The sequence below is a fragment of the Saimiri boliviensis genome, chromosome 9 (assembly GCF_048565385.1).
Source record: "Saimiri boliviensis isolate mSaiBol1 chromosome 9, mSaiBol1.pri, whole genome shotgun sequence".
Taxonomy (NCBI): domain Eukaryota; kingdom Metazoa; phylum Chordata; class Mammalia; order Primates; family Cebidae; genus Saimiri; species Saimiri boliviensis.
The window spans coordinates 115511168-115655346 of record NC_133457.1 but is presented as its reverse complement, the minus strand read 5'-3'; the positions used below and the strand labels follow the sequence as shown (position 1 = coordinate 115655346).

The window sequence follows — 144179 nt, the reverse complement described above, 5'->3', positions numbered from 1 at the left end:
ATCAAAACCACAATCACTTTTCTTATTAAAACACCATCCTTTGTTTAGAAATCTTTGAATGCAAGTATGACCCCAAATGAATATAAGATGGGGACACATTTAGCCCCCTTACATACTTCTTAAATATTTATCTTTTTTGGGCGTCAGCAAAAATCTACTGATGTCATCTTGTGGCCTGATGCAGATGACAATAACAACCAAATTAAAATCCTTCTTTAGGCAGAATTGAGAGATTCTGAGGAAGCCTGCTGCAGCATATGTCAGAAAAGTACCCAGGACTGGCCATCTTTATATAACCATTCATCATAGCTAGTCTCTGTTTAGTACACGAAATAACATACCACATGAGTGCAGGGAAAAAGATTTATTTTTTTTTTATTATTTTTTTGAAATGGACTCTCACTCTGTCACCCAGGATGGAGTGCAGTGGCCCGATCTTGGCTCTCTGCAACCTCCATCTCCCAGGTTAAAGCAATTATCGTGCCCCAGCCTCCAGAGTAGCAGGGATTACAGGTGTGTGTCACCACGCCTGGCTAATTTTTGTATTTTTAGTAGAGATGGGGTTTCACCATGTTTCCCAGGCTGGTCTCAAACTCCTGACCTCAAATGATCCACTCACCTTGGCCTCCCAAGGTTCTGGGGTTATAGGCATGAGTCACTGCGCCTGGCATGGCAAAGATTTTTAAATCTAGCATGTGGAGAAGGTTCAACATATGATTTAAAAAAAAAAATCAGCAACAGGAACTGACGCAAAGCAAGGTTCTCAAAGAAACACAGAAAAATTGAACTTTTTGAACTAGGAGCGCATTTAGAGTTACCCAATATCTCACCATCATAACTTTCATCATATTAAGATTCCATGTGTCTGGTTACTGACTTAATGTTTGTCTTTAATCAGCTTGACTTTAAATAAAGGAAGGCCAAGTTCCTATTTCATAAATAGACACTAGCCATAAAAATAAATAAAATGTTTTAAAACAGTATTATCACATGCCACATAGATAGTTTGGATCGAAGACTGCTTTCTTCTGTTAGAAAAAGCAGAGATTAAAAGAGAAGAGAGGAATTTGGGTCAAAGGAGCATCCAATGGAGACTTTCTTGTCAATATATCTGGAGGAATGAATGAGAGATGAGAATCACTTCCTCCCTGTGATTCACTGCTATTTAAAGTGAGTGTCCATGCGGCACCAAAATCATCTCCCATATTGGCAGGTCTCTGTCTCACACTTTAGGAAGCATTAATCAAACTCCCACTTCTCATATGATTCATGGAGAAAATAAAACTCAAGAAGGGAAAGTGCTTGCCCATAGTCCCTGTAGCAGACTGGTGCCTGGCTCACAGCCCCTAAAAGCCCTTTCCATGTTATTAGGCTGGTGCAAAAGTAATGGCAAACACCACAATTCCTTTTGCACCAACCTAATAGTAATCACTAGGGTGGTTCCCTCTACCAACGTCCCCTCTCTTTGCAGGAGGAGTTTCTCTGGTGGCAAGAACCCACTCTTGCTCATGCACTCAAGGCAGGCCAAAAGTCTGGGAGAATTAACAACCCCAGGAACAGTTCTCAACCAATGACTAACAGAACTGGTGTGTAAATACCCCAGCTTCCTCTCCCCTCTGGTGGGAGAGGTGGGAGAGGCATGCTTTCAACGTCCACTTGGGATTAAACTCCGGTTACCCAGTGGTAACTTGCTTGATCGTGCAACCTTTCTGCGCTCACTACTAGTCTGATATCCCTATTCCTTTAGGGGTGTTTCCTGGGATTACCACCCAATAAACTAGTTGTACTCAAATCCATGTCTCCTCTACCTCTGAGGAATCCCAAATTAAAACAAGTAGCAAATCAGCAATATAGTTCTTTTGTTGTTGTTGTCGTCGTATTTTTTATAGACAAGACCTAGCTCTGTTGCCTAAGCTGGAATGAAGTGACTACTATAGCTCACTGCAGCCTCGAACTCCTGGACTCAAGCAATCCTCCTACCTCAGCCTCTGGAGTCGCTGAAACCATAGGCGCACATGACAACGCCCCCAGCTGGTTTTATTTTTTGTAGAGATGAGGTTTCACTATGTTACCATAGCTGGTCTCAAACTCCTGTCCTCAAGTGATCCTCCCACCTGGGCGTCCCACAGGGCTGGGATTGCAGGTGTGAGCTAACCAGTTCTTAAATCTAGTTTTGCTACCTCCAAGGCTAGGATTGTTTTTTATTTGTTCTCTCTTTGCCGAGGTGTTTGGACTAACCAAGCCACCTCTAAAAAGATGGTGGCTTAAAATTATGATTATACCAACCATAGGGTGATCGACCATTCTGGTTTGCCCAGGACTATGGGTTCCCATGGGGTGGGACTTTCAGTGCCAATACTAGGAAAGTCCTGAGGAAACTGGGAATAGTCGGTCACCATAACCAGCTACTTTCTTTCCCTCGGGATAAAGGACCCCACAGTTTCCAGGTCAAAGACCCTGGACCTCCCGTGTTTAGCAAATAAGCTCAATCCATAAAACATCACTTCAATAGTTAAGCATTTGAGATTCACCCAAAGTGTGGTACTCAACATTCAAGTAGCAGACATGATGGTTCTACACTCTGCTAGAGACGAGTTTGTTTTAGTGTGTATTCGGAAAAAAACGTAGCACAGCCGATCTTTGATTTTGTAGACATTCTTGTGAAAGGAGAAGCCAAAATTGGAATTAAGCTTAATATTTTTAGTTAATTTAGTGAAAAATAATAGTACACATTTATATATCTATGGCCCAAAAAAATCTTTGAATCTTTGAAAACTTGGAGAAAATCTGACTACAGAGAATTCTAAATTATTTCTAACTTGTTAGATAAATTAAAGCTGATTATTTAATCTGCTAAGCAGATATCCAACTGATTATGTCCTTAAGTAACCATTCCTCTTAACCTGTGAAAGATAAAAAATTACCATTTGTCAGCCGGCATGGTGCTGTGTGTCTGTAATTCCAGCTACTCAGAAGGCTGAGGCAGGAAGATCGCTTAAGGCCAGGAATTCAAGTCTAGCCTAGGCTGAAGCAGGCTGCAGGAAACCGTAGCAAGATCTGATCTCGTACAAAAAAAATTACTATTTCTCACGACTATAGACAAATGAATCAGTGATCTTTACCAGTTGGCACATAACGAAAACACATTTCAATTACTCTATTTGAGGGGCCCTTACTATATGAGGCTGGAAAAAGTAAATCACTGAATAACTACTGGGTGCCCATCACTAGACTAAGCTTGTTTATGCAGAAATATGTCCCAAGCACACAACCCTTGTGCCAAACATTCTGCCTGTCCTTTATCCAACTGTGAGAACAGCAAACAGAACGCCTGCCCTTGGGGAGTTTGTAATCAAGGAGGCAATAGACATTAACTGAGGAATTACATAAATAAACATGAAATTATTATAATTGAGTAAAAAAATCTTTAGTTCGTTTATGCAGGGGGAAAATGTATCTTTATTTTCTATAACTGATCTTAATCCTGCTCTTCGACCCCTAGATCAATGAGGTGGGCAGATGAGATGTACAGAAATAGAAATTTAAATTTGCCAATTAAGGCAAAAGGAAGAAAATGGATTCCCGAGAAGGATATTTGGGGGCTTTTACAATTTATGGAAAGGTTGTAACGTCAGGCAGGAACAAAGGTCGGAAATCAAGGCAGGAACTGATACAGAATGTTCGTCAGGGTCTGTTTCAGGTTATTTTTTGCATGGCTATAAAGAAACACCTGGGGCTGGTTAATTTATAAGGAAGAGAGGCTGATGTGGCTTCTGGTTCTGCAGGTTGTGCCAGCGTGGCTCCAGCACCTCCTTCTGGTGAGGGCCCCAGACACCTTAAAATCATGGCAGAAGGCGAAGTAGGACAGGCACGTCATGCGGCAAGAACAAGAGACAGAGTCGGGGGAAGTCCCACACTTTTAAATAACCAGATCTCACATGAGCTAACTGAGCAAGGACTCGGTGATCACCAAGCGGATGGCGCTAAACCATTCATGAGAATCCACCCCCGTGATCCAGTACCTCCCACCAGGCCCCACCTCCCACAATGGAAATCATATTTCAACATGAGATTTGGAGGCGACAAACATCCACAACGTGTCAGGGTCCACGGCTCTTGGGCCCTTTTTCCATAGTCACTAGGCTCATGACTGGAAGTCCTGGGTGAAAGCTGAGTTGCTCAGTCTCTCACTTGTTCACTTTGAAATGCACTGTAATATTAAGAAGAAGGTTCTGGAAGGGACTCCTTTGGCCTTAGAGTGGAAAGACAGAACACTTTGACTATGCCCAGGAGAAAAAGATCATTTCTGGTTCGGGCACGGTGGCTCACGCCTGTAATCCCAGCTCTTTGGGAGGCTGAGGCAGATGGATCAAGAGGTCAGGAGTTCAAGAATAGCCTGGCCAAGATGGTGAAACCCCATCTCTACTAAAAATACAAAATTAACCAGGGGCAGTGGCAGGCGCCTATAGTCCCAGCTACTAGGGAAGCTGAGACAGGAGAATCACTTGAATCCAGGGGTCAGAGGTTGCATTGAGCCAAGACTGTGCCACAGCACTCCAGCCTGGGCAACAAAGTGAGACTCCATCTCAAAAAAATAATACTAATAATTTCTGAATAAGAAATCACGATACTGTTGGGCTGGAATACAGTATGCAGTGAAGGAGACAAATGTTGACTGCACTATTAAAGGTCATGTAGTGGTAATATGTTCGTAAAAAGCAACTTCATGCAGTGTCCCTTGTCTTGTCTTTAGCAGAGTTCAAATAATGAGCAATAGCACAGCAGAGGATTAAGGTAGCAATCTGCTATCGAGCTTCCTGGGTTCAAATACCAGTCAGTTGTTGCCTTAGCACACAACCTCTCTCAGTCTCAGTTTTCACAGCTGTGAAATAGTGAGGATGATGATAATAGCAGTTCATACCTCCCAGGGCACCATGAGGATTCAATGAGCTAATTTACATGAAGCATTCACAATACTGCAAGGCACACTGAAAGTACCAAAATCCCCCTGGATGGGGGAAGTGGGAGTCCTGCTCTAGGCCCCAGGTTTAAGTGGTCTAAGTCCCCTCCCAGAGAGGGCAGGGTCTGCAGTCGTGACTGGTGAGATCATGGATCCCCCTCCCCACCAAGGGAGCTACTTGGGAGGCTGAGGCAGGAGAATCACTTGAACCCAGGAGGTGGAGGTTGCAGTGAGCAGAGATTGCATGCCATTGCACTCCAGCCTGGGTGACAGAGGGAGACTGTCTCAAATATAAATATGAATATAAATATAAATATATTTTTAATCAAGTTATTTATACAGACAAAAGCTCTGCAAAAAAAAAAAAAAAAGTGTTTATCTAGAACCCACATACCCCAGAGGTGCCCCGGTGAACACATATACATGTTTGCTAATTTCCCAAGAAGTTTAATATCAGGAATATGTACTTGGAAGGATGCTAGTTTAATGATATCAAAATTAGCATAGTGATTCAGCAATCCCACTTCTGGGTATAATCCAAAGGAAAGGAAATCAAAGAGACATCTGCACTCCCATGTTCCTTACAGCACTGTTCACAATAGCTAAGAAGTGAAATCTACCTACGTGTCCATCACCAGATGAATGAATAAAGAAGATGTGGTCCATCAATTTGCAATTGTAAAGACCTGGAACCAACCTAAGTATCCACCAACCAATGGGTGGATAAAGTGTGGCATATATACATAAAGGAGTACTTTTCAGCCTTTCATTAAAAGGAAATCTTGTCATTTCCAACAATATGGATGAACCTAAAGAACATTGTGTTAAATGAATAAGCAAAGCACAAAAAGAGAAATATGGCATGATCTCACTTCTATGTAGAATCTAAAAAGCCGAACTGAGAAGCAGAGAGGAGAATGATGGGTACCAGAGGCTAGTAAGAGGATTGGGGAGTTATTGGTCAAGGAATAAAAAATTTCAGCCTGAGTAGCATGCAGAAACCCCATCTCTAAAAAAAAAAAAAAAAAAAAAAAAAAAATTCAGAAATTTGGCCAGGTGCAGTGGCTCACACCTGTAATCCCAGCACTTTGAGAGGCCAGGGTGGGCAGATCACCTGAGATCAGGAGTTAGAGACCAGCCTGACCAACATGGAGAAACCCCATCTCTACTAAAAATACAAAATTAGCCAGGCATGGTGACACCTGTAATTCCAGTTACTCGGGAGGCTGAGGCAGGAGAATCGCTTGAACCCGGGAGGCAGAGGTTGCGGTGAAGCCAAGATCGCACCATTGCACTCCAGCCTGGGAAACAAGAGTGAAACTCCCATCTCCAAAAAAAAAAAAAAAAAATGCAAAAATTAGCTGGGCGTGGTGGTGTGTGCATGTAGTCCCAGCTGTTGGGGGGGCTGATGTGGGAGCATCACTTTAGCTCACGAGGTGGAGGCTGCAGTGAACCGTGATCATGCCACTGCACTCTAGCCTGGGCAACAGAGTGAGACTCAGTCTCAAAAAAAAAAAAAATTCAATTGGAAAGGAGGAATAAATTCAAGAGAGCTATTGTACAACGTGCTTAGTATAGTTAATTACAATGTAACATTGTATTATTGAACATTGCCAAGAGTAGGTATGTGTTATCACCACAAAAAAAAGGCTATGTGAAGTTAGGCATATGTTAATTAGCCATTCCAGGATCTGTACATATTTCAAAATAGTGTGTGGTACATGACAACTTTTGTTTGTCAATTTAAAAAACTTGACAACATAATACAACTTAATAATAAACAACATGATACAAAAATAAACAACATAATAAAAATAAAAAACAACATAATACAACTTTTATTTGTCAATTTAAAAAAATTTTTAAACACCCCCAAAATTGCATAATGACTTTATAAAAAAAAAAACCTCTGTTTTCTTGGTTTATAATTGTACCCTTCTCCTTTCACATGCCCTGCTAAACATCAGTGATTCCCAAACACAGCTGATTATCAGAAGTATTTGGAACATTTTGGGGACTGGGTTCAGTTTTGTTGAATGAAGCTCACTGACTGTACCCCAAACCTGCTGAGTCATGTTCTCCTGGGGGCTGACCCTGGAATCTACATTGTTAAGAGGTCCCCAGGAAGCTCTGGTGACAAGCTGGGTTGGGGCAGCTGTGCTTCACACATTTACAGAAAGAACAGAATTAAGTTCCTAAAGGGCTTTTTCAACTCTTGGTTTCTAGAATGACGGCAGTTAAATATATTTAATTGCAAGCCTAGGCTTTAATTTTCCATTTATGCCACATCTAAAATCTTCCCAAAGTATCAACTATATACAGTCATCCCTGGGTATTCATGGGGGATTGGTTCCAGAAACTCTCCAAAAAAATCCACAAATGCTCAAGTCCCTCATATGAAATGGCATAGTATTTGCATATAACCTACGCACATCCTCCTGTATATTCCAAATCATCTCTAGATTGCTTATAATACCTAATATAATCTAACTGCTAAGCAAATAGTTGTTACACTGAATTTTTTAAATATGTACTTTTTTATTGTTGTATTTTTTCTTGTTTTTTTCCTCCTAATATTTTCAAACCAAAATTGGTTGAATCCCTGGATGCAGAACTCACAAATACAGACAGCCAATTGATATATTTATATCAATAAATAAGTGTATTTGAGCATGACTAAGTCTATGGGATTCATGACTCACATATGAAATTACTGATGATTTAAAACGTAATAAAACAATTACACCTCTTTAGGGAACAAATAGCAAATCATGTGGCTAGGGTAAATATAAGACATGGCCATTTAGCTGAGAAAGGAACTGTTCTTAAGTCCAAAATAGAATTAATTATGGCCTGAAGTTCCAAGGACATAAATTTTACCATCAGCTTCTATAAAATGTTACTATTGAAACCTAGGTCATTGTGCAAAAAAGTGTAGGTAGTTCCTCAAGAGGAAATACTTCAAACATTAATGTAAATAATAATGTTTTAAAGTTTCAAAAATGCATCCAAGAATGTAAAAGCTGTATATAAAATACTTGACTTTCTTTAAAAAAAAAAAAAAATTCATTCCACAGGGAAAAAATGGCTTCTCTTGAGCACATAGAAAGGTTAAGAAATATTAGTAGATGATGTATATATGTTGGTTTTCATTTTCAATCATAAAATTTTTAAAAGCCAAGACAAATTAAAAATTGTCACACTTCATATGAATGATATGTTGAAATACGCCGGAAAGAAAAGGTTTTAAAGTAAGCAAACAATAAAATTAATACAGCAGGCCACCTATTTCTGTGAATTAGTTGAAGAAGGGAGGGAAGACCAGGAGAAGAGGAAACAGAGAAGGAGGAGGGGAAGGCAGGGAGGAAGAGGGAGCCGCCAAATTTATAACGCTGAAAGAACAACTTTACAAGCTCAAAAGTTCACATTTGGTTACGTTGTAAACATCAAAACCAAACTGTAAACATCAAAACCAAACTAGTAGATTTTTTTTTTTTGTCAATGATTGACTGGCAATCTTTGAACAATCCCTTAAAAGACCAGTCAAATTTCAAAATGATTCATCATGGCATGAGGCAAATCTGTAAGGTGGACTTAGCTGTTTTAAACTACCTGATATGTTACACAGCAATATAAACGTATCCATTATATGTGTCTAAATTTTGCCTATAGGCTAGAAAATAATAGGTAGCAAAAGCTTTTAAGAAATATGCATTTATACAAGTTTCATTTTCTTTTCTCATTATCTATTGATACTGTATCTCCTGCTCTGATACAGGGGTTGTTTCGATCACACCAATTACACCAAAACTCACTAGCTTCCCCCAATTTCACATATCAAATTCCAGAGTAAAAATTCTCTCTTAATGAGTTTTAAAGCTTCTTTCTCCCTTTTGTTAATTTTCTTAAAAAACAATAGGCCTTAACAAGAGAAAAACACATTCTCTCCATTCCATAGTTATTTGCAACTATTGTGTTAGTGAAAAAAGCCAGACAGTGCTGTTTTTTTAAGTCCAGATCAATAAACACACACAGTGTGAAAACCACACCACCTGATCTGTAATGCTTGGACTCAAGGAGCTAGCAAAAGATTTGTGGAGTGAAATCTCCACAAAGGATATTACTCTGGGTGAGATTTGGTATATATGAGTTAATAAATTTTTTGTCAACTGGCCTTTAGGATTACTCTTCCGTCTGAATTTTGGTTTTGTTTTCTCTCTGTTCCTCCCCCATGGGGTTGAACCTAGAAATAGCATCGCTCTTGAGCTCATTAGTTTGACAAACTGGCCTAAGTGTGCAGCAGCAATGGGTACCTTCGATAGATGCATTTATGAGTCTCCGGGGGATTCTGAGAAACACCAGGAAGTGTTTAGGTACTGAATCACAGCCAAGTATTCTGAATCTTTAATTTTTTTTTCTATCAGGATGTCAGCATTAAAATATGGAACATGCTTTTCCCACTTGGTTTCTATTATTTGTAAAGCATTCAGGAGTTTCTAGGCTAGAATTACCTCCATCCCCAGGCAGGAGGGCAGGCAAAAACTCCAAGGAGCTTTAACAGTTCCTCTGCTGATCTTCTTTTACATTTTCGACCCAACAACACAATAAAAATGACTAAATACTAAACCTGAGCACTGTGCTTCTAAATCCATCATATTTTTTATCATATTTATCCATGCAGCGTTCTCACCTTTGGTGCTTTAGATAATGCATGTTGAAATAAATTTCAAAAGATAACTAGTTAGTTTTCAGATATGACACACCTATCATCCAAATAACCAGGCAATTATGACATAGCAAAGCTTAGGAATAAATGATTTGTTTTAAAGGTGGTTTAGGTTACACTTAAAAATTAAAGTTCACAGCAAAGGCAGGCAAACAAGAAACAATGTTTGTAAATACGAATTTAAAAATGAAATTTGGTCAGGGGTGGTATTTTTGCTTGGCTAATTTTGGTTTTTCATTAAGCACGTTTATTATTTATTCTGTAATACCTCAGCCACCTACTGGAGAAAAAGAGAAATTGCAACTTTATTGTCTCAAATCTTAATTTTATCTGTTTATGGACTACATCAGCATTTTTAAATAAACCAGCCCAACAATTCCACGTTGTGATATATATCCACATACAAATAAACGAAAGTATAGGTACAAAGATATTGGGGGCATTTTGGTTTTGTGTGTGTTTTTTTTGAGACCGAGTCTCACTCTGTCACCCAGGCTGGAGTGCAATGGCATGATCTTGGCTCATTGCAACCTCCACCTCCTGGGTTCAAGCAATTCTCCTGCCTCAGCCTCCTGAATAGCTGGGAATACAGGCATGTGCCACCACACCTGGCTAAATTTTGTGTTTTTAGTAGAGACAGGTTTCACCATGTTGTTCAGGCTGGTCTCGAGCTCTTGACCTCATGATCCGCCTGCTTCAGCCTCCCAAAGTGCTGGAATTACAGGCGTGAGCCACCACATGTGGAATGTATCAAATTATATTAACAAACTGCAGACAATTGTCCATCATTAGGGAATGGCTAATAAATTTTTATCAGAATCGTAAAATCAGGATAGAGAATACTTTGCAGCCATTTTGAAAAATTGGTAAGGGCCAGGTGCCATGGCTCACACCCATAATCTCAGCACTTTGGAAGGCCAAGACAAGAGGATTACTTAAGCCCAGGAGTTTGAGACCAGCCTGGGCAACAAAGTGAGACTCTATCTGTACAAAAAATTAGGAAAATTAGCCATGTGTAGTGGCATACTTCCATGGTCCTGGCTACTCAGGAGGCTGGCGTGGGAGGATTGCTTGAGCCCAGGAGTTTAAAGTTTCAGTGAGCAACAATCACACCACTGCCTTCCAGCCTGGGCAACAGAGTAAGTCTCTGTCTCTAAAAAAAAGAAAGAAAAAATTGTAGACCTGCATATACTCCTGTGGAAGTTTATCCATGACATATTTTTTAAGGGAAAAAATTGTTTTTAATCTTTGTGGGTACATATTTAGTGTATATATTTATGGGATACATGAGATGTTTTGATACAGGTATACAATGTGATACCCATGACATATCGTTGAATGAAAAAGTATCCAGCATTTAGTACATATGTTAAGATGTCAGGCATAAATAAGTACTCATAGATGTATTTCAGCATTGTTTGCATTCTTATAACAAGGATAGATTCATTTATTCACTATATGTATCTATTCACCATATATATACCTATATATATATATTATAGGTATATATACACATATATATATATACACATATCTCTCTATAGAGAGAGACAGATAAGTATATGTATATATAGAGAGATAAGTATATGTATATATAGATTTATATATAGATATAGATATAGATATAGATATAGATATAGCTATAGATATAGCTATAGATATATAGAGAGAGAGGTAGAGAGAGTTATATATATATATATATCTGGTCTTACTCTATTGCTGAGGCTGGAATGGAACCCAGTGGAGGCTCACTGCAACCTCTACCTCCTGGGCTCAAGCTATCCTCCCATTGCAGCCTCCCAAGTAACTGGGACCACAGGTGTGCACCAACATGTTGGGCTAATTTTTGTATTATTTATAGCAGCAGTCCTTAACCTTTTTGACACCAGGGACCAGTTTTATGGAAGACAATTTTTCCATGGACAGGGCAGTGAAGGTGGGAGGGGTAGGGGAGAGGGTTTCACAATGAAACTTCCACCTCAGATCATCAGGCATTTGATTCTCACAAGAAGCACACAACCTTGATCCTTTCCATGCATAGTTCACAATAGGGTTCCTGGGCCTATGAGAACTATAAGCATCTAATGCTGCCCCTGACCCGACAGGAGGTGGGACCCAGGTGGTCATGCTCACTTGCCCATCACTCACCTCCTGCTGTGTGACCCAGGTTTTTAATAGACCATGGACCAGGACCCATGACTTATGGAACATACGTATATGGACCAGGTTTGTTTTATTGAGCCATAAGGACTATAATTAATAATATTGTATTATATTCAAGATTTTTGCTAATTGAATAGGTTTCAGCTGCTCTTGCCACATGCAAAAAAGTAGTGTGTAACTATGTGAGAGAATGGATATGGTAATTTACGTCACTATAGTAAACATTTTACTATCTACGTGTATCCCACTTATAACATCATAATGTATAACTTAAATATATACAATAAAATATTGTTTTTTTTTTAAAAAAAAGTGATAATGAGGAAAGGGGAAATTGATCTTCCCTTACCACATTAATGGGCTAAGCTCTGTGTATGAAGAAGATGCCTCTCTTAGAGGGAGCAGAGGCAGGATTAGAACTAGTTCCCTTAGTTTTTAAAACCAGAAAAATTGTCATTTCAAAGAAATACCTCAAAAGAGGTTGTATTAATTCATTTTCATGCTGCTGATAAAGACATCCCTAAAACTGGGCAATTCACGATAGAAAGAGGTTAAATTGGACTTACAATTCCATGTGGCTGAGGGAGCCTCAGAATCATGTTGGAAGGCAAGGAGGAGCAAGTCACATCTTACGTGGATGGCAGCAGGCAAAGAGATTTTGTGCAAGGGAATCCTCTTTTTAAAACCATCAGATCTCATGCACTATCATAAGAACAGCACAGGAAAGACCTGCCCCCATAATTCAATCACCTCCCACCGGGTTCCTGCCGTGACATGTGGGAATCGTGGGAGTTACAGTTCAAGATGAGATAGATGAGATTGGGGTGGGGACACAACTAAACCATATCGGAGGTCTTCATTCGTTTCTAATTAAACCCTTCTATACAGATGAAAACTTTTGTCATGAGAGTGTAGTATTCTGTAACACTAAAATATTTTGTTTCTTTGAGTAATTCCCCCTTCTGTGCATCAGCCCAACAAATTCCCTCGTACATGAGTATAAAGGTGGACATTCCAGAATGATTCCTGGTGCACAGTCTATAACAGGAAAGCGCTGGAAACAGCTAAATGCCCATCAGTAAGGGGCCAGCCATATCCTTGTGCTACATTCTGGCCATGAAATATACAGTAGCCAAAATTGTAATAAATTAGAACCTGCCGCTGCACCTGCACAGTTCACCTTAAGCACCCACTCAAGTCCAAAGTCCTGCATTCTAGAAAAGGGAAATGAGAGTGGAAGAGAGAGAGGAAAAAGAGAAGGTGGAAAAGAGAGATCAGCACACAGAGGCAGCCTGGAAGAGAGGAAAGAGGATTGCCCAGATCGTCCCTGGAAATTGGAGCTTAGCTGGCCCCTGCAAAAAATAGGCAGGCTGTGTGCTAACAGGGGACTAGGCAGGGGTCCTGAGAACATGCCTGGGTCTGTGGGTTCGGCAAACACTCACACTTCACAGCTCTAATGGTCTTGTGCCTCCTCTAACTTTGCTAAAATCACACTGAAAGTTGTACCCTGTAATTTCTTACTGCACTACAACAGAAGAATCTGCCGGAGCCCCCACCCAAACCCCATTTATGTCCACAGTGTTTGTCACTGAAGCCACCTCCAATTAGAGAATACTGCAGAAATACTATATATGAAAATTTATGCATGTAGAAGTTATAAACGAAGCACAATTAAAAGGAAAAAAACTAGAAAGAGGCAGTCGGTTCATCTCTTCCTACCACCTGAGATGATGGACGAAGAGCACATCAAAAATGTGCAGCCAAAATGGGGAGGGATTCTCTGAGGATGTGGATATAAGATAATATTTAAAGAATGAAAAGAAGCAGGTGCACTTTCCATTTTTAGCTAGACACCTAGCCTGGCAAAGTAAAATCGAAGATGGTGCAATCCTATTCACACCAAAAGAAAAAGCAAACCTACTCAAAAGAATCCCAGAGTTTTTACAAACAGAAAACCCTGATGATATTTCCACTGATACTTTCTAGCCATGGGTGTGTAATAAGAAATAGAGTATGGAATTTCCCTAAAAGTCATTGGCCACCAAGTAACAAATTCTGCCAAAAACGAAACCCCCAAAGGATACATTTCAGAGGAAAAGTAAACCTCACTTTAGATGTTGAGCTTTGGATCTGACAATATACTTAAGATTTTCTGCACACTTCCCCCAAATTAATAATTATACATATTAGAAAGAAAGCAGACAAATTACAATTTTGACATAATTGATTTGACATTTATTCATTGCTGTAAAAGTATTATTGTCGCATAGTCATACTTTAATGTGCACATGTCAATAAGGCTGGCCAAAGATGGGGATTTTAAATGGTTTCCAAAAGGAACACAATTAATTTTGGAGATTGTTGCATAAACATTGCATTAAGTGTCAAAGTAACACATTGAAGGAATTCAAATGGCTTCATAAAATCGAAGGGAAGGAGAGTCATAATTACACATATCAGAGAATGATTAACTATTCTTTTAACAGAATTCCTTTGCTGAAGATGAATGAACATTGGTTTTTGCCAGAATGTTTTGCAATGTACATCACTGCTGAGACCGGAGATAAATATCATTCTATTTTAATAGTTATGTGTTTATTTTCATGTCTCTTAGAAACAAATATTTCTAGCATATGAAGCCTGAGATGCCACAAATATTATTGCTTACGATGAACTTTGTTTTAAAAAGAAGTTCATATAAATAAAACATCACTCGGTCATTACACAGATCATAACGGGCACTCTCAGTATACCGCCATATCCCTCGGCATCTCCTTCCTGTTTTCTGCACGGAGACCCCCAGTGTGCTTCTCTGCCCATCAGCCAGGCACCTGTGTGGTTTATTGTCCATCTTAAGCTGCTGAATCCAGTTTTTCCTGGGATCGGGGAGAACTAGAAATGCCTTAACCAGTGTCCTTATCTAGCGACTGATGTGTGCAATAACATAAACTAGCACCGTCCAGTAGAAATATAGTGCCATCCCAGGATTGCTTGAACCCAGGAGGTGGAGGTTGCAGTGAACTGAGATTGTGCCATTGCACTCCAGCCTGGGCAACAAGAGTGAAACTCCCTCTCAAAAAAAAGAAAGAAAGAAAAGAAAAGAAATATAGTGCCATCCACCAATGCAATTGTAAATTTTCTAGCAACTACATTTTTTAAAAAGCAAAAATAAACAGGAAAAATAAATTTTATTATACGTTTTATTAAACCATGATAGTCCAAATATTATTATTTCAACATGTAACCAATATTAAAAATGACCAGTGATATAGTTTACTTTTTTGTACTAAGTCTTCAAAATCAAGTGTATATTTCATACTTACAACATACTGACTTTGGACTGGCCGCATTTCAAGGGCTCAATGGCTATGCTGAACAGCACAGTTCTAGACAGCTGCTATGGACTGAGTTAGCCCCCCCAGATTCATACATTGAATCTTTAATACCCTTGTGATGGTACTTGATGGGTGGGAGAATTGGGAGGAAGCTAGGTCATGATGGTAAAACTCTCATGAATGGGATTAGTGCCCCTATAAGTAGAGGCGTGATAAAGATGATCTCTCTCTCTCCACCATGTGAGAATACAGAAAGAAGGTCTTCACCAGTAACCAGATGGGCCAGCGCCATGGTCTGGGATGTTCCAGCCTCCAGAACTATGACAAATAAATTTCTGTTATTTAAACCCCCCAGTGGGTGGAAATTTTTTTTTTTTACAGCAACCTAAACTAAGACATCAGCTGAGTATGCCCTACACAGTCCACAGAGCTCCCAGGGGAATTCAACGAAGGTTATCCTCCATAGGACTTTGCCAGATACTCCCTCCTTCCTTGGCCTTTTTCCCTGTCACAAATCCCTTCTGGCTTCCACTCCCCTCTGGCTTCCCTGGGATCACGTCCTCATAAACCACTCTCACAAGCAATCTTTGTCTTAGGCTCCGCTTCTAAGGAACTCAACCCAAAACACGGGTATAGAAAAGAAATATAAAGTAATAAGCAAGTAATTTTTAGGCAATACTCATTTCTGTAATCACTTATCAATACCTGTGGATACAAGATTGCCTTAAAAATTATCTGTGCCTGGTGTGGTGGTTCATGTCTGGAATCCCGGCACTTTGGAGGCTGAGGTGGGTGGATTGCCTGAGTGCAGGAGTTCGAGGCCAGCCTGGGCAGCATGGTGATACCCTGTATCTGCAAAAAATACCAAAATTAGCCAGGCATGGACTTATGCCTGTAGTTCCAGCCCCTCAGGAAGCTAAGGTGGGAGGATCAATTGAGCCTGGGAGATCAAAACTGTAGTGAGCTGTGATTACACCACTGCACTTCAGCCTGGGTAATAGAGTGAGATCCTGTCTCAAAAAAAAAAAAAAAAAAAAAAAAAAAAAAAAAAAAATCACCTCAATATTTAGTGCTTTTATTGGCATTGGATTCAAATCTTTCATCATATGTATCTTTGAATTTCACCTATAATTACTTATTCAGGCTCTGTCCCTAAACCAGCCATTGGCCTTGGAGAAGTTACCTTCCTTAGCCTTGTTTTTCTCATAAATAAAGCGACAGCCCTCCTGCTCTATGCATTCCATGACCCACAGCATCAGTGGGAGCTTGTTAGAAATGCAGGACCCCACAACTACTAAATCTGTTGGGAGCTTGTTAGAAATGCAGGACCCCACAACTACTAAATCAGGATCTACACTTGAACATGATCCCCAGATGATTTATATATTCAGTACAGTTTGGAAAGCACTGGTCTCCAGAGTTTCTCAGCAACTCTTTGAACTCTTGGCCAGATTTTTAGATTGGCTGGAAAAAAACCTATGGGAAGAATATTGAAAAATTTGCAGACATGCTTTATAACTACTACACCATTTTAGTGTCCTTTAAACTCTGCTGTTTACCAATTATATAACTAGGAAAAGTTACTCAACCTTTTTGCACCTTAATTTTTCATCTGTAGCATGAAAGTAATAGAAGCAACTACATCATAGGTTGAGAATTAAATTAGAGAAATATGAAAAGTTCTTAGAACAACCCTGAAAACATTATTTTGTTGAATAGATGAATCCCAGTGCATGAAAACTGTTTCTGCAGTTAGAGCTCTTATTCTATATTAATATATGTTAATAATATTAATATTTATTACTATGGATATATAACATTATAGGTGTTAATATTTAATATTAATGTGGACATGTAATATAAAATCCATACCCCTAATCTTCCTACTTCAATCATGAGAAACATCATTTATCATCTTGGTAGATTTTCTCACCCAAAAATCACCCAAGGAGACTATGTAAGGTGACATCTGCTGTATTCATTGAATCAGGGCCTGTTTATTAATATCTGTACGTCAAAAGTCTACTTCTAAATCAGCATTCCAGAGAGAAAGCGGGCAAAGTGGGGAGTGTATGGGGATTCTCCCATGCTATTATCGTGATAGCAAGTGAGTTCTCACGAGAGGTGACGGTGTTTTAAGTGTTTGGCAAGTTCCTTTGCTCACACTCTTTCCTTGCTGCCTTATGAAGGAGGTACTTGCTTCTCCTTTAGCCATGATTGTAAGTTTCCCAAGGCCTCCCCAGCCATGCAGAACTGTGAGTCAAAACTCTTTCCTTTACAAGCCACCCAGTCTCGGGTAGTATATTGTTTTTTTGAGATGGAGTCTTGCTCTGTCACCCAGGTTGGAGTGCAGTGGCGCAATCTCAGTTCACTGCAGGTTCAAGCAATTCTCCTGCCTCAGCCACCTGAGTAGCTAGGATTACAGGCACATGCCACCACACCCAGCTAATTCTTTGGTATTTTTAATAGAGATGGGGTTTCACCATGTTGGCCAGGCTGGTCTCAAACTCCTGACCACAGGTCATCTTCCTGCCTCTGCCTCCCAAAGTGCTGGGATTATAGGCATGAGCCATCACACCCAGTCTTCAGGTAGTATTTTTATAGCAGTGTGAGAACAGACTAATACAGTAAACTGGTACTGGGAGTGAGGTACTGCTGTAAAGACAGCCAAAAATGTGGAAGTGACTTTGGAACTGGGTAACAAGCAGAGGATGGAAGAGTTTGGAGGGTTCAGAAGAAGACAGAAAAATGTGGGAAAACTTGGAATGTCCTAGAGACTTGTGGAATGGTTTTGACCAAAATGCTGTTAGTGACATGGACAATGAAGTCCAGGCTGAGGAACCTGGTGGGAACTAGAGTAAAGGTCACTCTTGCTATGCTTTAGCAAAGAGACTGGTGGCATTTTGCCCCTGCCCAAGAGATCTGTGGAACTTTTAAGAGAGATGATCTGAGATTGGAACTTATGTGTAAAATGGAAGCAGAGCATAACTGTTAGTTCGTCATGGACAAGGGAGCTTTTTGGTGGATTTCTCGGCCGAAACACTGCAAGCCAAGACAGAGTGGGGTAATATTTTTAGCAGAGACAAGGTTTTGCCATGTTGGTCAGGCTGGTCTCAAACTCGCGACCTCAGGTGATCCTGCCTCAGCCTCCCAAAGTGCTGGGATTACAGGTGTGAGCCACAGTGCCTGACCAGTTTTTGTTTCTTTTAAAGCAGCTCCAAAATTGTTTATGTCTAGCAGGAAAGCCCCATCTCTTAGACCCAGGCTGGCAACCTTTGAAATGCAAGCGCAGGTCATTAAAAACTGGGTCCACCCAAACATGGCAGTTTCCACGTTGTTCCCTTGCCCTCGCCCCACACGGGCCTGGCAACATGTCTGCCCCCACATATCCCAACGTGTATAGAACATCATGGCGACCTTCATTTGCATATTAAAAAGCTAGGGTAGGAGGACCAGTTTTTTCCGTGGGCTACATGAATGACATGCCTTGTCAAACCAATCCCCTGAGCCCTATGCAAATCAGACACCACCTCCTCCAGCCTCCTCATTTAACTAGTTGGTATCCGCAGCGCTTGGGGTCTCCTCTCTTGGCTTTGGAGCCCCCTTCCCTCTGTCTCTGTACAGGGGAACTTATTCCTTCTTTCTTCTCCCTTCTTTCTTGCCTATCAACCGCTCCGCTCCTTAAAAACCATTCCACATGTGTCCATGTCATTTTATCTGATTGGCGTGAGACAAGAGCCCGGCGTTCCTCCTCTCATCAGAGCCATAACCATCACCACCACCAAGATCAGAATACAGAACATTTCCATCACTCCAAAAAACTCCCTCCTGTTGTCCGTTTGTGGTCATACCCTCCCTTCACCCTGGCAACCACTGATCTGTTCTCCATCACCATTGTTTTGTCTTCTAGAGAACATCACAAAAATTGAATCCCACAGTATGTAACCTTTTGAAACTGGCTCCTGTTATCAATATAATGTCTTTGAGAGTCACCTAAGTTGTTACATGTATCAATAGTTTGCTCCTTTTTACTGCTGAGTAATATTCTAACTAGCCTAGAATTTTAAAAGCAAATTATCAATAAAGTATGAAAATATATATCTTAAGTCTTAAAATATACCTCACTTGTACATTGTCTCAGGAGTCAACTACACCAAAAAAAGGTAAAAAACTGAAAAAGTGAAGACATAAGATCTATAAACCAGAGGATCTCTCATTAAGAAGAAATTCCAGGATAACCATGAAGACAATATGCTAAGACAGTCACTGCTCAGCTGCCCCAATCCCGATTGGAGAATCCTCTTCATAAAGATCAAGTTGATAGAGATTGTAATGTGTTTGAATACATTGAGGGGAGATTTGCACAACCAATGGTTAATAATTCAGATGAGTCCATGCGTAGAAAAGTAAGCAAACAAACAGAAAAGAAAAATTTTTTTAACTCTAATGAAAACAAAAAGGTTGCAGAAAAGGAAAAGTAATCAGAATGTACCATGGCTCAGCAGTGACTACTATTTACATAATGTAAACATTGAATATTTGTCTGAACATAATTACGCCATGATTCCTTTGAGGCCTAAGAAATAGGGATGAGAAGATCTTTTTCATAACAAACCTAGTAGAATATTTAACTTTTTATGTGCCTTTGTAATGTAGATAAAAGTTGAAATTAAATTTTAAATTTTAGACCGGGCACAGTGGCTCACTCCTGTAATCCCAGCACTTTGGGAGGCACAGGTGGGTGGATCACTTGAGATCAGGAGTTCATGACCAGCCTGGCCAACATGGTGCAAACCTGTCTCTACAAAAATACAAAAACTAGCCAGGCATGATAGTAGGTACCTATAATCCCAGCTGTTTGGGAGGCTGAGGCAGGAAAATTGTTTGAAACTGGGAGACAGAGGTTGCAGTGAGCCAAGATTGTGCCATTGTGCTCCAGCCTGGGTGATACAGCAAGACTGTCTCAAAAAAAAAAAAAAAATTAATTTAACATGATGAAGCAAAAAACTTTTTTTTTTTTCCTAAATCATGGCTAAGAAAGAGAGAGTCATCCCTGATGATGTCTTCACAGAAGCTATCTCGGAAGCTAAAATAATATTTCCTCCTTTGTTTAAAACCAGTTCAAATTTGGGTTTTTTCTCATTAGCAATCAGATGAATCCTGACAAATACAATAGGTATGGACCTTCCATGCCAAAAAGCAGTACCAGTCTTCAATTAGGTCCTCCACCGAACAGTGCTGATGGTGCTTGATGCATGCAGTGTGATCAAAAGGTGTTCCACCAGTCAGACATCTGCTTTAGGGGCCAGTCACAAGGCTTGCTGCTGTGTACAGTGGCCAAGGGGCAATGGAGCTGTCGGGGGGATTTGTGTTCCAAATGCCAAGGAACATGATGTCCAAGCCAACATGACATTGGTTGGAAGTCTGGCCAGAACTCCTGCTGAATTCATTTCCAGGTAGTTGTTCTGATTTCTGTCTTTATATAACCTAGTTAATTCTGTACTTTCTCATCTATGTTCTTTTAGTGAATCCAGGCTAGCAGCAGGGAATTGACCTAACCAGGCTTGTGTGTTCTGCCAAGGGGCACTTCACACTATTGTGAAATAGATGGTATTCCATCTATAAAAACCTCACTGGACTTGGAAGCCATCTGCATTATCACAGGAAATCCCAAATCCCAACATTTGTCAATGAAAGAAAAGAAGATGCTTGCTCATAGAGCCTTTAAATAAAATGTTAGCATTAGGAATTTCTGAAAAGATGTTTTAAAAATTCGTTTGGGCCAGGTGCAGAGGCTCATGTTTGTAATCTCTGCACTTTGGGAGGCCAAGGTGAGAGGATCACTTCAGTTCAGGAGTTTGAGACCAGCCTGGACAAGATACTACCTCTATTAAAAAAAAAAAAAAAAAAAAAAAAAAATTTTTTTAATTAGCCAGCCATGTTGACATGCATCTGTAATCCCAGCTACTTAAGAGGCCAAGGTGGGAGGATTGCTTGAGCCCAAGGATTCAAGGCTACAGTGAGCAACAGTGGCACTACTGTATGCCAGCCTGGATAACACATCAAGAACCTGTCTCAGCTGGGCACGGTGGCTCACACCTATAAATTCCTACACTTTGAGAGGCTGAGGCGGGTGGATCACCTGAAGTCAGAAGTTCGAGATCAGCCTTGCCAACATGATGAAACCCCATCTCTACTAAAAACACACAAAAAAATTAGCCAGACATGGTGGTGGGTGCCAGTAATCCCAGCTACTCAGGAGGCTGAAGCAGGAGAATCGCTTGAACCCAGGAGGTAGAAATTGTGGCAAGCTGAGATTGCACCACTGCACTCCAGCCTGGTCAACAAAAGTGAAACTCCCATCTCAAAAAAAAAAAAAAAGAACCTGTCTCCAAAAAAAAAAAAAAAAGTTCTATATTTTTATTTAGCTTCTTTGCACTAATAAAGCTTTTTGTGGATAGTGTCTGTCAAATATGTGGCCAGGTCATCATTGAAAAGGCCTGAACAGAAATTGCATGTAGTTATTTTAAGCATAAAATCTGACACAGGAAACTTCTATCTGTGCAAAGCAAATTTAAGTTTCTCATGTAAATTAAAAATACGATGTTTTGTAAAAATGTATTACTTATTTTTAAAATTTTCTATTTTATTTTTTGTATTTTTTATGTCTTAAGAAAACAACATACAGAAATACGATTAAGTTCTGTGATCAGTCTCCATATCAAAGCCCAAATTCTCTGCCATTTACCCCAATTACACAACTGTTATCATTTTAATTATGTGTCCCAGTGGAAAAAAGTTTGGGGAGAACTGTCTTAAATCCTAAGGACATTTATTACGATATATATATATATATTTTTTTTTTTTTTATGGAGTCTCACTCTGTCACCCAGGCTGGAGTGCAGTGGCACAATCTCAGCTCATTGCAACTTCTGCCTCCCAGGTTCAAGCAATACTCCTGCCTCAGCCTCCCAAGTCACTGGACTACAGGCACTTGCCACCACTTCCAGCTAATTTTTGTATTTTTGGTAGAGATGGAGTTTCACCATATTGGCCAGGCTGGTCTCGAACTCCTGACTTGGTGAGCTGCCTGCCTCAGCCTCCTAAAGTCCTGGGATTACAGACGTGAGCCACCACGCCTGGCCTATTGCGATATTTAATGAAAAATCAGAAGGTAGGCAGTCCCAGAGTGAATTCAATGGCCCGGGACCATCATCAAGAAGCCAGTTTCTTTTTATCCTTGTACTCTAATGACCTCAGCATCCCAGCTTCCTCCCAAGGCCTGCATAGGATGTCTACCACATGGCTGCTGTTACCTTGGAAACCAGGTCTACCATGGCAATTACCAGACCAGAAAGGATGGAGGTGGGGGAAAGGGCAGGCAAGGGCTTTCTTCTCACATGACTTTTTCCAGAAAGGAAAATCTTTCTCAAAAGCCACCAGGAAACTTCCTCTGTGTCTTATTGAGCAGAACTTGGTCCACGGGGAGCCCAATCACTGGCAAAAGGAAGAGAACACGTAGAGTTTACACTGAGCACAGCCCCAGCCAAAAACTAATCCTGACCAATGTAAACCAGTCTAAGAGCTCCAGTAAACCCAGTCGTCTCCAGCTACTGGAAGGACTGATGGCATACGCATCTTGAGGCATACCCGAGAAAAGCTGCATGCATGTAAGGTACTTGCAGCCAAAGGTGTCTTAACTGAGGCAGACCAACAAATCAAGCAACACAATCCACTGTGCTGAATGCTGGAGTGTAGCCACACTTAGGGATCTAGGGAGGAGATCCCAAATCAGACTAGGAGATCCTCAAAGAGGTTTTACATAAGGTAGTTCTGGAGCTCAAATGGAAGCAGTAGAAGTGATCCCAGGAAATCAAATGGGAAACAGAATTTCAGATGGGAAACAGAACAAACTACATGGTACAGGAGCTGGGAGGAGCTTCAGAATAATTCAGAACTCTAGGAGATGTTGGCTATGTCTGGGTGACATGACCACATTTGTGACCACTGGGATGGAAGACTGTGATTAACATTATGTGAAACAGCAGGGAATTATTTCCCCCAAAATCATGGAACAAAAATCCTGTTATCAGCAATAGGAAAGGGATGCCAGGTTGACCAAATCAAAAAAAAAACAAAAAAAATCCACCAGAGGCTGGGCATGGTGGCTCACACCTGTAACCCCAGCACTTTGGGAGGCTGAAGCGGGTGGATCACTTGAGCTCAGGAGTTCAAGACCAGCCTAGCCAACATGGTGAAACCCTGTCTCTACTAAAAATACAAAATTAGCCAGGCATAGTAGTGGATGCCTATAATTCCAGCTACCTGGGAGGCTGAGGCATGGGAATCACTTGAACCTGAAAAGCAGAGGTTGCAATGAGCCAAAATCACATGACTGCACTCCAGCCTGGGCAACAGAGCAAGACTCTGTCTAAAAAAAATAAAAAAAATAAAAAAATTAAAAATAAAAAATAAAAATTCCACTAGAGTTAGCTAAATTGTAATTGTCCAAATTAAAATCTGGCTCCACAGATCTCTACATGCACAAAAGTAGAAAACCCTTTCTGTGGCAGGGGCAACTATCTATCAAAATCTGCCCCACCTTTGGTGTCAGGTTGCAGCTGAGAAGCTGCTGCCCATCCAGAGGCTACTTTTCCCAGCCCTGCCCACTTGCTTTCATAATGGACCGTGTGACTGGATTCTGCCAATGGCACTTAAGCAGGAAATAGGTGTGTGACAGGCAAAGCCTGTAGGAAGTGACTGGACTTCTCCAGGACAAACCCCATGGGATGACAGAGCCATAAGATGGAAGGGGTCCGGGCCTTTGACAGAAAACCTCCGACTGACAGTAACACCTGTCTCAGACTGTTGAGAATGAGGAATACATTTCTATGACTTTAAGCCTGTCTACTTGGGGGACTATTGATTTTTAGCAGCCAGTGTGGTCCTTGCTAAAATCCTTCTTAGGATATTCTAATGAAAATTTAAAACAATTATATTTGATACATTTGAAAACAAACTCATAAGTGTTACATTCTAACTTCTAACACTTGAGGGCTCCCAACCAATCCGCTTGCATTCAAACTTTGTAACACAGTGTCCGCTTCGCAATCTCTGCAGGGTATTTGCGCCTTTTCTGAGTCAGTAACTGTAGATTGTTAGTAACTGCATGATTTTGTTGGAGGTGGGTGTTAAGTATGTGATTTTTTTTAATTTAAATTCAGATATGCAAATTAACCCTATGGAAAAACCGTATTTTACCCATCAGATTGATAAAATATCAGAGGTTTGATGGCACTTTGTGTGAGTGAGGCTGTAGGAAACAGATGTTCTGATAAGTTCTTGGTGAGAGTTCTAAGCAGTACAACCCCATTGAAAATGTCAAAATATTAAATCCACCTTTGACCTAGCAATTCTATTTTAGCAAATGGGTCTACAGATAGACCCTTTCATGTATACATATAAATAGATATTCATTAAAGCTGTGTTTATAGTAACAAAAAACTAGAAACAGTGTCCATTAATGGGAGTTGCTCAAGTAAATGTAATGTATGTGTAAGGTGAAAAACTGAATTTTTCCTAAAAAGAAGCAAAGCTAGATGCAATGGTTTAAGTAATCTTTTCCAAGATACATTGTTGTGCAAAAAAGCAGGGTATAGAATACTATTTGCATTAGAGTACAATTTGTTTTTTTAAACAAGTGGGGGGATGAATACGCGTATGTCTTTTTGTATATACGTTGGAAAGTTCTGAAGAACAACCAAGAAACCGGTAACAATGTTGCTTTCTAAAAGACATTAGGTAGCTGAGGAAGGTTGAAAGGACATCCACTTTTCACTATACACCTTTTTGTGCTGTTTGAGAATTTCTATGTTCAGGCATTAATTATATAAAAGAACAACCAAAAAAACAGGCCTAAGCATGCTTGCTTGTGTGAAATTATCAGAGTGGGTATATTATTAAAACACAGGTGTGCACAGTCAGTTATGTGCCAGGTAAGATTCAAAGCCAGTTCTCATCAAAATGATTGGTTGTGTAACTACCATTTAATGCCCAGCGGGTTTAGTCTGGATCATATCTCATTACAGAGAGTTTAGCACTTAGGTTAAATTTCAAGTGTTTCTTCATCATTTATGTTTATGTAAAGGATTGCAGGCAGTTGCTAAATATTGTTAGTGAATCAATTTTTGGAAGAGAAATTTCCCTTAGTCCCCTTCCAAGATTTGGGATCAGGATTCAGTGACGGTGGTGTCAGGAGGAGCTTGCTGGAGTCACTGAGGCATCTCTCCATACTGTACATGTCTGAGCCACAGGCTCCAAGATTCTGTCCCAGGAGCCCTGGAAGGTCCCCAAGCATATGTGTTCTCAACAAGTTCCCTGAAAAGATTGAGGTGCTCTCCAGATAAGGACCCACCCACGGAGGGTCCAGAAAAGCAAGAATGAAAGTATAATTCCTGCAAACTTTAATACAGCTGTATCAGTCAGGGACCAACCAGAGAAAGAAAAGCAACTCTAAGAATTCCACTAAATGTAGCACAGGGAATTTGATATCCAAGTGATGCAAGAGCTGAGAAACCAAATGGGAATGGTTAGGCAACCCAGAGATTAACAACACCTGGAAGCCATTGCCTTTTCTCTCCAGGGAAGGTGGCAGGGAGAGAGACAAAGGGAGGAGGTAGTGTTTTCAGAGACCACAGTCACCTGGCAGAAGTGAGGCCACAGTGGGCCCATCCTATAGGATCTAAGGCCATACAGGAGACATAGCCACTGTCACCAAGATAGAAAGGGAAAAGGAGAAATACTCCGCCTTCTCTCTTCCACCCCCTAGCCAAACCCAACAGGAAGCTAGAAGCTGCAGAACTCTGGAGAAAAGAAGCAAGGGTCAGCATCCCTGACATGCAGAGGCGACCAGGCAGAGCAAGGAAAGAATCGCGGAGCAACAGACTCTGGACCAGCCCACCAGCCTTGGATAAATTTATCGCTGAAACCTTAGCCGCAATTTTCTGTAGTACTTTCCAAGTGGAGAGGTTGTTGACATAAGTACTTTTGAAAACGCCAAGCTCCGGGTTAACCATTGTTGTTAGCCGTGGTCTAGAAAAATAAAGGAGGTTTAAAAATACCAGTTATCATGAAGTCTAAGTGGAATCTATAATTTGCTGTATTCTGTTATTATGTCACTTTTTTCTCTGTATGTTTACTAAAAAGGAAAAAAAAAAATGTTTTCCCGTAATAGTTAAATGTTTGCTTTAATAGTTATATTCTGAAGCAACCTTGATGAGAGGTACATTCATTCATTCATCCACATATCCATCCAACCTTTTCTAGATACCATGCAGTGTTATAGGTGCTGGAATACAAGGAAGAAAATAATACTTCCTGTCTTGAGAGTTGACATTTTATTAGCTATGAATGATTACTATAGGAAACTACATATGTTAAAATATTTACTGTGGAAAAATTTTGGTCACTTAAAATTATAAACTACAGACAATTCCTGACGTAAAATAATACAGTTGATGATTGTTCAACTTCACAATGGGTGTGAAAGTGATACCCATTCAGTAGAAACCCATACTTTCCAGTTGGATTTTTAAATATTTTCCTGGGCTAGCGATACTCAGTGTGATACTCTCTCATGCTGCCAGCCACCATGTGTGAGCCATTCTGTTTTTCATTTTCAGTATAGTATCAAATAAATTACATGAGGCATCCAACACTTTGTTATAAAATAGGCTATTTATTTATTTATTTATTTAGAGACAGAATCTTACTCTGTCACCCAGGCTGGAGTGCAGTAGCGCAATCTCAGCTCACTGCAACCTCTGCCTCCTGGGTTCAAGCAATTCTTGTACCTCAGCCTCCAAAGTAGCTGGGACTACAGGCGCATGCCACCATGCTCAGCTAATTCTTTGTATTTTTAATACAGACAGGGTTTCACCATATTGGCCAGGCTGGTCTCGAACTCCAGACCTCAGGTGATCCACCAGCTTCAGGCTCCCAAAGTGCTGGGATTACAGGCCTGAGCCACCACGCTTGCCAAAATAGGCTTTTGTAGATGATTTTGCCCGGCCATAGGCTAATGTAAATGTTCTGGGTATATTTATGTTACGATATTTGGTAGGTTAGGTGCATTAAATGAATTTTCAACTTACAATATTTCCAGCTTACGATGATTTTATCAGGATGTAGTGCATCATACATAAGTTGAAGAGCATCTGTATTTTGCTAGAAGGATATATTTGCTCAAAAAACTTACAGTAATTAATTCAGTTACTATGTCCTCATTATTCTTGTTATCAAGATAACCAGAAAAAAAAAAAACCTGCATGTTCTCTTAATACTTTAAGAAAGTATCTGAAAGTCTCTTGCCAGAAACAATTTAAGCAAATAAATAATTCTAAAAGATTGATTTTTAAATACTGTGAAAACCTGTTCTACAGTTTCTGTTACTTGCAATCAGTGATTCCTATTTATTTATTTATTTAAATTTAGAGACAGGGTCTTCCTCTGTCACCCAGGCCGGAGTGGAATAGTGCCAACACAGCTCACTGCAGCCTCAACTTTCTGGGCCAAAGGGATCCTCCCATCTGAGCTTCTTGTGTAGCTGGGACTACAGGTGCATGCCACCATGCCCAGATCATTTTGATATTTTTTTTGTAGAGACAGGGTCTTGCCATGTTGCCAGGCTAGTCTTGAAGTCCTCCTGGCCTGCCTCTCAAAGTGCTGGGATTATAGGCATGAGCCACCGAGCCCAACCAAAGATTCTTAACTGTGACGTAGTCTTTTATTGGTCTTTTGCCTGAAGAAAATTTATTTAGGCTTTATGAGACTCTGTTTCTGCTTCTATGAAATACTGATAATAGCGTCTACCTCTTGACTATCGTACTGAGGATTAAATGACATAGTGGAGTTAATGTAAGTAACTTGGTGAGGTCTTTCAGTTAACCGAAATATTGAAACCCTGGAGAAGGAGGAGTCTTTTTTTTCATCAGAAACATATTACACATTTTGGTTAAATTCAACATGGCTCATGGAGGCAATGAATGATGGAAGCTGATTCTCAGCCTTGTTGTCAAGAATAACAGGGAGGAGTGGGGACTGGGGTAAATCAGAGAGGTTGGGCTTCAACCACAGGAGCTTCTCAGTCCCAGCCAAGAGTTACCATTTAACAATCCAGGCCCCGATTCACCAGATCTTTCCAGTTTTCCAAAAAGCTGTACATCTCAATTCTTATGAGAAATACATCAACTTTTAAGCACTGGTAACAAATTCAAATTTATTTTAGTTGCCAGATTTAGAACATGGAGTAGGATTACCAGCATGTCTGTGCCCTGCAAGACATTTGCCATTTCTATATTATGTTTTATCTATTAAATGAGAAGTGGTCAAAAACTTGAGAACAGAAGAAATCGTGAGCTTTCTAGTCAAACAAAGCCTGTTAACTTTTCAAGAACTGTGATTCTTACTGAGAAATAGATCTGGATAGAATCCACATCGAAAAAAATAACCTGAAAAAAGAAAGGAAGAAAAAGCCCTTCCACATGGTGTTGAAACAAGTTATTCTGGCAGCTCTTCAGGATGGCTGGCATAGAGAAATAAAGTGTTCACACAGGCCAATTAAAAAAGCTACTATGGTGTATTACTTATGATATCTAAAAAATCATTAATGGCTGGGCACGGTGGCTCACGCCTATAATCTCAACTCTTTGGGAGGCCAAGGCGGGTGAATCACAAGATCAGGAGTTCAAGACTAGGGTGGCCAAGATGGTGAAACCTCCATCTCTACTAAAAATACAAAAAATTAGCTGGGTGTGGCGGTATGTGCCTGCAGTCCCAGCTGCTTGGGAGGCTGACACAGGAGAATCGCTTGAACCCAGGAGGTGGAGGTTGCAGTGAGCCAAGATCATGCTACTGCAATCCAGCCTGGGTGACACAGTGAGACTCCATCTCAAAAAAAAAAAAAAAATCATTAACAAACATCCAGTAACATAGCAAATAAATTTTGATGCAAGCCTATAATGAAATATTAAGTAACCATTAAAACCAACGGTAGGGGGTAGAGATTTGCAAACACCAGGTGCTGATTGAATAACTCAGAAAGACTGTCAAATGTACAGACACCCAGGCCTCATCCCAATCCTTCTGAAGGAGAGGCTCCGCAAATGGGCTAGGAGATTTAATAATTTCTCAGGTGATTCTAATGCAACCCACCAACTCAAGATCAAAAGCCAATTGTGGAATAGTTTGCATAGCACCGTGTTAGAATAAGATTTGATTCAGGTGCATGTGAAAGAAACATTCCCCCACCCCAAATAACAGCTGAAAAAAGTTCATTTCTCGCATAAATGATGTCTGGAAATAGGCAATCCAGTTGGCAGTTCCACAAAGAAGTTAGGAGCCTAGGCTCCTTCCAGCTCGCTATTCTGCCGCACCTAGAGTATCGCCTCATTCTCGTAGTCCAAAATGGCAGCTGGAGCTCCAGCCATCATATCCTCATCCCAAACAAGGAGAAGAGGAAGAGATACAGAAGGGGCAAACAGCATATATCAACTGTTATTTTAGGATATTTCCCAAAAGTTGCATCACGTTTCATTTATGTTGTCAGAATTTAGTCATATAGCTATGCCTAGCTACAAAGGAAGCTGGGAAAAGTCTCTTTTCAGGAGGCCATGTGCTGAGCTATAAATCAGAATTCTATTATTCAAAAAATTTGAGTTTGGGCAGAGTGGCTCACCTGTAATCCCAGCACTTTGGGAGGCCGAGACGGGCAGATCACGAGGTCAGGTGTTTGAGGCCAGCCTGGCCAACATAGCCAAATCTTGTCTCTACTAGAAATGCAAACATTAGCTGGGCATGGTGGGGGGGCACCTATAATCCCAGCTCCTGGGGAGGTAAGGCAGGAGAATAGCTTGAACCCAGGAGGCTGAGGTTGCAGTGAGCCAAGTTCGCGCCACTGCACTCCAGACTAGGTGACAGAGCAAGACTTCATCTCAAAAAGACAGAGAGAGACAGAAGGAAAGAAAGAAAAAATGTGAGAGAACAGACACGGAGTACACAAACGGAAATCTCTAACAAAAGTATATTAGGCCAGGCTCAGTGGCTCACACCTGTAATCCCAACACTTTGGGAGGCTGAGGCAGGTGGATCACTTGAGGTCGGGAGTTCAAGACCAGCCTAGTCAACATGGTGAAACACATCTCTACTAAAAACACAAAATATTAGCCAGGCTGGTGGCAGGCACCTGTAATCCTAGCTAAGCAGTTGGCTGAAGCAGGAAAATCTCATTAACCCAGGAGGTGGACTTTGCAGTGGGCTGAGATGGCATCATTGCACTCCAGCTTGGGTGACAGAGTGAGACTCCATCTCAAGGAAAAAAAAAGTATAATATTAATATTATGAGTATATATTGGTTTGAACCATATAAAATGATAATTTTAAGTTAAAAAAATAGATAAATATCAGCAATTCCTATGGTTTATTCTGTTACATTTCTTCTTTTTCTTTCTCTTTTTTTTTTTTTTTTTTTTTTTTGAGACAGAGTCTCCCTCTGTCACCTAGGCCGGAGTAGCACCGTCTTGGCTCACTGCAACCTCCGCCTCCTGGGTTCAAGTGATTTTCCTGTCCCAACCTCTGGAGTAGCTGGGATTACAGGCATCCACCACCACACCTGGCTAACTTTTGCACTGTAGAAATGGGGTTTCACTATGTTGGCCAGGCTGGTCTTAAACTCCTGACCTCAGGTGATCTGCTCACCTCAGCCTCCCAAAGTGCTGGGATTACAGGCATTAGCCACTGGCCCGGCTGGGAATAGTATTATTGGCTGAGAAGGTGCATGAGGGAGCCAATCAGGGATGAAAATGTTGTGAGTCTTGGATGGGTGCCAACCAGGTGTGCACATATGTAAATATTATCAAGCAATAAAGAATAAGCATTGACATAAGCTGCGGTGCCCTCGTGGGTCATGTTAGTTAGATAGGTATCATGAAGGTGACATGGTAGAGTCACGTGGGGGAGTAAATGCTTTAGGTAAGACACAGGAAAGGTCTCTCTGGGAAGGCGACATTTCCTTTGGTGCTGGATGACCTAAAAAAGCCAGTCCTGCAAAGAGCAGAAACAGAAATCCAGGCAGAGAGAGGAGTAGATGCAGAGTCCCTGGTCAGGAAGGGCTGGGCTTGTTTGAACAACAGCAAGCAGCCTGGTGGAGCTGGCCTGGGCAGTGCAGGGTGAGAATGGTATGATCTGCAGTGGGACTGGCGGGCCACAGTCACTTACATCTAGCTCAGTCCTGCCCCGGGGCTTTTGCTTCCTCCAGTTCATCAGGCTGGAATTGCTCCCACTTCATCCTCACATGGCTGTGCCCTCCCCAGCTCCTTGTTTAGATATTACCTGCTCAGAAAGGCCTACGGTGATCACGCCTACAGCCACTATTACATCCCCATTTTATGGTCTTTCGAGCCCTTATCACTACCAAAATGTTGAGAACACATAGACACCAGGAGGGGAACATCACACACCAGGTCCCATCATAGAAGGAGGAACATTAGGACAAATACCTAATGCACATGGGGTTTAAAACCTAGATGACAGGTCAATAGGTGCAGCAAACTACCATGGCACATGTATACCTGTGTAACAAACCTGCACGTTCTGCCCATGTATTCCAGAACTTAAATAAATTTTTTTTAAAAGTACATGATATGTATATCTATATATCTATATACATATATATATGTGTGTATATATATATATATAAAATATATATATATATATATATATATTGAGATGGAGTCTCGCACTGTCACCCAGGCTGGAGTGCAATGGCACAATCTCAGCTCACTGCAACCTCCACTTCCTGGGTTCAAGCAATTCTCCTGAGTAGCTGGGATTACAGGTGCATGCCACCACACCCAGCTAATTTTTTGTATTTTCAATAGAGACAAGGTTTCACTATGTTGGCCAGCCTGGTCTCCAACTCCTGACCTCAGGTGATCCACCTGCCTCGGCCTCCCAAAGTGCTGGGATGACAGGTGTGAGCCACTGCACCTGGCCATCTATATATAAAATATTACTGTACTGATTTGATTGTTTCATGTTGGTTGCCTCTCTGGCCTACCTCCAGGGACTAGCCCAGTGCCTGGCACATCAGGAACACTTGAGAATAAATAGCTGCTGCAGGTAGAAACAAAGCCTTAAAGGAAGCAGCAGGGGATATCCCATTTGTTATACAAGCCATATTTTCCAAGAGCCTACTATGTGTCAAGCACCAGCCAAATCACTGGAATACATCAGTGAAGCAAAGAGATTTTGTTTTAATCCCTATTTTTACAGGGACATATTGAAAATAAGGGGGAAGAGGGCACAGATGATATACAACTGATCTATTTATGCAGATAGATATACATATTCATAGGGAGAGACATACTCTAGATACATAGTATGTTCCATGTAATTCCTTTTAAGAAGGACAAAGCAGGCCAGGCATGGTGGCTCACACCTGTAATTCCAGCACTTTGGGAGGCTGATGCAGAAGGATCGCTTGAGGCCAGGAGTTTCAGCCTGGGCAAGGTAGCAATACCACATCTCTATAAAAATAAAAATTAAAAAGTGAGCCAAGGGTGGTGGCCCAAGCTTGTAAGGAGCATTGCTTGAGCCAAGGAGCTGGAGGCTGCAATGAGCTAGGATCTGACCACTGCACTCCAGCCTGAGAGACAGAGCAAGATCCCGTGGAAAGGAAGGAAGAGAGGGAGGAAGGGAGGGAAGGAGGAGAGAGGGAGGGAGAGAAAAAAAGAAAAAGGAAGGAAGGAAGGAGGAAGGAAGGAAGGAAGGAAGGAAGGAAGGAAGGAAGGAAGGAAGGAAGGAAGGAGAGACAGACGAAGCAGACGGGAAGAAGACCGGGAGTGGCTGGGTGGGGAAGGGGGAGCTGCAATATTAGAATGATTAGATTAGGCCAAGCGCGGCCTCCCTGAATGTGAATTTTTGAATGCTGACCTTCAAAGGCAGGGCTGATTCTCTGAGCAAGTGCCTCGAGGACGGAGAGGTCTGGAGCTTGGGAGGGTCAGCAGAGAGACAATAGGGCTGGCGCAGGAGCCAGGGGAGAGAGTAGTAGTAAGGCATGAGGGACAGAGCAGGGACAGAGCAGAGAGGGCAGTGTCCTGAGTGTGGGCGCCGACCCACATTACGGACAGCACCTGGGAACTCAGAAATGCTCGTTCTCAGGCCTCGCCCCAGACCTCTGAAGCAGAAACGCTGGGGTGGGCCCAGCAGCGTTTGTTCTAACCAGCCTTCCAGGAGACTGTGATGCGCCAGAAAGCTGCCAGCCCCTGGAGCAGGATTCCCTTCGCGCTAGGACCCCAGATCATCGCGGTCCTCTCAGTCTCCCTAGCGGGGCAGGGGACCCGCCCAGCGCTCTGCTGATTTGCCCAGCGCCGACGCCCAACCTGGGTTTCTCTGTTGCCCGCCGCGCCCCGCGCCCCTACCCCGCAACGGCAGCTGCGCCCGGGTCTCCCCACAGACCACCCAGGCGTCCCGGGAGCAACGTGGCTACGCCCCCGCGTCGGGAGCTCGGACGCCCCAGCTGCAGGTGCAAAGGGCGCCCAGAGCCCGGGAGGCCATTCGCGTCCGCGGAGAACGCGGGGTGCTGGCCGGGGCTCATCCCTCGCCGCCCGCGGTCGCCCAGCACGCCCGGACGCCGTGGCCATCCGGCTCCCCGGGGGCGTGGTGGGGGCTCCGCGGGCCTGGGCCTCGGGATCCGCCTGCCGCTTCCCCCGGGAGCCGCCGCTGCAAAGCCAGGTTGGGGCTCCGGGCCCGGCCAGCGCCCTCTAGGCAGCGGAAGTGCAGCTTGCTTTACATCCGTCCTCCCCGCCTCGCAGAGTTGGGAGAAGGCAGGCTGGGGGGTGTGGAAAAATAAAAGGAAAAGTCCTTGCACGATGTAGATCAGCGTCCCCCAACCCTGGCGCCCCGGCCGGCCGGGGATCTCCCAGTCTGCGGCCATGAACGCTGGCAGCGAGGGCGAGAGCTTCGCGGGCTCCGTGCAAAGTAAGTGCTTTTCCGGGCGCAGTGCGCGCTCCGGGGCCCAGTGCGCGCTCCGGGGCCCGGGCCCAAGCACGTCTGCGACGCAGCCAGCAGGCCCGGGGCCCCGAAATCGGGGTGACGGCCCCGAGCCGCGTCTCGGGGACCGCAGCTGGCGCGAGGTGCAGGGGGCGCCGGACTGGGCTTGGGGCGGGGGCGCACCCGACCTGACGCAAGACTGGGGGCGCTCTCCAGCCTTGCGAGACCCCTGGGAAGGGAACGGTGGGGGAGGGCATGCCGTGCAGACAATCGCCACCCCCTCAAGGCATTCCCGCCCCACCAGGCGGAGTTGGGGGCGGGCGGGAGAGAGGGAGGAATCTGGGGTAAACGGGGTAACACTGATGAGAAAACTTCTGCCTCAGTGGCTCACAATTAGACCCTGGAGACTGAGGGACTCAGGTCTCACGGGGTCCCTCCGGCTCATTGCAAAGGCTTTTCCACGTCAACGGTGGAGATCCGAATGGGAAACGCGGCCGTGGACGCTTTCTTTGGGTTTGGGGTTCAGTTTTTATTTAACTGATGAGGACATCAGTGTTTTTCAAGTCCCTGGTTTCTCCCGGCATATTGTTTCCCAAAGTGTGGTCCAGAGGCTGAGTGCAACCAGCCACCTGGGAGCGCGAGCGTGTATTTTAAAACAGCTTTCTGGGCCCCACCCATTCAATCTCGGGGGTGGGGCCGGGGATCCGCTGCCCTTCTTAGCTGCCTGGGCAACTCTGAAGCACGTGAAGTTTGAAAACCCCTCTACCAGGGGTTTGGGGACACCTGGCACAGAGTAAGCTCTCAGCTTGTTCGCTGCTACTGTTAACAGTTTGGGAGACATTGGGTCCCAAATTTGGCGGGGTATTCCTTGCATTACTGTGAAAAGCACAGATTTTCCTAAATGCCATCTTCCCCACCCCACCCTGTTATGACTCAGTATCTCCTAGGTGGGGCTCAGATTTATCCATGTTTAAATAGTGTACCTCAGTAATAACCCCAGCAGGTAACATGCTGGGGTATTGGCGGGAGGGAGGACTGTGCTGTTAGGAGCACCATCCCATTTAATTCTCCTAACGAGCCCGTGTTTTTCTTGGGGAAATTAAAAACAAACAAAAACCCCATGAAGTAGAAACCTCTTTTCTCTCATTTTTCAGATGAGAAAACCCAAGCACAAAGTCATTATTTTTAAGTGACAGTGTCAAGATGTTGACAAAGGTCTATGTCATTACTTTTGCACTTTGCATATAGCAGTGACATTATTTATTATTACAATTCTTTCATTCTGGGTGTCCGTCCTGTTCCATCACTAAGGAATCGTCAGCAATGCAAGCGACTTCATGTCTCACTTCCTTGTTTTCTTGTTAGTTCCATGTGTATCTCTCAGTTTCATTCCTTTCATCCATTGATTGCAAAGTGCTTAAGTGCATCTCTGCAAGATGATTTATCACAGTTCTCGGCCCAGTCTCCTGAGCAAGTCAACCAAATTGTATTTCCGAGCAGAGATTTCTTGTCTTAGTTAGACCTGGGCAAAATTGGACTTAATGTAAATATCTTAGAAATTTTCAGAAAATTATGGTGCCTAATTTTATCTAACCCTATATGCTTAAAGGTAATCTTGTATCATTTAACTTGGGAAAAATTGGAAATTATGGAAATACCTTATTGTTGCTGAGAAGATTATAATGCATGGACACCATGGAATAATGTATTGCCATTAAATAATGATATCTATGAAGGTATTTTAATGATATAGCATAATGTTGATGTAATATTTAGGAAAAGGACTAGTGTTACATTATGATCTTACGCAACTTTTAAGTATAATGAATGGAAGTTTTTTTTTTTGTTTTTTTTTTAGACAGAATCTTGCTCTGTTGCCAGGCTGAAGTGCAGTGGTGCAATCTCAGCTCACTGCAACCTCCGCCTCCTAGGTTCAAGCAATTCCCCTGCCTCAGCCTCCGGAGTAGCTGGAACTACAGGTGTACCACCATGCCTGGCTAATTTTTTTTTTTTTTTTTTTTTTTTTTTTTTTTTTTTAGTAGAGACGAGGTTTCACTATGTTGGCCAGGATGGTCTCAATCTCCTAACCTCATGATTTGCCCACCTTGGGCTTCCAGAGTGCTGGGATTATAGGCGTGAGCCACCATGCCCAGCCAGAAAATATTTTACAATTTTTATGGTAGGCAGAGATGGAAATATTGAGTGATTTCCCCCTTTTTAAATGTGAGTTTTCTTTTTCTTTTTTTCTTTTTTTTTTTTTTTTTTTTTTTTTTTGAGACAGAGTCTGTCGCCCAGGCTGGAGTGCAGTGGCTCGATCTCGGCTCACTGCAACCTCCACCTCCTGGTTCAAGCAATTCTCCTGCCTCAGCCTCCCAAGCAGCTGGGATTATATGGCTGTGCCACAACGCCTGGCTAATTTTTTTTTCTTTTTTTTTTTTTTTGTATTTTTAGTAGACATGGGGTTTCACTGTGTTAGCCAGGATGGTCTCAATCTCCTGACCTTGTGATCGACCCACCTTGGCCTCCCAAAGTGTTGGGTTTACAGGTGTGAACCACCACACCTGGCTGAGTTTTCTTTTTTTTTTTTTTTTTTTTTGAGACGGAGTTTCGCTCTTGTTATCCAGGCTGGAGTGCAATGGCACGATCTCGGCTCACTGCAACCTCCGCCTCCTGGGTTCAGGCAATTCTCCTGCCTCAGCCTCCTGAGTAGCTGGGATTACAGGAACGCACCACCATGCTCAGCTAATTTTTTGTATTTTTAGTAGAGACGGGGTTTCACCATGTTGACCAGGATGGTCTCGATCTCTTGACCTCGTGATCCACCCACCTCGGCCTCCCAAAGTGCTGGGATTACAGGCTTGAGCCACCATGCCCGGCGAGTTTTCTTATAATAAGGCAGAAAAAAATTTTTAAATAAAAGTTAAGGTAATCATACTAGAGACTTATTAATTAGTTCTATGTCTTTATTGACAAATATTTATATAGTACCTTCTAATACAGTGTGAAGTACTGTGCTAAATGCTTTGCAGGTATTAATACAGTATTAACTCTTGATATTAGTACTATCAAGAAATAATGTTCCTGCCAGTTAGGAATGAATTTGAGCTACAAGTGACAGAAACCCAAATTATACTGGCCTAATTAAATCTGGAATTGGTGGATTCCAGGGTTGAATCAGGGGAATCTATGAAGTAAAGGGCACAGACTGTAGGGATCTCGGCATTTTCCTCTTAGTTACAAGATGGCTGCAGAAGCTCCACCATCACATTTGCTTCCAAAGCCAGAAGAAAATGGGTACAGTGCTAGCCATATCTGCTCCCTTTTTATCATGGATGCCAAACTTCCCAGAAACTCTTTGAGCTATGTGTTGGAGAAGTTCACAAGTATGTAGGGGACCAAGATTATTTAGACTAGTGGTTCTCATAGTATGTGTGTTGGGTGAGTATGTTTGCAAATGTGCGGGAGGGTCAGTTTTCATGATGACCTTTTAGTTGGGATAGGAGATGGCTGCTGGTTCTGCAAAGTGCAGGGTAGCTCTGCACGTCCAGTAACTTTCTTGCGAACAGCGCCTTTAGTGCCCATGGGTAACAATGCAGCATGAACCATCACGTGGATGGTTCTAGCACTCTCCAAGTTAAATAATACAAGACTACCTTTGTGCATATATGGTTGGACAAAATTATGCATCATAATTTTCTAAAAATGTCTTTTTTTTTTTTTTTCTTGAGATAGAGTTTAGCTCTTGTCCCCCAGGCTGGAGTGCAGTGGCATGATCTGGGCTTGCTGCAACCTCTGCCTCCTGGCTTCAAGCGGTTCTCCTGCCTCAGCCCCCGGAGTAGCTGAGATTATAGGCACACACCACCATGCCCTGCTAATTTTTATAGTTTTAATAGAGACTGGATTTTACCACGTTGGCCAGGCTGGTCTTGAACTCCTGACGTCAGGTGATTCACCTGCCTCAGCCTCCCAAAGTGCTAGGATTACAGGCGTGAGCCACCGGACCTGGCCAATTTTCTGAAAATTTCTAAGATATTTACATTACGTCCAATTTTCCCCAAGTCTAACTAAGGCAAGATGTCTCTGTGTGGAAAGATAATACCTTGCTGCTAGGACACAATTAGGATTCTGTTTGTAAGAAGAGGGAGGTGGAGTGGATATTGGGCCACCACCTAGCCATACCTGCCACCATGTGTTTTCTTCCTAACTATGAATCTGGTTTGCATTAGAATTCAAAGCTATTTGGAATTAACATGTTCTTTTCCCTTTGTCCCATGGAGTTCCCGGTGGCACAACGGTGCTGGTGGAGCTGACCCCAGACATCCACATCTGCGGCATCTGCAAGCAGCAGTTTAACAACCTGGATGCCTTTGTAGCTCACAAACAAAGTGGCTGCCAGCTGACAGGCACATCCGGGGCCGCCCCCAGCACGGTCCAGTTCGTATCGGAGGAAACAGTGCCTGCCACCCAGACTCAGACCACCACCAGAACCATCACCTCGGAGACCCAGACAATCACAGGTACAGCTGGAGCATGGGGGAGTCGGCCAGCGTTGGCCTGGCTATGTCTCAAACACCTCCACGGAACTTGTTAAAAATATAGATTCCCAGAGCCCACCCCCTGGGGTTGCTGATTCATTATTTTTAACAAGCTCCACCGGGAAGCCAGCTGCCCAGCCAGGTTTGGGAGCTGCTAGGTTAAAACGTTAAATGTTAGCAGTTATAAATGTTGTCACATGTTACAAAATAACAGACCAAAGATTTCTGAAACATCTCATGAGATCTGGTCATTCAAGCAAAATTTTTAAAGAAGAGAAAAAAAATTAAAAGAAGATTTCTGAAATTAAAAATCTACATACTAAGGAAAAAAAGACAGCAGAAAATACGTTGCGATTTTTTAAAAAGCGGTTGTTTTAGGTGTGGAAGTATGTGTACAGTCCTTGAGTTTGCATTACTTGTGTAAAGGGACAAAAAGCATATTGTTTTTTAAGAAACCTGTAAACAGGCATTGATATCTCCCCTTGTACTGCTGATCAGGAAAACATCCCTGTTCTCTGTGGTATACATTCACTCCACCAAAAATAAATTGCACATGGGTCCAAAATTTAAATGTGCTTGAGAAAACCATAAAAGCAGGACGGGCATGGTGGCTCATGCCTGTAATCCCAGCACTTTGGGACGCTGAGGCGGGCGGATCATGAGGTCAAAAGTTCAAGACCAACCTAGCCAACATGGTGCAACCCTGTCTCTACTAAAAATACAAATACTGGCTGGGCGTGGTGGTGGGCGCCTGTAATCCCAGCTCCTAGGGAGGCTGAGGCAGGAGAATTGCTTGAACCCAGGAAACAGAGGTTGCAGTGAGCCAAGACAGCATCATTGCACTCCAGCCTGGGTGACAGAGCAAGACTCTGTCTCAAAAAGAAAGAAAGAAAGAAAGAAAACCATAAAAGTTCTAGAGGAAATACACCCACACAGTTATACCTGTATAATCTGTCTTAGGGGCAGGAAGAAAACTTTAACATTATGAAGTAGCCCATTTATGAGATAGTCCTGGATCCTGTGGGGGAAACAAATAATGTATTCCTTAGCTAAAGGCATTTGATTCTAAAAAATATATTAATATGCAACCAAACAAGGCTGGTCGTGAACCATCCCCTCAAAGAAAAAGAATCATAATGTGATTGCAAATGAAGTTACAATTTTTCCAAAGTAAAATACAAAGTCTAAACAAAGTCTAAAGAGAATCACTTGGGGAAAAAGTCGTGGCATATATGATTAAGGCCTAATATCCCTCCTATACAGAGAACTCCTACCACCAGTAAAAGAAGATAAAAAGTAAGAAGGGGAAAAGTCAGTGGATGATTTACAGGGGATGATTGGATTAAAGGGAAGTTTGGTCACCTTAGTAATTACAGAAATGTAAATCAAAACAAGGCTTGTGGAAAAACACTGATTTCATTTCTAGGGATGTAAATTCCTATAACCTGGGCAATTTTGTGATCACTTTCAAATATTAAATTTAAAATTTCTTCATTTTAAAATGTACATAGACATTTATCCAATAAGCCTATAGCTAGGCATTTACCCTATAAAACTTCATAAACAGTCCAGGCACAGTGGCTCACGCCTGTAATCCCAGCACTTTGGGAGGCTAAGGCGGGTGGATCACCTGAGGTCTGGAGTTCGAGACCAGCGCAGCCAATATGTCGAAACCCTGTCTCTACTAAAAATACGAAAATTAGCCGGGCGTGGTGGCACATGCCTGTAATCCCAGCTACTCGGGAGGCTGAGGCAGGAGAATCACTTGAACCTAGAAGGCAGACGTTGCAGTGAGCAGAGATCATGCTACTTACTGTACTCTAGCCTGGACAACAGAGTGAGACTGTGTTTCAAAAAAATAAAAAATAAGAATAAAAAACTTCATAAACAAATACATAAAGATATTCACTGATAGCATATACTATAGAGAAAGCGGAGCCTTTGTGTGTACACATCAAGAGAGAGTTAGATATGGCCAGGCACAGTGGCTCACATCTGTAATCCCAGCCCTTTGTGAGGCCAAGGCCAGAGGATTGCTTGAGGTCAAGAGTTCGAGACCAGCCTGGTCAACACAGCAAGACCCCACCTCTACATTAAATTTTAAAGATTGGCCGGTGTGATAGCACACACTTGTAGTCCTAGCTGCTCAGGAGGCTAAGGCAGGAGGATTGCTCGAGCCCAGGAGTTTGAGGCTGCAATGAGCTATGATCACACCACTGCACTCCAGCCTGGGTGACAGGTGATACCCTGTTTCTAAAAAAAAGGGGGGGAGGGGGCGGAGTTAAATAAATAAATAAATACCAAAGATTCCAACAATGGACTATGACTTGGCTTTGGAAAGGAGGCGGGTTGGATCTGTGTGTAGTCACAGAAAGATTCTCAAAAGTATGTGTAAAAAGAAATACATATGCATACGTATTGTATGGTATTATATTCAAGGAAAGTTTCTAGAACAGGGATGGGGTAGGTAATGTAAATGAGAGAAGTTGTCTCTGGGGGAGGTGTTAGAGAGTGGTGGGGACTGTGGTAAAGTGGAGAAATCACACATGCCTCATCCAAAAGTGCAGCTGTTCTTTGGAGTCAGCCAGTTCGATATTTGAGTTTTTCAGGGAAACTGAAAATGTGAAATTTTCCAAATATAAAACTTTGTTGCCAAACAGGATACATCTCTGAGCCTGAGTGAGTCCATAAGATCCTTCTGGCTTAGTCTCAGAGAATGTTTACCCAGTAGTCTGGAGCTGAAGAGTGAGGAGCATCAGAGGTCAGGGAACTGGCCAGTGCAGTGGTTCACACCTGTGGTCCCAGCACTTTGGGAGACCGAGGCGGATCACTTGAAGTCTTCTCAGGATTTCAAGACCAGCCTGGCCAACGCTGTGAAACTTCGTCGCTACTAAAAATACCAAAATGGGCGACGTCTGCCTATAGTCCCTGCTACTTTGGAGGCCGAGGCACAAGAGTCTCTTAAACCTGGGAGGGGGAGGTTGCAGTGATCATGCCACTGCACCCCACACTGGGCACCAAAGCGAGACTCCAACTCAAAAAAAAAAAAAGCGGGGAATGGGAGTGGAACCAACTTTCCCCTTATGAGCTATCTACTGGGATGATGTTTGAATTTGTTTGGCAATAAGCAAAGTTTTGTGGGGCTTTTCCTTAACGCATCCAAATTAATGTTTCTACTGAGTTTTTTAAACATTAGACATTTTGAAATACAATAAAACTGATCCCCTCACAAACCTTAGCAAAAATACGTTGAAATCTTCCCACTGTCTCCTAAGTTGATTTTCATTCCCATCTTAAAGGAAGTCACCAAGAAAAGGTGAAAACCAGAAAACCCTTAAAGGTGGGCCTAGTAGGACCTAATTATTTTGCAGCAGGACCAAGCAAAGGGGCCTTTGGGGAAGGGACATGCTCAAGGTCCCACCGCAACCTCAGGACAGTCCCGGGACGTGTGTTTTGTCCCTTATCCTAGCAGTCTTCTTCCCGAGGACAGTGTTTGCTTTCTTGTCCTCAAAACCAAAGTCCCGGTACCTCTCACGCTGGGTGGGAGCCTGTAAAACACGTGTCCTGTGGCGTGGGAGGTTTCCAGGTCCACACTTTGTACTTGGGGCCTTTGCTTCTTTCCAGGTTCTGAGCCTTCGCTGATGCATTTCCTCTGCCTGAAATAACTTTCCCACCTTGGCCTGGCTGATGCCAGCTCAACCTCAAGACCTTAGGTTTCATGACAACCTTCACAAAAAAGGATCTGCCTTCCTCTTGGGACACCTCCCTCTCCTCTATATTGCAGCAGCCATGATGAACTTTTTTCTATTTTTGGAATGAGCTACATTTCCTCCAGGCTCCGACCCTTGCCTGCATTGTTCCTTCTGTCTGGAACTGCCTTAATTTTTATTTTTATTTTTTTTATTTTGAGATAAAGAGTCTCAGCTCTATTGCCCAGGCTGGAGTACAGTGGCGTAATCTTGGCTCACTGCAACCTCCGCCTCCCAGGTTCAAGGAATTCTCCTGCCTCAGCCTCCTGAGTAGCTGGAACTACAGGTGTGCGTCACCACGCCTGGCTAATTTTTGTATTTTTAGTAGAGAAGGGGTTTCACCATGTTGGTCAGGCTGGTCTTGAACTCCTGAGCTCAGATGATCCGCTAATCTTGGGCTCCCAAAGTGGTGAGATTACAGGCATGAGCCACTGCACCCAGCACTTCTATTTCTTTGTTCAAAGAAGTTCATCCTTCTCTTAGCATTTCCATGACCCTGCGATCATTGGATCTTGCCATACCTGAATTTTGGTGACCACCCTGAATGCTCAGGCCAGTCCTGGGGTCCTGTTTGTGCTGGGCACACAGTGCTGAAGGGAGCTACCCCTCAGAGACAGACTGTTGGACTTACATCCCAATCCACCACTTAACCACCCAAGACTGTGGGCAAATCATTTACTCTCCCTCTCACTTAATACTCCCCATCTGTAAAAAAGAGGTTATAATACCTAATCATCACTGGGTTATTGTGAGAATTCTGCGATAATCCACGTAAAGGGCCTGAGATGGAGAAACTGGGTTCAGTGAGTGATTGCTTTTATTAACGGAAAGACTAATAAACAGGTGGCGAAAGGATGGTGTGATCTGCAGCGTGCGTTCTCTCTGCCTGACTCAGCTGCTCCTCCTGATGGTTCCTGCCTCTGTGCCAACTAGACAAGCAGAATTCTGCTTCCTTCTCTTTTTTGCACTTATTAGGTTGGTTTTCTGGGTGCATTTCTTCCTATTGTGCTTCAAGTTTCCATTGGCTGGCAGTTCCCAGGCCTGCCAACGGACCATGATCCCCAGGCTCTGACTCCTGAATCTGAATGTCTGGAGCTGAGGCTCAGGCATCTGTATTTGTAACAAGCTCCTGGGGGATTCCAGGTCTCAGCCAGCTGGAGAGTTACTCACTGCCCAAGACCACCAATCCCCCAAAGGGTGAATTTCTCCAGATATCCTCATCCAGACATTTTCCAGATGTGTTTGTCCTTGATTAAACCAAACCCTTTCTCATTCATCAGTGTCTCCTCTGCCTAATAATACTTGGGTTTAAAGTAAAATTTATTATCTGCCTGCTAGCTTTGAAAGCTGCCTGTTGTCTGGCATATGATTTAAGAACTTTTGTATGGGAACCGTAAAATTACATGTGGATGCTGGTGGAAATGCATCCCATGTGCATTTTCTAAGTTCATGGCTTCAAATCATGGGGCTTTGCAGTCAGGTCCCTGAATTTGAATCTTGGCTGCCTAAGGCCTTAGTAACCCCATGACCATGGCAAATGACATTACATTCATTTCAAAGTGAGGATAAAGATAAACAGAGAGGGAACAGGGTTTGGTCATGAAGAGTCTGGGGTCCTGAGACAGACTGCTTGGGTTCAAATCCTGGCTGTACCACTGGCTAACCATGCGACCTTGGGCAGTGTACTTTCACTGTTTGTATTTCCATGTCCCCAGTAGTAAAATGAAAGTGATAATAGAACTCATCTCTGATGGTTCCAGCCAGGCTTCATGGAAGACATTTCAAGCTGTTGCTGTTAGCTCTCATTACTTACTCAGGGGACTGCAAAAGTAAACAAAACAACACACGGGATAGTGTTAGCACAGAGCTCATGACAAGCCCTCTGTCAATATTAATGGAATTGATCACTTGACCAAGAATGGTTTTTCCTGCCATTTCTGGTTAATTCCTGCTCTTTAAGTCCCAGGTTAAAAGTCACCTCCTAGTAGAAGCCAGCTCTGATTTTCCCTTCTCCCTATTTTTGCAACTAGGTTTCTGTTTTCTCAGCTAGTATGTATCACAATTGTAACGAATTAGTCTTTAATCCGTTACAGAGAAGTGAATTCCAAGGCAGTTGCAGGGGCAGTCAACACAGCATTTGCAGCAGCAGATGCTGCCCTAGAGAGGGAGAGGGCCTGTGGCAACTAGCAGAGAAAGAGGAAAGCACCCCTGACAGCCAGCAGCCATCATCAGCTGGGTCTTGGTGTTGCTAGGAGCTGGGCTGGCTCACAGGTAGGCCGCACTGTGCTATTGTTGAACATACACTGTTGTTCACAGTTTCACGAAACACCAACAACAGACAAGGCCACTCTTTGACCGTGGTGGGCAAGACAAAAACAAAACCACATATGTCATCACGTGTGAGCCCAGACAAAATGGGAACACTGTCCAAGCCACAAAATACCAAACATCCTCCTCCCCCCGTTAATCTGAGTGACAGTTACTTCTTTACATATTAAAGATTGAGCCTTGTTCTCTCTAGCCTTCTTTCCCTCTTGATGATATTTATTAAAATAACAAATCATAGAATTAGCCCCTCTTGCTGGTGCCTCTGATGCAGGTTTTCTTGAACCTCCTCCAAAAGCACCTAACATCAGCCCCAAACCTAAAATAAGTTCTTTCTAGCACCCTCTGAGGTTGCCTTTATTGCAGTGAGTAATAAACTTATTCAGTGAGAGGGGTGTTGTCCCTATTGGTCTTTGGCCAAAGGACAATGACTTAGGGAAGGTCCTACCTACCTAATTGAATTTGAAAGCCTTAAAAAAGAATCTGAAGGTTCAGTCTGGCCTGTGAGCCCCAAATTAGTAACTCAATTTCTAGTTTACTAGACTGTGAATCTCCCTGCATGCAGAGACCTAATAAGTCTTACTTTCCTGGCACCCAGCACCAGATCTCGCACATCATGGGCACTCAGTAAAACAGCTATTGAATGAGGGCAGACAAGGGCGAATATAAGGATTAAATGTGTTCATGCCACTGAAGCATATGGTGTGTATGGCATGTGCCTCATCATGAGGGCTTGGTGACGGTGGCTGTATTAGTCCATTTTCCTGCTGCTGATAAAGACATACCCGAGAGTTAATAGTTTACAAAAGAATGAAATTTATTGGACTCAAGTTCCATGTGGCTGGGAAGGTCTCACAATCATGGCAAATGGTGAAAGGCACGTCTCATATGGCAGCAGACAAGAGAAAAGAGCTTGTGCAGGGACACTCCCCTTTTTAAAACCATCAGCTCTCATAAGACTCATTTACTATCACAAGAACAGCACAGGAAAGACCCACCCCCATAACTCAATCACCTCCCACTGCGTTCCTCCCATGACACATGGGAATTGTTGGAGTTACAATTCAAGATGAGATTTGGGTGAGGACACAGCCAAACCCTATCAGTGGCATTAGGGTCATTGTGTGCCAAATGATGGAACTCAGATAATGGAGATGCTTGTCATTGGAGAATTCCAAGCCCTTCGGGAAGAGGAGAATTTAGTTGTAAGACATTTCACCTGTTTATGACGAGTGTAGTCTTTTTCTTTTTCTTTCTTTCTTTCTTTTTTTTTTTTTTTTTTTTTTTTTTTTTTTTTTTTTTGAGATGAAGTCTCACTCTGTTGCCCAAGCTGGAATGCAGTGGTGCAATCTCAGCTTGCTGCAGCCTCCACCTCCCGCATTCAAGAGATTCTTATGCCTCAGCCTCTCAAGTAGCTGGGACTACAGGCATGTGCCACCACACCTGGCTAATTTTTGTATTTTTAGTAGAGATGGAGTTTCACCATGTTGGCCAGGCTGGTCTCAAACTCCTAACCTCAAGTGATCCACCTGCCTCGGCCTCCCAAAAGTGCTGGCATTACAGGCGTGAGCCACCAAGCCTGGCCAACAAGTGTAGTCTTAAAGGTGCAAGAATTCAGAGTCTGTTTGTTCTAACTGGGCAACTCAGTGGGGAGAGTTGTGAATGAGAGCAAATATATAACCGGCTTTGAAAGACACATTGGCTTTTGGGAGAAAGATGGCGGGAAAATGGACATTTCCTAATGGTGGTTTGGAGGGGGTGGGAGAAGCTCAGGGCAAGGTTGGAAAACAGTGGCTAGAAATGGCACAGGAGAATGGGGTGGAAATCGTGCTTCAGCTCTGGCCTGTATTTTGAAGCAGCTGGGGAGCCACTGAAAGTTCCTGAGCACATGAGTGATTTAATAAGACAAACTATGTCTGATGCCAGAAGGATCTGGAAACAATAATACAAATTCTTGTACGGTGCTTATTCTGTACGATGCACTTTTCTAAATACTCTATATGGAGTAGTTTTTCATAACCCAAAGTTAGGTAATAATAATTATTATCCCCATTTTACCAATAATGAAACTGAGGCACAGGGGGTTAAATCACTTGTCCAAGATGTCAGAAACAGAAAGTGGCAGAACCAGGTCTCAAATCCAGGCTGTCTGGTTGCAAAACCTGTGCTCTTCATCAGTACCGCTGCTTAGTAAATTCCTCATTGCAATGTTTCTCAAGCTTGCTTGTACATAAGAACCATCTGAAGCTTCGGTGAAAAATGAAGATAGCCAGATCTCTCCTGGGGATAATAGGGGATCTGAGCAACGTCCTGGGAATCTAAACCAGCCAGGGAATGGTTGGGTCAGATCAGATGCTTTCTGTTGCTCTTAAAAACAGCAAACTAAAAGTGTGCAGAACAGTTAAGACACCTATTATCTCTCATAGCCAGAGCAGGCAAGGCAGACAGAGCCAAAGTCAGTTCGGCAGCTCAAAGGTGCCAGCTCCTTTGCATCTTCCTCCTGTTCTCGGTGGCAGGCTTTTATCCTTTTTGTCCTCCCACCCACCATGGCCGAATGGTGGCTGCTAATGCCTTGGGCATCCAGTCTCTCTGGCACACCTACAAGCGGGGAAAGGAGCAACTTATCTGTATCTGGGAGGAAATGCTCCCTGATAAACTTCCGAAATTCCAGATACTGCTGGCCAAAATTGGGACACGTGGCTTTGCCCAGCTGCACTGTAGTAGAGGCAGCGAGGCTGCCAAGGGACAAGGGAGAAGGGACCTACCAGTGGACCCCAATCCCAAGCCCCCTATGCAGGGCCACACTCCTACCACTGCCACGTTAAAGGGAGTAGAGTGGCAGTTCTCAAATGCTGCTGTCCAAAAGAATTACTTGGAAAATGTGTTTAAAATACAGCTGTAAAGCTATCTAAACTTTACCCCAAATCTCTGCATCAGAAACTGGGATGCATGATCAAATTTGAGAACCACTCAACCAGAAGGGGATAAAAGGATGGAAACCCACTGGTGCTAGAGTCTAGCTCATAATAGGTGCTCAACAGATGTGAGGAACGAAAAAACAGCCCACTGTGGGAAGGAGGGTAGGGTGGGATGTGGAAGGAAGCTCAGTTCCACTCATGGTTTATTTTTCCTGTTTGGCAAAGTCCCAGTATAGGGCAAGTTAATTTGCTGTTACATGTTTGTTTGCTTAGAACAGATCCCATACTTTGGCTATAGTTCAAGCCAAAGGGGAGACTTCGTTTATCAGGCTATAGGCATAAGGGAGAATTGCGGGAAGGCACGGCAGCTGGATCTCAAAGAGAGATTGGGACCAGGCACGGTGGCACACGCCTGTAATCCCAGCACTTTGAGAGGCCGAGGCGGGTAGATCACCTGAGGTCGGGAGTTCGAGACCAGCCTGGCCAACATGGAGAAACCCCGTCTCTACTAAAAATACAAAATTAGCCGGGCGTGGTGGCGCATGCCTGTAATCGCAGCTATTCAGGAGACTGAGGCAGGAGAATCACTTGAACCAAGGCGGCAGAGATTCGGTGAGCCAAGATTGCGCCATTGCACTCCAGCCTGGCAACAAGAGCGAAAATCCGTCTCAAAAAAAAAAAAGAAAGAAAGAAAGGAAAAAAAAAGGAGATTGAACCAGAAGCTAGAACTATTTCAGGGTTTTCCAGATTGTACAGCTCAAAGGACTTGTTGAAAATGCTGGGAAGGCAGAGTCTCGGCCCCACCCGGAACTGCTGATCAGGATCTACATTTTAGAGATTGTGGCTGGAGAAGCACTGCTGCCCCCGTGATCATTCCCAGAATTTATACCTTGTTTGTTGAGAAGGAAAGTCCACACCAAACCTAAGCGTCATAGTCCCAGTTTGAGTTTTGGGTTTTTTGTTTGTTTGTTTGTTTGTTTGTTTGTTTTTGAGACGGACTTTCGCTCTTGTTACCCAGGCTGGAGTGCAATGGCGCGATCTCGGCTCACTGCAACCTCTGTCTCCTGGGTTCAAGCAATTCTCCTGCCTCAGCCTCCTGAGTAGCTGGGATTACAGGCACGCGCCACCATGCCCAGCTAATGTTTTGTATTTTTAGTAGATTCGGGGTTTCACCATGTTGACCAGGATGGTCTCGACCTCTTGACCTCGTGATCCACCCGCCTCGGCCTCCCAAAGTGCTGGGATTACAGGCTTGAGCCACCGCGCCTGGCCAAGTTTGAGTTTTTTTAAGGAGATTGGGAGTGGTCTCACTATGTCGCCCAGGTTGGACTCGAACTCTTGGGCTCAGGCAATGCTCCTGCCTCAGCCTGGGTCATAGTTGAGACTTAATAGAAGCCGCCAATGCTGCTGGCGGCAGTATTCCATTCATTTCAGAGCAAGAGATTCGATTGGCCCAGCGGCTGTCAGGTGTCTTGCACTGCACCAATCAGCGATGGCAGAGCGGGGGCGTGGTCAGGGTTTCCAATATGGCGACCGCTCACCCCTGGGCAGGGGCGTTTGGGCGGGTCTTAAGGCCCACTGCGGAGAGTAAAGGCCCTTTTGAGAACAGTGTAAGTGAAAGGGGTGGGTTTTCTCTGAGAAAGTCAACTCTTTTGGGGGCGGGGGTGGGAGCAGGGGCGGGGAGGGGGTCCGAGTCTCGCTCTGTCACCCAGGCTGGAGTGCAGCGGCGCCATCTCGGCTCACTGCAACCTCCGCCTCCCGGGTTCAAGCGATTCTCCTGCCTCGGCCTCCTGAGTAGCTGGGATTACAGGCGCCAGCCACTATGACCGGCTAATTTTTGTATTTTAGCAGAGACAGGGTTTCACCATGTTGGCCAGGCTGGTCTCAAACTCTTGGCCTCAAGGGATTCGCTCTTCTCAGCCTCCCAAAGCCCATGCCCCGGCCTCAGAAAGTGAATTCTCAGTTTGCAGTTGGGATGCTTGCCTGGAGATCAGGAACCCTAAATGAGAATCCTAAGCATGAACAACACTGCAAAAAACCAACACGTGAGACCTGAATATATGATAATAACCTGCTGGGCGCGGTGGCGCATCCCTGGAATCCCAGCACTTTGGGAGGCTGAGGCGGGAGCTCTGGAGCTCAAGACCAGCCTGGCCAACATGGCGAAACCCCATCTCTACTAGCAATACAAAAATTAACTGGGCATGGTGGCGCACACCTGTTATCCCAGCTACTTAGGAAGCTGAGGCAGGAGAATCGCTTGAACCCGGGAGGTAAAGGTTGCAGTGAGCCGAGATCATGCTGCTGCCTTCCATTCTGGGAGATAGAGCCAGACCCTGTCTCAAAATCAAAACAAAATGAAAGACAGTATCCTTAATCTGTAAAAAGCATTTTCAAATCAAGGAAAAAAAATAAAAATTCCAGTAGAAAAGAATGAGCTAGTAGAATAAACAAGAAGTTCACCAAACAAGGCATGTCCTTGGAAAATAAATGTTGAAAGGGAGTTCAATCTCACTAATTATATATAAAGGAAATGCAAATTAAACATAAGTGATCTCATTTTGGCCTGTCAAATCATCCCTATGATAGCCAAGGTTAAAGGGAAAATGCAAATGATTTCCGTTTTCTGAAAGGATGTCATAATTATATAATCACCAAGTAAATAAACATCCACACCATTTTGACCCAGCTCTTCAAGGAGTGTACCCAAAGAAACGAGGGACACATTTAAAATTCTGGATAGGCATTATATATAGATGTCAATTCCTAGATGTCTCCTCCATGTCCAAGAAAGGGAAATGATTAAACTATTCAGCAACCAAAATGATAAAATATGTGGCCATTAGAGGTTGTATTTTGGATGGATGATTTAAGCCATGATCGTAATTTTATGCTTCAAAAACTATATATATATATATAATTTTTTTTTTTTTTTTTTTTTTTGAGACAGAGTTTCACTCTTGTTGCCCATGCTGGAGTGCAATGGCATGATCTTGGCTCACCGCAACCTCTGCCTCCCAGGTTCAAGACATTCTCCTGCCTCAGCCTCCCAAGTAGCTGGGATTAAAGGCACGTGCCACCATGCCCAGCTAATTTTTTATATTTTTAGTAGAGACAGGCTTTCTCCATATTGGTCAGGCTGGTCTCGAACTTCCGACCTCAGGTGATCTGCCCACCTTGGCCTCCCAAAGTGCTGAGATTACAGGTGTGAGCCACTACACTCGACCTATTTTCTTTCTTTCTTTTTTGAGACAGAGTCTCACTCTGTTGCCCAGGCTGGAGTGCAGTGGCACATTCTTGGCTCACTGCAGCCTCCACCTCCTGGGTTTAAGTGATTCTCCTGCCTCAGCCTCCTGAGTAGCTGAGATTACAGGCATCGCCACCATGCCCAGCTAATTTTTTTTTATTTTTAGTAGAGACGAGGTTTGGCTCTCTTGGCCAGGCTGGTCTAGAACTCCTGACTGCAGGTGATGTGCTGGCCTCAGCATCCCAAAGTGCTGGGATTAGAGGCATGAGCCTCTGGGCCCAGCCTTTCTGTATATAAAAGAGGTTAGCCCTTTAGCTGATCATTAATGCAACAAATATTATTTAAGCTCCTGCCCTTTACCAGGTTCTGTGGTGGGTGCAGGGGAACAGTAATGGAAAGAAACAAGGATCTGTCCTCACTTAACTCATCCAACCAAATGGAAAAGAGAATAGTCATTAAATAACTTCACAAATAAGTATTTAATCCCAGTAGTGATAGGGGCTTTGTATAAAAAATAAGGATGTAGGCTGAGGCAGGCAGATCACTTGAGGTCAGGAGTTCAAGACCAGGCTGGCCAACATGGTGAAACCCCCATCTCTGCTAAAAATACAAAATTTAGGGTGGTAACGCACACCTCTAGTCCCAGCTGCTCAGGAGGCTGAGACAGAAGAATCTCTTGATCCCGAGTGGCAAAGATTGCCATGAGCTGAGACTGCACCACTGCACTCCAGCCTAGGTGACAGAGCCAGACTCCATCTCAAAAAAAAAGGAAGAAAAGTCAGGATGTATATTGCCATGTTATGACAGCACTGGGAAGTTTTTGTTTTGTTTTTCCAGAAACAGCCTTGCTCTGTCACCCAGGTTGGAGTGCAGTGGTGCAATCATAGCTCACTCCAGCCTGGAACTCCTGAGCTGAAGTCATCCTTCCACCTCAGCCCCACCATTAGCAGGGACTACAGGCACGCACCACCACACCCAGCTATTTGTATGTTTTGTGGAGATGGGGTCTCCCTGTGTTGGTCAGGCTTGTCTCAAACTCCTGGTCACAAGTGATCATCCTGCCTCAGTGTCTCTAATTGCTGGGATTACAGGCATCAACCACCACACTTAGCCTATTTTTTCTTCTCTACACTTTTCTGTACTTCACAGATATTCTGAAATTCATGTTAACTTTTATTTTGCAGAAATAGACATTGCAATTTAAAAAGAGAAAAGGATCTGTTAAATGGAGTTTTTAAGTTGAAGAAGGAAAGGGGAAGCAAATTAGATAGGGAGATATCCAAGGTGTCTTGAGATATCTGAACGGCAATTTGGTAGAAAGGGAGCTACAGTTGGTTCATGTGAGTCCACAGATACAAACTTCAGAGGAATAGATTCGGATTCTCTATGAAATGCATATAACAGTCATACATTTTAAGCAACATCATGATCTAATAACTCAATATGCCCCTGCTACAAACCAGAACTAAATACTATAAGCAACTCTCAGATGCACACCTGAGCACTCAGGAAAGCATGGGAAATCCCCTGATGCCAGAAAACAAACCCGAAAGCAGCAAGAGGTGTATGAGGCTGTGAGCTTTTTGGGTATCGGGGAAGGGATCTGATCTCACTAAACAGGAGACTTAATTTTAATGGCCACACCAGGGTAGGGGCTGAGGCCCTGAGCTCTTGCAAAAAGTTAAAAATAAGACCCCCACATAAAGAGGTGGTCCTTACTGCATCCTCGGTGAAAAGAGGGACTAGAGAATATTCTTGTGGGGGCAAGTCATGCCTCTACTAGAAGCACTTCCCCCCAAGGCCCATGCCACTCATTATGCCAAACGTGAATAAAGATAAATAATAACCTATTGTGCATAGTTACTATAATGTCCACTGAGAACTATCAAGAACTTACAGCATGCCCAGCTCGCAGTATTCCTTATCCTTCCCTTAGATATTTACTAGAACAAGATCTGAGCTCTGAAATCACTGCTAATATCCCCATTTTATTGACAAAAGAACTGAAGAGCAGAGAAATAACTTGGTCAAGACCCTACAGCTAGTGAGTAGAGACAGAAGTTGGTCCAGGGTCAGTCTGTGCTCACACCCACACACATACACACACACACACACACACACACACACACACACACACACCCCTGGCAATGAGTGGTGACTCCAGCATCAAATCACAGGCAAACACTCAAGGTGGCCCAAGGTCAATCTGACTACACACACACACTCCGCTCCCCCTCCCCTCACACACACACTGACCTGGGGATGAGTGGCTACTATGGCATGAAATTGCATACAAACACGCAGCTGGTTGGGTGCAGTGGCTCATGCATGTAATCACAGCACTACTTTGGGAGACTGAGGCAGGCGGATCACATAAGGTCAGGAGTTTGAGACCAGCCTGGTCACCTTGGTAAAACTCCATCTCTACTAAAAATACTAAAATTAGCTGGGTATGGTGGTAGGCACCTGTAGTCCCAGCTACTCAGGAGGCTGAGGCAGAAGAATCGCTTGAACACAGGAGGTGGAGGTTGCAGTGAGCTGAGATCGCACCACCGCACTCCAGCCTCAGGAACCAAGCAAGACACCATCTCAAAAAAAAAAAAAAATTGGGGATCACCTGAGGTCAGGAGTTTGAGACCATCCTGGCCAACATGGTGAAACTCTATCTTTACTAAAAATACAAAAATTAGTTGGGTGTGGTGGTGTATGCCTGTAATCTCAGCTACTCGGGTCGCTGAAGCAGGAGAATAACTTGAACCCTGGAGGCGGAGGTTGCGGTGAGCTGAGATCATGCCATTGCCCTTCAGCCTAGGTGACAGAGTAAGACTCCATCTCAAAAAAGAAAAAAACACCCAAGTTGATCCAAGGTCAGTCTGACTATGCATGCTCACACATACAACACATACACACAGACACTTACACACACACGTGCACACACACACACACACACACCCTGTGGATGAGTGGCTACTCCAGCATCAAATCACATGCAAACAACCAAAGGGAGTGAGGGAGGCATCTGGTCACCGCAGTCCCTCAGTGATTACCGTATGCCTTTCCCTGAGGTGTCTCTGCAGGTCCTGCTGTTTACAGCGGATTCTAGAAAGGCCACATGTGTGAGAAGGGATGCCCTTGATACAGTCAGCCAGGAGGAGCCAGCAAGCTTGCTATCCTGGTGAGAGTCTTCAACACCCAATGCCCCTTTGTTGCTGTTGAATTCCAGACACCTGCAACAGAATACTATTAATGTAATTATATGATTCCATGTTTTATATTCAGATACTGCTTTCCCACTGAGGCCTTCCTGGAACTACTTAAAATTGCATGCCCACAGCATTTCCTGGTTCCCTTCCCTGCTTTATTTTTCTCCATAATATTTACACCACCTGATTTACATACTATATATTTAAATACTTACTGCATGCACCACTCCTAACTAGAATGTCAGCTCCCTGAGGGCAGGAATTTTCGTCTCTTTGAGTCACTGCTCTGTTTCTACTGCTTACAACAGTTCCAGCACAAAGTCAGTACTTACTAAACATTTGCTGAATAAATTCGGGAATAATGTCAACAGCAACAGCAGCTTTTCATGCCTGGTCTCTGATCCTCACAACAGCCCTAGGAGATAGGAATGGAAATTATCCCCATTCTCCAAGTAAAGAAACTGAGGCTCAAGTAGGTAAGACCTCACAGCCTAAGCTCTGGAGCAAACCCTCTCTGGTCTAGTAGCCATCTACCTTGGGGTGACTCACAGGTTACATGGGATTAGCCCTGCCCCCAAAATGATCCCTGCCGTTGGCTGCCTGACTCCTTTGCTGTTGGAGTTTGTGTTTGTGTGTGTGTGTGTGTGTGTGTGTGTGTGTTTGTTTTGTTTCATTTGTTTTTGAGATAGAGCCTCCCTCTGTCACCTAGACTAGAGTGCAGTGACATGATCTCAGCTTACTGCAACCTCTGTCTCCCAGGTCCAAGTGATTCTCCTGCCTCAGCCTTCTGAGTAGCTGAGACTACAGGTGCACAACACCACACCAGCTAATTTTTGTTTTTAGTAGAGATGGGGTCTCACCATGTTGGTCAGGCTAGTCTTGAACCCCTGACCTCAAATCACCCACCTTGGCCTTCCAAAGTGCTGGGATTACAGGCGTGAGCCACTGTGCCCAGCCCTTTGCTGTGTTTAACCTGCCCACTCATGATGCTCCCTGCTGCCTCTCTAAGAGGCCACAAAAGTAAAAATAGACAAATGGGGCTAAATTAATGGGTTTTTTTGAGATGGAGTTTCGCTCTTTTGCCCAGGCTGGAGTGCAGTGGCGCAATCTCTGCTCACCGCAACCTCTGCCTCCCAGGTTCAAGTGATTTTCCTGCCTCAGCCTCCCGAGTAGCTGGGATAACAGGCATGTGCCACCACACCCAGCTAATTTTGTATTTTTAGTAGAGACAGAGTTTCTCCATTTTGGTCAGGCTGGTCTCGAACTCCGACCTCAGATGATCCACCCACCTTGGGCTCCCAAAGTGCTGGGATTCCAGACAGGAGCCACCACGCCCAGCCAGGGCTACATGACATTTAGACTTGTGTGCATCAGAGGAAATGGCAGAAATGAAAATGCAGCCTATGGAATGAGAAAATATTTGCAAATTACACATCTGAGAAGGGGTTAATATCCAAAATATTCCCATGTTTTCCTGTGCTGATGGGCTCAGGCTCGTGGACAGTTAAGAGATGGAGCCCAGCCAATCTCTGGGGAGGGCAGATAGTGGCAGCGGGGTGTAGGGCCTACCACCTACCTTCCACGAGAGTGCTGAGGACCCCGTGAGCTGACTTGTCAGGAAGGCCTGACCACCCATACTCATCCCACTGTGAGCACCTTTCCAGCACAGTGGGTCACTTGGGCAGGAAGTTGTAGAGCAGAAAGTTGGGAGGTCATGGTAGCAAGACCATGACCCAGAACCATGGTTTTAGCAACAAAAGTTCTTTGTCTTGTGAAACCCCAGTCCAAGGCAAACAGGGATGGGTGATCATCCTAGCTCGTGAGCATTTCAGTTGAGAGTTCAATGCACAAGTGCCAGAGTCTGGTTCTATCGAACTGTCTTCTATCCCCCTTGACATTTATTGAGATTTGACCATGACCACATCCTGTACTACTCAGTTCTCTTGTTAAACTTTGCAGCATCCTTTTGAAGTGGGCCTGGTGATTATCCCCATTTATAGTGGGGAAACAAGTTCAGTGAAGTTACATGACTGGCCTGAGGTCACATACACAGTGAATGGCCAGACCTGAGCGTATATCAGTTTGAAGACACACTTTAACATATCTGAAACAATGATGCATTTTAGTATCAGTGAGATTTCTGTCAACCAACAGGCAGTCCAAAAAAATTACCTTCCTGTGCATGTGAACAAACTCAATTTCAGTGGGTCACATTTTTCTCACCTCAGCTATGTCGTGTGCAATTTTGGAACTATATGTACTGAATTTTATTGCCGTTTAAAATGTCTTCCAAGATACTGCATGATGAAGCAAGTTGAAGATGAAAAGTAATTGCTTTACCCAGAAATGCCTGAAAACAGTTAACGGGGGTAAATTTGATATTAATGAAGCAAATCTTCATTGTTGGAGGAATGCCTGCAGTTGCATGATCTTGCAAAGCAGCAACCAAGAAAGGTGGATTTCCTCATGTAGACAGAACTGGGTTAAGTTTGACTGCTGAGCTGAATGGAAAAGGATGGTCTCTGCTAGTGGTTCTTAAACTTCAGCCTCTGTCAGGGTCACCTGGAAGGCTTGTTAGAGCACAGATTGTTGGGTGCACCCCCAGAGTGTCTGATTCAGTAGGTCTGAGATGGGGCCCAAAAATTTGCTTTGGTAACAAGTTTCCAGGCAACTCCAATGCTGCTGGCTGCGGACCACGCTTTGAGAACCAAGCAGAGCAAGGGAAACCAGGAGAAATAGCCAGATCTCACAGAGTAAATGAAAACATTTCAACAAGAGCCAGGTGCAGCTGATTCTTGCATCAGAGATACTTGGCATGAAGACAGGAAACATCAGTGTGTCGGAATCTTCCAGCCAGCTTTAAACCAAAGCCCTTGACTTCCCTACATATGTTCATTGAAAAAAAAAAATGAAAACTGTGGCTTTACTCAAATACCAAATGCTGATGGAATCAAGGTATCATTTGACATTTATCAGAGTGATAACGGTCACTACTGAAGGTGCCAAAAAGATGGAGATCAGGAACCTGGGTTTCCTGCCAAATGTCCAAAGAAGTCAAGAAAAGCCCATTCAGTAAATATAAAATAAAATACCTAAAAAATATGAAAGCGTTGTCATAATGTGTTTAATTGGCAGTGGTTTTGTCATATATGAAATTATGATGCATTTTACAATCAAAACCATCGTAGATTCAACAACATATAAGAGGTCTTTTGTTTCTGTTTTTGTTTTGAGACAGAGTCTTGCTCTGTCTCTAGGCTCGAATGCAGTGGCACGATCTTAGCTCACTGCAACCTCTGCCTCCCCGGTTCAAGTGATTCCCCTGCCTCAGCCTCCTAAGTAGCTGGGATTACAGGTGCCCGCCACCACGCCCAGCTAATTTTTTTATATTTTAGTATAGATGGGGTTTCACCATGTTGGCCAGGATGGTCTCCATCTCCTGACCTTGTGATCTGCCTGCGTTGGCTTCCCAAAGTGCTGGAATTACAGGTGTGAGCCACCACCCCTGGCCTAGTGTTTAAGAGAAAACATAACTAGCACCTGGAACCTGTGGAATGGCTATGAGTGCTTTGGACAAAGCTAAAATAGTGATGTTAGGCCTGTGTTGACTTAAGTAAACATATTCTGTAAATAAAATGTCACAAATGTCAAAGGTGGTGTCTGAGTGATTGAAGTTTAGGAAATAGAATATTACAACGTCTCTCAAAATCATCATTAGGGCCTCCTAGTCTGACAGGTTCACCCGATGAGCAAGCCTCCATTGTCATATTGACTCCTCATTTGAAGTCAAATCTTCATGTGACAAATTACATTCTAAGAAAGAACCAGAAAGAGAAAGAGGTGGAGGAGGAAGGAAAGGATGGGAGAGGGGGAGAGGGAGCGAAGGAGGGAGGGAGGGAAGGAAGGAAAAAAGGAAAGAAGGGAGGGAGGGAGGGAGAAAGAGAGAGAAGGAGGGAAGGAGGGCGGTTACGTTCAACATAACATAACAAGTTTCGGAACTCTTATCAGATGAATTTAACAAAGAAGGAAGGGAGGAGGGAGAGGGAAGGAGGGAGGGGAGGGGAGAAACATGCCTAAGTCCCAGACTATAAATGTAGTTAACAAAGTAGTCCAAGAACTTTTTATAACAAAAAAAGTTGAGACTGCCTATCTTATCTTTTACAATTATAATTTTTTTAATTGTATTGTTTTGTTTTGTTTTGTTTTTTTTTTTGAGACAGAGTTTTGGTCTTGTTCCCCAGGCTAAAGTGCAACAAGATCTTGGCTCACTGCAACCTCCTCCTCCCAGGTTCCAGCAATTCTTTTGCCTCGCCTCCAGAGTAGCTGGGATTTCAGGCGCCGACCACCACGCCCAGCTAATTTTTGTATTTTTAGTAGAGACGGAGTTTCACCATTTTGGCCAGGCTGGTCTCAAACTCCTGACCTAAGGTGATCCACCCACCTGGGCCTCCCAAAGTGCTGGATTACAGGTGTGAGCCACCATGCCTGGCCCACAATTATGTTTTATATTTAGTCTGTATTTTGCAATTTTTTTTTTCTTTTTGCATTAGAACCTCAGAGTACAAGGAATTTTTTGACAGGGGTGATACTTAAATGCTGTGGAGAATGTTAATTAGACTAGTTTTGCCCCGAATCCCTTCTATCAGTTCCTTTTTGGTGTTTTATTAGGATTTTGTCATATAGCTTATGAAAGCACGTAATGCATTTGGCTGCAGTTAACAGAAAACTTACCTGGCACAAATTACAGGGACATAAATTGTAGGGACATGTCTTGTTCATTTAAGAAGTCTAGGGCAGACATGGTGGCTAACACTGTGGGAGGCTGAGACAGGTAGATCGCTTGAGCTCAGGAGTTTGAGACCAACCCACGCAGCATGGTGACACCCCAGTCTCTACAAAAAAATTAAAAAATTAGCTGAACATGGTGGTGCCCGCCTGTAGTCCTAGCTACTTGTGAGGCTGAGGTGGGAGGATTGCTCTAGCCTGGGATGTCAGTGAAATGTGTTCATGCCACTGCACTCCAGCCTAGGTGACAAAGTGAGACCCTATATTTAAAAAAAAAAAAAAAAAGAAAAATGTGTAGATTTTTCTTTCTACAGATTTTTCTTTCTAATCCAATTTTCTGAAAAGTGGTTTCCAAGCTGACAGCATCTGATTTTCATGTTTACCCTATGGTTACAGAATGGCTGCCACAGATCCAGGCATCGAATCATCACTCCAGCATGTACAAAGTACAGGAATTAGGGCAGCAAGAATGAGCATTTCTCAACTGCTTCTTTTTCCACCTGCCCTGCCTCCTCCTCCCTCCCCCGCCATTTTAAATCACGGAGGAAAGTCTTTTACAGAAGCCTCCCAGCAGATGCTCTCTAGTGTCTCATTAGCTAGAACTGGGTCACATGATCACTCCGAAGCTGCAAGGGAGGCTGGGAAAGCAAACTAGCATGTGCATTCTCTCTTCAAAGGAAGGTAGACAGAGGCATAGTTAAAGGGCATTTATATTATGAAAATTAATAATCACCATATCTTTTAGTTTCAGCTCCAGAATTTGTTTTTGAACATGGCTATCAAACTTATCTGCCCACGGAAAGTAATGAAAACCAGACAGCCACCGTCATTTCTCTCCCTGCCAAGTCACGCACCAAAAAGCCCACAACGCCACCTGCTCAGAAAAGGCTTAACTGCTGCTATCCAGGTAAAGGCAGCATTATGTCCTACTTGTATAGAGATTGTGACATTTAATCAGGCTCCAGGGCTCTTCCTCATGAGTTCCTGACAGCTGCTCATGGATGTGCTCCAAACTACCTGGCATAAAAATCAGAGCCGCCTGGCATTCACATCAGCACATACAACCTATCTCCCACTATCTGTGGTCATTCTACATGTGGGTTCTAAGATTTTTCTAGCCATAGGCCTTTGAAGTGGAACTCTTGAAAATTTCAGGTTGCTGTAAATTTTTTTCCTATGCTGTAGCTTAGGAAGATATCCCGTAAGAATTTTCTTTCTTTACTTTGGTTTTAATTTATTTGGAAGTAATTTCAGATGTACAGAAAATTTGCAAAAATTGCACCCAAGAAATCACTGCATGCCCTTCACCTAGATTCCCCAAATGTTACCATTTTATTATATTTGCTTTGTCGTTCTTTATATACAAGTATATATAGTTTTCCCCAAACCATTTGAAAGTTTCCCCAAACCATTTGAAACCATGTTGCCCCTTTATTCCTAAATACTTCACTGTGTATTTCCTAAAAACCAGAATATTCCTTTAAATAAACACAGGATAATTATCAAGATCAGAAAATTAACATTTATAGATACTATTATCTAACCTACTGACCTTAGTCAGATTTCATCATCAAGTGTCCCACTAATGTCTTTTTTATCAGTATCGAAAGAATGACATTTTCCCCCTCTGGTCCAGGCTCCAACCAATGATCACTAATTGCATTTAGATTTTATGTCTTTCATTTCTGCTATTCAGGAACAGTTAAGTATTTATCTTTCATAAGCTTGACATTTTTGAAAAGTATAGGCAAGAGATTTTGTCAAAAGGGCCTCTTTGGGTTTATTTGATACTTCTTTGTGATTAGATTCAGGTTATGCAGTTTTAGCAGGAACCACAAAATGATGTTCTATCTTTCCTGGTCATCACGTACAAAGGCACGTGAGGTCTCTTTGAGGTCTCTTTTTCCCATTACTGTGGTGTTAACTCTTGTCCCTCGGTTAAGGATGTTTCTGTCAGTTTTCTCCCCTCTAAAAGTTACTAAGTTTCCCTTTGTAATTAATCTTTCCTTCCTTGTTTTGTTTTTTTTTTTTTTAGGTTGCCAATTCAAGACTGCTTATGGCATGAAGGACATGGAGCGGCATTTAAAAATTCACACGGGTAAGTAGCATTTCTTTAGCACATATGCCCTAAACACCTGCTCTGTGCTAGGAGCTGGGGATCCACATAGGGCAGACGAATGATACCACTCCAAACGTCGCTGGCTGTTATGAGAATGCAAGTCCAGATTTTAAAAAATAAGGTGCCATTTGTACACATGATTTTGGCAGAAAATCTTTAACATCATCACATCCAGCTCTGGAGAGGATGTGAGCAAAGTTAGCTAAGTGGGGGATGTGAACTGCTGCAGCTATTTTGAAAATTATTCTGCCAAAATTAATGAAAATTTGAATGCACTTTTTCGCATTTTGAGATGATCCTACAAGTGCATATGTGTGTGTGTTGATTAGTAAAGAAAGGCATAAGGGGAGAGAAAAGAAACTTTTTTTTTTTTTTTTTTTTTTTTGTGACAGGGTCTTACTCTGTCACCCAGGCTGGAGTGCAGTGGCACGATCTCACCTCACTGCAACCTCTGCCTCCCAGGCTCAAATGACTCACCCACCTCAGCCTCTGCAATAGCTGGGACTACAGGCAGGCTCCACAACACCTTGCTAATATTTGGCATTTTTTTGTAGAGGTAGAGACGGGGTGCAGGGGTCTCACCATATTGCCCAGGCTGGTTTCGAATGCGTGGACTCAAGTGATCCACCCACCTCGGCTTCCCAACGTGCTAGGATTAGAGGTGTGAGCCACCACACCTGGCCAAAACTTTCCTTTTATATATCTTTACATTATACTACTGAATACAGTGAGTGTGTGTTATTTTTGTAATTTAGAAAGGAGAGTTTAATAAATACTTGTTTTAAAAGAAGAGAAAAAAATCAGTGCATGGGAAAAAAGAAAAGTGATTATTTCTGGTGATTTTATTTATCTGTAATATATTACTTTTATGTTTCCCAGATTTTCTGCATGGAAAAGAATTGCCTTTAGACTCTTTTTTTTTTTTTTTTTTAAAGACAGAGTCTTGCTCTGTCACCCAGGCTAGAGTACAGTGACATGATCTCAGCTCACTGCAACCTATCTCTACCAGGTTCAAGCAGTTCTCCTGCCTCAGCCTCCCGAGTAGCTGGGATTACAGGTGCCTGCCACCACACCCAGCTAATTTTCATATTTTCTTTTTAGTAGAGATGGAGTTTCACCACGTTGGCCAGGCTAGTCTCAAACTCCTGACCTCATGATCCATATGTCTTGGCCAAAGTGCTGGGATTGTAGGTGTGAGCCACTGCGCCTGGCCTAGACTCTTGTTTAACAAAGTGTTAGATGCTTGTATTTAGATGATGCAGATTTAAATTTTAAAAGTATAAATATGTATAAGATGCAGTGAATTTTGGCTTTGGCTTCACTGTATGCCCAAAGCTTGCTATTTAGCCTCAGCGTTTGGAAGATGAAATAGCCAACAGTTATTTCTTATATTTCTTGGCCATGACCAAAAAGTGCCTTATTGCACTGGGGTCACCATCATATCTAATCAGCTTCACAGTGTCATGTCATTTGGATTTATTCTAATTATCCAAATGTTAAGTTTCAAGTATTGGCAAGCATTCTAGCAAGCATTCAAGCAATAAGCAATGAAACTCTTCATGTAGGTTTCATATGTTGAAGATCTATCCATCAAGCCGTAGCATATTTATTATAGAAAGAATAAAGTACTATAATTATTAATAATGATAGGGAAAGCATTGTGAAAGTACAAGTGAGGGCTGCAACTTTGTCTGTTTCTGCAAATCTGCCAAAAATATCTTCTGCACAAGTTAGCCCGTTTTGTGTCTGCACAATAGCTTCTGCATAACTGCAGCATCTCTGGCTACATTTTCAAATTCAAAGGTTAATGAGGAGGTAACCTTACCTTAGTTACCCTCCGAGAGTGGGGGTGTGTTTAATCACCCCTGGGGTTTGGAGGAGCAACCGCAGTAGGGCTCTTTACCAGGAGAGCTGGCTGAAAACCACTGAGCTCTGTCTGCTCAGTTTTGCAAAGACATAATGCAGTGACCACGGGAACTACTGAGCCACTGACAATGCTGGTAAATTATTGTTCTGGATTTTTAAATTTGATGACTTAAATGTTTAATAATCAAAATGCTAATTTTTTTTTTCTTTTTGAGACAGAGTCTCACTATGTTGCCCAGGCTAGAGTGCAGTGCCACAATCTTGGCTCACTGCAACCTCCGCCTTCTGGGTTTAAGTGATTCTCCTGCCTCAGCCTCCCAAGTAGCTGGGATTTCAGGCACCTGCTACCACATCCGGCTAAGTTTTGTATTTTTAGTAGACACAGGGTTTCGTCATCTTGGCCAGGCTGGTCTTGAACTCCTGACCTCAAGTGATCTGCCTGCCTTGGCCTCCCAAAGTGCTGGAATTACAGGCGAGAGCCAGCGTGCCCAGCCAAAATACTGATCGTTAATAAACGTTTAGATGTATTGTTAAATCTCAAATATTTGTTTTATGATGACAGTGATCAGCTTTGGCTGACTATTTTAGCACTTGGTTTGTTACAGTTTGGTCAAAATATATATTTGACATATAAAGTAAAAAAAGTGACAGCCACCTCCTTCCATGACCAAAAGTCAGCTGTCCTAGTAGTTCTCCATGTCTCATTCTGAAATTTTTGCCTGCCTAGACCAGGTCTAAAAACTCACAAATTTAATTTTTTCCATGTGTAATTAAGTTAACACAATCCACGCTATCAGTGCAACTTGCTTTTCTGCATTTACTGTTGCACATCATTTCACACAGTATGTCGTATCTACTGACTCTTTTTCATGGCCAGGTAAGAAATTGGTTCAGTAATTTATGCACATCCACACGGTGAAATACTTCACCCTTAAAAACCATGTTGTGGATATGTGATGATACAAAACAGGTGATCAAAATTGCTGTAAGTGCAAGAAAGTAGTCAATAGGGAGGTAGTGCAGTATTTGGCAAAAAAAAAAAAAAAAAAAAATCGTCCTGAGTTCTAATCCCAGTTGTTGCAAGAATTAAATAAGTAATTCAAAGGCACAGTGCCATTCAAAAAGTAAGAGTTTAAATTGATGTTAGCCAGTTGGTTTCATGTACCAAAAATGTACACACACACAAACTGGAAAAATAGACATCAAAAGGTTAGCAGTTCACAGATGGCAAGTTGACACATGCATTAGTGAGGTTCAGATTAAGCTGCTGTAAGAATGAAACTGAAACACCAGCTCAAACAAGATAAAGGTTTGTGTCTGTCCTATGTAACTGGCCAGAGGTGAGCAGGCAGGCTAGGACAGGCAGGCAGCTCTGTCCTAGGGACTATCCAGGGCACTTAAGTTCCTCCTACCTTATTCTGTTACATTACTCCACCATCTGCAGGTGTGCCACCTTCACCCACTCACTCACCTGCCTTCACCTGCTCACGTACTTGCTCGCTCACCTGTCCTCACCTGCTCCCTCACCCCCATGCTTGGCCAGAAGCAGGAAAAGAAAATGTAAAAGACAAGCAGTTTCCTCTGTGACAGAGAACTTCCTCTGCTATTGCTCTGATAAAAACTTAGTCACAGATCACACCTAGCTGCAAGCGAGCCTGAGAAATGTAGTCTTTGCCTGGTCATCCATGAACTCTGCTGAAACTTCAGTATTCTGAATTTCAGGGTGCATCTCTGTTGTGAAAAGGAAAAAGGAGGGAGGGAATATAAGAGAAAATTAACAAACCTTATTTTTTTACTTACTTATACTTTAAAATTTTATTTTAATTGCCTTCTATTTTTAATTTATAAGAAATTTACATTCATCATTTTAAAAATTCAAATAATATCAATAAGGAAAAGAGAAGAAACTTTCCCTCTCCCAAGATGTTAGCTCTTTGCCAATCATCCACTCAGTGTTTTAGGGTTTTCTGAACATTCTTTGGTGGTTGTATATGACTTTTTTCTTAAGGCAGTGGGAAATAAGCCTTTTCCTTTTTTAATCTTGCTTCCTGCTGCCATCTGTGTGTGTATGTGTTTGAAGGAGACAAACCCCATAAGTGTGAAGTCTGTGGCAAGTGCTTTAGCCGGAAGGACAAGCTGAAAACTCACATGCGGTGCCACACGGGCGTGAAGCCATACAAGTGTAAGACATGTGACTACGCCGCTGCCGACAGCAGCAGCCTCAACAAACACCTGCGGATCCACTCAGACGAGCGGCCCTTCAAATGCCAGATCTGCCCCTACGCCAGCCGCAACTCCAGCCAGCTCACAGTGCACCTGCGGTCCCACACGGGTAAGTCCCACCTGTTATTTGCTCTCTACGTGCCTCACTTTCTATGGCATAAATCATAAGCACCTTAAAGCACTCAGCCACAATGTAAGAAATCGAGTTGGAACCTTTGCTCATCTTGTTTGCAGTTTTGTTTTTGTTTGTTTGTTTGTTTTGAGACAGACTCTCACGCTGTCACCCTGGCTGGGTGCAGTGATGCTATCTCAGCTCACTGCCATCTCCACTTCCCAGGCTCAAGCAATTCTTGTGCCTCAGCCTCCCAAGAAGCTGGGATTACAGGCATGTTGCACCACGCCCAGCTAAGTTTCTGTATTTTTAATAGAAATGGGGTTTTGCCATATTGGCCAGGCTGGTCTTGAACTTCTGACCTCAAGTGGTCTGTCCACCTCAGCCTCCCAAAGTGCGGGGATTACAGGCATGAGCCACCGTGCCTGGCCTGTTTGCAGTTTTGCTTTTTGGCTGCCCTGAAGAGCCTTTATCAGTAAAACAGGGGAAAGCCATGAAGTGTATAACTTTATACATAAGTATATCTCTTTATATAACTTTATAACTTATTCACTAGTAAAGTGTGTAATTGAGGAGGTGCACGAAATGAAATACAGGCATAAGCCATGTCTCTTTGATAAATTTCTGCATTATGGGTTGGCGTTCCCATCATTTTTGAAGCATACTCTAGTTCCGCATGGAACAGCTTGACCAGAAAACATACAGCAAAATCAGCAGAGTAGGTAACTCAACAAATTACATACCTTTTTCTTTGGTGTATCATTTAGATGATGATTCAATAATGCTGCAGTAACAACCATAAAATCTCAGTGGTGTATAATAAATATTTGTTGCTAACGTACTTTAGGTCGGCAGGAAGTTGAATGGACAACTCTGTTGATCTTGGCTTGGCTTAACCACATGTGTGGGGAAGGCGGGGTGCCTTTCAGACTCGCCTGGGGATCTGCTGGCCATGGGCTGGCTGGCTGTTCACTGGCCTTGGCTGAGGCAGTCTTCCTCCTGGGACCATGGACTAACCAGGCTTGTCCTCATGAGGATAACAGAGGTGAAGCAAGCCCCAGTCTAACCCATGTCAAGTCTCTGCTTCTATAAGCCGTCAAGCATCACATTGGCTAAAGCAAGTCGCATGGTTCATCTTGGTGTCAGGGCTGGGACTAAGCTCCCCTACAGTGAGAGGTCACCGCAGTGTTACATGGCAAAGGTCAGGGACGCAGGGAAGGTGAAGAATTGGGACCCTTTTGGCAAACAACCACAGTCCACCTTGATCTCCACCATCACTCACGTCTCTCTGACAGGCAAAATGCACTCACTCTTTCCCAAGAACCCCACAAGTCTCATCCAATGATAGGATCAGGCTAAAAGACCACAATTGCATGATCTCCCTTGGTCCGGATATGGTTCCTCTTCATCTGGAGATGGCTGAAATAAAAGACAAGTTGTCTCTCATGATACACCCAATATACAGTGGTAAAACAAAAAGCCAAAATAATTGCCATAATTCTTCCGTTGAAGGTAGTATAGAAGAACAGGAGGCATTTACCAGTCCCTGGTCCATAGCATTTCTCAAATTCTTTTGGGCACATATTCCCAGGTTTCCCCAACTCAGGGGATAGGGAGTGTTTCTTGATTAGGCCTTGGCTCAGCAATTTTGGTTCTTAACCCTGCCCATTGGGACATCCTTTCCATCACCTTCCTAAGCTACTTCTGAAAAAGGTAGCAAAATGTACCTTTGAGAAACTTTCTTAGCCTGCTTCCTGTCTACCAAAAGCTGGAGGTCTTTTTACCTTTTGTTTTAGTCTAGGCTGGCGACAGTTTTTGTGGTAGAGCTGTCTTTAAAACTTTGTGAGTTTCATATGTATCCATATGCCAAAAGCCATACCCACAGTTCTTTTGGAATCTTGCCTCTTTTTCTAAGCTTAATTATAGGTACTTTTGGCATTTAACCTTCTGTGGGTTTTAGGAGTCCTTTGTCCAGCTGAGAGGACATACTTGGCACCAACTTAATTCTCACCATTCTTAATTCCCTTTCGAAGATTTTGATAGAGTCTTACATTCAGACCCTTTATTTCACATTTGGTCTTTACTCTGAGACCAGTTTCCTGGATACTGTCTTTGTCCCAGGCTTTTGTCTTACTTTGGAAAGCTGGCTGGAGATGAGAAACTATATCCAGCAACTCTTTGACTTTCTAAATTCTCTCTAAAGTCTGCTTAGAAAATATCTAGTTCTTTTTTTTTGTTTTTTTTGAGTTTGGCTCTTTTTTGTAATATTTTATCATATGCAGCTTATAAAACACTTCCACTGTTCTGCTTAGAATTTATCTCTTTATTCAAGTCCAAAACTCATTATATACATTTTCTGTCTTCTAAGCTACCACGAGTGACAGTCTTACCAAATGTTTGCCATTAAATACTGTGCATTGCCATTTCTCCAGCCTCCACATGCAACCCAATCTCAAAACCAGTGCTCTATATTCTGGTTTTCTGTTAGAGCATCCCCCTATCGAGATACCAATATCTGTAGCCATTGTCTCCTGTCACAGTGATGCAACATAATATTCCACAAAACCTCAATAGATACAATACGCCTTTTCTGTTTACATGCGGGGATCAGCAGGGCAAACCAGCTGACCTTGGCTGGACTCTCTTATTAGTCAGAGGAGCTGCTGGTTCTGAGCTGACTGTCCACTGGTCTTGGCTGGGGAAACTAGCTCTGCCCCACGTGTCTCTTGGCCTTCTCCTGAGACTAGCAGGTTAGGCCAGGATTGACCTCATGGTGATAACCAAGGTGCAAGCAAGCAGACCCCAGTGCACACGCCCATTTCAAGCCATTTCTTGTTTCAAGTTACTAAACATGCCATTGGCCAAATCCAACGACACAGTTGAAGCTTTTGTCATGGCTCATGAGAGAACATGCCTAACTACACGCATGGCAGAGGCCATGCTACAAGGAGGGGTGGGAGGTGGGGAGATTTGGGAACATTTTTGTAATCTACAGCAAGTTAAGACATTGGCATAGTCAATACCAAACTGATTTGCTTCAGAAATTTCCCCCAGTCTATTTTAGAGAAGCTGAAAGATTCATTTATGAAAATGGTTCATTTTGACTTGTAACGATAAAGTTACTATTTATAGCAGCACCTTTAAATTGGTCTAGAAGAGGTGTGTTTTTCAAAAATTTAAATGTGTGCCATCTACCTGTGGTCTTCGTGGAATGATCACTTTCCCTTTTCTAAATCTGTGGCCCTTGTAAAACTGTAAATTAATAGGAGTTTGCTTTTACCCTTCTGGCGATTTGATAGATGACATCAACACTTGTTTTAGTAGCAACCCAAACTCAAGAAAGATCTGTCAGCTTAAATATATGTCACTTATTCATCCAACATTCTTTAAACCTCACTGTGTGCCAGACACAGTGGGAATCAGGTGCTAGGCAAGAAGGAACACAGTCATTAGCTTTGAAGAGCTTAGAGTCCGGTGGGACTATTTGACCAGTATGCCTCATTGAAGAAATGTTTATGTTAAATTAAAAAAAAAAAAAAAAGACAAATGAATTTAAAACCTTTGCTTTCATGTCAGAAAGTGTTGTTAAACTCTGCGGCTTAGCTGTGAGATTTGGTTTTCTGGATTTTCTGGGTTTCACCTCTGCAGATTGCTAAAAAAGTGAAAAAAAAGATAATCGCTATAATTTTGGCAGGGATGTAACAGGGAAACCTAGTAAAACATTCTGGAGCAAGGATTCTGTCTTTGAGTCTGCAGACGTCTGCCCCTGAGAAATCCATGAGAAGATTTGGGAGGGAGGTCCTTGGATGGGAGAAAAAGAAATTACATCTTCATGTTCACTAGCCTGTTTTGAAATTTGACATGCCCTTCAATTATGAAAACAGGCAACCAATCTGATAACAGTGCATGTAAACTTGTCGCCAGTGGAAATCAAAAATCTTTTCATAATGATCACTGCCTTAGATAGAGCAAAATATCTTTTATCTGTTTAGTAATAACTGTAGGTAGTAGACCTGCCGCTAGGTTTTATTCTTGAATGCATTAATAAAACACACACATTGGCATATCACAATTTTTTTCTTGATAACTATTTTAATATAATTGGTTTCTTTTATATTCCTGTTGGTTTTTACTTTAGTTTATTTGTTACATTTAAAACATTATCTGAGAAGGGTTCCATGGGCTTCACTAAACTGCCAAAAAGGGTTGTAATGGCATCAGAAAGGTTAAGAACAACATTCTAAGGCAGCAAAAGGCCCTTTTTCTGAAAAGGGCCAGACAGTAAATATTTTAGGCTTTGTAGGCCATGCAGTATCTATCACAAATACTCACCTCTACCATTATGGCAGGCAAATAACCAAATGTAAACAAATGGGCATGGCTGTGTTTCAGTAAAACTTTATTTACAGAGACAGGTTGTGGGCTAGATCCTGTCTCTATACATAAAGTTTTATAAAGTTTTATTTATAGAGACAGGATCTAGCCCGTAGGCTGTAGCCTACTCCTCCTTGTTCTAGAGTTTCGTATGTACGATCTTGGTGGTATTCAATCATACAAAGCATTTTTTTTTTTTTTTAGGTTTAGGTTTAGGCTTCTCGGTGTTCTAGAAGCTTGTTCAGTTGCCCCCTGCCATCTTTGTTTGCACTCATTCAGCAGCTCATGGTGAAGTAGCAGACCCTATGTCAAAAAGCTGGAACACCATCCCAGCCTTTTGAGTTCACGGCCTAAGAAAGCAAACATCAGTTATATGTGCAGATAATTACCTAGCATCTAAAGATACCAGATTTGAAGTCAGCCTGCATTGGAATCCAACCCCTGCCTTGTACTACGGGGCAGCCAAGAACAAGTTATATAGTCTCTCTGGGTCTCAGCCTTCTCCTCTGTGTGATTGTATTTTAAAAAACAATAATAGTACCCACCACAGGGCGATCTTCCCAGCATCACGAGAGACCATGCTTGCGGAGTGCTCAGCATAGCGCCTGCCATCCTGGAAGCAATTGAAGAATCTTAGCTGCTTTTTGCTTGCTTAAACAATATCGAAATGAGAGGTCGCCAATTTGCTTGAATTGTCATTGCTTCAGATAATTTGGACTTGACATTCATTGAGGAAGTAAATTTGGAATATGGTATCCATTCAGATGTTTGCAATTTCACTTTCCCTGCTCATCTTTCAGCGAACATGAATTTAAAAAACAAAATCAAGCAGCTGGATTTTGTAACTTCACAAGTAAAGAACGCAGCTGGCAATATGGGATAAATAAATTTTGTGCAATAAAGACATCTTTATTAATAAAGATCTGCATGAAATATAAGTTGGGTGTTTCAATCATTGTAAAACCATACTCCAGTGAGTGCAGCACGGAGCTGGCCCATTTGAAAATGTATTGTTGAATCTGTTACAATATGTAACTCAATCAAAATCAACAGGTTATGCAAAAGTCTGCAACCGTGAACCATTAACTAGCAGAGTGGGCACATTAACTGTATGAACGATAGTTTGAGTGATTTAAATAATATGACAAGCATATTTGCAAATCTTATTTTATTTGGGACAGTTAAATTGCTCTTTTCAATCTCCCATTTTTCTTCTGGGTTTGATGCCGGTGGTGGTGGTTTGGGTCTGGGGAAAAGAAAGAAGCCCCGCCCCTCTTTCCCCGCTCCCGGGGGCTGCTGAATCTCTGCACCCACCCGCCTTGGTATAAGCGGTTTTCTGGTGTGTGCTTCGGGGGGATCCGCTGTGGTTGTTGCCTGCCTGTTCTTATCGAAACTCACCTTGTGTTGACAGGGGACGCCCCCTTCCAGTGCTGGCTCTGTAGCGCCAAGTTCAAAATCAGCTCGGACTTGAAAAGGCACATGCGGGTGCACTCGGGGGAGAAGCCTTTCAAGTGCGAGTTCTGCAATGTCCGCTGCACCATGAAGGGGAACCTCAAGTCGCACATCCGCATCAAGCACAGCGGGAATAACTTCAAGTGTCCGCATTGCGACTTCCTGGGTGACAGCAAAGCCACCCTCCGGAAGCACAGCCGCGTGCACCAGTCGGAGCATCCTGAGAAGTGCTCGGAATGCAGCTACTCCTGCTCCAGCAAGGCCGCCCTGCGCATTCACGAGCGCATCCACTGCACCGACCGCCCTTTCAAGTGCAACTACTGCAGCTTCGACACCAAACAGCCCAGCAACCTGAGCAAGCACATGAAGAAGTTCCATGGGGACATGGTTAAGACGGAGGCTCCGGAGAGGAAGGACACGGGCAGGCAGAGCAGCCGGCAGGTGGCCAAGCTGGATGCCAAGAAGACTTTCCACTGCGATATCTGTGATGCCTCTTTCATGCGGGAGGACTCGCTCCGCAGCCACAAGAGACAGCACAGTGAGTACAGTGAGAGTAAGAACTCGGACGTGACGGTCCTCCAGTTTCAGATCGACCCCAGCAAGCAGCCCGCCACGCCCCTCGCTGTGGGACACCTCCAGGTGCCCCTCCAGCCCAGCCAAGTGCCTCAGTTCAGCGAGGGAAGAGTCAAAATCATCGTTGGGCATCAGGTGCCCCAGGCAAACACCATCGTGCAGGCTGCTGCCGCTGCAGTGAACATCGTCCCGCCCGCCTTGGTGGCCCAGAACCCAGAGGAACTCCCAGGGAACAGCCGGCTGCAGATCCTGCGCCAGGTCAGTCTGATCGCCCCCACTCAGTCCTCGCGGTGTCCCAGCGAGGCGGGCGCGATGACCCAGCCGGCTGTCCTGCTGACCACTCACGACCAGACAGACGGAGCCACTCTGCACCAGACTCTCATCCCCACGGCCCCAGGTGGCCCCCAGGAAGGCTCTGGCAATCAGACTTTCATTACCAGTTCGGGTATTACTTGCACTGACTTTGAAGGCCTAAACGCCTTGATTCAGGAGGGGACAGCAGAAGTGACAGTGGTGAGCGATGGAGGCCAGAACATCGCAGTGGCCACCACAGCACCACCGATCTTCTCCTCCTCTTCCCAGCAGGAACTACCCAAGCAGACCTACTCCATCATCCAAGGGGCAGCCCATCCAGCTTTGCTCTGTCCCGCAGACTCCATACCAGATTAGTGCTTAAGAAACAAAAGGGGTGGGAGAAACAAATTACAGAAAAAGAAATCATAAGTAGAATTCTTTAAAAGCTTTGCTCTTAATGTTTTCTTTGTTTTGTTTTGTTTTTGAGACAGACTCTTGCTCTGTCACCCAGGCCGGAGTGCAGTGGCATGATCTCGGCTCACTGCAACTTCCGCCTCCCAGGTTCAAGCGATTCTCGTGCATCATCCTCCCAAGTAGCTGGGACCACAGGTGTACGCCAGCATGCCTGGCTAATTTTTGTCTTTTTAGTAGAGATGGGGTTTCATCATGTTGGCCAGGCTGGTCTTGAACTCCTGACCTCAAGTGATCTGCCCCCCCTCGGCCTCCCAAAGTGCTGTGAGCCACCATGCCCGGCTGTGGTTTGCTCTTAATGTTTTTAAGGATGGTTGTGAATCCCCCTGACCCCATAATAAATTGTAATTTTATACTGTTTACTATAATTTTTGTTAACACTGTAACAACTTTGAGAGCACCTCTGAATCGTCACATTATAACTGTTGTAGATTCTTAAATGTTACCAAGACGATTCCAGTGAGGGGTTGGAATTAAATGCATTAAGTAGTGAATATATGTGTTTATTTCCAACTTAACTTTCCAACCCGAATAAAGGTTTTTGTCCATCTTATTAAGTTTGTGTAGTAAATGGTGCTTCCTGGCCTCTCTTTTACCCCATTCTGGAATACTCCACAGAGTTTGGGGGTATTCATGTTTTATAACATACATGTAAGTCTGTTGGCATGAAGGACCATTTTCTACATAATGTCACATGGATACTTGACCCAAAAAAATGTTTAGTGCTAGTGAGCAGAAAATGAATCGTTCCCTAATAAATCGATACCTGATTAAAATATACTGAATGTTAATGATTCTTTAGAATGAAGGTAGGATTTGGGGATGATGGGATGTGAGTCATTGGTCAAAGAGAACTTGAAGCAGCAAAGGTTTTCAGTCCTCTCATAAACATCGTACAAACATCTTATCTCCTCCGTAGTCACACTAAATAGATGTGGTACCTAAAGTGATAAAGTGATCTAGCCAACTGTCGTTTTCATTTTGAAACTTCAGACTGACAATCCTGGCATTTCTGTTTAGTTGTAAATATAATCAAAGTTCCTACTAATGATTAAGACAGAATTTTCCATAATACCATTTTGAGATGTTAATATCTCTGCAGAATCCAGATGAATAGGTTGAGAAAGTATCTAGACTGATTTTTTCCAAAGCATGGGTGATACTGAGAAGAGGAAAATTCAAATTGTGTTGTCTTACAGTGAAAACAGTGAAATGCTGTTTGATCCGTAGGTGGCGCCAGAGAGCAACCTAGAATCACCCATGTTTGTACCTTCAGTCATTCTCTCGGGTTGTAACAGCACTCATTTCTGCCGTCAGCAAGGATTGGTGAGGAGGGGAGGTTACTGTTGTGACAGAAGCGTATTCAGAATATTACGAGAATAATTAGATACATTTTTACCGGAGTTGTCACCATTTTTTTTATTCTCTAACACAAACTTATTTAATCAAAATTGTTAGGGAGATCATCTCACTTTTATGTGAAGATATGCTTTTATTTATTTATTTATTTATTTATTTGGCAATGACAAACTAAAAAAAAATATAAAATAATGATGTTAGAAACCGATGGTTTTCCTGTTAGAAAAAGCAACGTTCACTTCCTTTGGGAATAGCTACAGTTAGAGCTGGGTTTTGCCGCCTTTCCTTCTTTCTTTGATCCATAATATTTGAAAACAGTTTTGATGACTTGCTGTATGATATTTGCCATAATTCCTTTCTTTTCCTGTCAGCAATGATAATAGTTATTAACTATGATTTTTGGTAAGGAACAGAAAAGGCTTGGAGTGTACAATGTTAGTGATTTTAGCAATTTTGTCACTTTAGACTTACTGGTTACAGCTCTTTAGAAAACTGTTCTGCTATTGAATTTCAGCTGAGAAATTTCCACTGTCATGGGCCTCTTTTCTGCATCTCTCTTTTTTCCCGCTTTTTTCAACTGTAAAGAATTTTTTTCCTGATTATAATGTATGTTCAAGATAGAAAATATGAAAAACAGAATATTATTAGGAAAGAAATAGAAGTTACTAAGAATCTTACTGTCCAGATACAAACTAGACAGATTGTAATCATTTTGATGGACTTCCTTTCAATATTTTTTATGCTTATGTATATATGTTTTCTATGCCAGTTATAAAGTTGTAGTTTAATTAAGCCTAATTTTTTTATACTCTATATTTCCTTTTGTATCTTTAAATCTCTACCTACTAGATGCCTTCCATGTATATACATACACATACATACATATGCGTGCATAGACATGGACACACATGCGTATTTGTTGTTTTGTCTTTTTACAAACTACAACATTCTTTGGAATAAATTATACACAGAATTGTGTATAATTGTGTATACACAAAAACCAAGCCAACAACTTCCAGCCCCTCCCTATTCTCACCCCACCTAAGGTAAGTCATGTTAGGTTCTCTTTGTTCTTATCCATATACATAGACTCAAAAGATAACATAGAAAAGGTTTTTCCTATTTCTATAATAATTATATCATACTCTGTAACATTTCTCTGCAACTTGCTTTTATTATGCCATTTTATTGACAGTCCTATGAGTCAATACAACTAGACCTAATTGTTTTAAACAAAAGTTAGAGATATACAGGCTTTAGTCCGTCATCTCGCTATTATGGTTATTTAGGTTGTTTGCGGAATATTTCTGCCATTACAAACTGCCACACTAAACATTCCACATCATTTTTCATATTCGGCTCTTTTTTTTTTTTCTGTAAGTAGATTCAAAAGAGTAAGTTTCACGGAGTTTCCGTAGTTTGTACTTGCATAAATACGGATTAACTTTCACATGATTGTCTCATCTATGATGTGAGCCCAACTACCTTTGGAAGTTTTGTCAATCTGCTGCGTGAAAATGGTTATCTGGGCTTCGTGCACTCCCCCAGCTGATGCTGTGGTCTGCGTTTTCTGGGACATCTCTGCATAGGCTGGTTGACCTTATGTGCTTCTCTCTTCTATGAACTTAGAACTATTACTCCCTCCTTTTTCTCCTTGCTTGTTGGGAAGTTGGGGACATTAACCTGACCTCGTCACACATTGCTGAGTTTCCTCCCCTCCTGTCATTGTCTTTTGACTTGTTGTACTGTCACCACATAAAATGACTGTCTTTTTATGTAGTTAGATTCTTCTGTCGCTTCATTTGTGGCAGCTGTATTTTCTAAGAATGTTCATCCTTCCCCTGAGATCAAATTGGTTTTCTCTTTAGTGTTTTTACTGCTTGCTTGTTTGTTTTTAGTTAGCGCCTTGCTGCAGCCAGAATTCTTTTTTTTTTTTCTTGTTTTGAGACGGAGTCTCGCTTTGTTGCCCAGCCTGGAGTGCAGTGGCATGATCTCAGCCCACTCCACCCTCTTCGTCCCAGGTTCAGGTGATTCTCCTGCCTCAGCCTCCTAAGTAGCTGAGATCACAGGCATGTGCCAACATATTATATTTTAATTTATAAAATATAAATTTTTATATTTTTAGTAGAGACAAGATTTCGCCATGTTGGCCATGCTGGTCTCGAACTCCTGGCCTCCGGTGATCTGCCCACCTCAGCCTCCAAAAGTGCTGGGATTATAGGCATGAGCCACCGTACCCAGCCCAGAACTCATATTTATGTTATGATGAACAGGTTTGACTGCTTGCTTATGCCAGGACCATTTGTTAAATAAGATATTATTTTCCTGAAAACTGAAATCCTAATTTAACCCTTAGTGGAAAGTTCATAAATATACTTCCAAAATTCTTTAATCTGGAAGATTAAAGATCTGAGATTCCAGAAGATCTAGCTTGCCAAAATCACATATTTGATCAATTAGCATTAAGCTTAATCTTTTATACTTACAAAGCTTCCCCATAGCTATTACTTTCCAAAATTTTCTTAGCAATTCTTGTTTATCCTTCCAAAGGAACTGTTATTTTATCCAGTATCTAAACCACCACCACCTAAAAAGAAAACCTTTTGGAAATTTTTATTGAAATTGCATCAGTATTGTATATGAACTTGTAAAAAGAATGACTATAAAAATATTGTCTTCTACCCTTTATTTAATGCTATTATAAACATTATTCAGTCAAATTATTGTAATCTATTTTTATTATTATAAGGTCTATGTTTCTCTTTTTTTTTTTTTTTTTTTTTTTTTTTTTTTTTTTTTTTTTTTGAGGCAGAGTCTTGCTCTCTCACCCAGGCTGGAATGCAGGGGTGCAATTTTGGCTCACCACAGCCTCGGCCTTCTGGGCTCAAGCAGTTCTCCCACCTCAGCTTCTTAAGTAGCTGGAATTACAGGCGCCTGCCACCACACCCAGCTAATTTTTTTTTTTTTTTTTTTTTTTTTTTTGTATTTTTAGTAGAGATGGGGTTTTGCCATGTTGGCCAGGCTGATCTTGAACCTGGCCTGAAGTGATCTGCCTGCCTCAGCCTTCCAAAGTGCTGGGATTACAGGTGTGAGCCACCGTCCCCAGCCCTGTGTTTCCTTATTATTCCATAATTTTATTGTAATTGTGAATAGGAATTTTAGCATTTGTTGCAAACATCAAGAAACGTCAAAGTAGGGTATATTTGTCTATATTAAAGAAAAATTCTCAGTAATTAATAGTACTTATTAGAAATTCTTGATCTCTGATAAATATTATTTATAATTCTATGATGTAGTCTTTTATCTCCAGATTGTTTTATCTCTTCCCTTAGAATGTTTTTACTACTTATTTTGTTTTCTCGTCCTGTTGCTTTAGCCAGAATCTCCAAACAGTGCTGATACCACCAGCATCCTTGCTGTGTCCCTAATTCTATCTTCAGAATTTTCCATTGTAATATACACGATTCCCTTGGGTAACGGTTTTTAGGGTACTTAGGTCATTTTCTTTCACTCCAGTTTTCGCTTAGAGTGTTTATCAGGGTGGGTTGCTGAATTTTCTCAAATATCTTCTTAAAATTGTTAGCCATAAATATTTGGGTTTTACACTTCAATATGTTGACACAGTGAATTCGCGTAGCACATAGCCTGGTATATCAAGTCACCTTGCATTCCTGGAACAAGTCCTCATGGTCCTGTCGGAGTCTTCTTCCAAAACACCTGCTGGATTTCATTTCCTAATATCTTTTTTGGAAGTTTTACAACTCCAGTCATGTGCTGCATAACAGCATTTTGGCCAGCGACAGACTGCATATTACAATGGTGATCTCACAATAATAATAGAGCTGAAAAATTCCTATTGCCCACTGATATCTTGATGATCCTGACCCTGCATAGGCTGAGGGTAATGTGCATGTTTGTCTCTTCATTTTTTTTTTTAAGTCGAAAAGGTAAAAAAAAATATAAAATAGAGGCCGGGCGCGGTGGCTCAAGCCTGTAATCCCAGCACTTTGGGAGGCCGAGGCGGGTGGATCACGAGGTCAAGAGATCGAGACCATCCTGGTCAACATGGTGAAACCCCGTCTCTACTAAAAATACAAAACATTAGCTGGGCGTGGTGGCACATGCCTGTAATCCCAGCTATTATATTTTATATATATAATATATATTATATGTTATATATATTATATTATATATATATAATAGAAAAAGCTTATAGAACAAGGATATAGAGAAAGTATATTTTTGTACAGTTGTACAATGCTTGTGTTTAAGCCACGTGTTATTACAAAAGAGTCAAAATTTTTACAATGAATCCATGTATAAAGTAAAAATGTTACAATAAGCTATACTTAATTTATTACTGAAGAAATAATTTTTTTAATAGATTTAGAGAGTCTTAAGTGTACAGTGTTCATAGAGTCTGCAGTAGTACACAGTCAAAACCTAGGCCTTCACACTCACTCACCACTCACCCACTGACTCACCCAGAGCAACTTCCAATCCTGTAAGCTCCATTCATGGTAAGTGTCCTAAACAGGTGTACCATATATTTTATCTTTTCTACCATATTTTTATTGTACTTCTGTTTTGTTTTGTTTTTGAGACAGGTTCTTACTCTGTCTCCCAGGCTGGACTGCAGTGGCACAATTACAGCTCACTGCAGCCTCGACCTCCCCAGGCTCAGGTGATCCTCCCACCTCAGGCTCCCAAGTAGCTGAGACCACAGGCAAGCACCGCCACGTTTTTTGTTTTTTTTTTTAGAGATGGGATGTTGGGATGTTGCCATGCTGCCCAGGCTGGTCTTGAACTCCTGGGCTCAAGTGATCCACCCACCTCAGCCTCCCAAAGTGCTGGGATTACAGGCATGAGCCATCATGCCCAGTCTACTATATATTTTCTATGTTTCGTTATATTTAGATAGACAAGTACTTAACCATTGTGTTACCATTACCTACAGTACTCAGCACATTCACGAGCTGTATGGATTTCTAGCCTAGGAGCAAGAGGCTGCACTGTATTTCTCAGAAGGGATCCCTTTGATAAGTGGTGATGACTGTATACGCATACATGCAGCTGGTCTCTCGTTTTCTTTTTTAGTCCTATCTCTGCCTGATTTTTGCTTATTTCTTATGCAACTCTAAAAATAAATTGGAGCTTGTACAACTCTGAAAATAAACTGGAGCTCTTTTCTTCTTTTTCAGTGACCTGTAATAGTTTGACTATTTCCGAAATTATCTGTTGGGTTATCTTGGCTAATGTTCTTTTTTATTATAACATTCTTAACAAATTTCCCAATTATTTTCTATAATTACTGATCTGTTCAGGTCGTATACCTTATCTGGATCAATTTTAGTAATTTATATTTTGCAAAAGAAAAAAATCACTCTGCTCTAAACTTTTAATTATGTGGCCCTATGATTCCATTTAACTTTCTTTTTGAAATATTTTAATATCTTTGGCATTTGGCATTCATCATCTTTCTTGTTACTACCTGTTTTGAGGTTTCTTTTTTGTTGTATTTTTAATCTTCAACTTAGTATCTAAGAGTTTATTTAGTCATTTATATCAACGTAAAAGAACTTTTGCTTTTATTTATGTCTCTACCCTTCTCCATTTATTTCAGCTTTCAACTTTTATTATTATATATATTTTTTTTTTAGATGAAGTCTCACTCTGTTGCCAGGCTGGAGTGCAGTGATGCAATCTCGGCTCACTGCAACATTTGCCCCCCGGGTTCAAGTGATTCTCCTGCCTCAGCCTCCCAAGTTGCTGGGATTACAGGCACCTGCCAACTCGCCCAGCTGATTTTTGTATTCTTAGTAGAGACAGAGTTTTACCATGTTGGCCAGGCTGGTCTTCAACTCCTGATTCATCCACCTCGGCCTCCCAAAGTGCTAGGATTACAGGCATGAGCCACCACACCCAGCCTCAGCTTTTATTTTTAATAATTCTTTCCCCTGTTTTTCTTTCATTTTATTTTGTAATTATGATTTCATGTATTAAGTTCACTTATTCAGTCTTTAATAATGAAAACATTTAAAGCTTATATTTTCCATTATGTTTTCACCTATGTTAAAAGTTAATTTTTCAGTTAAAATCATGACTGCCATCCAAATATAAGATTAACACATGTCAAATATTTTATTTAATTCATAAATTAAAGGGGGAGTTAGTAAGATATCACAGCAGGTTCAAAGGAGAATTAACAAATGCATGATTACATAGGCAATCAGAAATGCTGAAATAAAATCGCCAACAGATGCAAAACTGGTCAGTATCTCCAGCGTTGTAATCAGCTGTGTTCCATCAAACAAAATCTGTTTGCAGTCCTGTGGATGAGTTATTTGCAATACTATCTGTTTCTGTAACCTACAAAGTTGTAAAGTGGCCAGGCACAGTGGTTCACTCCTATAATCTCAGCACTTTGGGAGGCCAAGGCAAAAGGAGGATCACATGAGCCCAAGAGTTCGAGACCAGCCTGAGCAACATAGGGAGACCCTGTCTCTACAAATAACATTAATAATTTTAGAAAGTTGGCCTAGCATGGTGGTGCATACCTGCAGTCCTAGGTATCCTAGAGGCTGAGATTAGAGGATCACTTGGGCCGAGGAGGTTGAGCTGCAGTGAGCTGTGATCATGCGCCACTGTACTCCAGCCTTGGTGACAGAGTGAGACACTGTCTAAAAAAAGAAAAAAATCCACATGATAAAATAGCTCAAAAACAATTAAAAAGGCATTAACCTCTATAGAAGCAGATAATCTAGAACTGGGAATGAAACTGTCATCTTTATAGCCTACAGAATCATTCAAAAACTGTCCTTATATCCATCCCTATAAACTTTTATATGACATATCCTTCTTTCCATAAATTTCTAGATACTTTGTTATTTCAGTTTTAGGGATGGTTAGTTGGTTGCTTTGAAGGGGATAGGGCCAGAATCCAGGGGTTATATAAAGGTATGTTTCTTATTTTTCAAGTACAGGCATATTTTGGAGAAATTGTGAATTTGATTCCAGATCACCATGATAAAGTAAATATCACAATAAAGTGAGTCACATATATTTTTTTAATTTCCCAGCACATATAAAAGTTATGTTTATACTATACTATAGTCTATTAAGGGTACAATAGCATTATGACTTTACAAAGTACACACTTTAAAAATACAATGTTGCTAAAAATGCTAACAATCACGTGAGCCTTTAGCAAGTTGCAGTCATTTTGCTGATAAAGGGTGTTCCTCCGTGTTGGTAGCTACTGACTGATCAGGGTTGTGGTTGCTAAAGGCTGGGGTAGCTGTGATAATTTCTTAAAATAAGACAACAACAAAGTTTACCACATCAATTGACTCTTCCTCTTTTTTGCCTTTTTCAGTATTAATGTAAGGGGTACACGTGCATGCAGTTTTGTTACATGGATATATTGCATAGAGGTGATATCTGGGCTTTTAATGTAACCATCACCCAAATAATGTACATTTTACCCATTAAGCAATTTCTTTTTTTGTGGGAGAGGGGGATGGAGTCTCACTCTTGTCGCCCAGGCTAGAGTGCAGTGGCACAATCTCAGCTCACTGCAGGCTCCACCACCCAGGTTTAAGTGATTCTCCTGCCTCAGTCTCCCATGTAGCTGGGATTACAGGCATGTGCCACCACACCCATCTAATTTTTATATTTTTTAGTAGAGATGGGGTTTTACCATGTTGGCCAGACTGGTCTCAAACCCCTGACCTCAGGTGATTCAGCCACCTCAGCCTCCCAAAGTGCTGAAATTACAGGTGTGAACTACTGCACCCTGCCATCAGGAGATTTTCATCTGGGGTCTGTTTATAAAATTTCAGAAATCTAAGATCTTATTTAGGAAATGGCCCATTAAGCAATTTCTTATCCCTTACCTCCCTCCCATCCTTCTGAGTCTGTAATGTCTATTATTCCACACTGTATGTCCATGTATAAACATTATTGAGCTCCCACTTACAAGTGAGACAATGCAGTATTTGACTCTCCATTTCTGAGTTATTTCATGTAAAATAATAGCCTTCAGTTTAATCTGTGCCACTACAAAAGACATAATTAAATCTCCTTTTCATGAAAGATTTATCTGCAACACCAATGCTGTTGGATATCATTCTACTCACAGCAGGACTGCTTTCAAATTTGGAATCAATCCTCTCAAACCCTGCCACTGCTTAATCAACTAACGCTATGTAACATTTTTAATGGCTTGTTGTCATTTTCACATTGTTCAGAACATCTTCACCAGGAGCAGACTCTATCTCAAGGAACCACTTCCTTTGCTCAGCCATAAGAAGCAACTCCTCTTCCATTCAAGTTCTCTCATAAGATTACAGCAACTCAGTCACATCTTCAGGTTCCGCTTCTAACTCTAGTTCTCTTGCTATCTCCACCATCTCTGCAGTTTCTTCTTCCACTGAGGTCTCGAACCCCCTCAAGGTCATTTATGATGGTTGGAATCAACTTCTTGCAAACTCCTGCTAATGGTTGGTATTTTGACCTCCTCCCAAGAATCATGAGTGATCTTCATGGCATTTAGAATGGTGAATCCTTCATCTTGATGTTCTGATGAAAAAAATAAAAATTGAATAGTGAATCCTTTTTAGAAGGTTTCCAATTTACTTTGCCCAGATGCATCAGAGGAATCACTATCTATGACAGCTATAGTCTTACAAAATGTATTACTTCAATAATAAGACTTGAAAGTCAGAATTACCCTGTTATCCAAGGGCTACAGAATGGAGGTTATGTTAACAGGCATGAAAACAACATTTATCTCCTTGTACATCTCTGTGAGAGCTCTTGGGTGACCAAGGAGCATTGTCAATGAGCAGTGATATTGTAAAAGGAACCTATTTTCTGAGCAGTAAGTCTCAACATGGGGCTTAAAATATTCAATAAACCATGCTGTAAGGAGAGATGCTGTCATCCAGGCTTCATGGTTCCATTTCTAGAGCCTAACAGAGTAGATTTAGCATAATTCTTAAGGGCCTTTGGATTTTGGAATGGTAAATGTGCATTGGCTTCAACTTCAAGTCACCAGCTACACTAGCCCCTAACAAGAAAGTCAGCCTGTCCTTTGAAGCTTTGAAGCCAGACATTGACTTCTCCTCTCTAGCTATTAGTCCTAGATGGCATCTTCTTCCAGTAGGAGGCTATTTTATCTACATTGAAAAATCTATCGCCGGGCGCAGTGGCTCAAGCCTGTAATCCCAGCACTTTGGGAGGCCGAGGCGGGTGGATCACGAGGTCGAGAGATCGAGACCATCCTGGTCAACATGGTGAAACCCCGTCTCTACTAAAAATACAAAAAAAAAAAAAATTAGCTGGGCATGGTGGCACATGCCTGTAATTCCAGCTACTCAGGAGGCTGAGGCAGGAGAATTGCCTGAACCCAGGAGGCGGAGGTTGCGGTGAGCCGAGATCGCGCCATTGCACTCCAGCCTGGGTAACAAGAGTGAAACTCCGTCTCAAAAAAAAAAAAAAAAAAAAATCTATCAATGATCTTACCTAGATCTTCTGGGTAACTTGCTGCAGCTTCTACATCAGCATCTGCTGCTTTGCTTTGCACTTTTATGATCTGGAGATGGCTTTCTTTAAACCTCCTGAACCAACTTCTGCTAGCTTTCGATTTTCTTCTGCAGCTTCCTCACCTCTGTGAGTCTTCATAGAATTGAAGGAGTTAGGGCCTTGCTCTGGATTAGGCTTTGGCTGAAGAGAATGTCATGGCTGGTTTGATCTTCTATCCAGACCACTCAAACGTTCTTCATCTCAGCAATAAGGCTTTTTTTTTTTTTTTTTTTTTTTTTTTTTTGAGATGGAGTCTCGCTCTGTCACCAGGCTAGAGTGCAGTGGCATCATCTCAGCTCACTACAATCTCTGCCTCCCAGGTTCAAGCAATTCTCCTGCCTCAGCCTCTGGAGTAGCTGGGACTACAGGTGCATTCCACCATGCCCTTTTGTATTTTAAGTAGAGACTGGGTTTCACCATATTAGCCAAATGGTCTCAATCTCCTGACCTTGTGATTTCCGCCTGACTCAGCCAAAGTGCTGGGATTACGGACATGAGCCACCACGCACAGCCCACTTTCTTACCATTCTTATGTTCACTAGAGTAGCACTTTTAATTTCTTTGTAGAACTTTTCCTTTGCATTCACAGCTTGGCTAACTGGTGCAAATGGCCCAGCTTTCAGCCTGTCTTGGCTTTCAACATGCCTTCCTCACCAAGCTTAATCTCGTCTAGCTTATAATTTAAAGTGAGAGATATGAGACTCTTTCTTTGACTTGAACACTTAGAGGCCATTGTAGGGTTAATTGGCCTAATTTCAACATCGTTTAGTCTGATGAAATAGGGAGGCCCAAGCAGAGGGAGAGAGACGGGGAACAGCTGTTCTGTAGAGCAGTCAGAACACATACCACATTTATCAATTAAGTTCTCCGTCTTACATGGGCATGGTTCATGGCACCCCGAAGCAATTACAACAGTAATAGCAAAGATCACCATCACAGATCACATAACACATGTAATAAAAAGCTTGAAATGTGTCAAAATTTGACAGAAACCCAAAGTGAGCACCTAATGTTGGGAAATGGTGCTGATAAGACTTGTTTGATGGAGGGTAGCCACAAACTTCAATTTGAAGAAAAACTCAGTGTCTACAAAACACAATAAAACTAAGGCCAATCAAACAAGGAGTGCCTGTATTACAATTTGTGAAACTATATTTTGGTTTTTGGTTTCTGATGTTACTGGGTTTTGGTCTGAAAATGTGACCTGTAAAATAACTTTTTTTTGGTTTTTTCTCCTTTTTTTTTTTTTTTTTTTTTCCTTTGAGACAGAGTTTTGCTCTTGTTGCCCAGGCTGGAATGAGTGCAATGGCTTGATCTTGGCTCACCACAACCTCTGCCTCCCAGGTTCAAGAGATTCTTCTGCCTCAGCCTCCCAAGTAGCTGGGATTACAGGCATGTGCCACTACGCCTGGCTAATTTTGTATTTTTAGTAGAGACAGGGTTTCTCCATGTTGGTCAGGCTGGTCTCGAACTCCTGACCTCAGGTGATCTGTCCACCTCGGCCTCCCAAAGTGCTGGGATTATAGGCGTGAGCCACCGAGCGTGGCGTGGTTTTTGTTTTGTTTTGTTTTGTTTTTTCCAACTTCTACTTTAGGTTTAAGGGGTATACGTGCAGGTTTTTCACATGGGTAAATGCATATCATGGGGTTTGGGGTATAAATGGTTTGGTCACCCTGATAGTGAGCATAGGACCCAATAAGCAGTTTTTCAACCCTCACCCTCCTGTCCCCCTCCACCCTCAGTTAGGCCCCAGTGTCTGGTCCATCTTTGTGTCCACGCATACTCAACGTTTAGCTCCCACTTATAAGTGAGAACATGTGGTATTTGGTTTTCTGTTCCTGCATGAACTCACTTAAGATAATGACTTCCAGCTGCATCCATGTTGCTGCAAGGTACCTGATTTCCTGTAGTTACGGCTGTGAAGTAGTCCGTGGTGTACGTACCACCTCACCTTTATCCAGTCCACCACTGGCAGGCACCTAGGCGGACTCCCTGTTGCTATTGTGAAGAGTGCTGCGATGAACATATACTTGCATGTGTCTTTTGGTAGAATGATTTTTATTAATGGTATTGCTGAATCAAGTGGTATTTCTGAGTTCTTGGAGAAATCACCAAACTGCTTTCCACAGTGATGAAACTAAGTTATACTCCCACAAGCAGCGTACAGATGTTTCCTTTTCTCCTCAACCTTGCGAATATCTTTAATTTTCTGACTTTTTCATGGTAGCCATTCTAACTGGTGTGAGATGGTATCTCACTGTGGTTTTGATTTACATTTCTCTCATGATTAGAATGTTGAGCATTTTTTCATATGCTTGTTGGCCGCTTGTATGTCTTCTTATAATTTAATAGTTTTCTGTACGGCCATTTACATGACCAATTTTTGTACGTATTTGGTGACTATTAGGGAAGAATATAAAGTCTCTGTAGAGTTCAAATTTTTATGAATTAATCAATTCTTCTAATCTTCTTAGTCTGTGTCTATCTGATAAACTCTGAAGGAAATATTTAAGAATCTCTCACAAGGATTGCATTTTTAAAACCAAGCTTTTCTTGTATTACCAGGATGCGTTTTTCATAAGATTTTGCCATATGTTATTTGATGCATACAAAGTTTGTAGCTATTCTATGCTCTTTGCCATTTTTTTCTTTTATTCTTATGTACCTGTTCCTTCTGTTTAACAGCGTTTGGCCTTAAATCATACTTTATCTCGTTAATAACAGTCTAAGTCTTATTTTGTATTTTATTTGCCTGGTTCATATTTCTCCATTCTGTTATTCAATATCTTTATCAGCTTCTCTTTGTCTCAGATAGGAGAATTCAAATCATTTGTATTTCTTACAGTAATATGTACGTGCTATTATTCATTTCCATCTTTTTTAATATTTTCTATTTATGAAACTTTGTGGTTTTCTCCTTCTTCCTTTTTCTTTTCTCTAGAAAATTATATAATCATCTCCATTCTGCTGACAGTTACGTTCCAATCTTTTTGTTGTTGTTTTTGAGACAGGGTCTTTCTCTGTCTCCCAGGCTGGAGTGCAGTGGTGGGATCTTGGCTCACTGCAGCCTTGACCTCCGCAGCTCAAGTGATCTTCCCACCTCAGCCACCCGAGTAGTTGGAACTACAGGTATATGCCTCCATGCCCGGCTTAGTTTTGTATTTTGTTTGTAAAGATGGGGTTGTGCCATGTTTCCCAGGCTGGTCTCGAACTCCTGGGCTCAAGCAATCTGCCCACCTTGGCCTCCCAAAGTGCTGGGATTTTAGGCATGAGCCAGGGTACCTGGCCTACTTTCTAATATTAAACAATGATTGTTAAATATCCATTTGTCTACTGCTGTGTAAAAAGTAAAGATTAACCGTGCCTCAGTCTTCTATTAAGACATCTCTTCCCTGATGAGAGGAAACTTTTGGACTTCATCTTCTTCTACAGCCCCCATCCTCAAATTCTGAGTTTTGCCGAGATGGCTTATGAATTTATTTCTAGGCTTTTGTTAAGTTTTGCCCAATGGTATGTCTCTTACATTTAAATTCCCAGTCAAATTACCATCTCCATTTAGATTTAACCAAAAATTACTGCATTCCTTGTTCACCATTGTTTCTTCTGCTCTTCAGCTCCCCTGGGTTGCCCCTTTATCTGATTTCATTTTCATTTGTGTCGAGTGCTTTCTGGAGCATATTCCTCAGAAGGGCACATAGGTAGGACTTCTTTTGTCCTGGCAGATGAATTATACCCTTGGACACAAGATTATTTTCTCTTCAGCAGTCATTAAACTCTGTTCTGGTAGAGATGAAAAGATGGATCCTAATCTGATCCGTCGCTTAACTGCCCTAGGTCCTGGGGCCCAACAAAGTTGAGACAAAATGATGGTGTTCACAGGAAAAAAAAGTGAGGCACTGGCTCATCCTGGCCAGTCAGGTTGAGAGAACCAATCTCTGAAATTTCTCGAATACAGAGAGGGGCTTGAAAGTGGGAAGTGTTATTAATCTTAAAAATTATTATTTCATCATGCTTCTCAGCAACAAAATTATGGTTATATAAACTGAAATTCACATCGTTTATTTTCTGTGATCACAGGGCTACAAGCTTTAGACATTTCTTCAATATCAAATTATCATTAGGGCCAGGCACAGTGGCTCACAACTGCAATCCCAGCACTTTGGGATGCCTTGGCTGAGTTCAGAAGTTTGAGAACAGCCTGGCCAACATGGCAAACCCCATCTCTGCTAAAAATACAGCTGAGCATGGTGGTGCATGCCTGTAATCCCAACTACTCAGGAGGCTGAGGCAGGAGAATCACTTGAGCCTGGAAGTCAGAGGTTGCAGTGAGCCAAGATCGCACCACTGCACTCCAGCCTGGGCAACAGAATGAGACTCTCTCTTAAAAAGAAAAATCATTAGGAACTTTTAATCAAAGCAACATACATATATTACATAATTTGAAAAATAATTATTAAACATAAGCAGTCTTCTGGTGTTTTTCTATTTTTAATGAGGTAGATAGGCCTAGTTTTTAATCAGCTTATATATTCTTTATGAATATTATTTTTAAAAACTTTTGGGCCGGGCGCAGTGGCTCAAGCCTGTAATCCCAGCACTTTGGGGGGCCAAGGCAGGTGGATCACAAGGTCAAGAGATCGAGACCATCCTGGTCAACATGGTGAAACCCCATCTCTACTAAAAATACAAAACATTAACTGGGCATGGTTGCGTGTGCCTGTAATCCTAGCTACTCAGGAGGTTGAGGGCAGGAGAATTGCCTGAACCCAGGAGGCGGAGGTTGCGATGAGCCAAGATCACGCCATTGCACTCCAGCCTGGGTAACAAGAGTGAAACTCAGTCTCAAAAAAAAACTTTCAACAGTTGCTAGAATGAGATAGTTTATTCTCAGTTATATGTCAAACTCTTTTATTTATGTAAACTGAGTTTTATTCACATAAATAAGGACATAGAAATACAAATTGTATTGTTACAGCAATATTTCTCAATTATTTTAATCTCTTCTGAATTCTATGCCAGAAAATCACATATTGATCAGTTGCCATTAATTGGGTCAATTTTGTTAAAAGCAGAGAACTGGCCGGGCGCGGTGGCTCAAGCCTGTAATCCCAGCACTTTGTGAGGCCGAGGCAGGTGGATCACAAGGTCAAGAGATGGAGACCATCCTGGTCAACATGGTGAAACCCCGTCTCTACTAAAAATACAAAACATTAGCTGGGCATGGCGGCGTGTGCCTGTAATCCCAGCTACTCAGGAGGCTGAGGCAGGAGAATTGCCTGAACCCAGGAGGCGGAGGTTGTGGTGAGCTGAGATCGTGCCATTGCACACCAGCCTGGGTAACAAGAGCGAAACTCCGTCTCAAAAAAAAAAAAAAAAAAGCAAAGAACTGAAAACCACCTGGGATTTCTTTCCCAGTTATGATCACTTGCTTTCTCAACATTGACACTGTAATATCTCAGATTTTATGGCTCCATGCATTGGTTCAGTATGGCGTATTAATAATGGGCCACTTGCTGTGCATGTTCTTAGGTGATCAATTTTAGGAAAGGGTATGCATAGAAGTTAAGGATCTGAGAATTGATGTCCTTAATCATGCCTGTTTTGTTTTTGTTTTTGAGAGTGAGTCTCACTCCGTCACCCAGGCTGGAGTCAGTGGCACAATCTCGGCTCACTGCAACCTCCATCTCCCTGGTTCAAGTGATTCTCCTGCCTTAGCCTCCCGAGTAGCTGGGACTATAGGTGCCCACCACCATGCCTGCCTAATTTTTATACTTTTAGTCGAGGCGGGGTTTCACCATGTTGGCCAGGATGGTCTCAATCTCCTGACCTCAAATGATCCACCCACCTCAGCCTCCCAAAGAGCTTGGATTACAGGCATGAGCCACCAAGCCCAGCCAATCAAGCCTGTATATATTGAAATTGGCCAGGAGCAGTGGCTCATGCCTGTAATTCCAACCCTCTGAGAGGTTGAGGTGTTGTAACCCAGCAAGTTGTAAGGAAAGCACCACGCCCTGAAATTGAATCAGGAGTCCTTTATTGCCAGCGACCGAAAGACAGCTAACACTCAAAATTCTCTCCGCACGGAAGAAGGGGTTTGATTCCTTTTTATATCTTGCTTAAGAGTCGGGGGGAGCCTAGCTGAAGCAGAATTTGCAGAAGCAGAAGAAGCAAGTTAGATAAGGAGGCTGGTAACGAGGAGGCAGGAGGTTCCCATGATTGTTGATTACTAAGGAGAGTAGTTCCCATGATTGCTGGTTACCAAGGTGGGTATTCTGTACTTGGCATACAATCAATCAAGGGGGTATTCACAATAGCAAGTGGGCTTGCCAAACAGGATATGGTCACAGTGGTTATATGCCTCTGTAGTTCTACACACAGCATGACCCAGCACAGTAGCATAACCTAGCACAATAGCATGACCCAGGTATGCACTCAAGGGAGAAATGGCAGGAGGGGTGAGGCAGAGGTTAAGATGGAGTCCGTCAGACTAACACAGGGTAGATTAGCACAGAGATATGAGAATTGCTTGAGCCCAGGAGTTTGAGACCAGCCTGGGCAACATGTCAAAACCCTGCCTCTACAAAAAATACCAAAAAATTAGCTGGGCTTAATGACACATGCCTGTAGTACTGTATTCTTGGGAGGCTGAGGTGGGAGGACACTTAAGCCCAGGAGATGAAGGCTGCAGTGAGTTGTGAGCCATGATTCACGCCACTGCACTCCAGACTGGGCAACAGAGTGAGACCCTGGAGAGAGAGAGAGAGAAAGAGAGAAAGAGAAAATAATCTTTATTTGCCGTAGAGCAGGGGTCAGCAATGTTTTTCTGTAAAGGGCCAGATAGTAAATGTTTTCAGCTTTGTGGGCCTTCTCTGTCACAGCTCTTCAGCTCTGCTGGGGTAGCAGGGAAGCAGCCACAGTCAATATTCAGGGCAGTGGTCATGGCTGTGCTCGGATAAAATTCCATTCATAGGCATTGAGAGAATTCAATTTCATAAAATTTTTCACAAAATATAATTTTCTTTTGATTTTTGTTAACCAGTTAAAAATATGAAAACCAGGCAGGGCACAGGGGCTCACATCTGTAATCCCAGCACTTTGGGAGGCTGAGATGGGCAGATTGCCTGAGCTCAGGAGTTCGAGACCAGCCTGGGCAACAATAGCAAAAATCCCTCTCTGCTAAAAATACAAAAAAATTCGCCAGGAGTGGTGGTGTGCGCCCGAATCCCAACTACTCGGGAGGCTGAGGCAAGAGAATTGCTTGAACCCCAGAGGCAAAGCCTGGGTGACAGAAGGAGGCTCCATCTCAAAAAAAAAAAAAATAATAAGGTCAGAGCTCTTGTGGAGTGTTAGTTTCTGAGAATGTTGTTCATTTCTGGAGAAGAAATGCCACAGTTATACCATGTCTATAAGACGATGGCGTAGTTTTATCATCCAAGCTGGGACACTTTTGAAAGTGGCCATAACTGTGGGAGACCAGGTGGAAATTGGCCCGTTCCTGACGGAAGACCAGGCTCAGAAGCTGTAAAATGATGACGAATGCTGCCCTCCAGCGGTGGAGTGCAGCAACTCAACACAGGCAGTTGAGAATTTCCTCCCTACGGCCGGTTGTCCCAGAATGACAAGTCATGAGTTTGGTTTTTCCACCAAGCACTTTAGATAGACACTTATTAATACTGTAAATGTAGCCATCTTTATCAATCTGTTGTCATCCCAGCTGTATGATTTTATTCCTGTTTTCATGTTAGTCGCTATGGTAGGCTAGATAATAGTCTCAAATTCTGTAACTTTGTCCAGCTACAGAATATTTACCCACCTTGTCCATTGACATTATGGTGGGTGGAGTGTGCTTCTCTGCCCGCTTAATTTGGGGCAAAACCATTTGACTTCCTTTGGCCAATGGAATATCAGTGGACCTAATGGGAACAGGGGCTTTATTTTTATTATTATTTTTTTAATAGAGGGTCTTGCTATGTTGCCCAGGCTGGTCTCAAACTCCTGGCCTCAAGAAATCCTCTTGTCTTGGCCTCCCAAAGTGCTGCGATTAGAGGCATGAGCCACATGTAGCCCAGGAACAGGGGCTTTCAATGTGGCTATAGAATTCGACACAGCCTCTTGCTCTGGAGTGATCTGCCTTAAAACACACCCTGTGTTACTGATGGACTAAGCAGAAATGAACAGACACATGGAAAAGACCTCGACCAAACCCACAGCCCAAAGCCAAGCTCCACAGAGCTGCAGTGAACCCACAGACCCAGGAAAAAAATAAACATTTGTGTGGAAAATCACTGAGACTTTGAGGTTGTGGTACAGCAAAAACTGTCTTAAACAGACTATTAGTGAATAATAACCTCAACTTATGGTTTCCTACTGATTTGCTATAGACAGTGCTCAATATTTGGATAAGTGAAATCATGTTTTCACTACAATACTGCTTTAAAGTCACTCTCAACACAAGTATGGTGAAAAAAGTAATAGTCTTTGTAAAATTTCTTCCCATCCTATCTTCTTGTGTTGCTTCCTATATTAATCCATTTTCATACTGCTGCAAAGAATTGCATGAGGGCCAGGCATGGTGGCTCACTCCTGTAATCCCAGCACTTAGGGAGGCAGAGATGGGCGGATCACCTGAGGTCAGTAGTCTGAGACTACTCTGGCCAATGTGGTGAAACCCTGTCTCTACAAAAGATATAAAATTAGCCAGGCATGGCAGCACATGCCTGTAATCCCAGCTACTCAGGAGGCTGAGGCAGGAGTATCGCTTGAACCTGGGAGGCAGAGGTTGCAGTGAGTCAAGGCCATGCCATTGCACTCCAACCCAGGTGGCAAGAGTGAAACTCTGTCAAAAAAAAAATAAAGTGGCCGGGCGCGGTGGCTCAAGCCTGTAATCCCAGCACTTTGGAAGGCCGAGGCGGGTGGATCACAAGGTCAAGAGATCAAGACCATCCTGGTCAACATGGTGAAACCCTGTCTCTACTAAAAATACAAAAAAATTAGCTGGGCGTGGTGGCGCGTGCCTGTAATCCCAGCTACTCCGGAGGCTGAGGCAGGAGAATTGCCTGAACCCAGGAGGCGGAGGTGGCGGTGAGCCGAGATCGCGCCATTGCACTCCAGCCTGGGTAACAAGAGCGAAACTCCGTCTCAAAAAAATAAATAAATAAATAAAAAAATAAAGTGTGAGATTGAGTAATTTATAAAAGAAAAAGGTTTAATCAACTCACAATTTAGCATGGCTGGGGAGGCCTCAGGAAACTTACAATCATGGCAGAAGGGGAAGGGGAAGCAAAGTACCTTTTTCACAAGGTGACAGAAAAGAGAAGTGCCAAGTGAAGGGGGAAGAGCCCCTTAGAGAACCATCAGCTCTCGTGAGAACTCACTATCACGAGAACAGCCAGGGGGAACCTGAGCCCATGAGCCAAATACCTTTACCTGGTCTCTCCCTTGTCACTCAGGGATGATGGGGATCATAACTCAAGATGAGATTTGGGTGGGGACACAAAGTCTAACCATATCATTTCCTTTAAAAAAAGAAAATTCTGGACAGTTCTCTTTCCATTGAAGGAGAACCTGCCCATAGAAGTCTCCACCCAATCTGCCCCCACTCATTTGCCTCCATATGGTGGCTTTCATTAAAGGCATCGTTTTCCCCATTGGCTCTGAGACACAGCACCTCGCAAGGGAAGATGCGTGAAAGGAATAAAGTGTTGGAGATGCCTCAGCTTTTATGAGACTTTACATAAAATCCTTAAGAGGATTCTATTCATTTTGCACTAAATCTAAGTTACCATTTATCGCCAGGAGAGGCAGACTTCAGATTAATTTGAAAGACTGGTATGTTGAATCCTCAATGAGAATTTAAATTTGTTTCCATATTAAAATTTCTTGCACCCAACCAGCAGTTATCTTTATAGGGCATCTTTCAACCTAATCCTGTGCACACAGCATAGATGCACCCAAATCACCTTTCACTAAGCAGGTCCTGTCATTCAAAGACTTTAAACCTGAGTTGTAGTTTTAAACAGGCCCATGGAGAACTAGAATCATTGGCAGTAGAGGGTAATGGTTAAGCAAAGGGCTCTGAAGTCAGAAAGAACTGGGTTCAAATTCCAGCGCCTCATCTTCCCTGATATCTGACCCAGATGAATGAAGTAACTTCCCGGAATTTCAGTTTCTTCTCCTCTATAATGGGGATAGTAAAAGTACCTATCTTATAATGTTGTAGGGAAAAAATAAATAAAACAACATATGCCGTGGGCCAGCCACGGTAGTTCACACCTGAAACCCCAAGCACTTTGGGAGGCCGAGGCAGGCGGATCACCTGAGGTCAGGAGTTCAAGACCAGTCTGGTTAACATGGTAAAATCCTATCTCTACCAAAATATTAAAATTAGACAGGTGTTGTGGCAGGTGCCTGTAATCCCAACTCCCAGGGAAACTAACACAGGAAAATCAATTGAACCCAGGGGGTGGAGGTTGCAGTGAGCTGAGATCGTGCCACTGCACTCCAGCCTGGGTCACACACACACACACACACACACACACCAAAAAAAAAAAAAAAATGTTAAGTACCTGGCACGCAGTCAGTAGGCAGTCAATTAATGTAGCCATATTCAGTGGCAGCTCTAATAATTTGCTTTCCCAGTATATCTTGTGTTAAGCCATCAGTGGCTTAGAGTCATCATCATTAGGGCTGCTCAGGTCCAGCCTCTCCCTATGCAGAGGCATCAGTCACTACGTTCATCTTCGTGGAAGACAGTGACCCACCTCACACTGTGCAGGCTGGCAGGCACCAGCCACCCCTCCCACGCCCTAGCAGCTGGACGACAAGCATGTAATATAGGCTTGGCCGGGCAACAGCTGCCACCCAAAACCAAGGAATCACACAAAACTATGAGAGGGGATTGATATTTGTTCACAGTAGCAGCATTTCAGCAGAGCTTTAACCAGTGTGTGATGGCTGCTGCAGTATTTCTGGGCAGTGGGGTGCAGCTGAGGGGTTCCTAGTGCCTCCGTTCCAGTATGCCGCCTGCAGCATCACAGGCAGCCTTGGAGGAGTGCCTTGGTCATGGTTATGGCTGTCAGGCCTGCCTCACTTCCTACCCATCACCTGAGCCTGGCTCTCCACTCCTCCCATCACTGATCTCAGCTCCTCTACATGCTGCTATAAATTCCTGCCCTGGTTTAACTGGCCAGTGTCCGTTTCTGGTGCATGTAATCAACACACTGTAGTTGATACACTCCCAGAGAAAGCAGCTCTGGTTGCATCTGTTGTCACCAACAATGAGGACTCTAGTTGGGTAGAATTTGTGGCCATACCAACATAGAATTCATTGCTGTGAACTCAGCCCTTGTCCTTGTCAAGGACACCAGCTTAGATAGTTACACTTGAACAGTGCAAACAGACCTAGGTGCTTTGATGCTGAAAGATGCTGCAGCACACCAGGAATGCTTTCCTTCCCTCTGAGAGCTGGACAGGTACCAGCGCTTCAGGATTGGCCTTTGATTTCATCATAGTGGTAGAACTTTGTAAAAATGTTTAGGCTGGGCGTGGTGGCTCATACCTGTAGTCCCAGCACTTTGGGAGGCAAAGGCGGGAGGATTGCCTGAGCCCAGAAGTTAGAGACTAGCCTGGACAACATGGAAAAACCCCATCTCTACCAAAAAAAAAAAAAATTACCCAGATGTGGTGATGCATGCCTGTAGTCCCAGCTACTTGGGAGGCTGAGGCCGGAGCAGTTGAGCCTGAGAGGTCAAGGCTGCAGTAAGCCATGATCACACCACTGTACTCCAGCCTGGGCAACAGAGCAAGACCCTCTCTCAAAAAAAAAAAAAAAAAAGTAATAAAGTTTAAAAATTTACTTTTTTTACAATATTTTTATTAAAAGTGTCAAACATATAGCAAAACTGACCAAAACACCTGCCCAAAGCCCTATTCTTAACATCATCACGTGGGCATTAGGATTTCAACATATGCATTGTGAGGAGGCACAAACTTTCACAGGGAAAAGGAAAAACAGGAAATGATTTCATCATATTCTTCCTGCCCTATGAACCCCTTGATACCTGCTCCCCACCCATCTCCTTCACCCGATATCCTATTCTCCCCCCACCTCTAGTCAGACTAAGGTTTCTAAAAGTGCTGTCTCTTTGCCTCCGGGTCTTTGGGGTGGGGGGGTTGGTTTTTGTTTTTGTTTTGAGACGGAGTCTTGCTCTATCATCAAGGCAGGAGTGCAGTGGTGTGATCTCTACTCACTGCAACCTCCACCTCCCGGGTTGAAGCAGTTCTCCTGCTTCAGCCTCCAGGGCAGCTCCACCATGCCTGACTAATTTGTGAGTGTGTGTATATGTGTGTGTGTGTGTGTGTGTGTGTGTGTGTGTGTGTGTGATTTTTTTTTTTTTTTTTGAGACAAAGTCTCACTCTATTGCCCAGGCTAGAGTACAGTGGCACAATCTTGGCTCACTGCAACCTCTGCCTCCCGGGTTCAAGCAATTCTTTTGCCTCAGCCTCCTGAGTAGCTGAGTAGCTGGAATTACAGCTCTGCACCACCATACCACGCTGTTTACATTTTTAGTAGAGTTGGGGTTTCAGCATATTGGTAGGCTGATGTTGAACTCCAGATCTCAGGTGATCCACCCGCCTCAGCCTCCCATAGTGTTGGGATTACAGGCGTGAGCCACCACGCCTAGCCTACCTCCTAGTCTTTGTATAAGCTGTCCCCTCTACCTGAAACCCACTTCACCTCACTTCTTATTTTACTTTATTTTTGAGACAGGGTCTTGCTCTGTCACCCAAGCTGAAATGCAATGACGCGATCATAGTTCACTGCAGCCTCGACCTCCCAGGCTCAAGCAATCCTCCTGCCCTCAGCTGTTTTTGGTAGCTGCGACCACAGGTGCATACCACCACACCCAGCTAATTATTGTATTTTTTGTAGAGATGGGGTTTCACTGTGTTGCTCCAGCCGGCCCGTAACTCCTGGCGGAGGAGCAATCCATTCACTTTGGCCTCCCAGTGTGTTGGCATTACAGGTGTGAGCCACCACACCCAACCTACTTCACTCCTTTACCTGCCCAAGACCTCATGCTAGCCAGAGCTACAGATCCACCTCTCTCAGGAAGCTTCACCTGCCCACTTTGTGAGAACCTATATCCCACATTCTCACACTGTGCTATAGCTGTTTCCTTATTTATCCTCCTGATTGCTCTGTGGCTTTTTTAAAGACTTGCTTCCTAGAGGTTAGCAGAGCCTTACCCCCAGTGGCAACCCAATTAATGTTTGTTAAACAAATGAATAACTTTAGGACAAGCCCTAGCAGAAAATGTCAGGCAGGCAGACCGTGTGGCGAAAGATAAGGAGAACACTAAGAGAACCTGAAAATAACAATTGCTGTGATTTCACTCTTGCCACAAAGGATGGAGAATTCCTCTTTTTCAGGAGTAGGCAAGACAACTGACCACTCCAGGCCCGCCACACCCTGCCCTGGGGTCTGGAAGCTTAGAATTCCTATTCTCGGAGAACATCCCCTACAGCTCGGCAGGTGAATTAGAGGCTGATTGTTTTCTCTATAAATAAAGACCTGTATCCACATTGTTGCCCAAACAGAATCCTCCTCCACCAATATTTCATTCCAAATTCTAAGCCATGAAGATGGATTAGGTGTGGGAGCAGAGAGGAAAGAGAAGGAAGAAACTAGGATTTGTAGAGTGGTTATTTCCCTTTTCAACTAAGATTCTGCACTAGTAACTTAACCAGTGTCTTTTTCATTTAAAAAGTAATATCATCCAGGCATGGTGCCTCACACCTGTAATCCCAACTTTTTGGGAGGCCCGGGCAAAAGGATCGCTTAAGCCCTGGAGTTTGAGACCAGCCTGGGCAACATAGTGAAAGCTTGTCTCTCAAAATAAAATCATGCTGGGTGCGGTAGGGTGCACCTGTAGTCCCAGCTACTAAGGAAACTGAGGCAAGAGGTTGGCTTAAGGCCGGGAGTTCAAGACTGCAGTGAGCTGTGATCACACCATTGCACTCCATCCAGCCTGAGTGACAGAGCAAGCACAGTGAGACCTCATCTCAAATAATAAAAAGTAATTTTTTTTTTCTTTTGAGACGGATTCTGTTCTGTTGCCTAGGCTGGAGTGCGGTGGCACAATCTCGGCTCACAGCAACCTCCGCCTCCCGAGATTCAAGCAATTCTCCTGCCTCAGCATCCCAAGTAGCTGAGACTACAGGTGCCCGCCACCACTCCCGGCTAATTTTTCGTTTTAGCAGAGATGAGGTTTTACCATGTTAGCCAGGAATGGTCTCGATCTGACCTTGTTATCCACCTGCCTCAGCCTCCCAAAGTGCTGGGATTACAGGTGTGAGCCACCACACCCAGCCATGAAAGTTAATTTATGATCATGACTCCCATCATCATAAATTGGCATCATAGCTTGGCATCTCTAGGCAAGTTGAATTCAAGCCTATTCTATGGCCCAGCTAGTCCATGCCTGTGCTGTATTTCTCAAACTTACTGTGCATAGAAATCACAAGGGGATCTTTTTTTTTTTTTTCCTGAGGCAGACTTTTGCTCTGTCACCCAGGCTGGAGTACAGTGGTGCAATTTCAGCTCACTGCAACCTCCAGCTCCCAGGTTCAAGCAATTCTCCTGCCTCAACCTCCCAAGTAGCTGGGATTACAGGCATCCGGCACTACACCCGGCTAATTTTGGTAGTTTTCAGTAGAGATGAGGTTTCACCATGTTGACCAGGCAGGTTTCAAACTCCTGACCTCAGGTGATCTGCCCACCTCGGCCTCTCAAAGTGTTGGGACTATAGGTGTGAGCCACTGCACCTGGCCCACCTGGGGATTTTTTTTAAATGCAGATTCTGATGCCAGTGTGTCTCAAAAGTTACCATGTATATGGATCACCTGGGGACCCTGTTAAAAGCCGATTCTGATTTAAGCAGATGATTTTGAACTGCAGAAGAATCACCTGAGGATCTTGTTAAATACAGATTCTAGATGTAAAGAAACTTTCATGTGGGAATCAGAAAAGCAGTGAAAGAATGCTAACAGCTACACCAGTAGTTCATAATTTTTTTTTTTTTTTTTTTTTTTAGACAGTCTCACTCTGTCACCCAGACTGGAGTGCAGTGGCACGATTTCAGCTCACTGCAACTTCCACCTCCGAGGCTAAAGCAATTCTCCTGCCTCAGCCTACTGAGTAGGTGGGACTACAGGCACGCACTACCACACCTGGCATTTTTTTGTATTTTTTGTAGAGATGCAGTTTCACCGTGTTGACCAGATCAAATTGCACACCGCCTCCTGGCAGTAGAAGGTGTAAAGTGTAGTATAATCATATAGTGGAGGTGATGTGGAAAGTGAAAACTCACTCTACACCTGCCTGCAGCAACATGTTTAATCTCCCAAACTTAAAGAAGAAAAAACACTCAAAGTTCACAAAGAGGCAACGCTAAACAAATATTGTTTAGGTAACAAAGCTTTTAAACAATAATTACACAAAATTAGGGAAGGTGAAAGAAGGTAGCAGAAAGAACGAGAAACTAATGGATGTGAAGGGTTTGGTAAAGCGGGAGCTCAGGAGTTCGGGACTAACCTGGGCAACATGGCAAAGCCTTGTCTGTACCAAAAATACAAAAATTAGCAGGGCATGTTGGCACACGCCTGTAGTCCCAGCTACTCGGGAGGCCGAGGCTGAAGGATTGCTAGAAGGGTTTCTTTTTCACAAAGAATGTTTCATATCTTTAGTTGGTGGTGGTTACACAGGTGTTCATTTTAGTCCTTAAATTGCACAGTTATGTTTTACACTCATATGTATGCAAAATTTTATGATTTAAGACTTTATAAATTAAAAGATTGCAGTTAGATATATAGTAAGATGTTTAGTCACTTAGCCTCACTGCCAACACTGCTGTCTTCATTCCTAGGGACAACTCAAGTTACCAGTTCTCTGGTCCCCTATGCATTCACGAGTTTATATGTGTGTGTGTATATGTGTGTATATATATATACAATTTGTGTTAACATTTACAGAGATGTTGTGTGTGTATATAATTTGTATTAAAATTTATATAGAGATGCTGTTATACAAATTATGATATACAAATTATACATAATGCAAATTATGCTGTTGGGTATGTGTACATATGTGCACATATACATATGTGTATGTGTACATATGTGCGTGTGTATATAGGTGTGTGTACATAAGTGTATGTGTACATATGTGTGTATATAGGTGTGTGTACATGTGTGTGTACATATGTGCGTGTGTATAGGTGTGTACATGTGTATGTGTGCATATGTGCATGTATGTGTGCATGTGTGCATTTATGTGTACACATGTGTGCCTGTGTACGTGTGTGCATGTGTATATATGTGCGTGTGTACACGTGTGTGCATGTGTACATGTGTACATCTGTGCATGTGTAGGTGTGTGCATTGTATGTGTACATGGGTGTATGTGTGCATGTACATGTGTGGATATGTACCTATGTGTACGTGTGTGCGTGTATATGTGTGTGTGCATGCATGTGTACATGTGTATTGTACGTGTGGATTTGTATGTGTACATGTGTACGTGTATGTATACATGTGTGTAAATGTGTGTGTACATATGGGCTTGTGTACGTGTGTGTGTACACGTGTGTGCATGTGTATGTGTTCATATGTGTACTGTGCATGTATGTGTATATGTGCGTGTATACTTGTGTGCATGTGTACATGTGTATGTGTATATAGGTGCATGTGTACGTGTGTACGTGTGCATGTGTACATGTGTATGTGTACGTATGTGTGCATGTGTATGTGTACATGTGTGTATATACACAGAAGCCCAACGGCCTAATTTGTACACTTTGTCTTTTGGATGTTTCACTTAATATATCATAAAAAATATTCCAGATGAATGCCCATGGAAATGCATTATTTTGTATAATTTCATAGAATTCTGTTGTATGAAAGTATATTATTATAGGCCGGGCGAGGTGGTTCATGCCATTAATCCCAGCAGTTTGGGAGGCTGAGGTGAGCAGATCACGAGGTAAAGAGATCAAGACCATCCTGACCAACATGGTGAAACCCCGTCTTTCCAAAAATATATACAAAAATTAGCTGGGCATGGTAGCGCGTGCCTGTAGTCCCAGCTACTTGGGAGGCTGAGGCAGGAGAATCGCATGAACCCGGGAGGTTGGAGTGAGCCAAGATCGAGTCACTGCACTCCAGCCTGGCAACAGAGCAAGACTCTAAAAAAAAAAAAAAAAAAAAAAAAAGTATATCATTATTTAATTATTAAGTAGCATATGAATATAATCCCTATTATCAAAGAAAGAAAGAAAAGGAAAGGAAAAAGAAAAAGAAAAACTGGGCCGGGCGCGGTGGCTCACGCCTGTAATCCCAGCACTTTGGGAGGCCGAGGCGGGTGGATCATGAGGTCAAGAGATCGAGACCATCCTGGTCAACATGGTGAAACCCCGTCTCTACTAAAAATACTAAAAATTAGCTGGGCGTGGTGGCGCCTGCCTGTAATCCCAGCTACTCAGGAGGCTGAGGCAGGAGAATTGCCTGAACCCAGGAGGCGGAGGTTGCGGTGAGCCGAGATCGCGCCATTGCACTCCAGCCTGGGTAAGGAGCGAAACTCCGTCTCAAAAAAAAAGAAAAGAAAAAGAAAAACTGGCCAGGCACGGTGGCTCAGGCCTGTAATCCCAGCACTTTAGGAGGCTGAGGCAGTCAGATCACCTGAGGTCAGGAGTTTGAGACCAGCCTGACCAACATGGAGAAAACCTGCCTCTACTGGGTGTGGTGGTGCATGCCTATAATCCCAGCAACTCAGAAGGCTGAGGCAGGAGAATCACTTGAACACGGGAGGTGGAGGTTGCGGTGAGCCGAGATCACACTACTGCACTCCAGCCTAGGCAATGGGAGTGAAACTCAAAAAAAAAAAAAGAAAAGAAAAAGAAAGATTACTGTGCATAATGTACACACACACACACACACAGAGAGAGAGAGAGAGAGAGAGAGAGAGAGGCGGGGGGAGGGAGAGAGAGAAAGGTTTTCCAATCCTCCCTCCTCCAAACTTCTCTCGTTTCCCCACCTTGCTTAAATATAGCAGTAAAACCAGGTACCATGGCTCACACCTGTAATCCCAGCACTTTGGGAGGCCAAGGTGGATGAATCACTTGAGCAGAGGAGTTCAAGACCAGCCTGGCCAACATGGTGAAACCCCGTCTCTACTAAAAATATAAAAATTAGCCAGGTGTGGTAGCATGTGCCTGCAGTCCCAGCTACTTGGGAGGCTGAGGCTTGAGGATCGCTGGAACCTGGTAAGTCAAGGTTTCACTGGGCCATGATCATGCCGTGGCACTCCAGCCTGGGCAACAGAGTGAGACCCTGCCTCCAAAAAAAAAAAAAAAGCTGTAGCCAGCATGTATTCTTTCAGTACTTTTTCACTGGGTTTACATGAATATGTATTTCACCATTGAAAATATAGATTTGAATATGTGTTTAGGTCTATATATCTATGTGGGGTTTGCTTTTTTTCTTTAATGCAATATATCTTAGAGCTTTAATCATGCTTATATTCATAAATCTGGTCTGGTATTTCATGATATGGCTAAATCTCAATTTATTGTAGCCTCTTCCCTATTGTTGGACATTGAGGATGTGGGTTTTGTTTGTTTGTTTTTTTGCTATAACAATGACTTGCAACTGACACTCTTGGACATTCTCCCTTTTGCACCTGTGCAAATGTTTCTCCGGAGGAGAATGGATGGAAAGCAGAATTGATTGGCAGGACATATTTAAAAACGTATTGCCAAATTGCCCTCGAAAGTGGCTATAAACATTCATGCTCTCACTAGCAATGCATTTGAAAAACAATTTCCCTGTACTCTTGCGAACAGTAGATGTCCTGAGTGTTTTTAATTTTTATTGATCTAATACATGAAAAAAAACAGTGGGTATGAGCTTTACTACTCATTCCCTTTATAATTAGTAAGATTGAACACCCCTTTCATGTTCGTTGCTCAGAATCTGCATTTAACAAGATCCCCCAGTGATTCCTCTGTACGTTAAAGTTTGAGAAGCACCGAAGTCAGAATCTGACTTTTAACAAGGTCCCCAGGTGATCCGTATACATGTTACATTTTGAGACACACTGGCATCAGAATCTGCATTGTAACAAGATCCCCAGGTGACTTCTGCACAATGATGAAAAATACAGCTAAGGCATGCAATAGCTAGCTCCTGCTCAGCATGTGTGTGTGTTTAATCTTTTCTATTGGGACATGTGGAAACCAGTGTTTCCGTTTATTTGAACTTACGTTTCTTTAATCATAAGTGACCTTGAACTTTTTTTTTCAAATTTTTACATATGTTTTTCTTATCTAGTAGCTACCTAGTCTCTGAATTGCCTTAGTTTGCTTCAATCATAACAAAGTTGGTCTTTTTTTTTTTTTTTTTTTTTTTTTGAGACAGTCTCACTCTGTCACCTGGCTGGAGTGCAGTGATGCCATCTCAGCTCACTGCAACCTCCACCTCCTGGGTTTAAGTGATTCTCCTGCCTCAGCTTCCTGAGTAGCTGGGACTACAGGTGCACACCACCACTCGCAGCTAATTCTTTTGTATTTTTAGTAGAGATGGAGTTTCACCATATTGGCTAGGGTGGTGTCAATCTCTTGACCTCGTCATCTGCCCACCTCAGCCTCCCAAAGTGTTGGGATTACAGGCATGAACCACTACACCCAGCCCTAAAATTGCTCTCTTAAAAGAGTCTTTGCTGTTGCTCCTCCCCCCCCCCAGGAATGCTTGCTCCCTGGTTCTTTCCATGGCTGCCTATTGCATTCGTGTTTTAGCTCAAAGGTCACTTCTAGCCAAAGTCAGGTGCCCACCACCAGCACCCAGTCACCCCCGATCACACTACCATGGTGTTTTGATCATAGCACCTGTTGCTTTCTAAAGTGACCTTGTACATTCTCTGGTTATTTCTCTGAATCCCCTCTGGATCTTGTGTGTCTTGAACATCACTCTATCTCCAGCACCTAGAACAGAGCCAGGCAATAAAGTGGGCTCAAAGAATTGTTATCAAATGAACTAATAAATGAATTCCTGCCGGTGAGGTGGCTCATGCCTGTAATCCCAGCACTTTAGGAAGCTGAGGCAGGTGGATCACCTGAGGTCAGCAGTTTGAGACCAGCCTGGCCAACATGGGGAAACCCCATCTCTACTAAAAATTCAAAAATTAATAAATAGCCAGGTATGGTGGCAGGTGCCTGCAATCTCAGCTACTTGGGAGGCTGGGGCAGGAGAATCAATTGAACCCGAGACAGAGGTTGCCGTAAGCCAAGATCATGCCACTGCGCTCTAGCCTGGGCACCAGAGTGAGACTCCATCTCAAAAAAAAAAAAAAAAAAAAATGAATTCCTGGCAAGGGTAATGATCAAGAAATAAGATTTGTTCCTGTCTAGTTTTACAACCCTTTGGGGAATCATTTGTACCTGGATAAACATTTGTTCCTTCTGGTATTCATAGTGGAGTGGTAGTATTAATGTTACAAGTTAAATGAGGATGCTTAGGGAGGAGAACCCAGCCAAGCGCAGTGGCTTGCACCTGTAATCCCAGCACTTTGGGAGGCCGAGATGGGAGGATCACTTGAGCCCAGGACTTCAAGACCAACATGGTGAAACACCTTCTCTACACACACAAAAAATAGCCTGGGTGTGGTAGCATGTGCCTGTAGTCAGGAGGCTAAGGTGGGAGGATCGCCTGAGACCGGGAAGTTGAGACTGCAGTGAGCCCAGATCACACCACTGCATTCCAGCCTGAGTAACAGAGCAAGACCCTGCCTTCCCATCCCCACCCACCCCCGCCACAAAAAAAAAAAAAAAAAAAAAAAAAATTTAAAAGGAAAGAGAACTCGGGTGCCCACATCCCGAGAGGCCCAGGACAATCAGAGACAACATTCTATTGACAATTTGTTTTAGTCTTTTTCTCTTTAAAAAGAAGAGTAAGCTGGCCGGGCGCGGTGGCTCAAACCTGTAATCCCAGCACTTTGGAAGGCCGAGGCGGGTGGATCACGAGATCGAGACCATCCTGGTCAACATGGTGAAACCCCCTCTCTACTAAAAATACAAAAAATGAAATGGGCATGTTGGCGCATGTCTGTAATCCCAGCTACTCAGGAGGCTGAGGCAGGAGAATTGCCTGAACCCAGGAGGCGGAGGTTGCGGTGAGCCGAGATCGCGCCATTGCACTCCAGCCTGGGTAACAAGAGCGAAACTCCGTCTCAAAAAAAAAAAAAAAAGAAGAGTAAGCTTTCCTCATTTAATATATGGATTGAAACTCTGAAAGCATGGGAATTCTGCAACTCAGAGTTAAGTAAAATTACACATGTTTGTTTGATTCAAATCTATTTCCATGCACAACAATATCTGTGCCTAGTTAAGTGGAATAACCAATTATAGATGAGTGCTATTTTCATAGATAACTGTTTCTTTTACCCCATTGCCATAAATAACTTAATACTTAGAGTAGTACCTCTGTACTAGACATTGTTCTGTGCTGTTTACGATATAAATTCACTAATCCTCAAGCCACTGTCACTGCGTTGGCATTGCCATTTTATTAATGAGAAAAATGGGGCACAGAACAACTTTCTTGAGATCACAGGGGTGGGATGTAAACAGAGCCAGGAGCCGGAATTTTTTATTTTTTTATTACTTTTTATTTTTATTTTTGGAGATGGAGTCTCGCTGTCTGTTGCCGGCCTGGAGTGCAGCAGCATGATTTTGGCTTACTGCAACCTCTGCCTCCTGGGTTCAAGCGATTTTCGTGCCTCAGTCTCCTGAGTAGTTGAGTTACAGGCGCCCGCCACCACACCCCACCTAATTTTTTTGTATTTTTAGTAGAAACGGGATTTCGCCATGTTATCCAGGCTGGTCTCAAACTCCTGATCTCAGGTGATCCACCCGCCTCGGCTTCCCAAAGTGTTGGGATTACAGGTGTGAGCCACTGCGCCTGGTCAGAGCCAGGATTCTAACTCAGGTTGGTTCCAGACTGTGCTCTTAGTACTACATTATGCTGCCTCTGGAATCTTTATGATGTTTGTAAAGAGAGGTAGAGTGACCAGAAGAATCTGTTGTATAATTCAGAGGTATGCTGTTTATCTCTTGGAAAAATACTTAAGAGTTATGAGAATTACAGATATTCTCCATTTTTTTTTTCTACAAAGCGATAATGTTTGAAATTTTACTGACTTCCTGTGTGAACGAAGGAGATTGCCTAACAGCTATTAAAAATAAAAATCAGGACACAGGTGATATATGAAGAATGAGGAAGTAACTAGTTTTCAACAGAAACATCCTATGGAGAAAGTACTTTTAAATGCATGTTTGGGCCAGGCATGGTCTCTTACGCCTGTAATCCCAGCAGTTTATGAGGCAAAGGCAGGCGGATCACCTGAGGTCAGGAGTTCAAGACCAGTCTGGCCAACATGGCAAAACCCTGTCTCTACTAAAAATACAAAAATTAGCCAGACACAGTAGTATGCACCTGTAGTCCCAACTATTCGGGAGGCTGAGGCTGGAGAATCACTTGAACCCAGGAGGAGGAGGTTGCAGTAAGCCAAGATCCCACCACTGCATTCCAGCCTGGGTGACAGAGTGAGAGTCTGTCACTCTGTCTTGGGGGGGGGGGGGAGGGGGAGGGAGATATGCATCTTTGCCTTGATTCTCTTATTATGTAATATTGTTGCTGAACACAATGAAAAGTTGTCACCTATAAGAACTTCAATCTATATGTTTAAACTTAGCAACAGATTTTTTTTTTTTTTTTTTTTTTTTTGGTAGAGTCTTGCTGTCGCCCAGGCGGGAGTGCAGTGGCGCAACTTAAGCGGTTTTTTTGTTTTCGAGACAGTGTCTTACTCTGTTGCCCAGGCTAGAGTGCAGTGGTGCAAACATGGCTCACTGCAGCCTCGACTTCCAAGGCTCAAGCCATCCTGCCTCAGCTTCCAGAGGAGCTGGGACCCCAGATGCATGTCACCGGCCCAGCTAATTTCTGTATATTTTTTGTAGAGACAGTTTTGCCATGTCGCCCAGGCTGGTCTCGAACTCCTGAGCTCAAGTGATCTGCCCACCTCAGCTTTCCAAAGTGCTAGAACTACAGGCGTGAGCCACTGCCCTGGCCTATGTTATCTCTTACACCTTGCTGGGGAAGTGTAAGTTAATACAATCATTTTGGCATTATCTTTTATACCACCCCAAGGTATACATTCACTCAAGAGAAACTCTGACAGTTTTTAGAAAGATCATAGCAGCACTGTTCACAATGGCAAAGACCTGGCAAAGGCCCAAGTGCCCATGGACAGGAGAGTAGGTGAAGAAACCGTCAGGCAGCTTCTCCCCATCTCAGGATATCACATTCCTGGCATATACTATAGTTATTCTTGAGAGCTACAAGCAACAAAGGGAGATAAACCAGGTCAGTCCAAGCCTACCTGAAGAGCTGTCCTGCATATATAGTGGTGGCATTGGTAGAAGTGGCCTTTGGGAAGTGATTAGGTCATGGAGGTGAAGGCATCATGAATGAGATTAGTGCCCTTATGAAAGAGGCCTAGAAGAAACACCTCATCCCTTCCACCTGGTGAGAAGAGAGTGAGAAGGCTATGAGGAAGTGGGCCCTCATTGGACGCTGAATCTGCTGAAACCTTGATCTTGAACTTTCCCAACTCCAGAACTATGAGAAATAAATTTGTTGTTTATTTAAAAAAAAAAAAAACTCACACACTGGAATATTTACAGAGCAGTCAAAATCAATCAACAATGACAGCAATTTGGATGATCTCAGCAAAATAATATTAAGTGAAAAAAAGTAATTCTTGGAAGATTACATACCCTTTTATATTCATTAAATATTAAAATTGTATTTTTCAAGGAATGCATGTAGGTGCGATAAAACTTGCTAAAGAGGAAAAACGAATGATCTGGAGGAGTCAAGTTTCAGAGAAGGGGACATCAGGAGGCCATGTAAAGAGAGATGTGGGTTGGGGTTAAGGTCCTACTTTTGGGCTGTACCTTCCATTCCCTGGTACTGATTCACAGTGAACAGAGGTGCAAGCGAGCAGCCTAAAAACTGTAGGCAAGTGTAGGCTAACAGTAGGCCAGTAATGATTCATGTGCCAATAATTGATTGTGTACACCTGAGGTGAAACGAGAGCAACAAATATAAACACACATACACGCCTCAAGCAGTTTAAGGGGGTATCAGATGTCTCCCATCTCCCCAACGCACCCCTTTCACCCCAGAGGCAACCACTGTTTATCCAGTCTCCTTCTCAAAAGGAGACATGATAAACATGAGTATGTGTGTCTGTGCATACATAAATATGCACTTTTTTTTGAGACAGAGTCTTGCTCTGTCACCCAGGCTGGAGTGCAGTGGTGCAATCTTAGCTCCACCTCCCAACTGAAGCGATTCTCCTGCCTCAGTTTCCCCAGTAGCTGGGATTACAGGTCCCCACCACCACCCTCAGCTAATTTTTTGTATTTTTAGTAGAGACAAGGTTTAATCATGTTGGCTAGGCTGGTCTAGAACTCGTGATCTCATGTGATCCACCCACCTCGGCCTCCCAAAGTGCTGGGATTACAAGTGTGAGCCACCGCCCCTGGCCACGCGTGTATATTTTGAAATGTCTTTACAGATACGTGTAACTACACATACATCCCAAAAAAGACGAAGTTTTTTGTGTTTTTTTAAGAAGTTTAAGTATTGGAAATTTAACCTGAAGTGACTTCAGCCGGCATTACACAAACATTCCTAAGTCGATTCACAACCTGAAAATCAAGGGGGAGTTTGAGGAAAACAGGTCAGATTTTGAGAAATGGAAACAAGCCAAAATGCTGTTCTCGCAAGCCCTGCCCTGGGGTTCGCCAAAGGTAACCTCACAGACGGCGCATTTCAGACGCTGCTGACCCCCCAGGACCACCCGGTAAAACTCAAAAGCGGCGCGTTAAAAATACAGATTCTCAGGCCCCGCCCCCAAAACTCGAGCTGAGCCTGGCTGGGTCTTTTTGAAACAAGGGCCCCCACGTGATTCTCAGGTTCGGGCAAGCTTGGGGCACAGCCCTGTCTTAAGTAACTCCCCAATCTGAAGAAAGTAAACACCTGGGGGCTGTAGGTGGCTTTCTTGATCCCCGTTGGATGTCACTTACGTGGTGCCAGGAAGGGTCTCCCTCGGGTCTCATCAGGGTCCCAGCCATTCTGAGCACGAACGCTAATTAGCTCAACCCCCCGAGGACAGCGCCTCTGTCACCTGCCGGGCGGGGCCTGCGCCGGGTTGGCCCCAGAAGCTCTCCTGTGTGGTCCGAGAGTGTATGGTCCGAGTCACCAGGCGGGAGCGGACGCTCGTGGATAAAAATACACATTCCTGGCCTCGGCCACCGGAATCCAGAACTTTCGAAATCTGTATTTTTAACCGGCTCCTCCAGGAACATGTTCTCCCTGCAGTTGGAGACACTCTGGTCTCATTTAAAATTTAAATTTGGGTGTGCAGCCAGGGCTGAGAACCAGGAGTGGAGGTCGTGCTTCTCAGCTCGGAAGCACTCAGAATAACCTGTGTGCGTGATGGGGCTGATGAGCGGCGGGGAGACGGCCTTTAAAATATATCCCAGTGCCCAGGTTCCAGCCCAAACCAATTAAGTCCGAATCTAAAAGCACAGCCTGTGTAGCGCGGCAGCCACAGCGCCACCTGGGAGCTCGTTAGAAATACAGGAGCTCAGGCCCCACCCCAGACCCACTGAGTCAGAATCTGCATTTTAACGAGATCCCCAGTGACTCGTACGCGCATTAAAGTTGGAGGAGAGCTGCGCTTCTGAAATTTTAATGGGCAAACGAATCACCTGGGGATCTCGTTAAAATGCAGACACGGTTTCTCAAACTTTAATGTGCATGAGAATCACCTGGGGATCTTGTTAAAATGCAGATTCTGATTCAGCGGGTCTGGGGTGGAGCCCGAGAGTCTGCATTTCTAACGAGCTCCCAGGTGGCGCGGGCTGCCCGGGCGCGGACCGCAAGTCCTCGGGACCCCTGGGGTCTTGGCTCTAGGCCAATCAGCTGTCAGGACTCTTGATAAATCGCCCTGCTCGGCTGATGAGCAGAATTGCTGGGACATGCGCGCTCCCGCTGAAGGGGGTTAATTTCCGAACTCCGGGAATTCGTTGTGTGAAGTAGGCCACTCCTAGGGACGCGCCGGGAGCCCCGTCCTCGCGCCATGTCGCGGCGCAAGCAGACTAAGCCCCAGCACCTCAACTCCGAGGAGCCGCGGCCTGTGCGCGGGGAGTGCGAGGAGGTGGCCCCGCAGGTGGCTGGGGAGCCCGGTAAGTAGCGGTGCGGGAGCCCCGCCCTGGGGCTGAGGGCTGGTGTTCTAAGGTTCTCCGGACCCGCGCGCATACGGGGACCGGGGGAGGGGGGCTGGAAGGGCTGGCGAAGAGTGCGGCGCGGAGTCCTGGGACTCGGACCTGGGCGTCCCCGCCCCCGCCTTTGTAAATTACAGCCTCCGCGAGTCAACGGTACCCCTCCCCGCCTGGATCCCTCCAGCCACTCTTCTCAACAGCTAGCTGGTCTACGAGTTTGCCTCCCAAACACGCTGGAAGGATGCTCTGAGGACCCCTTACACTATTTTCGGGGTGCGCGGGCACCCGAGTTCCCGGCCTCCTTGGCACCAGTCTTCGGCTGCTCGCCTGGAAGGTGGCTCCTTGCCGTGGGGTTACGTTTCAAATGCGTTGTCTAGGGAAGGCCTCACGGAGGAGCGGACCTCCGAGTGAAGACCCGAAGGATGGGAGTGGGGATTCGTGCAGGTAGCTGGGGGGAAGAGCATTCCAGGCCGAGGGAACGCCAGCGCTGCTGTAGCCCGAGAGATCTGGGGAGGCCGGAGAGGTGATGGGCGGGGGAAGGAGACTGCCGGGGATGGGGGGCGGCCGTGAGCCCCGGTAAGAGCTCTGCGTTTTATCTGAGCGAAGTGAGAGCCATGGTGGGGGCAGAGCGGTGATACTGTCGCACTTAGCAGGCGGACCCGCACCCCCTCCTTGGCTGCCACGTGGACACGATGTGTAGCAAGGAGATTCTTGGCTACCCTAAGCTCCCTAGGCAGCGTTTCTCGTTCGGGGATCCTCTGCTTCAGAAGAGCCTGCGAGAGGGGAGCTTTGGTGGCTCGCCAGATGACTCCTGCGCCTCGGGACACCCTGCCTCCACTGGAATCTCGGGGTGGGGTTGGGGAATCTGCATTTCTAAAGCGCTTCCCTTTCTGCTTGTCTTGCGCTTGGATTAAGACATTGCAGGTTCCTACTTTCTCTTCTGCCTACCAGCTCCTCGTGGTTAGCCGAGCCCTTTCCTTTAAGGGAGTAGGGAAAGGAGTTGAAACTCGACTTCCTCCTCTCCCCGGCTCTTTCCTGGCGCGGGCGGAAAGGGGGATATTGGGTCCCCTCTCTGGGGAGGCCTCTCAGCTCCAGAGACGCGGGCTCTGTAGCTTCCGCACCAACTTCCAGAACAGTCGGTCTGGTGGGTTTTGACCACACCTTCCGGAAGAGGTGGTGGTGGGGAGTAGATTAATGAAGGCTCCACTAAATTAAGAGTTTAAATGTTAAAATAAAGCTTGTTCGGGTGGAGCTACCATAACTAGGATGGCATAATCACCCTCGTGCCCTGGGATAGAGATAGGGAGGTAAGACTTACAGGACCAAGCCCCCTAGGGCCAGGGGCGGGGCTCTTGTTGATTCTCTGCGTCTAGGGGAAGTCGGGGAGGTTCTGGGGATGTTTATAGAAAAGAATTGCTGAATAACCCCGGGCTGGAGTTGAAAGTCAGTGCACTGAGCTACTTTTGATTCCTGCAGCCAACACTGCGAGGCGCCTTCCGGAGCTGCACCCGGCGTTTTGGGCACGGGGAGGGTGTTGTGCGTCGTGGAGTACTGAGGTGCCTTCTTGTGGGAGCAGGATGCAAAGTCTGCCTGCCTAGAAGTGTGCTGGAACTCCAGCCCCCACCTGGTGGGGGGAGGAGGAGGGGGAGGAAGCAGTCTTCCAACTGAGGTTGTATCCTAGCATCTTTGGTCTGCTCTCGACACTGGCAAGGGGGTATGTTTTACTAAGGCTGGGCCACTCTTAATTTGCAGGTGTCTTTGCAACTCGAGTAGCTTTTGGAGGAAAATACAGTGGAAAGTAATTAGACTTCCCATCACCACCAATAAAATGACAGAGGGGTGGGAGGAACCTTACTGAGGGAACTTCATCCGTTCCCCGGTGGTTAAAACACTGGCTATGGTAACCTGCTTTCGAATTGTGGGTGTTTTTAAATGTGGCCCACCCCTACTTTCCCAGGAGAGTGGGCTTCAGTCCTTCCTCCGTTTCCTGGATGTCTAAATGTAAAAGAAACCTTTTTGAGGCCCCTCACACCTCCCTATCAGAGTCTTTATCTGGGTCATCCTTTAACTCACCTCTTTTATTATCTAGTTTCTTTGAAAACGCACTTTTCTCCCCGAGAATCTGGTAGAATCTTATGTGCGTATATCAGTGAATAACACTAATAACATTTATACAGTGTTGACTAATACGCAAGGTTCTCTTACATATAGTAAAGAACTTCATCTAAGCCATTGAGAACAGGGGCCATAATCCCCATTTGACAGATGTGGAAACTGAGGAACAGGGAAGTTGAATAGCTTACCCAGGGGGCAACCAATAAGTGATAAAACTGGAATTTGAGGCCAGGTGCAGTGGCTCACACCTGTAATATCGGCACTTTTGAGAGGCCGAGGCGGGCAGATCATGAGGTCAGGAGGCCTGGCAAACATGGTAAAACCCCGTCTTTACTAAAAATACAAAAGTTAGCCAGGTATGGTGGTACACACCTGTAATCCTGGCTACTCAGGAGGCTGAGGCAAGACAGTCACTTGAACCCGGGTGGCGGAGGTTGTAGTGAGCCAAGATCATGCCATTGCACTCCAACCTGGGCGACCAGATCAAGATTGTGTAATAAACTGGAATTTGAAACTTGCCAGCTGGCTCCCCAGTCTGTTCCCCAAAACCACTTTGTTATACAGCGCCTCACTTAGACTGTTTTCAGTCTTGCTTGACTTCTGTGGAGTTAAAACCCTCAAGAGTTTAATGGTTTTCTAGTATGTGAGTTGCTAAGTAGTTTTGTTTCTGTCTTCCCCTGAGGGCCATAGGATGGGCTGCAGATCTAGTGAGCATAGGTTCCAATGGGCTGAAAACTTCCAGTCCTACAGCCTTGAGCATCTGAGCCAGTTTCTTGCCCTCGGAGCAGAAGTCTCCAAAGTATGGTTCCCAGACCTGCATGGGCATCAATTGAGAACTTGTTAAAAGTGAAAAATCACCGGCTCCACCCTAGACCTACTTAATCGGGAACTGCAAAGGGGGTGTTCATGCCACCTGGGTTTTAAGCAGCCTTCTAGGCAATTTTGATACACGCTCATGTCTGAGAACCATTGGCAAAAAATACAAAAACTAGCCAGGTGTGGTGCATACCTGTGGTCCCAGCTACTCCGGAGGCTGAGGTAGGAGGATGGCTTGAGCCTGGGGGGCAGAGGTTGCAGTGAGCCACATTCATGCCATTGCACTCCAGCCTGGGTGACCGAGTGAAACCCTGTCTCAAAAAAAAAAAATAGAAGTCCCTGAAATCTACCTCTACTTGATCCACACTACCACCCTTCCCCCTGCCCTAAGTTTTCAGTGAGTCTAGGATAAGGCCTGGGAAACAACACTGAAGCCATGATCTAGGTGACTATGACACAGATAGTGTCAGGATTACACTTGGAAGAAACACTGGGAATAGGACTAGTGCAGACTTTGTCAGCCCTAGCCCTGCTGACCTTTGAGGCTGCATTGCTTCCTTGTGGGGGCTGTCCTACATGTTATAGGATATCTAGCAACATCCCTGGCCTTGAACGACTGGATGCCACTCTCACACATGCATGCAAACAAAATTATGACAATTGAAAAATGTTGGGCCAGGCACAGTGACACCTGTAATCCTAGTGTGTTGACCAACCTGGCCAACATGGTGACACCCCTTCTCTACTAAAACACAAAAATTAGCTGGGCACGGTAGCATGTACCTACTCGGGAGGCTGAGGCAGGAGAATCGCGTGAACTCAGGAGGCAGAGGTTGCAGTGAACTGAGATCACACCACTGCACTCCAGCCTATGCGACAGAGCAAGACTCTATCTCCAAAAAGTAAACATTAAAAAAAAAAAAAAAAAGTTCCCAGGCATCGCTGAGTGTCCTCTGGTGGTAGAATGGCCCCCATGGGACTAGATCATTTGTTAAGGGTCTTTGAGCACAACTTCTATGACGTGACATCTGTAGTCCCCCTAACGTGTGACATCTGAAGACACACAATGATGAGCATTTACTCAACTCAGACTGGGCACCGTACTGAGAACTTACGTTTTTTTTACGTTTAACTTTGCAACACGTATATTACCTCCTTTTGCAAACTAGTAAACTGAAGCTCGGAAGGGTTAAGTAGCTCACCAGTAGTCCCCACAGCACATAGCTGAGCAAACCCTCTGCCTAAAGCTGAAGCCCTCACCACTGTGCTCTAGAACTTCTCATGCTAAGATTCCTTTACCCCCAGAAACCTCTCAATAAAAGTGAAGTCTGGCCGGGCACAGTGGCTCATGCCTGTAATCCCAACACTGGGAGGCCGAGGCAGGTGGACCACAAAGTCAGGAGTTCGAGACCAGCCTGGTCAACATGGTTAAACCCCGTCTCTACTAAAAGAAAATACCAAAAAACGAGTAGAGCATGGTGGCACACACCTGTAATCCCAGTTACTGGGGAGGCTGAGGTGGAAGAATTGCTTGAACCCAGGAGGCAGAGGTTGCGGTGAGCTGAGATGGTACCACTGCACTCCAACCTGGGCAACAGGGCAAGACTTCATCTCAAAAACTTCCAAATAAAAATTGCATGGATCTACTGTTTTAAAAAAAAAAAAAAAAAGGCAAGGTGCAGTGGCTCACGCCTATAATCCTAGCACTTTGGGAGACAGAGGCCGGTGGATCACAAGGTCAAGAGATTGAGACCGTCCTGGCCCACATGTTGAAACCCTGTCTCTAAAAAACAAAATTTTTTAAAAGTGAAATTCACCTTATAATCTTGGGACAGAAAGTTCCATACCTTGACCTGTAATTCATAAGCCAGTCAATTTTTTAAGGCTTCAGATGGCTGGGCACGGTGACTCACACCTATAATCCCAACACTTGTGGAGACCAGGGCGGGCGGATCACTTGAGGTCAGGAGTTCGAGACCCATTTGGCCAACATGATGAAACCCTGTCTCTAAAAATGCAAAAAATTAGGAGTGATATGGCACACCTGTAATCCCAGCTACTCGGGAGGCTGAGGCAGGAGAATCACTTGAACTCAGGATGCGGAGGTTGCGGTGAGCCGAGATCATACCACAGCTCTCCAGTCTGAGCAACAGAGTGAAACACTACTTCAAGAAAACATTTTCATACACTAATAGGACCTTTTTTCCTTTTGGATTTAAGTCTATTTTGAGATAAGTTATTTCAGAATCTTCTAGGAGTACTTAATCTTTGCTATAGAAATCTTAAAACCTACATATTAGGTTGAAACCTGAAATTTTTTGACCGTTTTGGCTAACAAAAATGGCAATTTCACATGGTCCGACCCTCCTAAAAATAGAATAATGCAGTGAACTCTCACATAGCCCTTGATCCACTGTGACCAGTAGCATGTGGCCACCTTCATTTCTCCTTATGCCAGCTCTCCCCGTGGATTATTTTGCAGAAAAACTTGCATTCATACAACTTGTAAATGTTTCAGCATTCATCCTTAGACTATGGGAATGCTTTTTAAACTCAAATTCCATTTTCACACACAAGTGTAAAACCCCTTCAGTGAGTGAGCACACTTCTATCTCAAATAGCTTTTCCTGTATATTCTAATCGGGAGGCAAGTTGAGTCCCGATATTGTCAATCATCTCAAGTCTCTCAATCTTTGGTTTTTTTCTTCCATCTGTCTTTCCTTCTCTCTTTCTTTTTTTTTTTTTTTTTTTTTTTGCCTTTTAGGTTTTGGGATACATGTGAAGAACATGCAAGATTGTTGCAGAGGTACACACCTGGCAGTCTGATTTGCTGCCTTCCTCCCCGTCACCTGTATCTGGCAATTCTCCCCATGCTATCTCTCCCCACCTCCCCACCCCCTGCTGTCCCTCCCCTATTTTCACCCTACAGACCCCAGTGTGTGATGCTCCCCTCCCTGTGTCCATGTGTTCTCATTGTTTAACACCTGCCTATGAGTGAGAACATGCAGTGTTTGATTTTCCGTTCTTGTGTCAGTTTGCTGAGAATGATGGTTTCCAGGTTCATCCATGTCCCTACAAACCATCTTTCTTCTTTCAAGTTATTTGTTGAAACAACTGTGTTTTATCCTGGAGATCAGTGATGTGTGGCCTGTGACCTTTTGCTGAACTGAGGCAAAACAAATAAGAAATCCAGAGTAAACATCTTTTTTTAAAAAAAAAAAAAAAAAAAAAAAAGGGTCGGGTGCGGTGGCTCACGCCTGTAATCCTAGCACTTTGGGAGGCTGAGGCGGGTGGATCACGAGGTCAGGAGCACAAGACCAGACTGACCCATACGGTGAAACCCCATCTCTACTAAAAAATACAAAAGTTAGCTGGGCATGGTGGCTCGTGCCTGTAATCACAGCTAGTTGGAAGGCTGAGGTAGGAGAATTGCTTGAACTGGGACCTGGGAGGCAGAGGTTACAGTGAGCCAAGATTGCGCCGCTGCGCTCCAGCCTGGGCTACAGACTGAGACTCCATCTCAAAAAAACAAAAAACAAAAACACCTGACATTGCCATGGCATCCAGCTTTTTGCTCTATCTAATGATATTTGGGCTCTTTTGTGTCTTATTCCACCTCTCTCCTAATTTGTGCTTATATTTGACAGAAATATCAGCCTGTGATGGATTGTTTTAAAAAACTAGTTTTTCATACCATTTAAGAAGTACTCAACAAATGTTAAGTTTTTTTTAGTCTGGATTTTGCCAGTTTCCCGGTTATGTGACAGTGTCCTGACCCTTGTCCTTCTTGGAAACTGTAGTAAGGAGAAAAGGACTTTTGCAAGACTAGTTAGAGCATACATGGCTTTCATGTTGTAAACTTTTTCTGGAAAGGTGAAGGGAGGTGAAATAGGCCCAAACCTACTGTATTCTGAAACTCAGCATGGTGGTTATAGTTGAGAAACTAAGCAAAACCTCTTGCCTCGATTTCAGCTTCGGAACTTGATAATGATGTTCCAAAAGCGACCTGCCTCTCCACTGAAAGCAGTGACCCTCAGAAGGCCCCTGTCCTCACTCTTGCCTCAGAGTCAAGGGAACAGACGGCCACCCTTGGAGAGAGGACATTCAACTGTTGCTACCCAGGTAAGAAGAAAACCCGGCGTGCTGAGCCGCTTCTCCGTTTCAAGCACTGATAAGCAGGGCCTCTGTGAATCCTCTTGCTGACTGCTCCTCTTACTCTTGCATGCTGTCAACACACGACCACCCACATCAGCACACACAGCCTTCCCTGGGGCCCTAAGAGTCCTTGTAGCATCCAGAGCTCAGCATGGCACTTACCAGAACATCAGATTCATAGTAGCTTCCATCTTGAGGTTGTACATTTACAGACATGCTTTTTTTCCCCCAAGATGGTGTCTTGCTGTGTTAAGGCTGGAATATAGTACGTAGTATGATTATAACTGACTGCAGTCGCCAACTCACTGAGTGCATGTGATCGTCCCTCTTCGGCTTCCTGAGTAGTTGGGACTACAGGCATGCACCATGTCTGGGTAACTTTTTTTTTTTATGGAGGTGAGGGTCTGTCGATGTTGTCCAGGCTGGTCTCAAACTCCTGGCCTCAAGTGATCCTCCCACCTTGGTCTCCCAAGCTCTGGGATGACAGGCATGAGCCACCGCACTCAACTGAGGTTCTGTTTGAAGCTTTGTATTTTCAGGCCCGGCGTGATGGCTCACACCTATAGTCCTAGCACTTTGGGAGACCGAGGTGGGTGGATCACCTGAGGTCAGGAGTTCGAGACCAGCCTGGCCAAAATGGTGAAACCCTGTCTCCACCAAAAACACAAAAATTAGCCAGATGTGGTGGTATGTACCTGTAATCCTAGCTATTCAGGAGACTGAGGCAGGAGAATCACTTGAACCCGGGAGGCAGAGGTGGCAGTGAGCCAAGATTATGCCACTGCCTCTCTCAAAAAATATATATATTTTTTTCTTTTCTAGGTTGCCACTTCAAAACTGTCCATGGCATGAAAGACTTGGACCGCCATCTTAGAATCCACACGGGTAGGTATCCATTCTATTCAACAGCACAGTGAGAAGATAGGAAGTGAATGTGAATTAAGTGCTGGGGACACAGTAATGAACGGGCGATCTCTGCCTCATCTGCCTCATGAAACAGTCTAGTGGGGTGGGCTTGGGAGAAGGAGTAAAAGGGGCGTGACATGAAGATAAAGAGTTTGCCAGAGCCACACAGACCAATGGCTATAGTCATCTTAGAAGAGTCATAAGGTGGCTTCTTAAAGGTACTTTTTTTTTTTAGGGCAGCCAGCTGCTGAGAAGAAAAATAAGATGTGCTGAAGCAAAGGAGTGCCATGATCTATACCAGGAGTCTACAGACTCCCAGGGCAGCTCCAGCCTGTTGGCATGCTCCTTGGTTTATCTGTTGTTTGCAGCTTTCTGGCCCTATAAGCACAGAGTAGTTACTACAGGGACTGTGGGGCACACAAAGCCTAAAATACTATCTTTTTTTTTTTTTTTTTTTTTTTTTTTTTTTTTTTTTTTTTTGAGACAGAGTCTCCTGCTCTGTCAGCGAGGCTGGAGTGCAATGGTGCAATCTCAGCTCACTGCAACCTCCACCTCCCTGGTTCAAGTGATTCTCCTGCCTCAGCCTCCTGAGTAGCTGGGATTACAAGTGCCCGCCACCATGCCCAGCTAATTTTTGTATTTTTAGTAGAAACAGGATTTCACCATGTTGGCTGGGCTTGTCTTGAACTCCTGACCTCAGGCAATCCACCCGCCTCAGCCTCCTAAAGTGCTGGGATTACAGGCGTGAGCCACCATGCCCATCCTGCCTAAAATGCTGTCTTGCCCTTTATAAAACACTTTGGCGACCCTTAGTTTGTAATACAAATCCTATACTTGCATGTTTGAGCAAGGATATTGGTTTGTTCTTTCAGAAACCACTCTCAGTGGCTTAAACGTAGTCTGGTTTATTTCTCAAGTACAACTTCAGCATCACATAGTCGACAGCTGGTCCAGTGGCTCTGCCATCCTGGATATGTGGCTTAGCCTCTGGGTCCCGGGCAACCACTCTAATTCTCAGCGTCTCTTAACCAGTGGGCAATGGAAGCAGGCCACGGCATGCCTCCTTGGGGCTGTGACCCAGAAGCAGTAGCCCTTGTGACCTAGGGGAACATGAGCAAGACTTAGTCATGTCCATACCAAGCGTCAAGGGGACATGAGGAATGGTTTTAAGAGGGCAACACATGCCCAGATGAGCCTCTGGAGCCCGTTCACTGAGACAACAGAGCTTTCTGGACAAAGACAGCTGTCTCTGTCCAGAAAGATGGGCATTGTGCTATCACAGAAGAAATGGCCACTTTTACCTGGGGACAGTGGATCATGGCAAGCGTGTTAGCAAGGAGAAGCTTGATCCTTCACCTTGGAAGACAGGCTACCAGGATGATGATGGCAGTAAAAGCATGCAGATTTGTGGGGCCCTTTGAGGAAAGATGAGACAGCTCAGATTAAGGAATTTCAGGGTGGGTAACTCAATCCTGAAAATAACTTGAGCGATTGTTCTCAACTGGGGCTAGGCTACTGCCGTTCGGCGGGCGGAGGTCAAGAATCTTAACATTCACAAGCTAGCCTTCACAAGAACTAAAGGCCCACAACATCCGCAGTGCTGGGGTCGACCCAAGAGAGGCACAGGAGCTGGGTTAATGTTTCCTTGAGGTAGTGCAGGGCATGCTGGGGATCCAGGACATAGAAGGTAAGGTGTTGTTCTGGAGTCGGGGAAGCAGATGCACCTTCCTAGTGTAAGGAAATGGAGGCTGCTTCACTGGGTTCAAGGTGACGGCTTTAGTTCTCTGAATTGAACTAATGGAAAGTAGGAGAAGAGGTATGGGGGCCGCCTGGTATTCCTCCCTTGGGGCATGACCCAGAAGTAGCATCCCCTGTGACTAGTGGGACTCAAATAATGGTAGTTTAAAGCCAAAGTCTTTCAGCCCAATGATGTTCCAGATGTTAAGTGATCAGGCAGGGGTGGCACCAGCCCCGTGGTTTCAGGGACCCAGACTCCTGCATTGCTTGGTCATCCCAAGGGTTCAGCTCTTGTTAGCCTGCTCCACAGTGGCCTCCTGCCACCCTAAAGGCACATCACGTAGGCTTACCTATTTGGCCAGAACTTAATCACATGGCCACCCCCAGCTGTGGATATGAAGGCTGGGAAAAGGCAGTTTGCCCCTGTGTAGCCGGGTACCCAGCTGCAAAGAAGGTTCTGTTACCAAGAGAAGAGGGGAAAAGGTCAGCATGTCTCTGACCCAGCTCTAAGTGGGAGGCAGGGATTCTAACATGTAGTTCTTTTGGATCGCCTAAGTTAATTAACATATGCAAATGAGTTTTCTCTTTCTGACATTATACCTGACCTTGTGTGCCTTGGCGCTGGTGCTTCAGTTCACATTGAAAAGTAGCAGTCAAAACAAATCGTCTGTCTTACTCCTTCTGGGCATGCTTTGATGTTGCCGTCACTGTAGGGTTAGAATCCCTGGGACTTTGGACAAGATCACTCATGGCATTCAAGTTTATTCTTAGCCTTCTGAGGTTGGTTTTCTGAGGTGTGTGTTTAGTTGGGAATAGTGGTTGTGTTTCAAATGGATTGCATTTTCCTTTTTTTTTTTTTTTTTTTGAGTCAAGGTTTTGCTCTGTCACCCAGGCTGGAAGGTGATCAGGCTCAAGTGATCCTCATGCCTCGGCCTCTTAAGTTGGTGGGGCTGCAGGCATGCCCATGACACCCAGCTAATTTTATTTAATTTTGTAGAGATGAAGTCTCACTATGTTGTCGAGGCTGGTCTCAAACTCCTGCCTCAAGGGATCCTCCTGCCTTGGCCTCCCAAAGTGTGGGGATTACAGGCATGAGCCACCCTTCCCCCCACCGATATCACTAGCTTAGATGGTCCTGTGGCATTTATTTAGCTTCATAGAAGAGATTGATTTATGTCTGTGTTTTTATCCCACTCTGTATTTCTTCATTTGGCATTGGTGTCAGGTCGCTGTTATAATGTGAGCTGACGCAATCTTTCTCTATGCCAGGGGTCCCCAGACTACGGCCGTCAGGCCGCATGTGGCCCCCCCTTTCATTGGTGGTCAGTGAGAGGAGCCCAGGATGCGGATGCGAAGCACGGCGTCGCTCACATACAGCACTACCGGTGACGCGGGACGCACGCGGTCTGCCACTGCGCTGCCCCACATCACCGGAAGCAGTGTGAAATAACAGCAGAAGTAGGAAGAAAGGCAAAACACTATAACCATTACTACACAGGACAGTGGCCCCCATACTCCCCCAAATGTATAACAACATAATGGCCCCTATAACCTCCCTTTGCCCAAAAGTCTCCCCCTGCATTACTACACGCCCTGTTTCCCCTATTATATAAGACCTTGTCTTATATTAATTTTACCCCCAAAAGATGGGGGCTGTCTTATTTTTAGAAGGTGTCTTATAATAGGGGAAACATGCAGCAGTGGGCTTCCCACAGAAGAGGCCCACCGCTGCTGCAGATGTCCAGGACGCTGTATACACAGTGTCACAGGCTGATCACCGCCATCCCTGTATACAGCACTGGAGGCGGTGCTGGGCCTGTGACACTGTACACCGCTGTCTGGGATAGTGGAGGCAGCAGCGCTGGCTGTGAAGGATGTCACACCTTGCATAGTCCGGCCCGCCAACGGTCTGAGGGACAGTGAACTGGCCCCCTGTGTAAAAAGTTTGGGGACCCCTGCTCTATGCTGTGAAGCAGCTGACTATGGAAATGTCTTTCCTTGAAAGTTTGGTAGAACTTCCACACAATCCCCTCTCCGCTCCAATCCGTAGAAGCACAGGAGGAGGCGTAGATTAGGCTGAGATAGCAAAGTCAACATCAGTGACAACCAAAGACTACTCCGTATACGCCACTGTCCCCCACGGTCAGCCCCAGCCGCGTTCCTTACGGTCTTCTCTCCAGGACCCAGTTGGCAGTTCTGCCTCCGACCAGAACAGCCAGGCAAAGGCATTCTTGACCTTCCTTCTGCTATGCACTCATGGCAATTTGGATGGACTCTTCTCAAAAAGATGTCTTTATATCTAATAAGATGTATCACATTTTTAAAAACCATATTATGATTTGGTCATCGATGTTACATATGCAGTTTTCATACTTTAAACCCTTACTACCCAAACTGTGGTACAAAGACCAGAAATGTCCACATCAGCTGGCAGCTTGGTGCACCCCTGCACCGCAGACCTCTTGAATCAGAATCTGCATCTTGATGAGACCCTCCCAAGCCCGGGTGATTAGTATGCACAGGATTCCCAGAGAAGCCCTGAATTTAATGTCAGGAGTTAGTGGCTAGCATGTTAACTACCCTAATTGCAAAAGTGATGAGCATAAGTCATCATTTGGAGAACTACAGCGAATGTAATGTGGTACGACCACATTTCATGTCCATTGACAAGGGTCTCCCGTGCTGTTATCAGTGTGATTTGTTGCCTACATTTGTAATTGGAGGCAATGCTAAACTGCGGTTAGAGGTAGGGAAGATAAAAATGTAATCATTTCCCATGTAAGGTCCTAGACCCCTGAAATTTTATACGCCCCAGATAAAAATCTCTTGATGGCCAGGTGCAGTGGCTAACGCCTGTAATCCCAACACTTTGGGAGGCTGAGAGAGGTGGATTACCTGAAGTCAGGAGTTCAAGACCAGCCTGGCCAACATGGTGAAACCCCATCTCTACTAAAAATACAAATATTAGCCAGTCGTGGTGGCGGGCACCAGTAATCCCAGCTACTGAGGAGGCTGAGGCAGGAGAATCACTTGAACCTGGGAGGTAGCGGTTGCAGTGAGCTGAGATCACGCCACTGCACTCCAGCCTGGGTGACAGTGAGATTCTGTCTAAAAAAAAATAAAAATAAAAAAAACTCCTGACTTGGAACACTGCAGGGCTTCTTGGGCAAGAGAAACCAGTGTGAGGAACCACCCAGTGGCCCTTGACAACAATTCTTGTCACTTTCTGTCATATTTCACTAGCCAAAGTAAGTCATGCCCAAAACAGAGGCTATTGGGACAGGGAAGCATAATTCTCCCCTGAAGTTAGAGCAAATACTTGAGAACAATAAACAATTTACCTTAGGGAGTAGATCTTTAACATCATTTTTCATTGTTACCAGTCTGTTTCTTTTTTTGGAGCGATAGAGTCTTGCTCTCACCCAGGCTGGAGTACAGTGGCGCAGTCTTGGCCCACTGCAACTTCTATCTCCCAAGTTCAAGTGATTCTCCTGCCTCAGCCTCCTGAGTAGCTGGGATTACAGCTTTGCACCACCATGCCTGACTGATTTTTGTATTTTTAGTGGAGACACTGTTTCACCATGTCAGCCAGGCTGGTCTCAAACTCCTGACCTCAAGTGATCCTCCTGCCTCAGCCTCCCAAAGTGCTGGGATTACAGGCATGAGCCACTGTGCCCAGCCTGTTTTCAATCTTTTAATCCAGACTTTGCAGTGTTACCTCTTCCTGGACCATCACCCATCTTACTGAGTCTGCTAAATTTATTGGGGTGAAGTTCAGTTTAATAGTCACCATTGATAGTGTCTATCTTTAGTCCCCTTCTGCTTTTCCGAAGTCTATTGGAATGACTAAAATTTTGCCTCCCAAGGGGACGATATCTGGAAACATCTTTGGTTGTCACAACTAGGGAAGGAAGGGTCCTACTGGCATCTGGTGGGTAGAGGCCAGGGATCCTGCTGAACAGCCTACAGTGCAGAAGGAAGCACCGAACAGTAGAGAATTGCCAATAGTGTTGAGATGAAGAACCCTGGTCTCTTGGTAGCCTCTTTGCGACCTAAGCCTTCCTTTGTAAGCTCCCTTTTTCCTTGTGTTGATCAAGTGCTGTACGCAGTCTCAATTTTTTCTCTTGTTTCTTGAATTGCATACTGTTCACTTGATTTCAGCATTTTGTTAAAAATGAATTTCAGTCTACCAACTTCTTTAAAGCCATTATAGGCTATAGGTTTTGAAATACAAAACTCTTATCTAGTTCTGGAGTTTGTAATCTAATTTTGACAAAAACTGTCCTAAAAGACATTCTAAAACTTCCAAGCTGACATTTTTGAAAAACCGTTTGTGAAGCCATGTTACATGCATAAAATTCTGACTTTTATCTGCATACTGAATTCTCTCATCCATATGAAATGTTTAATGAATTTCACCATGATTTCTATTTTGTCTAATGTTAAAATTGATATTCGTACTTTTTTAAAAGCATTTTTCTAGAATTTCTATTCTGTTCTTATCACTTTGATTTAGGTATCTAAAGAGAATTTAGAGACCTTTTTTTTTCTTAATTTAACTTAAATATATTTTTTAACTTTATTAAAGTAGCGACAGGGTCTCCCTGTGTTGCCCAGACTGGTCTCAAACTTCAACCTTTTGGCCTCAAGCAATCCTCCTGCCTCGGACTCCCAGAATGCTGGGATTACAGGCATGAGCCACAGCACCTGACCTATAATTTAAATCTTTATGAGGGAGATGTGTTACGTTTTTGTTTATAATATTTAGTTAGGCATCTAGTTATCTTATATTTGATGTGATTTTTATTTTGTGCTATCCATGTTTGGTTTTTTTCTTTGAGACTAGTTCTTGTTCTGCCGCATAGGCTAGAGTGCAGTGTTGTAATCAGAGCTCACCTCCTGGGCTCAAGTGATCCTCCTACCTGAGCCTCCCAAATAGCTGGGACTACAATGATATACCACCACACCCAGCTAATCCTTTTTTTTTTTAATTTATTTATTTATTTTTTTTTTTTTGGTGGAGTTAATAGTCTTGGTATGTTGCCCAGGCTGGTTTCAAACTTCTGGACTTCAGTGATCCTCTCAAAGTGTTGGGATTACAGGCGTGAGCCATTGTGCCCAAGTGCTTTAATGGTGGTTTTTTTCTCATCTGAAAGCTCTACTTTGTCCATTGTACTATTTTCTTATATTCCTATGTTACCTTTACCATCACCCTTACTTTTTATTCTGGTGTATGCTTTTTAAGTGTGATGCCAAGTCATGTCAACTATCTCCTCTTCTCACTGAATGCTAATTCAAGTATAAGAGTCTATTAATTACATGAAAGTTGCCAGGAAAATTTTAAAATTTAAAATAAAGATTCTATTAAAACAGTTGCTATAGAACGTTGAAGATCCTGTTTCTGTCTTGCTAGCATCTGCCATTCTGAGGAGGTTTATGCTGATGTGAGCATTTTTCTGCTGATTTTGTTTCTGGAAGCTTCCAGATCTCACCATTTGTAGGCTTCTGAAATTGGACCACCCTGCTTCTAAATAAGAGGCATGTCTGTCTTTAGTGTCGGGAAATAACTCTTCTCTGTGTTATCCTGGACCGTCTAGAATGAGCTTTCATGCCTTACCTGTTGGCATCTTTTCCCTCTTGTCCTTTTGGGAGATTCTTTAGCTGTATCTTTCACTTCTAAGACTTTTTAGTAGATGGTTTTTTGGTTTGGTTTGGTTTTTTTTATGAGAGCAGTTTTCAGTTCACAGCAAAAGTGAACCTAAAGACCAGAAGATACAGATATTTCCAGCCAGATGTGGTGTGGCTCATGCCTGTAATCCCAGCACTTTGGGAGGCTGTGGCGGGCAGATCACGAGGTCAGGAGATCGAGACTATCTGGCTAACACAGTGAAACCCCATCTCTACTAAAAATACAAAAAATTAGCTGGGCATGGTGGTGGATGCCTGTAGTCCCAGCCACTCAGGAGGCTGAGGCAGAAGAATTGCTTAAACCAGGGAGGCGGAGGTTGTAGTGAGCCAAGATTGCACCACTGCACTCCAGCCTAGGCAACAGAGTGAGATTCTGTCTTAAAAACAAAAATGATACAGATATTTCCCATATGCCCCCTGCTCCTACACATGTACAGCCTTCCGCATTACCAACATCCTTCCCCAGAGTCGTGCATTTTTACGATAGATGAACCTGCACCGACACGACATTCTCAACCAAAGACTATAGTTTATAGGAAGGTCCATTGTTGTTTTTGAGACAGGGTCTAGCTTTGTCACCCAGTCCGGAATACAGTGGCACGATCTCGACTGACAACCTGAACCTCCTGGGCTCAGGTGATCTTCCCACCTCAGCCTCCCAGGTAGCTGGAACTACAGGCGTGCACCACCACATCCAGCTAATATTTTGTATTTTTTTGTGTAAAGACAGTTTTGCCATATTGCCCAGGCTGGTCTCGGACTCCTGGGCATGAGTGGTTCACCCACCTCAGCCTCCCAAAGCACTGGGATTACAGGTGTGAGCCACCACACCTACCAAGGTTCACTCTTGGTGTTGTATGTTCTGTGGGTTTGGACAAATGTATGATGACATGTCCACCAATAGCTGTCATTTGACACCCTTTTTTGCTGGTCACCTTATTAGCAGTTTTATTTTGATGTCCATAGTTTTCATTTCTGTAATTTCACGCCCTTCCTTGGCTTTAGTAACTAAGTTATTCTTGAGTTGGGCATCTCCTTCTGGTTCTGGCTTTCCCCGAGCATTTGGTTATTGGGTAAACTAACTTTTATTTAGATAAGATCAGCCTGAAATTGTTGGGCTAGTGGGTAATAGTGAAACCTGGCTGGATGGAAATATTCTGGGTATGTGGTCCTCTGCTGTCCATGGCATCTCCAACTACCAGGCCCTTGTATTCTTTTTCTGACCTTAGCACCCTTTGACCAACAGCTTAGGGAGAGATGCTGTGCTGCTTGCTGGTTGGAAGAAGTGAGAGGGAAGGGGTCAACCTGACCTTTCGCCATGTGGTTCATGAAGCTGCCCGAGATCCCTAGAGCTGGCACTTCTTACCCTGAGCACTTCTATAACCACTGCCATTTTTCCCAAATAGGGTTTGGCCTATAATTTTCTCCATCAATCTGATATGTATGTAATCTGTCCCTTAGGATCTCTGAGCCACCAGTGAATGGCATACATTCTTGTTTCCCAGAATGCTGATGTAGACTTCAGTGTCTTTCTGTCCGGTTATTTGGACAGGAGGAGGCACACCATGTGCTCAGGCTACCATCTTGGTCAAATCTCTGCAGTTCCCTTGACCAAAAGACCCTTAACTTTGACTCCTTATGTGTTTGAAGGAGACAAACCACACAAGTGTGAGTTCTGTGACAAGTGCTTCAGCCGGAAGGACAACCTGACCATGCACATGCGGTGCCACACCAGTGTGAAGCCACACAAGTGTCACCTGTGTGACTACGCTGCCGTGGACAGCAGCAGCCTTAAGAAGCACCTGCGGATCCACTCGGACGAGCGGCCGTACAAATGCCAGCTCTGCCCCTATGCCAGCCGCAACTCCAGCCAGCTCACCGTCCACCTGCGATCCCACACGGGTGAGTCCCTGGCCCGAAAACCTCGGTCTCTTACTTTTTCTTTAATTTCTTAGCCTTCATTCACTTAACAACACAAGAAACTTAAATGATTGGGTGTGGTAGAAGTATAAGAATTTGGAATTTCTGTGATGATCGTGAGGCTTGTCATTTTTCTGTTGCTGGAACAGCTTTTGACAAAATACGACTGACAGCTGGGTTTTATATCGTGACTGTATAGAATCCAGCTGGGGGTAGATACCCACCATAACCACCAGAAAGCCAAGGATGTATCCCAGAGAAGTCAGACCTATAAACTAGATGTTTTAGTAAATGTACACATTGACTGCATGGCTTAATTTGGAAATGTAGCAAGATCAGTTGAGTATAACTAAAAGCACAAACTTGTAATCTTAGGACCTCCTTCCCTCCTTTATGGAACCCCACTGAAATAACAATAGGACTAAGTGATCGTGGCACATAAAAATGGGATTTGAGATGCTCATAATGATGCTCACAAGTTGAAACTTTTCAGTGAATTCCTGGAAAATGGTGAGCAGACAAGAATGTAGTGATGTCTAAAATTGAGTATAGAAAACTGTGTCCCAACAGACAAATGGGAGGCAGCCATACAGTTGGGAGCCAATGTTCCCAGACAATATCCAAGTGCCCCAAGAGCCCTGGGCTTGGAACAAGCATGTAGACAGCCAGGGCCACAAAGCTTGAGGCACTAGCCAAGGCCTATTGGCAAAACTGCCCAACCAACCCAGTAGCAGGTGAAACCCCTGGTATCCATGTCTAATCATTAAACCAGTCTACTCTCCCAAGTATAGTCAACCAAGGATTATGAGTCATTTATAGGAAATGAGTGGAATAAAATGAGCCAAGTCTAATAACTAATCCTGGAAGTAAAGAGTACTGGGGTAATTTTCACATTCTATTTGGCGTCTGCCCACTGACAGAAATGTTGCATCCAAATAGAGACCTATGAAGAGATAATGAGAACAAAGAGGTATGAAATAAAACTAGGATTACTAGCTATAACATTAATTTCTCAGAGATTGTGGGGGAAATTGGGTGAATGAACTGAGAATAATAGCCATTCCTGAAGTCTGGTTTCTGACCAGGTCTAAGAATAAAAGAAAATGGAAATGAGAAGAAAATAGAGTGAAAATTGAAAATCATGTGAGAAATGAAGTCCACAATTCTCAGGGGCCAGGAGAGTAAAAGTGCTCACAAGATTCCAATCAGGATGGAAGGGAGTGGGCAGGGAAGATCTATATCTGAAAATATGTCTTGTAGTATTGGCTCCCAGGAGACAAAGGAACAGTGCCCTCAAAAGTTGGGAAATGATTTTGAACTTAGAATTCTATACCCAGCCAAACTATCTCAAGTATGAGAGCAAAATAGAATGATGTACCAGGACTCAAGACTTTACTCCCAGCCACCATGCTAGTGGAAGTTACTAGAAGATAAATTCTAGCAAAGAAAGGGAGAAAACATCTGGTATGAGATATCTGATATGTGAATATCTGATATGGCTAACTGGGATTGCAGCAAAGAGAAATACCAGGGTGATACTTGTATAGAAGATCAAGAGAAACTAAATCAGAAATTCTAAAAATCCATTTTAAACACTCCTTGTGAAAGTTACAAAATTATGAAAGTGGATGACATCTGAAATTGAGATTCCTTTTTTCAAGAAATAGTCTAATCAAGAAGCAAGCTAAAATATGCCCCAAAATGAGCAGCCTGCATGAAAAGAAAATGATATTGATGGGTAGTTACTCCATCCACTGGCCCAAGTGTGACAGCAGACTTATAAGGAAGTGGTTGTAATCCTGGTGCAGTCTTTGGCTCTGAATATCACATTCCCAGTCACAATTAATTATTTATAGTTGGCTTCTGAACTTGAAATCTGAAAATGATTAAAGTATGAGAATTCACCAGACAGAATGGATTTTTTTTTTTTTTTTTTTTTTTTTTTACTGAAAGAATGCTACTTCTAACATGAGGAGTTAAGTGTGGAGAAGAGGAGTGATTCCTCAAAAATTCTCACAAGCTGATGGAATAAGATGTGAGGCTACTACTCAGCTTAAAAGTGTAAAAGTCACAACCACCAGAAGGCAGGAAGAGGTTGGAGTAAGGATGGGTGTGTAGGAGCAGGAAGAGTTTGGGGAAAGGATGAGGGTATGTAGGATATGATGCTTATCTTTGCTTGCAGTCAACTGACGTTTAAAGCAGCAACCTCCAAAACGACTAAAAACCCTTAGCAATGTCTCCAGGAAATGGGACTCTAAATTAGAGAAGAGACCATGGCTCTTCATTATTCCCTGCTGCCGTAACTATGCATTAATATTATAAGTAAAATTCAGCCTGTAGTTATAAAAGTAAGAAACTTTATACAAGCTGAATAACTGATGTCATATAGATTAAACACTATATTCAGCATGTTCACAGGTCTTAGCTTGATTTGAAGCAGTTTGTAATTTAAATCTCATCTCTTCCACATTCAGTTCTGGGATGTCAAGTTAAATGGGAGTTTAGATTTGCAGCTGAAGAGTCTTCAAGAGTATGGACTTGAGTGCCATAGTTCCTGGGTTCCAAATCCCTGCTGTTTGACCTGAGTCAAGTAACTTGACCTCTCTGAGCCTCAGTTGCCTCATCTGTAAAATGGGGGTAATAGTACCCACTCAGGATTGCTGTGAGGATTGCATTAATATGCACAATAAGAGTTGTCATTAGGAGGTTGTGGGTACTTGAGTTCACAAAACCCAACCATCTCATTGCAGCCAAGTGTGCTGAGGCAGGTTGGGGTGGGAGGGTCTGTTTTGCCTGCCTGTTCTAATGGAAACACACCTTCCATTGCTAGGGGATACCCCCTTCCAGTGCTGGCTCTGTAGCGCCAAGTTCAAAATCAGCTCGGACTTGAAAAGGCACATGATCGTGCACTCGGGGGAGAAGCCTTTCAAGTGCGAGTTCTGTGACGTCCGCTGCACCATGAAGGCGAACCTCAAATCGCACATCCGCATCAAGCACACCTTCAAGTGTCTGCACTGTGCCTTCCAGGGCCGGGACCGGGCTGACCTCCTGGAGCACAGCCGGCTGCACCAGGCCGACCACCCAGAGAAGTGTCCCGAGTGCAGCTACTCCTGCTCCAGCGCGGCCGCCCTGCGCGTGCACAGCAGAGTCCACTGTAAGGACCGCCCCTTCAAGTGTGACTTCTGCAGCTTCGACACGAAGCGGCCCAGCAGCCTGGCCAAGCACATCGACAAGGTGCACAGGGACGAGGCCAAGACGGAGAACTGGGCCCCTCTGGGCAAGGAAGTGCCCAGAGAGAGCAGCTCCCAGCACATGGCCAAGATCCTGACGCAGAGGGCCTTTCGCTGTGAGACCTGTGGCGCCTCCTTCGTCAGGGATGACTCTCTGAGATGCCACAAGAAGCAGCATAGTGATCAGAGTGAGAACAAGAACTCAGACTTGGTCACCTTCCCACCCGAAAGCGGTGCCTCGGGGCAGCTCAGCACCCTGGTCTCTGTGGGGCAGCTCGAGGACCCCCTAGCGCCCAGCCAAGACCTCTAGCTCAGCCGAAGAGGATCATCAGCTGTCAGGACTTCTGACCGGTGCTGTTGCCCAGCGCTCTAAAGGCGAGGCCAGTGACGCAGGCTCTGGGCACCACTTCCAGGGCTGGCTGCTCCCACATCACCGGCCTCCAGAGGCGACGGCTGGGCCAGCAGGGATGAAAGCGAAGCAGTGCTTTGGAGACACTTGTCGCCTTTATCTCTTCCTCCAAGGATTATTGAGCAAGTCGACTTGGTCATTCAAACGTGGGGTCTGCTGAGCCCTGCTGTATCCAATGGGGATAGCTTCTACATCATGGATTCCAAAACTGATCCATCTCCGGTAGAATTATTAAACTAGTTAGATGATATAGAAAAACTGAAGCTCATCTCTAGAGTAGGAAGGGTTAAGGTGAGGAAGTTATATATGAAGGGTCCGGGGTTGCTGGAAAACCTATTTCATAACCTGGGTGATCGTTCTAAGAGTGTTTGCCTTACATGTTTGTGTGGTTTCTTTTACCTGTTGTCTTACAATAAAAAGGCAGACTCGTGCTAGCATGACGTAAGGAACACTCAGTTTTGCAGTCCTCCGTGGACAGTTACGGTGCCAGGGCCTCCATCCCCAACCCCCACCCCATTCAGTAACTTGATTATAAACCCACGCTGGATTTCTCTGCGAGTTCCTACTGTAGTAAAATGAAATGCAGTTTGACCTGGAGGTGGCGCCAAATAGCAAGCTAACTAGCCCAGCCTGTGCTTATTATCTGTTGTGGAATTCAAAACTCTGTTTACTTGTATTTGGAGAGAAAAGTCTGGAGCCCCAGTGGGCCCTGGACTTGGGGATGGGATATGGGATGTGTAGGGCAGCCTCACACCAGCATCTGTTTCATCACAGAAAGCGTGTAGTGTTTGCTGACCTGACCAACTGAAAATCTAGCCTCTTATAGATGGCCCTGTAGGAGGTTATGAAATCTCAGTGGATACGTAACTTTCCCAAAGTTGCTTGGTTTCTACTTCTGGCATCTTTCCTTCAAATGCTGTGTTTTTTAATATAAATTCTTATGTGCCCTCATCAAGCTGAGTATCTCTGGAAGTGAAATAGATTAAGTAGATCCACTGTTCTTGGTAAACTAGGAAAAAAGAATGTAAATTTTTACAGGTTGTGCAGAAGAGACGATTTCCCTTGTGAAATAGAGGAACCTAGTTTATTTTGTTAATGGTGGTGGTTTGGGCAAATCTGACTCCGTTAAGTTTTACATCAGGTGGGTGATGGTGTACTGCTGAATCTCTATTGGAAGAAGAAAAGATTAAAATGATGGCAGAGACCCAGGATAGAATTAGTCTCTTTGGAGATAATGGTTTTGATCCAAAAAGTGTTTGGTTACTGAGTGCTGGTGCTATTGTTACTTTTCTGCTGTTGGTCATGAGTCTGAGCTGCGTTGCTGTTCTAGAAGGTTGTTGACCTTTCAAGGGGGAACCCATAGATTGAAATCACAGAAACGTTCCTTGTACTTCTTGTTATAGCTTTTCAGATAAAAAGGAAAGACATCAGCCTGTTTAGAAGGCTTTTGTTGTTGTTGTTAACAGCTGTGTGGGCTTTAAGGGTTTTAGATCCAAGCTGGTATCACCTACCAAACTCGGACTGCCAATAGAACAGAGGTGAGAAAAAAGGGTGAACCCGATATGAAATACTTCAGGCAATGTCACAGGGGCGTAACGTCTTTTTGCAACGACTCAGCTCTGTGGTTTCGGCACAAAAGCAACCATAGATTGCAAGAAAAAACAATTGTCTGTGTTCCAATAAAACTTTACAAAAACAGGTGGCAGGCTAGATTTGGCCCCACGGTCTTGGAATACAGCAAACCCTCCTGCAGAGGATTTTGCTCTGAACTGGCAAGTGTGACTTGTAAAACACATTAAAAGATACCAAATTTTTTGGCAGAGACACAAATGGGCTTTGCACAAAGCTAAGAATGTAGTTGAAGAAAATAAGGCTGAATGAGTATTATAAAAAATTTGGAAATGTAAAGCAATTTTTGAGAGACTGGTAAGAATTCCAAGATTCAGAAAAGTGGGCTAAGAGGGAAGTCTAGGACCAGCAAACTTCTAGGGTAGGGGTAGTCTTACCTTTCCGTTTCTAGGAAATTAGAAGGTGGCAGTGGGTGGGGTTAAATCATTCAGAAGTGGGGGCTGACCTGTCTAAACCCGCTAGAATGAGACTGAAAATGTACAGGTAATCACCGAATAAAAATGAGGAACAGCCTTAATAAAAAGGGATCGCTGGCAGAACACAGTGGCTCACGCCTGTAATCCCAGCACTATGGGAGGCTGAAGCGGGTAGATCACGAGGTCAGAAGATTGAGACCATCCTGGCCAACATGGTGAAACCCTGTCTCTACTAAAAATACAAAAATGAGCTGGGCGTGGTGGCGCATGCCTGCAATCCCGGCTACTCATGAGGCTGAGGTAGTAGAATCGCTTGAACCAGGGAGCCAGAGATTGCAATGAACCGAGATCGCGCCACAGCACTCCAGCTTGGCAACAGAGCAAGACTCTCAAAAAGACAGCTGACATGGCACAGAGCACAATGGCAATTCTTACACCAGTCTTGATTTGCAGAGCCCTCTGGATCCAGAAGGAAACTTAGTATGTTTACAGTTTGCTTTCACCTGAGCTCCAGGGGTCCACAAACTTTTTCATTAAAGGGCCAGAGAGTAAATGTTTTGAGCTTTGCTGGTCCCACTGGTCATCAGCTCCGTTGCCGCTGCTGTTGCAGCACAGCGGCTCCGACTTGTCCACTGTAATACAGCTGCAGAGAATAGGGAAGGAAATAGGTTTAGCTGTGGGCCAGTAAAACTTTACTTGTAAAATGACATGATTTGGAAGGCCAGTTTGCCAACGTTACCCTGCGTACAAGCAACAAACAGGGTGATTGGTCTTGGATAAAAGATAAGGGAGAAATGTTGAAACAAACTTGTGGCAGCATCAGTAATGAGTGTCTGTGGTCCCAGCTACTTGGGAGACTGAGCCGGGAAGAACTCTTTGAGCCCAGGAGTTCAAGTCCAGCCTAGGTAACAGTGTGACTCCGTCTTTTAAAAAATTCTTTGGGGCCACTTTAAGGAAGGTGTGGCTTCATGCCACAGGTGAGTTTCCAGTTAGGTATTGGGGAAGACTGGATCCTTTTGAACTTTACTCAGATCGGTTTGTAAAACCCTCACTGAAGAGTCCAGAAATCAAAGCAATCTCCTGCCCCCCTGCTTAAGGCTTCTTGCTGCCTTCTAGACACTACAGAACGTGAATATCTTACATGTCCCTGTATTTAACCTCTTCCAAGAAAGCAGATGAGCCTGAATTCAAGTTGCCATCATGACTCAGCCAGGCACTGCACTAAGACTTTACCTGGCTGCCGGTTTCTTTCTCCCAGGTGCTGCCCAGAGCTGAGGTAGGGTGAGGCACTCGCCTGGGATAGGAGACTTAAGGGAGTGCTGGGAACTCAGTCGCCAAAAAATATTTTACTGCACATTGGCAAACGGCGACCTCACGGGTCATCTGCTTTGTTTTCGTAGTTTTGTGGAAAGTTGGCCTGGGGTTAGGGCAAGTCAGGGCTGTGTAAGCAGGATTGGAGCCCATATTTACAGTTCTGACATTCTGTTCATTGTAGGTTTCTTTTGCATTCATTGGTTTTTAAAAAGTTATGGTATTTACCTTGATCCGTTGAGATTTGGGATATCACCTTCAGTGTGTGCCTGAGGCCATGGCCTCTCCCACCACACCTCACCCCGCCCCTTGTTCAAATGCGGAAACTGAAGGATAAGGGGAAGAAACTTCCTAAAACAGAACAATGTGACCCAGTAATAAATCTTGAGTGGGACGGTAACATCCTAAAAAAGCTGTCTCTTTTTTTTTTTTTTTTTTTTTTTTTTGAGATGGAGTTTCACTCATTACCCAGGCTGGAGTGCAATGGCACACTCTTGGCTCACTGAAACCTCTGCCTCCTGGGTTCAAGCGATTCTCCTGCCTCAGCCTACCAAGTAGCTAGAATTATATGCACTCGCCACCACGCCCAGCTAATTTTTTGTATTTTTAGTAGATTCAGGATTTGACTATGTTGGCCAGGCTGGTCTCGAACTCCTGACCTCGTGATCTGCCCGCCTCAGCCTCCCAAACTACTGGGATTACAGGCATGAGCCACTGCACCCAGCCAGAAGCTGCCTCTTTTAAATATTTAACTGACAAATAAAGCCAGCATATATTCAATGTCTATAATTACTAGATGAACAGAGCCACCGCCACCGCTCATGCTGTGCCTTACAACCCAAAATGTGTTCATGTCATAACAAAGATTGCGCCCTTTGATCAGCATCTCCCCATTTCTTCAGCTCCTGGCAACCATCCTTCTACTCTGAGAAGCCACCTGTTAGTTATAAGCTAACACAGTTGAAGATGGGAAACCCCTGCCTTGTTCAGCTAGAGGGATGTCATCTGAGTCTGTCTGCTCTTCTGTAAAATGGGCCGTGCTGGGCATTTGGCCTAATGCTACAATCTACTGACTTAACAGAAGTTGGCTTCTCTCTGTCTCTCCCACCCCCTGACTCCCGCTTGCTTTGTCCCTTTTGTAGAAGGAAGAGGGATAACCAAGACCTGGGTACTGTGGCCTTACCATCAGCAGGGATCATTTCTATCTTCCCATTCCCCACCCCCCATCTTCAACACATAGTCCTAGGTGACACCGTAAGCTCCAACCCAGGAGAGAACGTCATGTCCTTACACTGCTGGAAAGTCGCACATAAGCTGCTGCTCACCTCCCCACCTAGTCACACACCATAGGTCTGCAAAGGACGCTGGGAAGCAGGTTCCTCTGGAGTGGGCTGTGCCAGTTAAAACCTGGAAGGGGAGATGCTGGACCCGTGAGCCTCCTCTGCTCTCTGCACAGGAAGCCAGGCTCAGGGAGGTCGGAGGTATTAATCGCTTTTTCCGTGAGGCACGTGATATGGGTCCTAAAGACGCTGAGGTGTTCCATTGGCAAGCTTGTATCTTATCAGGGCTTCTTGGGGACGGTTTTGCCTGCTCCTTGTGGTTGATGGACCATGACAGGCTTCCAAGGCATTCTAAGGCTCTACTGCAGTGCCTGCTGCAGTCCCCGGGAGCCTCTTTGGTATTTGAAATCTGTCTCTGCGGGGAGGTACAAGGGCACCTCTACTCTTTTTTTTTTTTTTTTTTTTTTTTTTTTGAGGCGAAGTTTCACTCTTGTCGCCCAAGCTGGAATGCAAGGGCAGGATCTCAGCTTACCACAACCTCTGCCTCCCGGGTTCAAGCGATTTTCCTGCCTCAGCCTCCCAAGTAGCTGGGATTACAGGCATGTACCATCATGCCTGGCTAATTTTGTATTTTTAGTAGAGACAGGGTTTCTCCACGTTGGCCAGGCTGGTCTCAAACTCCCAAACTCAGGAACTCCTGACCTCAAGTGATCCACCTGCTTCAGCTTCCCAAAGTGCTGGAATTACAAGTGTGAGCTGCCATGCCGGGCCTTCCACTGGCTTCCTTAATCTTTTTTTTTGTTTTGGGGGTTTTTTTTTTTTTTTTTTTTTTTTTTTTTTTGAGACAGAGTTTAGCTCTTGTTGCCCAGGCTGGAGTGCAATGGCGCAATCTCGGCTCGCTGCAACCGCCACCTCCCAGGTTCAGGTGATTCTCCTGCCTCAGCCTCCCAAGTAGCTGGGAATACAGGCATGTACCACCATACCCGGCTTACTTTGTATCTTAAGTAGAAACGGGGTCTTTCCATGTTGGTCAGGCTGGTCTCAAACTCATGACCTCAGGTGATCCACTCACCTTGGCCTCCCAAAGTGCTGGGATTACAGGCATGAGCCCCTGTGCCCAGCCAGCTTCCTTAATCTCTCACCTTAGTCTAGGGTACGTCCCACTGGCAGAGGTGGGCAGCTCAGGGACAGCTAAGTGTTGAGGCACTTAGAACAAGGTCTTTTTTGCAAGACTGGGGAGATCTATGGTAGGAAGGGAAAACATTTCAAATGTATCATTAGGTTGGAAAAATGTCGCTGGGCTGCCTGTGTGCTGGGGCAAGTATTGTAGGAATGACCAACATTGCATTCCCCCAACATAGGCAGGTTACAAAATTGTAAATTTTGCTTAAATGCTGAACTTTGGTAACCAAACATGGATTTACGTGAGTTTAAGTGGCCACCTGAGCTTGAGAAGCTCAGGAGACGCTCAGGAGACGCTCAGGAGACGCTCAGGAGACGCTCAGGAGACGCTCAGGAGACGCTCAGGAGACGCTCAGGAGACGCTCAGGAGACGCTCAGGAGACGCTCAGGAGACGCTCAGGAGACGCTCAGGAGACGCTCAGGAGACGCTCAGGATCGCATCTTGTTGACTTCTCCACGTGCTGCTGCAGATGCTTCTTTCTTGTGGAGATGGAGTCTTGCTTTGTTGACCAGGCTGGTCTCAACTCCTGGCCTCAAGCTATCCTCCTGCCTTGGCCTCCGAAAGTGCTGATTACAGGTGTGAGCCACTGCACCTAGCCCGCTTGTATTTTAATAGAGATGAAAGTGAAGGCATGAGAAACAGAAGTCTGTCTGAGGTCGAGCAGCTTGTCAGGATTGGAACCCCTGTGTCAGGTCTCCGACATGGAGCCTCTTTCGGGACCCCATTCCCCCTGCTTCCCCGCTTAGGAGACCTGCTTTGAGGCACAGTTCATTGAGTCATGGACCCCTTTGGCAGTTTAGTCAAATTCGTGAATCTGTTTAAAAGAATAAAATGAGGCCGGGCGCGGTGGCTCACACCTGTAATCCCAGCACTTTGGGAGGCCGAAGCGGGAGGCTGAGGCAGATCATTTAAGACCAGGAGTTCGAGACCAGCCTGGCCAACGTGGTGAAACCCTGTTTCTCCTAAAAATACAAAAATTAGCCAGGCATGGTGTCATGTGCCTATAATCTCAGCTACTCAGGAGGCTGATGCACAAGAATCGCTTGAACCAAGGAAGCAGAGGTTGCAGTGAGCTGAAATCACACCACTGCACTCCAACCTGGGTGACAGAGCAACTCTGTCTCCAAAAAAAAAAAAAAAGTCTCTGATATTAAAGGATTTTCTGGGATCCAGTTTTCTTGGGAAAATTTTGACTTGCAGTTGCTTCCATCTTACCCAGAACAAGTAGAACCAGCATTTTATTTTTATTTTTATTTTTATTTTTTATTTTGAGACGGAGTTTCACTCTTGTTACCCAGGCTGGAGTGCAATGGCGCAATCTCGGCTCACTGCAACCTCCGCCTCCTGGGTTCAGGCAATTCTCCTGCCTCAGCCTCCTGAGTAGCTGGGATTACAGGCACATGCCACCATGCCCAGCTAATTTTTTGTATTTTTGGTAGAGATGGGGTTTCACCATGTTGACCAGGATGGTCTCGATCTCTTGACCTTGTGATCCACCCGCCTCGGCCTCCCAAAGTGCTGGGATTACAGGCTTGAGCCACTGCGCCCAGCAGAACCAGCATTTGAATACTTACTACCCCCACATCAAGAAGTACCCTGCAGTGTACCTTTCGGCCAGGTACAGTGGCTCATGTGTGTAATCCCAGCACTTTGGGAAGCTGAGGCAGGAGGATCCCTTGAGCTCAGGAGTTTGAGACCAGCCCGGGTAACATAGTGAGACCTTGTCTCTGTAAAAAATAAAAATAAAATATATAAAAACCCTTGAATTTGGGAAGGATTCTCCAAACAGGGCTCTTTGTAATACCTATTAGTCTTTTTCCCGTAAACTGCTCTTAAGATGGCTCAATCTTCATGTGTTAGTTTGAGTGACAGACATACAGAAAGGAAAGGTACACTTGTCAATCCCTAAATTCTAAAGGCATTGCACTCATGTGCTCTTTCTCACTCTGTGTGATAACGTATTTCTTGAAAGGTCACAAAAGACTGATTTCCCGCTAATGCTTAGCCAACATAAGGAGACCCCATCCCTACAAAAAACTTTAAAAATTAGGTATGGTGGCATGCATCTGTAGTTCTAGCTACGGGAAGCTGACGCAGGAGGATCACTTGAGCCCAGGAGATTGAGGCTTCTATGATGTATGATTGCACCACTGCACTACAGCCTGGGCAAGAGAACTTGTCATGAATGAATGAATGAATGAATGGACAACTCTGGATTTTGAGAAAAACCAAATATCAGTTGTACTTCACTCACCCATCTGCCCCTGGTTGCCAGAAAACAGTTTTTATATCAATGTTTAAAAAAATCAATGATGCAGATGTCATTTAGAATTTTTAATCTTTGAAAGAATTTTTATTCCAGATACTCATTTCTTCATGAATCCTAGCCCAGTCTCTAGCCCAGAGCCATAACTGCTCCACTGCACACCAGGTTGGGCAACAGAGAAAAAGCCTGTTTCCATGTTTCCAAAAAAAAAAAAAATCTAAAAACCATTCTTAGCTCATGCTGGTAGATTACCTAAAACAGGTGGATTACCACTCGGGAAACTGGGTGAAGCATACAAGCGATTGTTCTGTATTACTTCTTAACAACTGCACATGAATCTACAATTATCTCAATAACAATTTGAATTTAACTAACAGGTTGTTGGCTAGAGTTGACCCATAGGCCCTAATTTCCTAACCCCTGCTCTAGCCGGTCAGACAGCTTATGAAATATGGTATTGAATTTTAAACTTTCTTTTTAAAAAAATTTTTTTGTTAATATTTGTAGTTATCTATAGGGTACATGTGATATTCTGTTACATGCATAGAATGAATGTGCCATGTTCTAGTCAGTGTATCTGGGGTGTCCATCACCTTGAGTATCAGTTCTTTTTCTTTCTTTCTTTCTTTTTTTTGAGACAGTCTTACTCTGTTTCCCAGGCTGGAGTTCAGTGGCACGATCTCAGCTCACCGCATCCTCTGCCTCCCGGGTTCCAGCAAGTCTCCTGCCTCAGCCTCCCAAGTAGCTGGGATTACAGGTGTGTGCCACCACGCCCAGCTAATTTTGTATTTTTAGTAGAGACGAGGTTTCACCATCTTGGCCAGGCTGATCTTGAACTCCTGACCTCAGGTGATCCACCCACTTTGGCCTACCAAAGTGCTGGGATTACAGATGTGAGTCACTGCACCTGGCCAAGTATTTATCATTTTTATGTGTTGGGGGCATTTTAAGTCCTCTCTTTTAGCTGCTTTGAAATATACAATACAGGCTGAACACAGTGGCTCATGCCTGTAATCCCAACACTTTGGGAGGCAGAGGCGGGTGGATCACAAGGTCAGGAGTTCAAGACTAGCCTTGCCAACATGGCGAAACCCCCGTCTCTACGAAAAATGCAAAAATTAGCTGGGCATGGTGGCATGCACCTGTAACCCCAGCTACTTGGGAGGCTGAGGCAGGAGAATCACTTGAACCTAGGAGGCAGAGGTTGCAATAAGCTGAAATCACGTCACTGCACTCCAGCCTGGGCAACAAGAGCAAAACTCCATCTCAAAAAAAAAAAAAAAAAAAGAAGGCCATGAAATATACAGTACATTGTAGTTAACTATAGTCACCCTACTCTGCTATTGAACATTGAAATTTATTCCTTCTGTTTGTTTGTATCCATCGACCAACCTCTGTTCACCACCACCCTATTACCCATACACCCTTCCCAGCCTCTGGTATCTATCAATTTACTCTCCATGAGATCAACTGTTTTAGCTCCCACATATGAGTGAGAACATGCATAGTTGTCTTTCTGTGCCTGGCTTATTTCACTTTATATAATGACCTCCAGTTCTACCCATCTTGCTGCAAATAACAGGATTTTATTCTTTTTTATGGCCGAATAGTATTCCATTCTCTATATGTACCACATTTTCTTTATCCATTCATCTATTGATGGACACGTAGGTTGATTTTACCTTTGCATTGTGAATAGTGCTGCAATAAACAGAATTAAACTGCTCATATTTCTCAGATTGTTTTGACATGAACACAATGTTTCAATGTGATTTTTTTTCTGATATGTGCTGCTCCCAAATATTGATTTACATTAAGCTCAAATACAAAGGCCTTTGTCATCTCTCTGTGGGTATATTTAGAGACCAGTGTTCCTCAAGAATATGAGTGATACGAAGTAAATTTACATTTGTCAAATGTTCAGTCCACTACAAAACTCAACACGTCATCTTTCCTAAGTAGGAAAGCCATTTATTTATTTACTTTTATTGTATTGTATTTTATTTTTATATGGAGTCTTACTCTGTCACCCAGGTTCAAGTGATTCTCCTGCCTCAGCCTCCCAAGTAGCTGAGACTACAGGCATGCACCACCATACCCAGCTAATTTTTATATTTTCGGTAGAGACAGGGTTTTACCATGTTGGCCAGGCTGGTCTTAAACTCCTAATTTCAAGTGATCTGCCCACCTCAGCCTCTCAGGGTGCTGGGATTTGCAGACGTGAGCCACTGGGCCTGGCCACAAAAGCCATTTGTAAAAACTACATCTTTAAAACATTTTGTCTTTTAAAATAATGTGTACTTTTTTTTTTTTTAATCAAGCAGTACCTGGGGACATACAGGAAAACATCTCCTGTCACTATCCCTTATTTTTGCTCCCAAAAAGCAGTTAGTAGTGTTAGTAGTGTCTTGTGTATTTGTAAAAGTTTGTGGGGTTTTTTTGAGCTAGTGTCTCACTCCATTGCCCAGGCCGGAGTACAGTGTTGCAATCTCGGCTCACTGCAACCTCCGCCTCCCAGGTTCAAGAGAGTCTCGTGCCTCAGCCTCCCAAGTAGCTGGGATTACAGGCACACACCACCATGCCTGGTTAGTTTTTGTATTTGTGGTGGAGATGGGGTTTCATCGTGTTGGCCGGGCTGGTCTTGAACTCCTGACCTCTAGTGATCCGCCCACCTCAGCCTCCCAAAGTGCTGGGATTACAGGCGTGAGCCACCACACCTGGCTTCTGCTCTCTTTTTCTTCTCTACTACTTCCATCAGCACATGTGCCCCACCTGGGAAGGATGTGCAGCCCAAGGCTCCCGCAAGGGTCACTGCCTGTCACCTTGGAGCTACATTCCCATCTGTCGTAACGCGTTGCCTGTGGCTGTCTCATTAAGGCTGCATGGTTCACTGGCATGGTGGTTCAAGGTAAGAGGATCACTTGAGCCCTGGAGTTTGACACCAGCCTGGGCAACAGAGTGAGACCCCCATCTCTACAAAAAAATTACAAATGAGCTGGGCAGGGTGGCATACACTGGCAGTCCCAGCTACTCGGGAGGTTGAGGTGGGAGGATCACTTTAGGCCAGGAGTTGGAGGCTGTAGTGAGTTATGATTGCACCGTTGCACCCTAGCCTGGGCAGCACAATGAGACCCTGTCTCCCAACAACAACAACAAAAAAGGAACAACACAGGTTTAAACTATGAGTCCAGTTCTGTGTGGATTTTCTTCCTCTTCTGCCACCCTAAGACAGCAAGACCAACCCTTTCTCCTCCTCTTCCTCAGCCCACTCAACGTGAAGATGGCAAGAATGAAGACGTTGATGTGGATCCACTCCCACTTAATGTTCTCAGTACCATTTTCTTTTCCCGAACTTGCACTATTGTGAGAATACAGTAGCTAATACATGTAACATACCAAGTACATGCAGCTGGTGCCCCCGAGCCCTGCACTGTTGGACGGTCAGTGCACTGAGGATGGACAAATGATCTGCTCTTCTTTTCTTTAAAAGCATTCAAGATTTAAGAATTGTTCTTGGATAAACAGACACACATCCCCCAGATCTTTTTCTTCCTCCTCTAGCAATAAAACGTGCTGCTTTTTTTTTTTTTTTTTTTTTTTTTTTTCCTGAGATGGAGTTTTGCTCTTGTTGCCCAGGCTAGAGCACAATGGCACAATCTTGGCTCACGGCCACCTCTGCCTCCCAGGTTCAAGTGATCCTCCTGCCTCAGCCTCCCAAGTAACTGGTATTACAGGCACCTGCCACCACACCCAGCTAATTTTTGTATTTTTTGTACAGGGAAGGTTTAACTATGTTGGCCGGGCTGGTCTCAAACTCCTGACCTCCAGTGATCCAACCACCTCAGTCTCCCAAAGTATTGGGATTACAGGCGTGAGCCACTGTGTCTGGCCAAAACTTACATTTTTATATCCAGTGGACGTGGTTGACTGTTAAAATAATTCCACATTTATTTCATTCGATGACTATTTGCTGCAAATCATAGTCCTTCATCTGGAAAATGAAGACTATAGTAGAGTGAACAAAACATACCCTGACAGAGGTCACCCCAACTGTGCAAAGCAACATCCTATTGCTTGGTGGCCAAGAATGTTAGATGATATATTAGTCAGCTATTGCTAAGATAATGCTGCATAACAAACCACCCCTGAAAGCCCAGGGCCTTACAGCAAGTGCTTATTTTTCTGGCTCATGGCTGAGCAGGGCAGCTCTGTTCTAGGCTTCTGGGTAACAGGGAATGCCTTTAGATTTTAGATTGAAATCAATTCTATTCCCTAGATCACTACATTCTCCCTGGGTCAGTAATGACTGATTTTTCTCATGGCAGATCACAGGAGTGCAAGAGGGCGAGCAAACTGACAAAACAGTAAAGCCCCTGTTTGCCTTATGTCCACACATGTTCCATTGCCTGGAGTAAGTCCAGCATCAGAGGGTGGGGAAATACACTTTGTGTGCAGTGGGAGACCTCTGCAAATTTATGTCACCCAGAGTGCAGACAAATAATCCTATCCCAGGGAAGTAAAAATTTGCACCAATAGTCTTATCCTGGGATCGGCAAAGCATAGTCCAAGGGCTAAGTCTGTCCTTTCACCTGTTTTTGTAAATAGTTTTATTTGAATCTCAGTCTACATGGAGATTGTTGTAGATTCACATGCAGTTGTGAGGAATAATAAAGAACTATCTCTTAAACATTTTGACCAGATTTCCCCACTAGTAATCCACATTTTGTAGAACCCTTGAGCTAGTGGTTTTTAGACTTTTTTTTTTTTTTTTTTTTTTTTTGAGACAAAGTTTCACTCTTGTTACCCAGGCTGGAGTGCAATGGCGCGATCTCGGCTCACCGCAACCTCCGCCTCCTGGGTTCAGGCAATTCTCCTGCCTCAGCCTCCTGAGTAGCTGGGATTACAGGCACGCCCCACCATGCCCAGCTAATTTTTTGTATTTTTAATAGAGACGGGGTTTCACCATGTTGACCAGGATGGTCTCGATCTCTTGACCTTGTGATCCGCCCGCCTCAGCCTCCCAAAGTGCTGGGATTACAGGCTTGAGCCACCGCACCCGGCTAGACTTTTAAATGGCTAAAAGACAAAACAAAATTTTATGATGTAAAAATTATATAACATTGAAATTTTGGTATCTGTAAAAAAAAAAAAACAAAAAAACAAAAACATTTTATTAGAATACAGCCACCTCTCACACCTGTAATCCCAGCACTTTGGGAGGAGAAGGCAGGTGGATCATTTTAGGTCAGGAGTTTGAAACCAACCTGGCCAATGTAGCGAAACCCTATCTCTACT

General features: G+C 43.8%; 1 protein-coding gene across 4 annotated transcripts; it reads left to right on the top strand.

Moving 5' to 3' along the window:
* Window positions 1-33472: 33472 nt before the first annotated feature.
* On the top strand, window positions 33473-143659 carry ZFP64 (ZFP64 zinc finger protein). 4 transcript variants are annotated; one of them, XM_074406665.1, is made up of 9 exons: window positions 33473-34219; window positions 38509-38748; window positions 59739-59900; window positions 61029-61091; window positions 65059-65310; window positions 116727-116876; window positions 117732-117794; window positions 126891-127142; window positions 129991-143659. In XM_074406665.1, exons 1-9 carry the CDS (start codon window positions 34174-34176, stop codon window positions 130698-130700), a joined length of 1938 nt encoding a protein of 645 aa, XP_074262766.1. In that variant the 5' UTR covers window positions 33473-34173; the 3' UTR covers window positions 130701-143659. The 4 variants fall into 4 exon arrangements, with proteins under 4 accessions (XP_074262766.1, XP_074262767.1, XP_003932637.3 ...); XM_003932588.4 differs by lacking the exons at window positions 116727-116876; window positions 117732-117794; window positions 126891-127142; window positions 129991-143659 and adding an exon at window positions 71099-74624 and having other exon boundaries at window positions 33824-34219; XM_074406666.1 differs by lacking the exons at window positions 59739-59900; window positions 116727-116876; window positions 117732-117794; window positions 126891-127142; window positions 129991-143659 and adding an exon at window positions 71099-74624 and having other exon boundaries at window positions 33820-34219.
* The last annotated feature ends 520 nt before the right edge of the window (window positions 143660-144179 follow it).

Bases quoted from the DNA above. Each gene is read 5' to 3' on its own strand.
- ZFP64 (XM_003932588.4), top strand. From the start codon at position 34,174: ATGAACGCTGGCAGCGAGGGCGAGAGCTTCGCGGGCTCCGTGCAAA. The intron at 38,749-59,738 runs GTACAGCTGGAG...CATATCTTTTAG, and splicing joins GGAGACCCAGACAATCACAG to TTTCAGCTCCAGAATTTGTT. The intron at 59,901-61,028 runs GTAAAGGCAGCA...TTTTTTTTTTAG, and splicing joins GCTTAACTGCTGCTATCCAG to GTTGCCAATTCAAGACTGCT.